At 43.5% G+C, this 144,179-nt stretch overlaps 1 protein-coding gene across 1 annotated transcript; it reads right to left on the bottom strand.

Annotated features, from left to right (window-relative positions):
• Positions 1-33,373: 33,373 nt before the first annotated feature.
• Positions 33,374-143,758, bottom strand: GAD2 (glutamate decarboxylase 2). The gene is made up of 16 exons (XM_077268423.1): positions 143,269-143,758; positions 142,477-142,536; positions 142,210-142,359; positions 141,429-141,662; positions 114,666-114,756; positions 79,658-79,770; positions 70,534-70,649; positions 64,763-64,842; positions 59,042-59,096; positions 58,652-58,768; positions 51,909-51,973; positions 44,969-45,047; positions 39,356-39,505; positions 36,505-36,612; positions 35,839-35,928; positions 33,374-34,415 (listed from the first exon to the last, which is right to left on the bottom strand). Exons 1-16 carry the CDS (start codon positions 143,342-143,344, stop codon positions 34,242-34,244), a joined length of 1,758 nt encoding a protein of 585 aa, XP_077124538.1. The 5' UTR covers positions 143,345-143,758; the 3' UTR covers positions 33,374-34,241.
• Between the last annotated feature and the right edge of the window lie 421 nt (positions 143,759-144,179).

Genomic DNA, 144,179 nt, shown 5'->3' with positions numbered 1-144,179 from the left:
GGGTGATCAGGGGGGCAGAGCGCAGAGGTGGATGGCAGAGAGGGGAGTACCTGGCGGCGGCAGCAGGAGCACAGACGGCAGCGGCGGCGGCGGCAGGAGCACAAGCGGCGGCGGCACACGCGGCAAGAGCAGAGGCAGCGGCGGCAATCGGCGGCGATCGGTGGGAGGTATGAGGGGAGGGTCCTCGTTCTCCAGCTTCCAGCAACGGGATGAGTCTGGAGAACGAGGACAGAGCTATTTTACTCCGCCCCTCCAGGTCTGATTGGAGAGCTAGCGTCACAAGGACGCTAGCTCCAATCAGAGCTGGAGGGGGTTAAAAAAAGGTCACCGGGAGCGATCGTAGACCCGGGGGGGCAAAGCCACCCCCCCTGGGGTGAAGTACAGGTCCCCCTGCACCTGCGGATACGGTGACATTTGAATGACCCCGGTCACCGGACCCGCAGGGAAGCATTCCCGCCATGACGCCACATAGGCGTCATGGGTCGGATTGGCACCGACTTTCATGACGCCTATGTGGCGTCAAAGGTCGGGAAGGGGTTAAGCACTGTGTCTGCGAATTCACATACACAGTGTCTTCAATAAAATGGTGCCAGATATCGTGACATGCACACGTGCTGACTCCAGAGCCATTTTATTGAAGTAATGTGCTAGAACAGTGATGGCGAACCTTTTAGAAATGGAGTGCCCAAACTTCAACCCAAAACTCACTGATTTATTGTTAAGTGCCAAAATGGCAATTTAACCTGAATACTGAGGTTTTAGTTTAGAAAAAACAACCAGTGATGGTTTGGGGAGCCATGTCATCTGCTGGTGTAGGTCCACTGTGTTTTATCAAGACCAAAGTCAGCGCAGCCATCGGCCAGGAAATTTTAGAGCACTTCATGCTTCCCTCTGACAACAAGCTTTTTGGAGATGGAAATTTCATTCTCCAGCAGGTTTTGGCACCTGTCCACACTGCCAAAAGTACCAACACCTGGTTTACAAACAACAGTATCATTGTGCTTGATTGGCCAGAAAACTCGTCTGACTTTAACCCCATAGAAAATCTATGGAGCATTGTCAAGAGGAAGATGAGACACCAGACCCAACAATGCAGACGAGCTGAAGGCTGCTATCAAAGCAACCTGGGCTTCCATAACACCTCAGCAGTGCCACAGGCTGATCGCCTCCATGCCACGCCGCATTGATGCAGTAATTGATGCAAAAGGAGCCCCGACCAAGTACTGAGTGCATTTACTGAACATACATTTCAGTATAGGCCAACATTTTGGATGTTAAAATCATTTTTTTCAAGCTGATGTTATAAAGTATTCTAATTTACTAAGATAATGACTTTTAGGTTTTCATTGGCTGTAAGCCATAATCATCAACATTAACAGAAATAAACTCTTGAAATAGATCACTCTGTTTGTAATGACTATATAATATATGAGTTTCACTTTTTGTATTGAAGAACTGAAATAAATGAACTTTTTGATGATATTCTAATTTTGTGAGATACACCTGTAGATAGGGAGACCCTAGTAATGTAGCCCATGACAAATCTAAAGCATCTGGATCAATATCTTTCTCTAAAATCTCAACTGTCCATCACTCCCAAACCCAAGAAAAAAGTGATGGAAACAGAAGGCTGGAGTGTTTCAATTTAAAGAATTAAAGATGATCAATAATACTCTTTTGTTCACTTATTCATTTTTGTTTCTAGTTAGCATTCTCCTTTCTCTTCTTTTTCATGTAAGGTTACACAAAAACAGCGAAATGACAGAAACAGCAAAAAGTTCTCTGGCCCTCTACGGACTACTTCTGTTTCCAGTTACTTTCTAAAAGATGCCTCTGTTCTTTATTTAAAGGGGATATAACATGGTTCATATTTTCTAATAAATACATATTTGTAATGTAATAATTTACTTTTAAAACAAAATAAAATGTACCATTATTTTTGTATTACTTTTTTTCTGCAGCCGCTGGGGTCTGTCACTTTTATTTGGCAGGGTGTAAGTGTGTCAGCATGATATTTGCAGACCTCAAAATAAGGTAACCGGAGGCAATAGGAGAGTGTGGTCGGAGTCCCACTGCATTCTTTCTCTAGGGGAAGAGCCAGGTGCCACTTTATTGTAGCACGGAGCTGGGCGCACAGCTACAATGTATGATACAGTCCATGAACAGTATTGAATCTTATCATGTGGTCCCTTGGCCGCAGGTTAGAAACCCCTGCATTAAACGTTAAGGAAACCAGACAAGAAACTTGAAATAAGGTTGCAGGATTGTTACAGAGCATCATTACAATACTAATATTGCAGCCTAAACATGTAGAATTACCAGATTTGTCACATCGTTGCTCCGTCTCATACAGCAATCGTCAGCAGCAGCCCATGTGAGTAGCAGACTATGGTTCCCGTCATGCGTTGTTGACATCTGTTCGCACCGTGCTTCTTTATTGCTGCGCTTCTCCCATAAGCTCACAGTTATAGCACCAAAAACACCTAGCACTGGAAGTAAACGTGCTGAATCAGCAAAGTGGAAATGCAGGTTGTAACCTATAGAGCGGATCTGTCACCAGATTCCAAAGTACAAACGCTATACATTATTAGATGTAGTATTAGTATTACTCTGTACGTAACCCCTTTCTCATGTGCTGCACCATGGAATTAATGGTGCTATATAAATAAATGATAATAATAATAATTAGATAGATCTTAGACCTGACGAAGCTGATGTACTTACTGTGAAAATCCATGTCAGAATAGCTGTATAACCCAGATGTTAGAATAAGGCCAGCAATAGACTGAGAGGGCTCTTGAGTCCAAGGGTATTCAGTTTCTGTCCACCCTGCCTGAGTGACAGCTTGTACTGAGCAGTGTGAGATCTCAACAGCAGCAGGGAGGAGGGACACTGAGGAGCTGTCAATCAAACTAGCTAGGCGAAAGGTTGAGTTAAACTTTCACAAAGGGTTATACAGTCGTTCTGATAAGGATTTTAAAGTGCACCAGCTTCATTAGGCCTAATCGGTCTATATAATAATTTAAGGTGACGAGTTGTCATCATATGTCACATCATTATTTTGAAAAATTCCGTAAAGATTGATTCATATGCATGGAGTATTTATACGTTACACTACATACTTTAATACATTTTTTTTTCATATTGGAATACCCCTTTAAGGACCTTTATTATATCTTCACTGGTCATACGAAAATTCAAATAAAGGTATCGAGGCTCCAATAGATCTTTTCTCTCCTTTAAATTCTTGGAAAAACATCTACGGTAGTTAGCTCAGATGCATACTGAACGCATAAGCAACACATTGAAGGATATTTTCTTAGTAATCTCATCTCCTTCAGATTTGTCAACAATTATATTGTCATTTAGCAGGATTTCATTCTTGTTTTTTTTTTTTTTGCAATCTAATAGGAAAACATGAAGTTGATAATTGATGTTGGTAGTTACCATCTGGCTGCTGTTCCTGCGCTTCAGGCTTTCCTATCATAAATGACTTTGTCATATTGCTTATATTCTTTATTAAATAGCGATCCCAGCATGATGCCGGCTCTCAGTTATTTATTAAAGGGGAAAATCACATTGCGTCGAAACAAATGCAACCTGTTGAGTGAAAAGGACGGGTAATCACATCTGATATTCATTGTTCCCGCACGTACTTATCCAGAATACCAGACTCTCCAGAGAGAATTTACAGATTCAAACCAGGTATGTGCAGTGAAGCATAACAAATGTTTGGAGTCAAAATCACAAAACCAACCATTTAAACCATATGTTAAAGTCCAAGAATGAAAAATACCATAAGATGCAGCGATCATTCATTAAACAGCTTTTCTTTCATTTCATGTGTTTTTCAACTAGGTCCACTCTGAAACATATGCATTTCTACGTAAAAACGACTTGCTGCTCACACAATCAGTCTTTTTAGTGTATTTCAACCACTTTAGATTTTAAAAGACACTAAGTGGCTAAAATAAGCGAGCAGACCATTCTTCAGCATTTCCGCTTTGAAAATGCGCCATGCTTTACAAGGCAAGGATCGAGTGATACCCGGAAGGAGCTCAGGCTTCTTCTTGAGCTTTTACCCAAGTTTTTGCTTCAGAAACTGCTTTGGTTTCTTCATTATTGAATGGGGAAAAAGAAAAGTTGTGAAAACCGCAAAGCGCAAGTACAAAAGACAACCCAAAAACAATCGAAAAATATTTTTTAAAAAAAGGTCAAAATGACAAACAAGGGCTCAGGAAACACTAACATAAAAAAGACACTTCAGGGCAAAAAAGTCCAATGTTTCTCAACGCGTATAATTCTTGAAAGACCCAGTGAGTTCGCCCACCTGAAAAAGACAGTGCGCGCACATACACTTAGAGTTTTTTCAGCCGTTTTTAGGGTCGAAACTATCCATTTAAAAATAATGGTTGTTGAACTTGATTTTTAGAGAGTTTCGGCTAAAAAGACTCAGGAAAACTATTTGTTAATGCTGGGGTAATACTGGCAGTATCCAACTTTGGGGCTTACCTCCCAACATTTAAAGAGCTCTCTTGAGCACATATTGTGGATTCACAGCAATAGCTTCCAAATGCAAATGCCACACCTGGAATCAGCTCCAGACTAGTGATGAGCGAGTGTACTCATTTGCTCGGGTGATCTCCGAGTATTTGTTAGTGTTCGGAGATTTAGTTTTCATCGCGGCAGCTGAATGATTTACAGCTACTAACCAGCCTGAGTACATGTGGGGGTTGCCTGGTTGCTAGGGAATCCCCACATGTAATCAAGCTCGCTAGTAGCTGTAAATTATTCAGCTGCCGCGATGAAAACTAAATCTCCGAGCAGTTACAAATACTCGGAGACCACCCGAGCGTGCTTGGGAAAACCCGAGCAACGAGTACACTTGCTCATCACTACTCCAGACCTTTTACCTGCTTAACTGATTATGGATTAATGAGATAATAGTTCATGCAGCTTATTAAAGAGCTTCGGAGATAATTGTCTAATTATCTGCAAAGCTCTTGAGAACATGTTGTGGATTGACAGCAAGATCTTCCTAATGCAAATGCCACATCTGGAATCAGCTCCAGACCTTTTACCTGATTCATTGATGATGGACTAATGAGGGAATAGTCCAAGCAGCTAATTACAGAGCTTTGGTGATAATTTTCCAATTATCTCCAAAGCTCTAGAGCACATCCTGTGGATTCACAGCAACATCTTCCAAATGCAAATGCCACACCTGGAATCAGCTCTAGACCTTTTACCTGATTAACTGATGATGGATTAATGAGGGAATAGCCCACACAGCTCTTTAAAGCGTTTTGGAGATAATTGTCCAATTACTTAAGGTCCCTTTAAAAAGAGGCAGCTATGTATTAAAGAGCTGTAATTCCCAAACCCTTACTCCAATGAAGATGTGAGTACCCTCAAATTAAAGCTAAGAGTCGACACTTTAAGCCAATATTGAACATATACCTGTATCATGAATATGTTTTAATAAACATCTAAAATGCCACAATTTGTGTCAGTATCCAAATATTTCTGTATCATTCTTTTTAGTGTTTATTCAGCACTTTTTTGCGTTACGGAGCGGATCCACCTGAGAAAGATGACATGTGCACATAACCTTAGGTGGCCACTGCTGTTGTGCAGGAAAACACAGAGATGATGCTTTATTCTCACAATTTGTAGAGTCTTAGATGTCAGACCCTTCCCCATCGATCATAAGGTGGTTCCCATGTGTTAGTAATATGTGCAGCCAGGGCCATTTATATATTATATAGTATATAACACAGTATATATATATGTACATGGTATATTACACACGTGCCTCGAAAATGCTGCAGTCTTTAGTGTCTGCTAGCAGTTTTGTAATCGAATACATATATATGATAGGAAGGTGAAGTTATGGGAATCACTGTCACATTCACAATGATTGTAATGATTATTTATAAGCATTGAGATCATCGATGTGTCAGGATCATTTTCGTGCTGCCTGTTTGTCTTTATAATAGGTCCAACGGCTTTTTAGGACATAATTGAAGACATAACTCAGGCTTCAGACTGCGGCATATGCTGAACAGACTGTTTACTTGATGCAAACCTGTTACGTATTCGCTGCCAAATACAATAAACTCGTCTGTTTTGCTCTAAATATTTGTTGCCAGGAGAATATTTTTCTTGATGTTTCACAGATAAAGTCTAATGGGGAGATGAAATAGGACTTTGTATTACAAAATGTAGCTGTCGATATGTCTACACCGGTTTGTTTTTCCTACTAGATGATTTCTTGATGTAAGTGAAACAATAATTTAATAATAAAATGGCTATCTTACGAGGACAATCTCTAGTAAGGCTTATGAATGTCTAAATTACGCAAAACATAGATGGAAAAACAATAGATCCTTTTTATACTATAAGAAAAACGTATACAGACGTAGATGGATGTATTATCTATATTAAAGCGTAACTGAACTTTGAACATTTTTTTAGGCACTTTAATTACCAGCAGATCTGTGACTGATGTCTCAATAGACCCCGAATGCGCAGCTCATCAGATAGGAGCGACACAGCTCCTGTCTGAGGTCTGATAGTCATGATAGTTTATTGGTGGTCTCAGAATCTGGATCCCCACCAATCTGCAGGCAATTAAAGTGCCTGCCAAACATGAAAAAACATGTTCAAAGGTCAGTTTAGCTCCATTTAGGTAGACCAACTGGCTAAATTATCCGAAAACCGATAGGTAAACTTTAACCGATCTGCAGTCTTTTAAAGAGCTGTTTACACAGGCAGATCAAAGCAAACGATTTACTCTGAGTGATCTATACTAGGCCGCTCAGTGTGCATAGGCTGCCGTAGCTGTCACAGGATGATTTTTTGTGCTGCACCAAAGATCATTTCACCTGATGAACAATTGCTTCAGATATCTCGGGAAGAAGCGGGATGCCAGTCCAGACCCCCCTGTATAGTGAATGGTCATTACCAAATGCTGCTTCTTGCTCGTGTGATGCTTGAGGGCCGTGGGGATGACACGCTACTTCTGTAACGCAATGTGGCGGTTAGTTTGGCGATTGCTACATCTGTTTCTGACCCAATGGCATGTGCTACCTTGGTACCTATAAAAGTTTAATTTTCCATTTTTAGTTGCTTAAATTAGAGATATTTATCTAAAAGTGATTATTACTCAGTAGAGTCTAGCAACACACCAAAGATTTTCCTAATCCATGCTAGAATGACATTCGGGTGAGTCACGGTAAAGGATAACACACTGTCAGATGCCACCTCCGATAGTATCTGCAATTAGAGGTTCTCTGTAATAATGGGCCTCAATTATAAGAAACAAACATGCAATTGGTAATCTTTTGGATAAGGATGAGAAAAAGCTTTGACTTGGTGATAAAAGTTTTGTTTTTTTCTTACATTGTGATAGAGAAAAGCCGATTATTATATTTCAGCACTAGATAAAAGTTCCTCAGCAGGAAATAATCTTCAGCCAGTCTTTAGAACTTGCGCTTAAACACAAAGTACATTGCTTAACCATAAACAGGAAAAGCTCCGCAAACGGATTGTGCAGATTGATCAGAAAGGAATTAGTGAACTTGTTCCATCTCTTTAGAAACTGAGAAAAAGTGAATTAACTGTGTCTTTAGGCGGAATTCAGAAAACAGTCTGAATACCTACTTGCCTACGAGGCTGTTGAGTTCAGGTCAGGAGACCAGTGGCCGGTTTGGGCATCATGACCCTTGCTAGGAGTGTATGCTGATTACTTACCTAAGCTCAGGTACGGACAGGGACTGAAATTCAGTCCTGGCATTTGCAATCACACAAGCCCATGTTGTCTTCGTCTCCAAGCACCAGATGAGGATATATTACTAATATTACCCTGGATGGAGGAAAGCAAGATTTACTACAAGACCAATAGTTCTAATGATACTTGTGGCCTGCTGGGGTAAATGACTTTCTGCTCCGTCATAATTGTTAACAGTATGGGTGTCTTGAGAACACTAATTCTGTTAACAACGTAGCAGAAAAGGCAGCCCACACCCAGACAGGCCCTTCTGGCATTTGCCAGAATTGCCAGATGGCCAGTCCGGCTCTGCCTAAACTGTGAGTGTAGGGCGCTCTTGAGACCACAGATTCTGGACTTTATTATAGGTTATTCATACAAACCATATAATGGGGCCAGCTATCAGTTAAGTAGTCTTTACTTTCTTGTCTATGTTCATTACCATTTTCATTACTCTTGATAAACCTTTTTAAAAAAGGGGAAACCCTTTTAGACTGTTTTGGTAATAAGCTTTAACTATCAAATTAATTAGAATGGTTTTGATAATAGGTGTTACAAAAGTAAATGTTCATAGACCTATTATGTGTTGACTACAACTTATATTTTATTGGCAAATATTCCTTGTCTTGGAAGGAAGGATGTTGGTTGGATGTGAACACTGGTTCTCTTCATTTGATTTCTGTCCCAGTACTCATAGGGTATATAGGATTGGCATATTGAAATGCACTTGGCACTTTTTTCATGTTGAGACAGAAGTGGTACTTTTCTGGCCTACTGACAATTTGTTATTCTTTGGATTTTTCTTTCCAAAGAACAGAGCCTACTAGGGCCAGAAGGGCCAGCCATCATTGAGCAGGGCTGCCATTTGCACAATTATAGGGTGCCAACCTCCGCAACAAGGCAGGGATATGATAGTAGCTTAATAGGGTGAGGCACTGCCCCCTTGTTGTGTTTCTGGTTGGTGGTGGTAGTTCTAGTCCTTTTATTTTTGTTATTTATTGTATTTTTAAACTAATAAAAAGCTAAATGACCATTTATAAAACACAGAGTCTTTATGGCGAAATAAATGATTATAATGATACTTGTACTGTGAGTTCCTTGACATGGACACATAATGTAATAGTGGCTGCAGTGTGTAATAATATATATAGATATATTTTTTAAATGTCTCCTCTTTGTTGCAGAGACAATAGCAAATCAAAGTATTTTGCATCTCTTGAGTTGACTTTAGATAAGTCCAAATGGGTGTTTTCGCTAGGGACTTGTACTTCTTCTCCCTCTATGAGTTGCCACCAAATGACACCCACTTGGACTTAACTAAAGGTAACCTGGATGCTGGACCGGAGTCCAGAATATCGATCTGCTCATCTCTAGTTATAATGTAATATATTTTGCCCGAACTGCCCTGCTAAACGGGCCGCAAAATGAAAGTGTAGAAGCAAACTACATCCAGAAGTGGGCATTATTGCACAGTAATCGAATCGTTCCTCTCATTTCTAGTTAGAACACATATTGTTTGTAGACTTTGAAATATATTTATGACTTTTCTTTACATGGTTCAATATGATTTTTTTGTTTATTATGACATTATTATTTTTTTGCATAAAAGTTAAGTCCTTGGGCGCAAGGTTTTCTGACATCCAGGGCAACGATTCAGTTTACGGCCCTAGCCTTGTATCTAAATATTTGCTTGTTGCCCCTCCTTTTAACACGTCCCGACAATTTCCCATAGCTGCGCCCCCGATGCATTTGTCACCTATAATATTAGAATAAAATTGATTATGCTAGACCTTGACTCAAACGCTCTTTACAGCTCCAATATGGAGAAGAACAAATTTCCATTGAGAAACCCAAAAGCAGGAAAGGAAACGGATCTGAAATCCCCATTGTGAGTAGCGCGGATTTACTGGCACTGCGGAGCTGGTAACTGGAATGCAAACTTGTAAAATAAACAAATGTAATGACATTATGGTATCCTCCTTCCTGCAAGGTGGAAAGGAATCCAAAAGCTAAACATTGCTTTTGTGGATGTGAAGGGTTCACTTTACAATCCAAACAAATAGAAATAAAGGGCGCGCGTATTTAGGACAAATATTAAGCTCTTTCCCGAATATTGGTCACTCAAAGCAACAGTGGAGCAGTGTTACTCCGCATTCCAGTGCTGTTTAGTGTGTACCGTCCGCTTATGGCAGCAGATTTGTTTATAATTCATGTGTATATTTGGATTAATTAACTCAAGTCACAGACTCCAAAAAACCCACACTCACCATATGTTCCTGCAGAAGATGGGAGCCTTTGTTTTCTTCTTTAACACAAGATGTCAATGTATCGCTGTTATTTCCAAAAGTGACTGCAGTATTATAGTATATACAGTACGTGGCCAGTAATGTGCCTTTTACCTACCAAAACAACTATTATGATTCTCTAGACCTTTAAAAGATAAGCTAGTCGATCATTTTATGACCCCAAAGCTCTTCTCCAGCAGTGAGAAACCGCTTATTGAAGTTGTGTCTAGTAGAGCATTGAGGTGTGACGATGCACTTACAGCTTTTCAGCCTCATAATGCCTTCCCTATCTAGCAGCACCCAACCCAGGATGATTGACAGGTAGTTTTCTCTGGTACTTGAAAACTGACCTGTCAATCAGCCAGGGGAGGGTGCTGGGAAATACAGCGCTAAGGCTCATTCGGATGTCCATGCAAATTGGTCAGAACACTGACTGCTAATGCACGGACTGACTGCAGCTCCGAATAGAGCATGGCAGTTTTATGTATCTCTATTAGGCCATCAGGCTCGGAAAACCCACAATCAGTGGTCCTTGCTCGGACCGACTTGTACGGATGCCTGAATGAGCCTTTAGGCTGAGAAGATGGAAGAGTAGTGTCATGCCTTATTGCACTTTCAGACACATCTACAAAACACAATTTCGAGCTGTTGGAGCAGTGCTTTGGACTCGTAGAGGGAATGACTGGCTTATTTTTTAAAGGGCTAAATCGTCCCATAAATGATTTGGTGGGGTTTACAATTTCTGACAGGTTCCCCTTAAGTTGCAGGCTATATTTCCTGTCCTGTGGTCCAGTGTGCAGGGTGCGGTTCAGCCAGTTTATTGCAGATCTGGAGAATAAAACAAGAATTCAGACACCTGAGCCTGAATACCGGTTCCCAGAAGATCTGAAGAAGGGCGCAATGTCCATGGTGATGGTGTTTGATAGCTGAGATTTTGGTGCTTTTAGGTGGTGTGACTGGTGCTAAGAAAGCCTGGTCTGTAACACCAAACTGCATAACCAGAGGAGTAAAATTCCAGAATGTCAATGTGGAGGCACACGGGGGGCATTATAACTTTGAGAGGGCACTATTACTATGAGGAGGCTCAGAGTGGGCATTGTTACCATCTGGAGGAATAATGGGGGCATTTTTTACTTTGAGGAGGGGTCATTATTACTGTAAAGTTATAGTGAGAGCAATATTATTGTGTGGGGGCAATGAGTGGAAATTATAATTGGCTGAGAGAATTATGGCTGGTTATAGCACAATTTGGTTTGTGTAGTGAAGAGATGGTGAAAAGTCAGGATGGTGCACGAAAAGATATGAGCCAAAGATGTCTGTGCTTTACATTCTGCAGAATCGTGGCTGAAAGAAATTGTCAGGACCTTCTGAGCTGAACGGAGAAGAAAGAGGAAAGTGAATGATTACAGAGAGAACGTCAACTGTGAGATTGATATGTACTGTATACACATGATGTATATGGTCTGCAGAGCTCTTATGCAGAAAAGGTACCACTATATGGTGGCTGTAATATTACAGTATTTGTGTTGTTTTGATCAGTATGGTGGCATTATATGATCATGATGCATTGGTAGTATGTGCCTCTTGTATAGTGTTATTATTAGCAATAGTGGTCTTACTGGATTCAGTTCCATAACCGCATGGTGATTATACTTCTTACATATATGATAGGCAGTGAGTATTTTGACCAGATCATGATTTTATGGAATTTCCCATCCCTGCGCTGTATAAACATGAATGCTCATTGGATAGAGCAGATCATGTGATGTGTATTTGTGGAATGAGGAGGGTGTGACCTAAAAATGCAACGCCCTTTATCACGGTGTGTAGAATTATTAGGCACCTTGTTTTCCTAAGGCAAAATGGGAAAAAAGAGATTACAAGTCTTACAGAGGGACGCAGCACTCTTGAAATTGAACCATCAAACATTTTGTTGCAAAGGATGCAAAAACCGTGTTGAGAAAAAAATGCCGCACATTATCTACCATAGATCAGAGAAGAATCAAATGTGAAGTGATCAGGAAACAATTATCCCCCAGGCCAGAAGTACAAGGTGTTCAGTGCGCAGACACATGGCCAAGGTGAGGAGGCTGAAACCCAACCACAACTGAACAAGGCACAGAAGGGAAAACATCAAGACTGAGCCAAGAAATATCTGAAGACTGATTTTTTAAAGGTTTTATGGACTGAGGAGATGAGATTGGCTCTTGATGGGCCAGATGGACGGGTCCGTGGCTGGATCAGTAATGGGCATAGACCTCCATTTCCACTTAGATGCCAGCATGGTGGAGTTGGGCACTGCTATGTGCTAGAGTTATTAAAGATAAGCTAGTTGGATCTTTTGGGGCTGAAGTTGGACTCAAAATCAACTCCCAAACCTACTGCTAGTTTTTAGAAGACATTTTCTTCAAACAGCGGTACAGGAAGACATCTGCGTCTTTCAAGAAAACCATGAGTTTAAAAAAAAAGCCAAGGCTGCCAGTAAAGACCTTAAAGTTGAAAAAATAATGACACGGCCCCTTCGTCCCCTGACCTAAACCCTATTAAAAACTTGAGGACTCTTCTAAAATGTGAGATTTACAGTGAAGGAAAACAGTCACCTCTCTGAGCTGTGTCTGGGAGGATGTGGTTAGTACTGCCCCAAAAGTTTATCATCAACAGTTTAAAGAGAACCTGTCACAAAGATTTTGCAAAGTAAAGTACACAAATAGCCACATTGGTGCTGTGATACTGATTAAAATGATACCTGCAGTGAAGAAATTAGATTTGTGGCTTTTGTATAATCTTTATTTGGAGTTTTCATTTAAAAATATCTTCACTCTGGTCCTCTGAACACATTGTGCACGCCGAAGAGAAGACATATATCACCTGAAGAAAGCTGTTCTCAGCCGAAACGCGTTGTATTTTTTTATTTTTTCAGTAAAGCAAATCAAGAAATTCTTTTTGAAGAATTGTATATTTCCATATCATAAATGCAATCATAAATCACCCAAACAGAAAACAGCGTGATTTGTGATACATTCAGAAGTTGTAAGGGACAAGAAATTTTTGGACAAAACAACTCCCTGTATTGTCTCCTAGGACATCTGGTAGCCTTTAGTGATGAGCGAGTGTACTCGTTGCTTGGGTTTTCCGGCGCACGCTTGGGTGACCTCCGAGTATTTGTTAGTGTTCGGAGATTTAGTTTTCATCGCGGCAGCTGAATGATTTACAGCTATTAGCCAGGCTAAGTACATGTGGGGGTTGCCTGGTTGCTAGGGAATCCCCACATGTAATCAAGCTGGCTAATAGCTGTAAATCATGCTGATGAGGCGATGAAAATGTAATGTTCGAGCAGTCATAATTACTCGGAGACCACCCGAGCAAGAGTACACTCGCTCATCACTAGTAGCCTTCTAAAATCTTTTTAATATTTGACAAAATGCAGGGAAAAATCAAGCAAGGTTAAAGGGTACCTGTTACCAACTGAAAAGTGTCCAGTTTTTACTTTTATTTTTATTCCCACTGCTCCCCTGAGTATTTATTTGTTTTATTAAAATTCATCGTACGTTTCCAGAGATATGGGCCTTTTTATTTATAGCTAATTTTTATGATGTTCACCAAGGGGGGGCGTGACTCACAGGATAATTATTCAGAGCAGACTAAACACACGCCCAAGAGGATCCTGTGAGCCACGCCCTCTTCTAAAGATGATTAAAATTTGCAGTGCATAAAAAGGCCCATATCTCAGGAACCATATGGCGGATTTTAATAAAACAACAAATTGAATGCTTAAGGGAGTAGAGGGAATAAAATAATAAATAATTAAACTGGTCAGTTTTGACAGGACAATAGCTAATTTTTTAAGCCACTTTGACTCAATCACTGTAAAATGGTTGTATTTTTCATTATGGCTGTGTGCTTGCATTGTTCCCTATAGGGAAACACACTGTGGTCACGGTTATTACATAATTATCACATGGCATACGGGAGACATCTGCCCTAGTTTCCTCACACTAATAAATCTATGTCCTATATTTTATCTTGGGTAAGGATGAGTCAGAGCTGCTGTACCTGAAAATAAATGGCATAAATTAGTCAGGCACAATGTTCTTAATAAGAACTAATACTGGGATAAATGTCAGCTTATAGTCAGTAAATACTGACTGTGCAGAATTAATCATGTCTGACCTAATATTCAAACTGATGCTTGGCTTGTAAAAATTTTGCTGGTCATAACGAATTGCATGCGTAGGACGTTTTACAAGTTTTTGGCTTCAGATGCCTTAGGGCAGTGATGACGAACCTTTTAGAGACCAAGTGCCCAAACTGCAACCCAAAACCCACTTATTTATCCCAAAGTTCCAACATGGCAATTTAACCTGAATTCTGAGGCTTTAGTTTAGAAAAAACAACTCATGCAGAGAGCAGGTGGGACAGCACAGAGCAGATGGGGGGCATCAGAGACCAGCCACACACAAGAGCAGGGGTACCAGACTGCAGATATAAAGGAATATGCTTCCTATCCTGGAATATGCTCTCCCCATCCTGGTATATGCCCCTCACCCTGGTGCATGCACCCTCATCCTGGTATATGCACCCTTATCCTGGTATATGCACCCACATCCTGGTATATGTCCCCCATCCTTGTATATGCTCTCTCCCCCATCCTGGTATCTGCTCCCCCCATACTTGTATATGCTTCCCCAATCCATGTATCTGCCCCCATCCTAATACATGCTCCCCTATCCTTGTATATGTGTAAGGGGTACAGGGGACAGCTCATACCCTGCACCTGCTTCTATGTCCCTGAAAGTGCTGGTGCACCTCATATGTTTGGTATATTCTGATATATATATAGTTATGTCGTATAATGCCTTGTATCATAATGCTGCTAATGTACATTGTTCCTGTACTATACAGATATAGGTTAAGATAGGAACTAGTTAATTAGAAGGGGCCAACTAGGATAAGTTAGAGAGAGCTTCCTGCATTTAGTTAGTAGGGCCTGGGAGCCCGGACCGGGCAGTTGTGCCACGCAACGTTTAAGTAAAGGAGCCCAGCTTGTCCAGGGCCTAGGAGCAACGGTCATTTGGGAGATAAAGAAATGCAGGGCAGCTTCAACATGGTTGCAGTAAACTACGTGGGAAGACGCCTAAATGGCCGTTGTGAAATGGACAGGGAACTCCTGAAGGTAGTTAGGCTGGGCAGACAGAACGCTGCGGTACCGGAGACAACGGTACGACCCTGCGATATTCTTGGGGGTGTACGGGACAGCACAGGGAAAGGAAAGGCTATGATGTGTGAAGGATCCTGTGTTGTACCTGTAATTGATGTGGACGAGCTGAGACAAGAAACAAGTAGAGTTGTTCATTTAAAATTGAATCTGGACTCTGCCTGTCCTTGCATGATATTTGATAAAAGAAACCCCCAAAAGATTGGAGAGATCTCGGATGTGCAAGTAAGTGAGCCATCCCCCACACAACAAAAGGGGCAATGTATTTATGTAACAGAGGGCCAAGATGTGCAAGTACTATCACCCTCAGCCACTACTACTTCCCTGGACTCTGTAACATTTGGCATAGTACCTCAGGATCCAGTAACTTTGCAATGTAGAGATGCCCGGAATGTGACAACTACCTTGGATGTGACAAAACAATGTGCCTTGAATGTGACAAAGATGGCAACTGAATATGGCGGAAAATGGCCAGTGAATCAGAAGCTGACCCTGCCCCAGAAGAGTCTGAGCCGGAAGTAGAGGAGCCAGAGGGTGCAGCAGCTGTGACGGAGGGATCTGATGGTCATGGACCGATTGCAGATGGGATGCCGAGGCAGGAGGTGGTGAGTGAGCTTCACTCCCGGTCCCCAGATCCTAAGCCCATGCCAGGTCATGCCCCGTCCCTTGGCCCATCATGGTACCATCTGGAAGTTGAGGGTCATTTATCATCCCTGGGCAGCACCGTGGCTCAGTGGTTAGCACTGCAACCTTGCAGCGCTTGAGTCCTGGGTTCAAATCCCACCAAGGACAACATCTGCAAGGAGTTTGTATGTTCTCCCTCTGTTTGTGTAGGTTTCCTCCGGGTGCTCCGGTTTCCTCCCACATTCCAAAGACATACTGATGGGAACTTAGATTGTGAGCCCGATCAGGGACAGCAATGATAATGTGTGCAAACTCTATAGCACTGCGGAATGTTAGTGCTATACAAAAATACAGATTATTATTATTATTATATCCCCGGCCAGGCACGATGGATCTCGGGGGTCATTGAGCGCAAGAAGCAGCGGGAGAAAGAAGTATGAGCAGAGCTGTGTCAACCCGGAGGGGGCGCCATGGCAGGACGGCGTACGCACAGACAGCTGGTTTATACGGACTCAGATCACGGATTTGGCTTCATTCGTGAGGTGGGCACCAATGCTAAGGTCTATGTAAATGCCGCTCGGTTAAAAATGGTAGGCCCTTGAAGGAAGGAGATTGGGTCTCCTCTTTCAAAGAAGATAGCCCTTGGGGGTATTTTGTGGTGGCTGTCACACTGTGCCAGGAGGATGACCTGGAACTGTACGTGGGCCCCGACCAGGTGCAGTCGGCCCACTGCCCCTGGTCACTGCACGGCCAAGTTCTGCCCCTCTCCTGTCACTGCGGCAGGAGAAAACGACACCTGTGGCTGCAGGGTCATCTACTGGAGCCTGATGTGGGATAGAGTGGCACGGGACATGTGCCGCTAGGTCAATGAATGACATTGTCCCCTGAAAAAGAAAGTTGTGCTTGTTGCACCTGATCAAAGAAGAATGGGGATGCTCTCCCATCCTTTTATATGCCCCAATCCTTGTATATGCCCCCCATACTTGTATATACGCCCCATTCTTGTATATGCTGCCCCATACTGGTATATGCTCCCCCAATCCATGTATATGACCCCATCCTAGTATATACTCCCTCATCCTAGTATATGCTCCTCCAATCCATTTATATATTCCCCCATCCTTGTATATGCTTACCCCATCCTTGCATATTATGCCCCCATACTTGTATATGCTCCTCAATTCTAGTATATGCTTACCCATTCTTGTATATGCTCCCCTATCCTAGCATATGCCCTTCATCCTGGTATATTCTCCCCATCTTGGTATATCCCACTCATCCTGGTACAAGCCCTTCATCCTGTTATATGCTCCCCCAATCCACATATATGCCCCCATCCTTATATGTGCCCTTCGTCCTGGTATGTCTCCTTCATCCTGGTATGTCTACACCAAAGAAAAAAAAACACAATAAACACTTCTACTCACCTTCCTTACATCTTCTCCCCCTGGACACCATGTCTTCTTCTGAAGCTGGCAGATGATTTCAGCGTCCAAGCGACGGGAGGCGCATGATGTCACTGCTGTGATAGGCCAGCAACGTGTACTGCGGCGCACGGACCCGGCAAGTTTGTGCGCTGCAATACACTTCAGCTGGATCTGTGTTCGAGGACACAGATCCAGCTGAAGTAAGGACTTGTGTCATGAGGTTCCTCACCCTCCAGCCCCGGTCCACTGATGCTCACACGTCTCAGTTACATCATGGTTTTTGAGAAAAGTGCAAAAAATGCACAATAATATCATCATGTATTAATTTATTTTCAGAAAATTTGCAAACCCATGACATTGCAATCCAGTTTTTCAAGCAATCCTTGGTCCACCTTTTAGGATAGCAAATCTTTAATTTATGGCAGCTCAGGCAAGGATCAGGGAGGTTAATATTCCATAAATTTCAATAAAGAGAAGTTAGTTTTCAAGAACATTTGTACATTTAAGGGAATCTGTCAGCAAGTTTTCGCTATGAAATCTGAGAGCAACATGGTAGCGCAATTCCATCAATGTATCAGTTACTAGGCTGTGTGTGGCTGTTTCAATAAAATCAGTGTTTTATCAGCAGGAGATTATCACTACAGGACTAGGTGCCTTGTGCCTCCTAGTCCTCCTGCTGTGTGTAGACATGCCCATGTAGGAAGATGGACCGAGCCGGTGTTGCTTCTCTCGTGCTGGTTCTGGAATTATTGGGGCTGTCACCATTGTTGCCGGGGGAAGGCTTTCCAACCCGGACAGACCATTGCACTCAACTGTAGGGGACGTGTCAGGTATAAAAGGGGCGGTGCACGGAAAAGCGAGGGACTTGGCGGGAATACAGAGCGCGCAGCAGGAGAAGGTTGACTCACTCTCTGCGGGGCTACGCAATAACACAGGCCGGCGCTGCAGTTCCTCAGACCTTGCGCACACTGACCGTGAGGGACGTGAGGTGGTGTCTCCGTCCATTCTGACTACTGAAGCTCTGACCCGCATCGCTCTGTTACCAGCCGAGAGTGTGCGGCCTAGATCTGATCTGGCAGATTGTCGAGAACCAGGTAACTACATCCCCGGCACCAGCGCTGTTCATAGACATCTTCCAGTGGAGGCAGAGACTGCTACACCTAGTGGATATCGCCCCGGTAACCCGCTTCTTCACCTAAGAGAACCAGGATATGCCATTTCCATCGGCAGACAGTGCTTCACCTTCCTTCAAGAACAGGCCAGAGACTTCACGCGTCACCTACGGCGCCACCGTGGGATTTCAAGTTTCCACAGCCAAGAAATCATCAGACTGATAAGTTTACCAGTTTCCTAACCATTTGTACATACCCTGATACAAAACCCAAGTTTACTTCCCCCTTAACCCTTTCTCTCCCCCGCGAGTAATCTTTGTAATAAACCCGTTAACTCTTGCTCTGCCTCCTGCTCGTCACTGCATCCCGCGTTCCTGTTATCTCACTCCCACACCACTGATTATCAGCTTTGTGTTAATGTACAATGTACACAGTAAGAAGCCAATCAGTGATGTGGGCAGGGTTATACACGATTCAGCATTTGAACTCTGCTAGATGTGCAGGAGAGAAAGCATGCAGACCAGCAAGTGACACATAGCTGGAATCAGGGTTTTAGTCCCTATATCATACTTCTCTCAGATTTTATACAAAAAACCTGGTGACATTTCCCTTAAGACTGCATCCTAGAGAGCACATTTTCTATGGCACAGTGCACTTTTTTATGGCACTGAACCCATTAAAGATAGAACTATTTTTCATGTGGTCAGCCACTGGGGAGGCACCAGATGTTGCAGAGGCCAGCTGGGACATGTAGTACCAGTGGCAGCAAATGGTAACTGAATTGGGTTGCTGGACCCCTAAAAACTTCCATCTTGTCCACAACAATTAATAGTCAATAGTGGGAGGAGGCACTTATGGAGATGGTATAGAAACCCCTGGAAGTGGTGACCGGGTGCAGATGTTGGTGAGCCCTTGGGGTTAGTGCAATTGGAAGCAACCCGACACACATGTGCAAATGCAAACATTTTCTTGGAGAAGGACGAGTTGTAGTTTTGAATAGTAGCATTCCTTTTAACATAGAGTCTACTGAAGAGCAGGGAAAATTTCCAAGTGGAGTGAAATGGTGATCAAAAGTTGTGCCTTTTAGGGGTTTTGTTTGTACGCTGTCCATTGTCCTGTACAAATGACTCGGCAATAGGATTCACCGGTTCGGTGCGAGTATGTCACTACCAAACATACAAAAAGCAAAAAAGTTTATATATATATATATATATATATATATATATTTTAGTGGTTAAAAAATTCATAACTTTGGTTTATGTCATCATTTTCTGACATGTTTCTATTTCTGGAGACACGTGGGGACTTGTTTTTTGTGCCCTGAGCTGATGATTTTATGGACACTCTAAGGCCTCTTTCACATGTCAGTGTGCCTAGTACGTGTGGTGACAGTTTTCACACGTACTGGAGATGCTTACACATATAGCACGTCAGGGTGTTTCCACAGGCTGTGTGTCTGTGGGCAAAATACACTGACATGTCCATTTTTTAACAGCAGCAGGGGTCGCAAAACATCCCATACACGTGCACACAGATGACACACAGGGATGTCTTCAGTGTGACACGTACCGGCTCTTGGGAAGCAAGCGGTACAGTTAAGGCTGTTCCCCAGCGCCAGGTGCTGAAGACAGATCTCATTGTTCTTCCCGCGATCAGCGTGAGAAGTGGAGAATGATGAGAGTTAAATTCAAATGATAAAAGTGAGAGCATGTGGCAACTGATGAGACTATTACTCCCATCAGCCTATACATTTCATTCAGAAATGAGAATCGCCTTAACGTGGCTTCCAGGTACACAGGAATTGGCCAAATTATGCGCTAAGCATTCTCAATTTTTCATATTTCTAGAGCAGTAATGCAATTCAATTTTCATATTTGCATGCTATGGTGCTACAGAGTACTGCCTTTTTTGTTTTAGTGTATATGAGATTGTGAGCCCTCGCGGGCAGGGTCCTCTCTCCTCCTGTACCAGTCGTGACTTGTATTGTTTAAGATTATTGTACTTGTTTTTATTATGTATACCCCTCCTCACATGTAAAGTGCCATGGAATAAATGGTGCTATAATAATAAATAATAATAATAATAATAATATGAGTTGGTGACTCTGGGTAAGCACCTGTTCACACTTAGTTTATGTTTGGATGTGACTGTCAGTTTTTTTAAATAAATTTGCATGGGTTCCCCTGAATTTTTGATAACCAGCCAGGCAAAACTGACAGCTGCAGGCTGCAACATTCAGCCATCATCTTCAACAAAGCTGGTTATCAAGAATAGAGGGGTCCCCACACTGTTTTTTGTTATTTAAATAAATTATTTTAAAAAATAGAGCATGGGGTCCCCCCCATTTTTGACAACCTGCCTTGCTAAAGCAATCAGCTGGGGGCTGGTATTCTCTGGCTGGTAAGGGGCCATGGATATTGACCCCACAGCCTAAAAATAGCAACCCACAGCCGCCCAGAAAAGGCATATTTGTGGGGTTGATGTCATCTTTGTATTGTCTGGTGACATCAAGCCCACAGATTAGTAATGGAGAGGTGTCTATAAGACACCTATCTATTACTAATCCTATAGTTATATGGTAAATAAAGACACAGCCAGAATAAAGTCCTTCATTTGAAATCAAAACAAAACACATTTTTCCATTTTTATTTAAAAACAGCAAACACGGTTATACTCACCTAACGCCCATTCAATTCAAGTCAAAGCATCTTGGCACTGTCCAGGTTGAAAACTATTTATCCCCAGACATGGATTACAGCATGGGACAGAATGTCAGACAGGTGAGGGATATTGTTATTATTTTATTTTTGTTTTATTACAGGAGACCATAGCTTCAATTAAATGGGCGTTAGGTGAGTGTAACTGTGTTTGTTATATATTTGTTAGCTGGTGTGTTTTGCACTATTTTGTTTAATATAAATGTCCAGTATATTTGATGCACTTGATTTCCTTTTTTTTTGTTGTAAGGTATACATTATTTTTTTATTTATTTGTTGTAACTGCAACTTATTTTTAGACCTTTTTTATATTTTACTTTATAAGCTATATTTTATTGACATATACATTTAATATAATTTTAAACAAAAAAAAACACATTTTAGGGTACCGTCACACAGTGGCATTTTCATCGCTACGACGGCACGATTCGTGACGTTGCAGCGTCGTATGATTATCACTCCAGCGTCGTAGACTGCGGTCACACGTTGCAATACACGGCGCTGGAGCGATAATTTCATGACGTATTTGCGATGTAGAAGCCGTTGGTTACTGTGCGCACATCGTATACAACCTGTGTCACACGATGCAATCATGCCGCCACAGCTGGACACTAGACGACGAAAGAAAGTTTCAAACGATCTGCTACGACGTACGATTCTCAGCGGGGTTCCGGATCGCAGTAGCGTGTCAGACACTACGATATCGTAACGATATCGCTAGAACGTCACGAATCGTGCCGTCGTAGCGATGAAAATGCCACTGTGTGACGGTACCCTTATTAAGTTAGTGAGATAAACTATAATCCAGACAAATCCACTTCTATCTATAATGAGATTGTATAGATGATTTTTATCTTACCGCCATCTTGTGGCTGAAATAGAATTTTTCTGATACTCTCTAGGAACTGTACTGCAATGCGAGTGAACTTTCTGAAAGAAGTGACAATTTTGATTAGATTTTTTGTCCTTTAAAAAGTTAATTTCTTGAAAGAAAAGTATTGAACACATTGTAAATAGTGCAAAATGCCAAAATTGATCTTTCAACCATTTCTGGACCAGAGTGCAGGGCAGCAATCAGGGCATTACTGCCCTTACTGGTGTATGGGGCCTGGTGAGCAGAAGCAAAGAGGGTGAGACCATACCCAGTCATCATCTAGAAACTTTTCTGGAGCTCCACGGCCGTCAACACAGAACAGCCACACAGCTCCAAGGGAACTCCCTCCTCTTCTTTGATGCGCTGTTAACAGAGCATACTCAATGACGTCATTGCGAAGATAACGGCATGTACAAGTGCCAGGATACCATCCAGAAGTGGAGCTACATGGAGCTACAGGGGATCATATGAGCGGTAAGTATAACATTGGGTATGGGGGTATGCAAATGATAAACTGAGATTGAGGGACATGGGACAGCAAATGATGTAGTGAGGTGGGGGTGCGCAAATAATGATGAATTGGGGGGGAGGGACAGCAAACGATGAATTGAGAGTGGGTTTGGGGAGAGAAAATGATGACTTGAGGGTGGAGGAGAGCAAATAATGATGAATTGGGGTGTGGGGAGTACATGATCTATTGAGACTGAGGAACGGGGGACAGTAAATGATGATGACTGGAGAGTGGGATGCAACAAATGATAATGAATTGTGGTAGGGCAGCAAATAATGATAAATTAAGGGTGGGGGAGAGTAAATGATGTATTAAGTGTGGGGGAGAGCACTTGTTAATGAATAGAGGGTGGGGGTGAGAAAGAGAGAACATGACATAATGAATTGGTGCGGAGGGGGACATGCAAATATAATGAATCGGAGGAGTGGGAGGTAGAGAATGGGGGGTTAAGTATACAGGAATGTGACTGGTAATTAATTGGGGGAAAGAGTACAGGTGCTAATTAACTTAAATATTTCTTAGGTGGGGAAAGTGGCTACTTATATATTTTTATTATATTTGAAATGGTGGGTTGCATAATTAATTATATATTAATGGTGAGTGCACATCTGTATTCAGTTGTATAGTGTAGAAGTTGGGGAAAAAGTGAGAAATGCTCTGAAAGAGGTGCTCTAGATAACTATGTGTTATTTTCTGCAGAGACAAGTCCTGGATGGAAGAAGTGATGGTGTTCTGCTCTGGATGAAGAAGAAAAGCGAAGATGAAGAACATAAACTAGAGACATCACTGGTGAGAGGTTGGCCACTGCTTTCTTATTGATTTCCTATCCTTAGGATAGGGCATCAGTATCTGATCGGTAGGGGTGCGACACGCGACATCCCCTTAGATCAGATGTTGCCAGCGGTGGTCAGAAGTTCTCCAATGCTGACGAAACACAGCAGCTCCATCATTTCTATAGTGCAAAACCATCCCAAATTCAAATTAATATTGGGTAGATCGGCAGAACTTGGCCACGGCCACTATAGTTTTGACAGGCTACTGTGTTCTGGCACGATCCAAGAGCTTCTGGCCATCTCTGGGGACAAGTAATAGCTGATCAGTGGAGGTGAAAGGAGATAAAAGGATTATTTTGGAGGATTGCTTTGTGAATTCTCTATGTTTGGTATACAGAGGGTGAAATAATTATTGAACACTTCACCAATTTTTTAAGTAAATATATTTCTAAGCGTGCTACTGACATGAAATTCCCACCAGAGGTGGGTAACAACCTCCAACCATCCAATCCATATAGGCAAAGAAATCAATGCAGAGATGTCAATAAATTAAGTTATGTGAAATAATGAGAACTGACACAGGAAAAAGTATTGAACACATGAAGAAAGAGAGGTGCAAAAAGCCAAGGAAAGTCATGACACCAGCTGAAACCTATCAGTAGTTAGAAAACAACCCTGTCACTAAAGGCCCCGTCTCACTAAGCGATTTACCAACGATCACGACCAGCGATACGACCTGGCCGTGATCGTTGGTAAGTCGCTGTGTGGTCGCTGGGGAGCTGTCACACAGACCGCTCTCTCCAGCGACCAACGATCAGGGGAACGACTTCGGCATCGTTGAAACTGTCATCAACGATGCCGAAGTCCCCCTGCAGCACCCGGGTAACCAGGGTAAACATCGGGTTACTAAGCGCAGGGCCGCGCTTAGTAACCCGATGTTTACCCTGGTTACCAAAAAAAACAAACAGTACATACTCGCCTTTCGGTGTCCAGGTCCCTTGCCGTCCGCTTCCTGCTCTGACTGAGCCGCCGTACAGTGAGAGCAGAGCGCAGCGGTGACGTCACCGCTGTGCTCTCACTTCTCACTGTACGGCGGCACTCAGTGAGAGCAGGAAGCAGACGGCAAGGGACCTGGACACCGAAAGGCGAGTATGTACTGTTTGTTTTTTTTGGTAACCAGGGTAAACATCCCTGCGCTTAGTAACCCGATGTTTACCCTGGTTACCAGTGAAGACATCGCTGGATCGGTGTCACACACACCGATTCAGCGATGTCAGCGGGGCCTCAACGACCAAAAAAAGGTCCAGGCCATTCCGACACGACCAGCGATCTCGCAGCAGGGGCCTGATCGCTGGTACGTGTCACACATAGCGAGATCGCTATGGAGGTCGCTGTTGCGTCACAAAACTTGTGACTCAGCAGCGATCTCGCTAGCGATCTCGCTATGTGAGACGGGGCCTTTAGTGTAAAATAATATGAGTTGGTTCAAGTGATGGCCTATAAAAAGGTGTCTCATTACCAAGGTGGCACACAAGAAACATCTCCTGTGCCTGTGTGGATTGGATGGGATGTTACCAATTCTGAATACACAATTAAGCACTTCTCTCCATTTGCATTACAGCTTGTGCTACCATGCGATGCATAGGTGCACAGGGAGTCCTTGGTTCTGTCAAGATCTTGAAAGTGTTGTCCACAGAGTGGGTGAAGAGAAAGCCAGAAGTTATTGGAAGAGGAGGAAGGATCTGGGCAGGTCATATGTAATCGAAGACTTGCTAAGTTATACAGTCGCCCGTCTTTTTGTACAGTGCTGTTGAAATGAGCAATGTGTGATATTTACAGTATATAGCCTCATTATGGCACCATTAATGTGACCACCACATTGCACCATTTCTGTGGCTTCTCTATAGGATTGTTAAAATGGCCACTGTTTGACACTGCAGGTAACTGTATAGAACACATTAGTCTGAGCACTGTTAGGCATTATTGTGATAATTAGGACAGGTGGAGTTAACTAAAGAGAGTTGACAGTAGCTTACCGCCAGTGGTGGAAGGTGACGCAACTGCTATGTGGCTTCTTAGCAGAGGGACCAGGTAAAGAATACCCCCCCTCACCTGTTGTCTGTTCACTTCTCCCAACATATGATGTTTAGTGCGGGCTCATGTGCTGAACCCGCTCCATTACCTGGCGGGTGCTTGTTGTTTACGTTTCCTCTAATGGCAGAAGTTTAGCCCCTTAGATGCCATTATGAACTGCATCCATGGCATCTGAATGGTTGAATGTTGGAGGCTATGTCATTGGGCCCCCATGACACAATTGTGGGAATCCAGTGGGTTGTTTAGTGTTCCATGGGTGAACCCCAAAAGATCTTTGCCGGGATTTCTTTGGACCCTTTCCTTGGGCACACCTCTGATGATAGTGCCTTTTAGACCATGGTCACACAGTCAGCATTTGGTCTTTTTTTAAAATTTGTAAGCCAAAACCAGGAGTGGGTTATAAATGCAGACGTGGTGACGTGTTTCTATTATACTTTTCCTCTGATTGTTCCACTCCTGGTTTTAGATTACAAATACCGATGTAAAATACTGACCAAATATTGAACGTGTGAACGTGGCCTTATAGTAACCATGCACATATATCTACCAATGATAATGGCAGTATTGAGCAAAGTGTAATAATAATACAAAATATAATAATAATAATGATAATAACAATAATGATAATCACATCTGTACATCTTTATTAGATTTAAAATAGACAACACTGATAAAATACAGTACTTTAGTAAAACACATATTTATTTGGTAGACGGAAGTAACTGTCTTCCCTTCGTAGAGACAACAGAATCTTCTTTTATACACAACATTTGCAAAATTAACAAAGACCCGTAAGTACACTCTTAAGACATTAAGAACATAGAAAATAGTACTGTATGACAATCACAATCACCAAAAACTCCCATTCAGCATTTCTGTGCGGTTTTCCTAACCATACGACGAGAGGGGATATTTGGTCTATTTTGGTTACTGAATGTCAGTGATCCGATCACCGGCACATATTAAAAATCATTAGTTAAACCTTAAAAGGTAGAGGGACCGTTTCCATTGATTGTGCTATAGACAGCGATTTCTCGTAAGAAAAGTATATCGGTCCAAAAAATCGGTAATAAGCCATTTTCACGAGAACGACATTGAATAATACAAAAAATACTAAAAAATAAAACTCATCTCAATAATATATTGTACAAAGCTTATACAGCAACACAGGTTGAACTGCAACACTATACACAACCTCAATCTGAGGTGACGAGACAGTAATATTAAATATAGGAAAGGCAACACAGTCACAGACAAAGTCGTTTCTTTTTCTTAATTCACATCTGCGTGACATAAGACCAACACCACGTATGTGTGCAAAAGCAGAAACTCACTTGCACTCCATTTCTTAAATTAAAGGTACCGAATACAAACTCAACATTTGCGAAATATGATTTTTTTTTTGGGAGATAAAATGAAAAAAATAAAGTGTCTGTGCGAATGTGATGCGAGTAATGGCAGGAGGGAAATAGTGATGATGAGAAGCGAGAGTTAGTGAAACGCAGTTTTGGAAATGAAAATATGAAACATAGGTAGTTTGAGTTGTGTTTTATATACAGTAACAGAAAGTTAATTAATAGAAGAAGTATTAATATTAGTATTAAAATTAGAATAAAGTAACGGTGCTAACACTTATATAATAATAGCTGTTTTACAACCTTATTAATCTTGTTAATTTAGTAGTTATTACGGTAGTTATTATTAGTGGCAGCAGCCGTTGTAGTAGTGTTATGATACAATTAATAGCTGTTCCTAATTTTAAATTAATTTTCTTTGTATAAATGGTTGACATTTTAATCTCCATATTTTTTTATTTTTTTATATATAGATCCAACTAATATATAAATATGTTAAAAATATTTCTATATTTAAATTAATCAATATTTTTGCATTATTATTATTATTATTATTATTATTATAATTATTATTATTATTTGTCGTTAATAAAATACAAAAAAATAAATAACATTTAAGTATTATTGAGGTTAGTTGAATAATATTTTTTTTCTGAGATTTCTTTCATGGGAATTAAATACTACTTCTTAGCTTAGCAGTGGACTACAAATGGCCACTATTTTAGCATCACAACAAAGGTAGGTTTTTGTGTAGAGGGTCATTGACAGCAGTGAAAAAATACAAAATGTTAAACATGGATATTTCTCTATAACTTGTTCCGTTTTTATTCTGTTAAGCAGCTTTTTTCGTTTTTGTTTTATTTCTTAAACTGTTTTTCGTCCATGTTTGATTCATTTTTTTTAACATTTTTCTGTTTTCGAAACATTGCAGGACTACAGTTGATAAAAAATGACAACATATATTGCCCAGGTAAACTATGCAAATGCTTAAAAACGCATTTTTAAAAGAAATTTAATCCATTGACTTGTGTGAGTAAAAGAGATGCGAATTTGTTGGAACATCACATGAGTTGGATAAATGGCATACACATAAAACAATAAAATATAACGTAGATGCGAATAAAGATATTTTGAATTGGCAATGTTTTTTTTTCAATTAAATGAAATGCAATGAGCACCGATCTCTAACACACAAGTATAAATGACCTCTTAAAGGCTATGGATACTTTTGACGTTAAAAAAATAAATAAGATGATCTTTATATACTGTAGTGGAATGCAGTTTGCAGCCTGATTTAAGTTTCACATTATTTTCGTGTGGGAGTGTCTCTGCCAGTAATATAGGCTGTGTGTGAGGTCTGTGTGAATACAGAGTACAATTGTCTTCATGGCACAGCATCTATACTGTAATTATTTCCTTTTCATATGCTTTCCTCCTTATCTGTAGCCTTTTCTCTCCTCCCTCCCTGAGTTTGTACTTGCTTTCTCCCCTCTACAGAATGTGGAGCTGTGTCTATAGCCCACTTCCTATCTCTAAGACAAAGAGAAAGAAGGGGAAAAGGCATTAGAACTGAGCAGAATCTCATGTGGTCAGGGACGTAATGATTGCGGTCGCAGAGGGTGCAACCGTGACCGGGCCTGTGCATGAGGGGGGCCTGTTGACGCTAGTGCATATTTCAGCATTTAAGAACAGCAGCAGAATGGGGAATACATATCAGCATGGGAGACATATATTCCAGGATGGGCCCAGGATACGAGACACATATATATATCAGGATGGGGGATATATGTATACTAGGAAGGGCCCAAGATGGGAGACATATATACCATGATAGCCACAAAATATGGGACATATATACCAGGATGGGCCCAGGATAAGGGACATATATACCTTGATTGAGGACATGTATACCATAATTGGCCCAGGATGAGGGACATATATACTAAGATAAGGGACATATACACTCACTGGCCACTTTATTAGGTACACCTGTCCAACTTCTTGTTAACACTTAATTTCTAATCAGCCAATCACATGGCGGCAACTCAGTGCATTTAGGCATGTAGACATGGTCAAGACAATCTCCTGCAGTTCAAACCGAGCATCAGTATGGGGAAGAAAGGTGATTTGAGTGCCTTTGAACGTGGCATGGTTGTTGGTGCCAGAAGGGCTGGTCTGAGTATTTCAGAAACTGCTGATCTACTGGGATTTTCACGCACAACCATCTCTAGGGTTTACAGAGAATGGTCCGAAAAAGAAAAAAAATCCAGTGAGCGGCAGTTCTGTGGGCGGAAATGCCTTGTTGATGCCAGAGGTCAGAGGAGAATGGGCAGACTGGTTCGAGCTGATAGAAAGGCAACAGTGACTCAAATCGCCACCCGTTACAACCAAGGTAGGCCTAAGAGCATCTCTGAACGCACAGTGCGTCGAATTTTGAGGCAGATGGGCTACAGCAGCAGAAGACCACACCGGGTACCACTCCTTTCAGCTAAGAACAGGAAACTGAGGCTACAATTTGCACAAGCTCATCGAAATTGGACAGTAGAAGATTGGAAAAACGTTGCTTGGTCTGATGAGTCTCGATTTCTGCTGCGACATTCGGATGGTAGGGTCAGAATTTGGCGTAAACAACATGAAAGCATGGATCCATCCTGCCTTGTATGGAGCATCTTTGGGATGTGCAGCCGACAAATCTGCGGCAACTGTGTGATGCCATCATGTCAATATGGACCAAAATCTCTGAGGAATGCTTCCAGCACCTTGTTGAATCTATGCCACGAAGAATTGAGGCAGTTCTGAAGGCAAAAGGGGGTCCAACCCGTTACTAGCATGGTGTACCTAATAAAGTGGCCGGTGAGTGTATACTAGGATGGGCCAAAGATGGGGACATAAATAAGGATGGGCCCAGGATGAGGGTCATAAATACAAGGATGGGGGATATATATACCAGAATGGGCCCAGGATGAGGGACATATATACTAGGATAAAGGACATATATACCAGGATGGGCCCAAGACGGGGGATATACACTCACTGGCCACTTTATTAGGTACACCTGTCCAACTTCTTGTTAACACTTAATTTCTAATCAGCCAATCACATGGCGGCAACTCAGTGCATTTAGGCATGTAGACATGGTCAAGACAATCTCCTGCAGTTCAAACCGAGCATCAGTATGGGGAAGAAAGGTGATTTGAGTGCCTTTGAACGTGGCATGGTTGTTGGTGCCAGAAGGGCTGGTCTGAGTATTTCAGAAACTGCTGATCTACTGGGATTTTCACGCACAACCATCTCTAGGGTTTACTGAGAATGGTCCGAAAAAGAAAAAAAATCCAGTGAGCGGCAGTTCTGTGGGCGGAAATGCCTTGTTGATGCCAGAGGTCAGAGGAGAATGGGCAGACTGGTTCGAGCTGATAGAAAGGCAACAGTGACTCAAATCACCACCCGTTACAACCAAGGTAGGCCTAACAGCATCTCTGAACGCACAGTGCGTCGAACTTTGAGGCAGATGGGCTACAGCAGCAGAAGACCACACTGGGTACCACTCCTTTCAGCTAAGAACAGGAAACTGAGGCTACAATTTGCACAAGCTCATCGAAATTGGACAGTAGAAGATTGGAAAAACGTTGCTTGGTCTGATGAGTCTCGATTTCTGCTGCGACATTCGGATGGTAGGGTCAGAATTTGGCGTAAACAACATGAAAGCATGGATCCATCCTGCCTTGTATGGAGCATCTTTGGGATGTGCAGCCGACAAATCTGCGGCAACTGTGTGATGCCATCATGTCAATATGGACCAAAATCTCTGAGGAATGCTTCCAGCACCTTGTTGAATCTATGCCACGAAGAATTGAGGCAGTTCTGAAGGCAAAAGGGGGTCCAACCCGTTACTAGCATGGTGTACCTAATAAAGTGGCCGGTGAGTGTATATAAGGATAGGCCCAAGATGTGGGTCATATATACTAGATGGGCCCAGGATAAGGGACATATATACCATGATTGAGGACATGTATACCAGGATGGGCCCTGAATAAAGGACATGTATACCAGAGTGAGGGACATATATACCAGGATGGGTCCAGGATGAAGGACATATATACTAGGATAAGGGACATATGTACTAGAATGGGCCCAAGATCAGGGATATATATAAGGATGGGCCCAGGATGTGGGTCATATATACCAGGATGTGGGTAATATATACCAGGATGTGGGACATATATACAATACAGGGGCCCAGGATGGAGGACATTAGTACAGGATGGGGGACCTGACTTATTTACTAATACATTACAACACACTGTCATATTATTAATTTAATCTTACACAAAAGCAGAAATTTATCTTAATTATTAATTTCTTAACAGTGTTACAAATAAGCTACAAGAGATAAAATGAGAAAAAAAAACATTATTTAAATTGCTATTGATAATTAGATATTTCTAAGAGTGTAAAAGGCTTTTGGTCTGATTTCTACTTCTGTAATCCTTGATAATAACTGTATGTAGCACAAACATATCTGATTAACATGGGCTTTCTTTAGTATTTTATATATAATTTTTAGCAATTCCTGCATTAAATGGAGAATACATGGAACTTTCAGCAAAGAGAAGTTCCCATCCTCACCCAAATGTGCTTCTCGTCCGGGAGAAAAGAAATGGCACAATTAAGAGCAATCATCTGAAATTAGTTGCATTCACAAGCTTGGTCAGGCTTTTGTTGATCATGAAAAGGAAATTGATGTGGCGGGGGAGGGGATGGTGCATGAAATCTAGCATTGATTTTGGCACCTTGAGATTGAACATACATGAGATGCTGTAAAACCAAGATGATCATGCAAAGCTATGAATATATAGATTTTGTACATTATAGACATTTAAAATAGATTTTTCCTATTATACAACATTGATAGAGAACAATATGAGAAAATAAAGCAATCTGCTTCCTATAAGAGTAAGATTTCCACATCTTCTTTCTTATTAATATTATGATGCTTGTTCTACTATATCGCTGCAAAACATACAGAAGGAATTTATTAACTCCATATAAGACATTTATGAGACGTAATTATCAAGAACAAAGTCATAGGTCAAGTATTGGTAACAGTGCATAAGAATTGTGCGTCTTATGAGGCTACAGGGATCATCTGTACAGAAAGTGCATGTTATAATATGGGCACACCAAGGACTTCTTACAAGAGACATCACTGGAAGAAAAGCCATGCATCAATCTAGTCATCCTATTACACAGCTGACATCATTGCTGAGAAGTAAAAAGGTAAAGCTACGCAGTAACTTACTAATTTTGGCCCCCGGGCAGTGACCCACAATAGGCAGGTGCCTATATCAAGGTCTTCCCAATAGATAAATAGTTAGACTTAAAGGATATATCCCGGCTTGGGTCTCAAGCCTGCAGTCACTCTATGTGACTGCAGACTTGTAAGTCCTCACAATGCGCACTGTCAGGATTCTGCAGTAATTGAATTGGGAGTGAATGGTCATGTGACAGCAAGTATGTAATTTGCATACTTCTGGCCACAATCCGTCCGACTAGATGTGTCCGACCTTCTTCAACTCACTAATGAGTGAGGCCATGCATCTCTAGTCGGTCACACGCCCGCCCAATACCAGCGCTTGCATCGGAGAATCCTGACAGCACGCACACTGAGCACTAAGAGGATTTACACAGACTGACTGCAGACTTGCACACTAAGCCTGGGCAACCCCTTTAAAGTGAGCTTCCCCTATTAACATAATATGATTGTTTAACTCCAACATTCAGTTCTGAATTCTAATTCTGATCTAATTTCATGAATTCTGGTTGCCAGTTTGTCACTAGACTTAGCTTTCTTTTGGCAACTTTCTGGGAAGTAAGGTTGACTTCTATATGGAGCCTGGGTGAACCTGAAAGCTGAAATGGTAGAACCCCCCCAAAAAAAGACTGTTTTGGTCCTTAGTTGGTTACTGCACTTTAAACAGTCTCATTTGATGTTGCAATACCCCCCAAAAAAATTCCAACGTGCAGGCCACTAGATGTCTACTCTCTGTATAACTTGCTGCCTGTTGTCAAGTGTAATCCACCTCTAGCAGGCGAGACCTGCAGATGCATTACAGAAGGTGGGGTTGGGGCTTTGACAAACAAGAGGGTAGGGACAGAGAGGCAAAGTGCATAGAGGCATAAAAGATAGTTGAGCTTTCAGGCTGTAGCAAAAAAAGTAATTAAACAATGGCAGGAACACGGCATGTCAGGAAATTAAGGTAGGCAGGTCCCAGGTCATATAGTGCTGGCAGAAAGATGATAAATAGGAACAGTCCAATGGATGGCAAGTTACAGAGCATGAAGATTGTGACAGTTATTGGCTAAATTAGGCTTTGAAGTTTTGACTTGAGGTGGAGGATAAGAGCCATGCTTGTTTCACTAGAAGGATACCCTCTTACCCCATAGTAGCAATCACCCCCCAAATCAATAAAAGTAAATCAATATAAGTAAAAAATACCCAGAGCCTATATGTAAAGAACTCCTTTATGAAAGAGAGCCTACTTTTTGTTTCAAAACAGCACTACCGTTTCTGGGTTCTGTCTGGTTCTACAATTTATCTCTGTTCTTTAAAAAAAAACAAAAAAAAAACAGCAGACCCTTTTTTTCCAGCCTGTTTTAGAGCAAAATTACATTCACTATTGTTCTACTTTCATCTATTGTATTTTTAGTCTGTGCATTCTCCGAGTACTGATATGACTTGCTCACGATTATACATTTTGCTTTTGCCTTTTTTTAATAAAATTGCCCAAATCTTAAGTTGTGGACTTTTCCAGTGGTTTCAAGTGCACCGGATTCCTTACCCCAAACGATCTAATAACATTTGAACATATAGATCCTTCCTACATAACCTGAATATTGAATTATTTGTGCTCTTTTTAGTGGGTTAACTCACTACTGGGTTGACTTGCGAAATGTGGATTTGATGGGTCAAGCATGTTAAGCTTTTCTTAAAGGTCCTAGTTGAAGAACAATACCATACATTAGATTTCAATTGTTTGGAAACCCATACAAAATAAAATATTTATTTTTAGAAAATAGGATATTTTTAGCATATATATACTTTTCTGGAAAATTAGATGTCTTTGAATATATCAAATGTAAATTAGAAATTCCATCTTGATACTATGAAAGGCAATGCATTTTCTATACTGTAAATCTTTGTCTTAGGACGCATAGTATGTCATTGATTCTTTTTTTGTTACAGTTGGCACATTCACATAAAGAAGCAATTATTTTGATACCGTTTTCCTAGACATCAGAATTGCAAGTAATATGGCTATCTAAAAGCTAGACGGGATACGGGGTAAACGCTGTTCAAATACAACTAGACTCAAGTTTTACGGCACAATATTGAATTACGTTGATAACGCACCACAAATACATTCACACAGCTCTGACCACTCTGCGGTGTACCTAAGAGTTTCCACCTGCCCTAAGGATCACTTTATAAATCTTGTCCAAGGCGTTCAATTTCATCAATCAGAAAATCAATGTCTTGATGAGCTGCGGCGGGGTTAGAGATCACCATGCGGAAGAAGTTTACTTTGTCTCCATGAGGTTGGTAACTGACCATGGTGGTTCCATATTCCATCATACGGGCTTTTATAACTGGTGCTACCTGAAGAGAAATAGGAAAAAAAAATGTTGGACCAACCATAGGAGAGGGTCCTTAAGGTACCCGCCTTCCAGGTATACAAAACATGTGCTTGTCTAAAGATTGATCATAAAATTTGCTATCATCGTACCCATAGGAAATATTATCAAGATGATCCAACAGATTATTTGGGAATCAGCCTATAGGAAAGAGTAGCAAATAATTTGCCACTTGTGAATGAGTGTCCAATATGGTTGTTTGGTTGTCACTGGACCTTTAGTATCCATTATTATGGAGAATCATTTGGCCAGATCAAGAGATGAATTTGCCCGATAACTGGGTAATGGTCAGGTAAAGGGAATAATTCAAGCATCTGCAACAGAACATTTTAAAAAATAAACATACGGTATTTATTTGGTCACTCTAAAATTTCGATAGACAGAAAGAACAAAAGAAACACTTGGCCTACGCATTTCAAGCCCATGCATGGCCCTTAGCCATGGGCTTGATTATGCTGGGATTATCTGTTTTACATTATTCATGGCCTGGGAACAGGCCTACACCATTGTCTGTGCACACACCTAACAAGCTGCAATTGTTGCCATGAAGTGGTGGACACATGAGCATGGTGAGCAAAGTGTTTTTCTAGTTTGTAATGGCCTGGTACCATATTGGGTGGCTTGTTCGGATCTCCATCCACTCCTTGGTGGTTTTGCACCAGGGGGGAAAACAATTTTATTCTTTAATGGAGACAGAGTCCATGTACTGACTCCTTATGCCAGTAACGTTAACGTCTTCCTCCATATTTGGCTGAGTAAGTCCTCCTGCCACCAATCTGGGGCTACTTTTAATTAGTGATGAATTTGCCGTGACGTCACGGGAGGCAGGAGACGCGCGCATTTTAAAATGCGCGCGTGTCCAGCCTCCCGTGACGTCACGGCTTGTGATTGGTCGCGTCGCCCATGTGACCGCGACGCGACCAATCACAAAGCCGGGACGTAATTTTAAAATACTGAATGCCTAGAAGGACCTGAAAATTACGTCACGGCTTGCTGTGATTGGTCGCGTTGCGGCCACATGGGCGGCACGCGACCAATCAGAAGCCGTGACGTCACGGAAGGAAGGAAAAGTGCGCATTTTAAGCAAACAACGCTGCCGGTTCCCTCGGTGAGGTCCAGGCTGCGTCGGAGAGGTGAGTATAGCAATATTTTTTATTTTAATTCTTTCTTTTACACATTAATGTTGTTTCGATACCGATACCCGATACCACAAAAGTATCGGATCTCGGTATCGGAATTCCGATACCCGCAAGTATCGGCCGATACCCGATACTTGTGGTATCGGAATGCTCAACACTACTCTTGATGTCTATGTGTTTTTGGTGGTGTACCAATGGGGACTGCTTTTGTTTTACAGTGTAAAATCCCCTAATTAACATTTACATCACCTTCACAAGTCTTGCCATTCTTTCCTCATTGTCATCCATGTGTCTTAAACTTGGTGGTACATACCAAAAACAAACATTGGTATGTTGAGGCTAAACAAACAAACAAACAAAAAACGTTGTTAAACACTGTAAAGATGCATTGGTTTACTAGAAGCAAGTGGAGAAATCTGTTAATTCCTATATATTTATTAGGTTATTGAAAAGTCTATAATATGACCACCACAATCAGAAAATGTATGACACCGCAGTACAGTAGGTAAGAGGATGAAATAATACAAGGATGACGTTGGTGGATCGGTTGTAATGTTTTGACGGTAAAACATTGGACGGTACCTGACCAAGGAAGAAAATCGTTGCATGCCTGAGTTTGATCTGACATTTAGGTCGCACTTGACCATGCAAGTCAATGAGTCAATGGGAAACCTTGTACTAAACTCGGATAACATCTGAGTGCAGTCAGATTTCCATGGACTGACAGAATGAAGAACATGAAGAAATTTGCAGATCTCCCTCCAGCGGTTGATAGACTAGAGTTTTGCAAATCAATTCCCCCATTTTTACTGTATGTGAAAAATAGATATTTATTATATAACACTCTGCTATATGCATAGTATATATGGTATGCTGGTGCATAAAGTAGTATGATATAAAATATATTAGCTATACCTTTCCTTCTATCACCATTTCATAGCCTTCCCGGTTCTTTATTTTATTATAGAGATATTCTGCCAGTTCTAAGCATTTATCGATCTGAACCTCAAATCCTGTTGTTCCCTGAAAGAGAAATTAAGTGGAATAATTAGAAAAATCGATGTTGTTGCTCTTAGAAAGATACAAAAAATGATCATAAAAAACAGGGTTTTTTTTCTATTTTTCATAGATTTCTCTGTTTCCTGCCCTTCTATAAATTAATTTTAGGAGCAGTGGCGAAACTTGAGCAACATGGACAACAAAGCAAAAGCTCTAATGGGGTCCCCAATTACTGCAAGTCTTTAATAGCTTTGGTCTTTTTATATAGGCCAAAGGGAATTTTGGGGACCCCCTAGGCTCCAGGGCCCGGGTGCGATTGCGGTAACAGCATCAGAGGAACAAGCACATCCATGTGTTCGTAGAGCCCATTCGTTCCAATGGGTAGAATGTAGAGCTCTATTACCCCGGTGGTGGCACTGCAGACCAACTGGACACTTTCCCTGCAAATAGAAGATTATGGCTAATCAATGGGAGTCCCAGGATTGGGACAAAATGTGATTATCTTGGCATTCATTTTGAAAGCCTGGAGATCTTCTTTAATCCCTTTAAGGATCGGGCAATTTTTAATTTTTGCACTTTCGTCTTATCCTTCCCTTATTCCATAACTTTTTAATTTTTCCATCGACATAGCCGTGTGAGGATTTATTTTTTTGCAGGACGACTTGTACTTTTGAATGGCACTATTCATTGTATCATGTGATTTAGTAGAAAGCAGGAAAAAATTTCCAAGTGTGGCGAAATAGCAAGAAAAGCACAATTACGCCAGGCAAAAGGGAGCGGTCGATATGATTCTCCAGGTCAGTACATTTAGGCTATGTGCCCACATTGCGAATTTTTAGCTTTAAAATGCAATAACGGGCGATCAAAAGAATGTATCTGCACTGAAATGGTATCATTAAAAACACCAGCTCGGCACGCAAAAAATAAGCCCTCACCCAACCCCAGATCATGAAAAATGGAGACGCTACGGGTATCAGAAAATGGCGATTTTTTTTTTATATGCAAAGTTTGGAATTTTTTTTCACCACTTAGATAAAAAAAAACCTAGTCATGTTAGGTGTCTATGAACTCGTAATGACCTGGAGAATCATAATAGCAGGTCAGTTTTAGCATTTAGTGAACCTAGCAAAAAAGCCAAACAAAAAACAAGTGTGGGACTGCACTTTTTTGCAATTTTGCCGCACTTGGAATTTTGTTCCCGTTTTCTAGTACACGACATGCTAAAACCAATGATGTTGTTCAAAAGTACAACTCGTCCAACAAAAAATAAGCCCTCACTTGGCCATATGGACGGAGAAATAAAAAAGATATGGCTCTTGGAAGGAGGGGAGCGAAAAACAAACATGGAAAAACGGAAAATCCCAAGGTCATGAAGGGGTTAAGCATCCCATTATTTTAATGCAGTGGAAAAGCATTGCAGAAAAAAACGCAGCATGTTCATTAATTTTGCAAAAAATCAGCATTTTTACCGCTATAGAATTGTATTTGGACCATTGAACAAAAAAAAAAGGAAAAATCCACAGAAAAAAGAGACAAATAAGCGATGAAAACGCGATAAAAACACAAGCCGATTTCCTGTGAAGGGAGTCCGGATTTGATCAGGAAAATTATGCATACTTTCTGCAACGTGGGCACATAGCCTTACAGAGATACCAAACATGCATAGTTTTTGTTTGAAGTGGTAAACATTTTTTTAGAAGGTTGTAAAAAAAATGTGCTTGTGAAGTCATTTTCCGAGAGATGTAACTGTTTACATTTTTGGAATGTGAAGCAAGGTGAGGGCTTGTCTTTTGCCCCCTGAACCAATGTTTTTATGGATATCATTTTGGGGTAGATATGATGTCTTGATCCCCTATTATTATATTTCATTGCATTGTTGTGAAAAAGTTTGATGTTTTGATTCTTTTTTTTTGTTATGCCATTTACCAATCGGATTTATTTATATATTTTCATAGATCGTGCATTTTTATGAATGCAGCAATACCATATAGGTTCATTTTTTATATTTTTATTTTTAACAGGAAAAAAGGGGGATAATTTCAATTTTTGTATTTTTTTATTTTTTCCATATTTTTTTTTTTTTTTTCATTTTCGCAGTACTTGAAATCATCGGATCGCTTGTACTATATGCAGCAATGCCATAGTATAGCATTATATAGCAAAAATCATGGTCTCCTATGAACGGCAGCTGCAAGCGTGCATGCATTGCGGTCCTTTCTTGGACTGATTTGTACAGAAGTCTGAATTCGCCCTTACACTGTAACCTAGCTTTCCGGTTACTTTGTGTTCTAGTTAACATGTCAGCCATTGGGAAAAAAATCTGCAGCATTGTGGGAAAACTGGGTTAGGCTGGTTTCACACTTGCGTAGGTCATAGCTGTGGAGGGCCGCGTACTTCCTCGTACTTCCTCCATTAAGCCCCACCCACTGCCACACCTCTTCCATTCAGCTCCGCCTACATCGGCCGGCGTCCTGCTGTACCTATCTTTAACGTTGGGTACGCAAGCCATGCAAATGTATGCGGGAGGTGAGAAAAGTAAGTCGGGAGCGCGTGGATCAGGAAACTAGGGGAGGAATAAATGGTAGAATCAAAAAAAGTGGAAGAGTAGCACAGCACAGGTGTAATGTGTTATACAGGAATCTGCATATATATTACATTTTCATCCATGATACAATATTACGTTGTGTTAGAATTAAATTCTGGTAATGTAAAATATTTTACTACAAATATTAGACGGGTCATGTTGCTATATTTGATCAGTCATTACCTTAGCTCTCCACATCAACCATAGTTTAAAAATGTCCACATGACGTCCACATTGCAGAGCCTTGTCCCCGGTGTCATAGGACAGGTCGTAATGTTTATCTTGCTGGAAGAGGTAAGACGCGTGCATCTGATTGCAGTTCTGCATTAATCCCTGAAGAGTAAAGATGGAAATATAACTATCAGTATCTCAATCATTAAAAATATTTTCAAACATTACAGAGTGTAGCACCATGACCATTCATACATCAGGACAGTGGCTGAGGGCCCATGACCTTCGCCAGATAAGCAAAGTGATGATTAATAAGTCTTATGTCCTCCCATCAAAGATTTTATCCTCTTAATATATTGCAGTCACCATATTATACCACACTGTGCACTTACAATTGCTCATTTTGCCTTTCTACCCAGTTAAATCTTCTCTTTTCCATTAGGTCTATGACATTATGTGATTAGAAACTGACAAGCCGAATCATTCTAAGCTCTATGTAGAAACAAGAAGACTCTTTTCCTTGCATGAGTCATCCCCCTCTTCAACTCCTGACCCAGCTGCTCCCTCCTCCCCCTGCCAGGGACTTTTACAGTGATGATGACTCATGCAGGTAAAAGAGTCTTTCTGTTTCTACAAAGAAGGATTCAGCTAGTCAATTTTTAATCACGTGATGTCATAACCCTAAAGGAAAAGTGAATAATTAACTGGGTAGAAAGGAAAAATGAGCAATTGTAAGTGCACAGTGCTGTATAATATGATGATTGTAATATATTAACAGGATAAAAATATTGATGGCAGTGCTTCTTTAATGCCCAGGGGCTCCGATCACATTAGCTCTACCTCTTACTCCGAGGATACATTATAGCATATACTCTTTTAGAGCAAGCAAGCAATAAAAAAAAATGTAAGTAAAGGTAAAGATATGAAACGGTTAAAGTTTTTTTTTTTTTTTTTAGATAGCATTTTGTATAATATTATGTAGAAATCCGCAGGGGTAAAAACGCATGAAATACGCACAAAATCCGCAGTAAATTCGCAAAAAATCAGCATAAAAAAACGCATCAAATCCGCACCTGCGTTTTCTGCCAAGAGATGCAGAATCCGCACAAAAAATTCCAGAGGCAAATCCGCAACGTGTGCACATAGCCTAACTCCTATAAAAAAAAAAAAAAAGCTAAACTATAGTGGTCTAATTGCAGCCTCCATTCTTTAGAAATTGAAGATTTATCAAAAGTGTTAATTAAGGTGCTCAGTGACTGCTTGGTGAGGCCAAGTTGATTTGGACGGAGGCTCAGTGCGCCATTGCAGTTACTGGATTTACATGCCCCTCCACTCTCACTGATGATTGACAGGTCTGGCTTGCCTTAGACGGAGCATTGTGTACAGAGAGAACTCAAACAAGCCAGCCACTGTCAATCACAAGTAAGAGAGGTGGGACATGTAAAATCAGTGGGAGGAGCAGTGCATTAAACCACTTGGCCACACCCAGGGGCGCCAAGCACCCTAATTAGCATATTTGATTAAACTTCAATTTCTGCAGTCCAGAGACAGCGATTAGAAGAGAAGATGTTTAATGTTTAGAAGGGATGGAATCCTCTACATGACTATATGATTAGTTTACGCTTGCAGTTTGGGCTGACAGACTCCCTTTAAATGCTTTATATATTTTATGCCTTTGCGACAATTTTTAATGGTTGCCATGAAACTAAAATGTTTTCAAGATCCCTAGTAGTAGTTTTTTAAAGGTGGCCCCTTTGGAAGTAGCATTCCTAATGGGCAGATGTGCTATGTGGTCACTAGTTTTATAATATATGTAGTTATGCCTTACTTAAAATTCTACAAGTGATCAGTGTAGAAAACTATTATCATACAGCAAAATTTATAGCACTTTATAAATTCTAATTATAAGTAGTAACTGCTTAAATTGCAGACATCCTGAGGGAAGAGACATCATTTACATCTACATTAGTGATAATACCGCAGTCCTCTACATCTCTCAATAACTTCAACCAGTGCTTATGTAATGACTGCAAGTGTGATCTGTCCTTTCTATTAAATTATAGCGTGATATCGTCTTTTCTTAGTCACCTTTTTTGTTACACAGAAAATACCATTATCTATTATAATAAGAGTTCTTGCATATAGCCAAATTTTCAGTCCGAGTGAGATCTGAAAAAATATTTGCACTCGGACCAACGTTAGTTCAAGGCTCCTTGCACAAATCCAGTTTTTTGTACATGTCAGAGTTTGATCTGATATTTGGATCACACTCAGCCATATAAGTCAATGAGTGTGGACAACATTGGACTCTACTCGGATGAAATCTGAGTGCAGCCTGATTTCCACGAACTGAAAGAATAGAGTGTGAAGCGGAGTCACTTCTCAAGGAAAAAATGGGAGACAGGATAGCCAGGGAGTCCGTGGTCAGAAGCTAGGAGGGTATGTCATAAACAGAAGGAAGAGACAAAGATATAGTCAGGTAACGGTCCGAGGTCAGAATACCAGGAGATAGTGGATCAGAGCAGAAGGGGATAAACAGATGCATGGTCAGAACTAGGTCTAAGGTCAGGCAGCAAAAGATCTCCAAACAGAATGTAAGGCACAGAGGAACAAACCACACTTAGCTGAATGTGGCAGAGGTCTGGTAGTAACAGCCCAGTTAAGTAGCTTGGCAATTACCTGGGATAATGAAAACAAGGAGACAGCCAGCACCTCCCAGTCTCAGATTGAAAGACTGAGCTGTCAATCAACACACTGACAGCTCAGCACTCCCTGATTTAATATGATTCACTATATTGGTCAAACAAAAACGTTTCGGTCTTACATCAGACCTTCTTCAGTTACAATTCCATAGTGCCAATAGGTACAGTAGTAAAGTACTGGATCCAAAGAACTGTGTGTCCTGGAATAAGCAATAAGAAAAAGGAGCCTGTTCCGCTGGTTGCCAAATCATGTGGTGTGCCGCAGTGGCTTAGAGAGAACGCCTCCTTTGGGAGGTATGTAGCTAAGGTTTTAATGAGAGTGTTGGGCACTGGTATATTTCTTTACTCTCTTACACCATGCTCAATCTTCATTTTATTAAAAAAAATACCATTATTAGAATGGATGTCTTAAAGGTGATGTAAGTGGAATCAAAGCTTGCATTAAATGCAACCTTTAAGAGAACCTTTCACCAACTTTTACATGTTGAGCTGAACACACAATGTAATATTGGCTGCAGATAGGAGTAAAACTTTAATTTCAGCTCACTGTTGCATAGATATTAGCAATCAAATATTTGGCACCAAATGAGTTACTGTATTTTTCGGACCATTGGACGTACTTTTTTCCCCCAACATTTTTTTGGAAAATGGGGGTGCCTCTTATAGTTGCAATATACTTACAAATCCTGTGGCGGTGGCCCCAATGCAGCCTCCCTTCCCAGGCTGGTGCGGCTGTGGCGGTGCGGCGGGGCTCTGTGGTGTGGTGATGGAGCCTGTGCTCTGGGGCAGTGGCAGTGGCTCTCCCTGCTGCGCGGGGGGCCCCAGCCGGCATTTTGCCAAAGCCCAGAGGCCCCCACACATTCGTTGCTGCCATGTTGCGGTGGCCTCTGGGAACATGGCCGCTGGGCTGGGGGCGGCGCATGCTCAGATTCATTTCTCGTCCAGAGATCTCAGAAGATGAGATCTCGGGATGAGATCTCGTTGCTGAGATTTGAATCAGAGCATGCGCCGCCCCTGACCCAGTGGCCATCTTCCCAGAGTCCACCGCAACATGGCAGCAGCGGATGTGTGGGGGCCTATGGGCTTTGACAAAATGCTGGTGGAGCCCCCCATGGAGCACAGAGGGCCGCTGCCACTGCATTGGAGCACAGCCCCTGCCCCGGAGCACAGCTCCCCTGCCTCAGCACAAAGCCACCACCCCAGCACAGAGCCACCACCACTACCCCAGCACAGAGCCACCACCACTGCCCCAGCACAGAGCCACGGCCACTGCCACAGAATAGAGCACCACCTCCACACCATCTTGGGATGGGATTTCCTGGAGGCCGCCGCACCAGCCTGGACCACTGAGCGACCCCTGTGACCACTCCTCCACCTATGCCCACCCCTTCCCTGGTAAGCTGAATTTGTACTGTAAGACGGACCCCCATTTGACACATTTTTTTCCTCTATTTTCCTTCTGAAAATTTGGGGTGCGTCTTATGGTCTGGTGCATCTTATAGTCCAAAAAATACGGAAACTAAAGTTAAGTCCAAGTGGGTGTTATCAGATACCTTTCACTGGTTTGTGTTCTTTTCCCTACATGATTTAGAGTTGAAAACACCCACTTGAACTTAACAAAAGTTAATTCATTAGATGCCAAATACTTTGATTGTTAATACCTCCGCAACGGATTAAAAACAGACATTTTATGCCACATTGTGGCTACTATTGCATATTTGGTCTACCTCAACAGAGATGAGATCTCGTTGCCAAGATTTGAATCTGAGCATGCGCTGCCCCTGACCCGACGGCCATCTTCCCGGAGGCCATGTTCCCTGAGGCAACCGCAACATGGCAGCAACGGATGTGCAGGGGCCTCCGGGCTTAGACAAAATGCTGGAAGAGCCCCACACGGAGCACAGAGAGCAGCTGACACTGCATTGGAGCACAGCCCCTGCCCCGGAGCACAGCCCTCCTGCCCCAGCTCAGAGCCTCCGCACCAGCACAGAGCCACCGCCACTACCCCAGCACAGAGCCACCGCCACTGCCCCAGCACAGAGCACTGCCACTGCCCCAGCACAGAGCACCACACCAGCACAGAGCCACCGCCACTGCCCCAACACAGAGCACTGCCACTGCTCCAGCAAAGAACACCGCACCAGCACAGAGCCACTGCCACTGCCCCAGCACAAAGCCACCGCCACTGCCCCAGCACAGAGCCACCACCACTGCAACAGTACAGAGCACCGCCACCGCACCAGCTTGGGATGGGATTTCCCGGAGGCCACCACACCAGCCTGGACCACCGAGCGACCCCTGTGACCACTCCTCCACCTGTGCTGATCCCTTCCCTGGTAAGCTGAATTCAGACTGTAAGATGGACCCCCATTTGACATTTTTTTTCCCTATTTTCCTTCTGAAAATCTGTGTTGCGTCTTATGGTCCGGTGTGTCTTATAGTCCGAAAAATACATAACTATAGTTAAGTCCAAGTGGGTGTTATCAGATTCCTTTCACTGGTTTGTGTTCTTATCCCTACATGATTTAGAGTTCAAAACACCCACTTGAACTTAACAAACGTTAATTCATTAGGTGCCAAATACTTTGATTGCTAATACCTCCGCAACGGATTAAAACAAACATTTTATGCCACACTGTGGCTACAATTACATATTTGGTCCACCTCATGAAAAATTTGGTGAAAGGTGCTCTTCAAAGATTGTTCATTAAAGAGTAACTCCAGCTTTAATGATGGCTGCATTTTCCTCTTGAAGTTCAAAAATGATGTCTGGCATCATAGTCTAAATAGTGGCCGATCCAGTTACCTAGGATTCCGCTTTGCTTTGCAATATACAATAAGGGAATGAGCTAAAGATCTGGAAACAGCACAATAAAGACTTATGATGTATTTTGTTAAAGTTGTAGAAGCTATGAAGTCTTACCTCTTCTCTAACCAGAAGTGCTGAGCACTGGAGTGGAACACCCATCATCTTGTGTGGGTTCCATGTGACAGAATTGGCTCTACAAATAAAACCATCAACAGATATTAGGAAAAATGTTCATTATATTGTTATAACTATGCTACAAAAGCTTTTATCTGACTTTCTTGATTATCAACATAACTGTCTCCTTTTTAATGTTATTTCAGGAGAAGAATGAGATACAAATTGATCATTATTTTTAATTTTGGCATTGACTTTGACCCATAGTGAGACTCTGACATCACCATGCTCTGGCTGTTGAGGTCTTATTATCAAAAGCTTGAGAAGGGTTTAAAAGGGGTTTTCTAAAAAATTACAAGTTATTTTTATCAACAATATTCTTTTTATTTGGGGGGATTTTTCACAATTTTTGGAAGGGGATTATAGTTATAGTCAATAAAGTGAGTAATAAAACATAACAGAGTGATCTAAAACATGTTCCATCAAACAAGTAAGTAATAAGATATATTCAAAGAAAAATCAACAGAGAAAAAAAAGGTTAATGCAAGAGGAAAAGAATGCGGAAGGAAAAGTTAGGAAAGGTAGAAGAGAAGGGGAAGGAAAGAAAAGGGCATAGGAAAAGTTGGATCAGATAAATGTCCCCTTTTAGGTTAAAAGCTTTATTATATGCCAAGAAGTACAATTACATATTTAATGAAGCAAATTGAAAATTGTCTTATTATAAATATTGTTTCAATAAGGATGATCTTTCCCCCTGTCCCTACTCTCCAAGTTATGTTTATCAACAGGATAGGGGAAAACTTGGTGAATACTGGGATCTGGGCCACTGGGACCTCCCGTGATCCTGAGAACAGAGCTCTGTAACACCTGCGCTCTGCAAAGCTCAATCTTCAATGATCGTCTTCATTCATTTTCTATGAGATTGTTAGAGAAAGATGCAGACAATTCTTTTTTATCCCATTAGTCCCGTTGAAATTGAATGGAGAGGAGGCTAATCATGTGCACCTCCACTGAAATCAAGATGGGACTCATCTGAACCTGGTTCTTGGGCTTCCAAGGTTACATTATTGGGATTGCTGGGGTCACAGTAGTTGGGCATCCAGTGATGAACAAGTTATTCCCTATTCCCCAATGGATAGGGGATAATTTGCAATTTTTGAATATATATTACTACAATGTAATTCTTCTGTATGCTTTTTACTTTTTTTGGCTTCGAGGGTAGTTTCTTCATAAAGTGAAGTTGATGCTGTGCACAGCGCCTAGAATTGATCAGATGACTCCCTCTAATGCTTCATAGCTCCTCCTCTGTTATGTTATTTCACCCAATAACAGACATACAGAGAAGCTGCAGCCATATCCCCCTCCTCTCCCCATTTCAATTATTACACTATTAACGTAGACATATTTTTTGATGTGTGTAAATTGATGAACCTTTACATAAATGAAAACCAAAATAGGTACTACGACAGATAATTGGAAGGTGAGAGAAATACCACATCTAACTGATGAGATATTTTACAAATATCTCTGTACATATGGAGCTCAAATAAGCGTGCATACGAGGCGTGAAGGTTATACGTCTTTGTAATTACAGAACCATCTTTGTAGCTATAGGTTTTATTTTATTCTTATATCTAAGTACCCCAGCCAAGGAAATGTGTTTTTTTTTTATATTGCCCCCTGATACACCCAGCACTAGGTAGCCCTTCCTAGTTTTGCGATATACGCTTCATGTACTGAACTTAATCACTTTGAGTCATGTCAAAGACTGGAATGTCATCACAGAGTAGTCCTTAAAATCCTGGGGTCCTGTCCTCTGTCCCCCTGACTTATTATTACTACTGTATGTGAAAGATAACACTTTCCCAAATATCAGACAATCTACTTATATTAAACATCCTGTTTTTATCTCAGGTCTCACAATTGTGCCACAGGTCATTAGTAGCACAAAGGATTTGTTTTCTTTTTTGAAGCTGCGTAATTTCACGAAATTAACCTTATCTTTGGTACGCCAAAATACAGGCATTCGGATATTCCAAAAATGTATTTTTTTTTCCTCTGGAAGCTCCTTTCAGTCTTGAACGATTCTGTAAATCATGCAGTTTCTATGGTGATAACCTCCAGTAGTCACTAATCTTCTTGAAAATGGATCATCCTGTCAGCAGGAGGCGTTGATGATTGAGAGACTAAGGAAGGTAATGCCCTGCCCATGTTTAGTATACAGTGCAACACAGGCATGGACGGTAAATGTTGGTATTAATTTATCAACAACCTTATAGCAGGGGCATAACTGGAGGAGGAAGGAAAACAAGCGGGGAGCAGTCAGCAGGGGAGCGCCATCAGGATTCCTCTACCATGAGGCAAAATTAGCTAGATGCCAAGTGCGGCAGGCTGAGGGTGCCCCATTAGGCATGATGATGTCACTTGATCACGTTGCTGATGTCACTACTGCGCCACAGAGAAGTAGAGGATAGATGGAAGGTAATTGCTCAAATGGAACCAAAGATGCAAGGAGGATTTATTGGGGTGGAAATAGTGTGAGGGGACAGCATGAGGGTGAATGTGAGGAGGCATTGTAGAGATTGGGCACTGCGGGGGTGGACAGTGTAAAAAGGAACAGTGTGGAGGACAGTGTGAGGGGACACTATGAGGGGAAATGTGTGAGTAGGGGGCACAGTATAGAGACTGGTCAGTGTGGGGGGACAGTATAAAGATGGGACAGCGTGGGGGATAGTGTGAGGGGGCAATAGGGGAAAAGTGTGAGTATGGGGACAATATAGATACTGGGCAGTATGGGGGAGATACTGTGAGGAGACAGTATAGTGGACAGTACAGAGAGGGGGCAGAGTGGGGAGTCAGTGTGAGACCACAGTATAGAGGGGACAGTATAATATCCAGAGAGGATAAAAGTGTGAGGAGGGGCACAGTACGGAGACTGGGAAGTATGAGGGGCACAGTGTGAGTGCATAGTATAGGGCACAGTATAGAGAGATTGGGTAGTTTTGAGGGACAGTGCGAGGGCACAATATATTGGAAATTATGCAGAGGGGGAAGTGCAAGGAGAGGGCACAGTATAGAAATTGGACAGTATGGAGGGCACCCAGTATGGGTGATGCAGTGTGAAGAGGGAGCCTAATATGGAAAGGGGGCAATGTGGGGAGACAATGAAGATCGGGATAGTGTGATCGGTTATAGCTAATAAGTGCAGACAGTGTAGCGGTTAAAGCTGATTAGGGCGGACAGTGTGGCGTTTCTAGATAATAAAAGTGAACAGTGTGGTGGTAATAGCTAATAAGGACAGACAGTGTGACAGTTATAGTTCAGAAGGGCAATCAGTTTGGTAGTTATAGGTCATAAGGGGGTACAGTGTGATGATTAGAGTTCATAAAGGGGATTTTGTGCAATATTTTATTTGAGAGGACAGAGTGGAGGCCATGTGCCATGAGAGGTACAGTGTTGGGGTCATAATTTGTGCAGTGAGTACCGTGAGGCATAGTGTATGTATTCAGGGGCACAGCATAGGGCAGATATTTATTTTCAGGAACATTATAAAAACATTGTTACTTTTTAAGAGCATAGTGTGGGGATGTGCTACAAAAGACCAGAGAAGAGGGAAGTCTGTAGAGATGAGCTGTGGATGTGAAAAGACATCATGGTGTCTGTACAAGATGGTGAATAAAGGGTTGACCTGGAATTGCATCTGATTACCGTTGTAAGGTTGGCAATGTATTCATGTACTGATGATGGTTCTGGTGCTGTATTTATGCTGTTGGTGATTCTGGTGATGTATTCAGTGATTTTTTAATAGTCTATTAAGACAAGCCAACTGCACTTCCCATGTACACAGACCAATTAGTCATATGATTGTCTTGTGCAGCACATGATCTATTTAGACAAAATGATGTGATGCTGAGAATGATGATTTTAAAGCATGCTTATTACTCAGTTCACCTGGTGAACGAGCAGCTTGTTTACACTGACAGAAAATAGTCAAACGGGTTTCCTAGGAGCAATCTTATGATAATCGGCCAGTGTAAATGCACCCTTATAGTGTAAGAGCACTGTATATTACTAGTGTGATTGCAGGGGCAAGTTCAATTAGGTCATATATTCTTTTGTGATAGCAAATGTTCATGTTAGTTCGATCATATTGTATTTTGCATAGTGTATATTGTATAATAATTTCAATTTACTGTACCATCTGTAGAACAGGTATAGAGCTTTTTTTTACTATCCACGCTCCATTTAGGCTTCAATGGTCCAATTATTAGGCAGCATAATTTTCTAGGAAGCCAACACCCAGCTAAAGAGTGCTTTATTTTCTGTGAAATTGCTGCAATTACAGTGCATAATACCCTGAAATTATATGCATTTTAAATACAAATATACCAGAGAAGCTATCCCATATGCGATAGGCGGCATCTTAACATCGCTACATAGCTTCTCTGCTAGAAGAAAAGAACTGTCACCCCAATTTGCCATGCTTGGAAATCGACTAAAGCTTCTTTCACTACACTGATGAGTGTCAGAGATCAGAACATACAACTGCGGGACTTCAGATGCTTTAATCCCTGGGTGGTAGAGCAATTATCATTTGCAACTGGGTCATATTAACAATAATGATGTATAATTTGTGTCGTCAGTGTGGATATGAGCTCAGATTAATTCCTCATAAAGGTTTAGGCTTCACTTGATTTATTCTTTTTTTGTTGGTTTTTTAAGCTTAAAATTGGTCACAGTTTTTCAATCACTGGTCGGATATAATATCTGAACAGTAAAGCATTAGACAGATATTGTATATTAATTTTAAGACATAATTTAAAAAAAAGTCAACCTTCCATAATTTATAGTGTGAACATCTATCTATCTATCTATCTATCTATCTATCTATCTATCTATCTATCTATCTATCTATCTATCTATCTATCTATCTATCTATCTAAGTTTGGGCACCCTTAGTTAAATTACTGTTATTGAGAACAGTTAAGCAAGGTGAAGATGAAATAATCTCTAAAAGGCCTAAAGTTAAACATGACACATGTCCTTTGTATTTTAGGCAAAAAAATGTATTGTAATTTTTACATTTTAAAAATTAAAAAAGTTAAATAAATTGGCCAATGGAAAAGTTTGGGCACCCTGCATGGTTAGTACCTAGTCATTATCCATTTGTAGAAGCCATCCTCTTTCCAACTTCAACTTTTTTACAGATGGTGTTATTTTTTGCATCAAGAATTTGTTGAAATTTCATTGAATCCATTCTTCCTTCTACCCTTGAAATGTTCCCCGTGCCATTGGCTGCAACAAAATCCAAAGGCTGAAAAATTGCATGATGGTAACAATGATGGTGAACAAACTATAACCCTAACAGGCTACTTAAAGTCTGAAAGCTTGGTCAAAGTTATCTGAGCACACGAATCTCTAAGAGTGCCCATACTTTTGCATTGGCCCATTTTGCTTTTTGTAATTTTTAAAATGTAAAAAAATATATCTATCTATCTCATATCTAAATTAAATTCCAAAAATTGCAGGCAGCACACCAGTAGGTAAAGATGCAGCTTATTGGCCCATGTGCGACGTTTCAGTCCAAGATGTGGACCTTTTCAAGCAATCCAAAAGTGCAAGTGCATAATATTTATGGCAACTAAATTACATAGGTATTTAGAAGCAATCACACCAGTTCTATTCTATATACAATTGTGCAGGCGCCAGGGGCTATATATTGATGGATTATGGTTTCTTGCCCAATCTGAGTGAAGGTTGAGTGTTGTGTCCTAACCGGTGTTCATTTCTCCCATCACTCTTAGGTTATATGGGTTACCTGCCCCAGCCAATGGGGGGTGTTCCCAGAACCATTGGGCACATACCATAACCTGATATCCCCAGATAAGAGCTATACGCTTATAAATGGATTATTTGGATTTGCTTTTAGAGCTGCATTTAATGCTATATCTCTATATAAATTTCTCGTGAGCAGTTGCGCCAAATATTCCCGCTTATAAAATGGCGCTGAAGGTCCGTGATCTCTTTTGAGCATGCGTATGAAAGCTGGAGAGGTATAAAGTATAAACTTTACCAAGATAGCGCTGAAGGCTTCAGTGACTATCCACTCATGAGCGGAAATACTAGTGATTCCCATCTTTCCTTTTAGTGCTTCCTGACACGCACAATTGTTTAATCAGCATGCCATTTGTCAGCACAGTTTTTGGCTATGAATGGGGTGGGTCATATTTTGGATCAATTGTTTACAGCTGTCAATGATCACCAATCATGTTATTGATGTAAATATCTACTTATATGTTTGTAGGTTTTATAAATTATGCACTGTAGCACATTGTATTGAATATTGATTATGTAATTTGGTTGCCATAAATATCATGCACTTGCACTTTTTTATTTCTTGAAAAAGGTCCACATCTTGGACCGACCGAAACGTCGCACCTGGGCCAATAAACTGCATCTTTACCTACTGGTGTGCTGCCTTCAATTTTTGGAATTTAATTTAGATATGAGATAGATAAATACAGCAGATAGGAAGAATTTAGCTAAATGAGACAAATCATGAAAAATACGGTATCTTTGTCCTTTGGTTATTGTGTTTTCTTCTTTCTTCAAATTTCCCTTTTGATTAATTTATAGTATTTCCTTGTACGTTCATTAAACATTTTTCTTTAATCCTTTTTAAATATTCCAATAATTTTTTTTTCAAGATCAGTGCCAGGAAAAAAAACAAAAACTCTACGGAGCCAAAACAGCAGTGGCTAGAGGAAATGTCACCATGCAGGCTTTCCTAAAGCTTAGTGACATGAATGAGTTGGAAGTTGCCAAAGGAAATAAGAGCGTCCTTGCTGCACAAGAGTAAATGGTTTATACTGCACTTTTGTTGCAGCCGTCAGCTAATGTATGAAAACGTGCGCGACATGAACAAACAAATGGTTCATACCTGTCAACACCATTTAACTTCCATCTGTGTTTTCTCGACATCAGCAGTCCTCCACCCCATGCTCCCTGCAGAGAACAGACGTACGATTTTATAAGCATGGTAAGTAATTGTTATAGGAGTCGCGTTGGTCCTTTACATTCTTCTGGCTGCAATTATTTGCATGAAATGATTAGGTTATGCCTAAACGTACAGCATTGTGTGGCACTCACTACGGACATGCAGACTACACCGAGGTTACGAGTGGTTCTCATTTTACTGCTCAAGTGGAAGAGTCTCCCATTAGGACCACTGACTGATGTGGCATTTTGCAGACATATGCAAATAATAAATCATGAATCAGTCAATTTAAAGAGGAATAGTTATTAAAACATTAGCAATGTGTCAACTATACAGTTGTGGAGCGCCCCCCACACCGCCGCAGGGCCGAGGGGTACCCGGAGCCGGGCCTCTGGGATCTCAGTCCTGGGGTTGTCACGGTGGCTAGACCCGGTCCGTGGCCCTGTCTGTCAGTGGGGGACGTCCGTTGCAAATAGGTGCTGTTAACGGTGGTATAGCGGTGCAGTTGTGGGGTGCAGGTCGCGGTAAATAACGAGGACACCAGGTTGCAGTCTCTTTACCTCTTTACTGGAGATCTCTCGGTCCTCAGTCCAGAATCCGGTCCACCAGGCTGCGCAAGTCCGGCCGGTCCAATGGCACTTCCAGAGTTCTCCTCACAGGTGGAAATCTGTGCCTTCCTTCTTAGCGCTTTGTGTTGTAGTCCTTCCCTGCTGTGCTTACGGAAAGTACCCCACAACTGTTGTGTCTGTTTCTTAAGTTCCCTCACAACTCGATTAACTGATCTTCTGCTAATCTTCCGTCCCTTCCTGATGTTACAGTAAGAACGGCACCCGTTTGTCAGGTAGGCTTGGAGTTCTTCCGGGACCCTAGAGACGCCCCTCTCCCGCAATTGCCCCCCAAGACTTCATAGGTGATATGTGGTAGACAGCCCGCCTGAGACTGACTGTCCTGCCGCTGTTTGGAGTATGGCTTAAAGCTGTATATTATTCCACTCCCTCGGCGTTCCGGCCACCGGTAATGCGCCTCAGCAAGGTGCTGCCTCTTTCAACAAAACCCCTGCTGGTATTCTCCTTCTGCTCGATTTCGTTTCTCACTCAGCACAATCTATCTCGCTTCTAATCCTTTCTTAGGGCACCGCCACTATTCTGAGCAGGCACGGTCCCGTTACGTTCTTTCAATGCCAAGCCTCTGCCAGGATCCCACCCCTGGCAGAGACCCTACTGTCTCTTCCTCCACAACACCCTCTCTCACTAGGTGTTGCTTCGTTCGATCCAGTCAGCTTTCTCTACTAACTTCCTGCCTGACCCCCAGTTTACCCACTATGGTGGGGAGTGGCCTAATGAATAGCACCCTTAGCTCCCCCCGGAGGCCCAGCTGTGAAACATATTGGTGTCTGTGATACCTGATTGGAGGAACTCCTTCAGTGCCATCGAACGCACCGTGGCTCCCCTTAGTGGCGGAGCCACAGTACTGCAACGACCAGGACTCTGGGGCGCTGCACTCCCCCCTGGTTAAACACAGTACTCCGGGACTGGGAAGAAAACAACCATACAGGTTAGCAAAAAGACATACAAATTTGTTGAGTGCAAAACAATAAGCATACTTGAACAGGCTTCCCTTTATGGGAGGTGAGGACACTTTAACGTTACAAAACATAATCAAATATCATAGCAACAGGCTACAATTAACTCTCATTACCCAACCGGGTATTCTACTAAGTGCAAATGCTGGAACAATAAATTAACATTGCCTTTAGGAAACATACACTCTTAGTTTACCAAAGGCCTTCCTATAATCACATTACAGGGCAAGATAACTTCACATTCTCCTACTTTGAACCTGCAGGACCGCCTGTCCCTATGGCACCAGACCTACTGCCTCTCCTTTCTTTTACAGGACCGCCCTGTTCAGCCAGGGCCTACTGCCTTTCTCTACTATACATAGTATAGACATAACATTCCTTTCAATTTGAGAGCATGGAGCCCACTCTGCTTGGCTCCTATAAGGACTCACTCACTAACCCCTACGGGTCTACTTTCTGTCCTTAGTAACGAACTAACTTTCTATGGGGACGCAGGGTTTACCTTCTATCCTCACCTTCGTTATTACTTCTTTACTTTTAGTTAAACGGAACTCTACATCTACCCCTACGGGCTTTCTACATCTTTCTCTTCAAAGAACATTATCTAGGTTTCACATTTTAAACAAATTAAACACACATAACTTTTCCATGAAAAACAGTTACATTTCCTTCAAAGCATTATCTTGACATTACTGTTCGAAAACAGTATCACTTTCAAGTTCAATTCTAACCTCCCCTTTAAGAGGAGATCAAGTCTTTCTGAGGTAGCTCTTCTTCTCAGCCTACCAGTCCATGCAAAGGCTCCGGAATGGTATCTTCGCAAAATGTCTTTAAACAAAACCAGTAGGAAGCACCTTTAAGAAGGTGCAAACTATTTACAAGAAAGTTCAAATCATGCACAGTCCATGATTTCGCAGTTTGTGTAACTTTGTGCAAAACTTCGAGAAAACAACAATAGTGACCCCGGGTCAACAAAGGGGTCACCTTTTTAAAGTTTACCCTGGACGGGTTTAGCAGCAACTTAAAGAACAAACAGTAACTATTTACATTTTAGAAGCAATAAAATCTTACTGTGGTTCTGCGGGAGGCGACCTCTTATCCGGCCTCACCAGGCCAACAGATCGCACCGGTGAGCCAGGACGCCGTTCCGGTCCCAGTAACGATAAAACCCCTCGCCGGGAGGTCCTCCTTGTCGGCAGGTGCACCCGTCCCTCCGGGGCATGGCGAGGCCGAGCTTCTCGCGATTCCTCGGGGCCGGGTCCCGCTGCCTTCCCTACGGGATTATCTCCTTCCGGTGCTCCCGCCGCAGCCTGGAGGGCGACGCATCGTTGGACACCTCGGGCGAACCAGCCCGTCTCTCCAGTGCCCCTTCTCCACCTCGTGTAGGTGACGGCGTCTCCCGGCTCCAGGTCACGATCGAACCTTCCGCTGCAAGGCTCCACCTCCTCCCGGTCCACGCGGATCTGCAGCGGCTCTCCAATTTCCTGGATCACCCCTCTTCCATACCGGGGGTTAAAGGCCACCACCACACCCCAGTGTGAGGACGGAATCTCCGGAACACTAATCACATTAACTTGCTCCGCCTGGGGCCGGCTCCGCCACTCTGTCATAAGACGCCGTAAGTGCTCAGCATCCGGCATGATTTTCAGGCCCGGCGCGGGTAGCGTACCTTCCGCCGCGGCCGGGTAAGCAGCAACAGGAGACAACTTGATCTCGGCGAGCTGGCCCACCCAGGTGAGGGCACGGGCATCAGCCTTCAGGCGGCGGGCCAGCTGTCGGGCCTCGGCTGCAGCCACACATTCTTCGGACAGTGGCACAGGGGGTCGGCCCAACAGTGACTCGGTGAGGGTCAGACCCCGCAGCGTTGGCGTTTCGGAGCCTGTCCCAGCTTGTGTGGCCTCGGACTGGGCCGAGTCAGCTCCGCGCTGTGCTCCTGGTGCCGCCATTTCTTGTTCTTTTCCCGCGTCTTCTTCCCGCGGTCTCTTTCGTGGGTGGCTCCGTCTCCATGGTCTCCACCCTCCAAACAGGATCAGGAGGCGGACTTCAGCCACTGACGGACACGTCCTCAGGACACAGAAGTATTTGGACTGGGCGGTCATTGTTGTTCGCGCTCTCCAGTCTGTCTACGCCTACTCCACGCCCCTCTTCTCTTCCGAAGTAGCAATGGCGGCGGCTTTTGGCGGGAACTTCTCTTGGTCAATGATAGCACGCAGTCTTCTTAATAAAGTACAGTCCAAGCACAACAAATCACAGTCTCTAGGCACACATGACCTGATTCTTCAGGCTTAAGTAGATCCTGTTCGTGACGCCAAGTTGTGGAGCGCCCCCCACACCGCCGCAGGGCCGAGGGGTACCCGGAGCCGGGCCTCTGGGATCTCAGTCCTGGGGTTGTCACGGTGGCTAGACCCGGTCCGTGGCCCTGTCTGTCAGTGGGGGACGTCCGTTGCAAATAGGTGCTGTTAACGGTGGTATAGCGGTGCAGTTGTGGGGTGCAGGTCGCGGTAAATAACGAGGACACCAGGTTGCAGTCTCTTTACCTCTTTACTGGAGATCTCTCGGTCCTCAGTCCAGAATCCGGTCCACCAGGCTGCGCAAGTCCGGCCGGTCCAATGGCACTTCCAGAGTTCTCCTCACAGGTGGAAATCTGTGCCTTCCTTCTTAGCGCTTTGTGTTGTAGTCCTTCCCTGCTGTGCTTACGGAAAGTACCCCACAACTGTTGTGTCTGTTTCTTAAGTTCCCTCACAACTCGATTAACTGATCTTCTGCTAATCTTCCGTCCCTTCCTGATGTTACAGTAAGAACGGCACCCGTTTGTCAGGTAGGCCTGGAGTTCTTCCGGGACCCTAGAGACGCCCCTCTCCCGCAATTGCCCCCCAAGACTTCATAGGTGATATGTGGTAGACAGCCCGCCTGAGACTGACTGTCCTGCCGCTGTTTGGAGTATGGCTTAAAGCTGTATATTATTCCACTCCCTCGGCGTTCCGGCCACCGGTAATGCGCCTCAGCAAGGTGCTGCCTCTTTCAACAAAACCCCTGCTGGTATTCTCCTTCTGCTCGATTTCGTTTCTCACTCAGCACAATCTATCTCGCTTCTAATCCTTTCTTAGGGCACCGCCGCTATTCTGAGCAGGCACGGTCCCGTTACGTTCTTTCAATGCCAAGCCTCTGCCAGGATCCCACCCCTGGCAGAGACCCTACTGTCTCTTCCTCCACAACACCCTCTCTCACTAGGTGTTGCTTCGTTCGATCCAGTCAGCTTTCTCTACTAACTTCCTGCCTGACCCCCAGTTTACCCACTATGGTGGGGAGTGGCCTAATGAATAGCACCCTTAGCTCCCCCCGGAGGCCCAGCTGTGAAACATATTGGTGTCTGTGATACCTGATTGGAGGAACTCCTTCAGTGCCATCGAACGCACTGTGGCTCCCCTTAGTGGCGGAGCCACAGTACTGCAACGACCAGGACTCTGGGGCGCTGCACATCAACCATGTTTTGATGAACGTAATGATTTCACGGAAGTAGCGGATCAAGTCTTTGAAATTTCATAGCCATTCCGACCCTTTGCATCTGTAATTCATCACTTGTCATCATACATGTTTTTAGAACTGCATAAATGTTCTTACTGGATTACTTCATGAAATCTAATATGGAAAAAGAATCCTAAATATGAAGGATGAATGACCACCATATTCACTGTTGGTCGTGCAAAGTAGAAAAACACGTAACAGTCCTCGTATTAAATGGTTGGTCGAAACTTTAAAAATTGCAAAAACATTGAAAATGCTAAAAAAAAGAAACTTTCCAATTTACCTCTTTCCAACCCATTGACTAAGTTGCCACCCAACAGTCACAGAGGAGTGTGTGACATTTGCAGAATCTATGCTTTAGAGTCTACAACTGCCTATCTTTAGCTGGCCAGATCACTAGAAAAGGAAGACTTCAGTTTCCCTGCACTTCTCCAATGCAGCAGAAGCAAAGATAACTCTCCTTGCAGTATGGAAAAGCACACAATTCAGACCAATGTTGCAGCCATGCCGCTGGTCTGACCTGTCAATCTTCAGAACTGCACCACCCCCTGCCAAGCTGGGACTGGGAGCAGAGTGCTCCTGAAGAAAAAAAAAGCAGAGCAAACTCCTTTAAAGGGAACGTGTCATGTAAAATAATGCTATTAACCTGCAGATATGGGATTAATCTGCAGGTTAATAGCGTTCTGACATTGTGAGGTGCCCACACTGAAAGCGCCACTGTTGGGGAAGAAATTAACTTTATTCCCCTTGGCACCCTTGCTTTTTCAGTCACAAGGGTGGCGCTGGTGCGGTTTCAGTTACCGCTTTGTGTGTGCAGAATGGTGGTTGTGATCGTGCCCCCAGCACTGACTCACAGCCGGTTCAGCATTAGAGCTGTCTGTCAGCCCAGTCAATGCCAGAAGCATGGTTATAGCCGCCACTCACTATGCACAGGGAGGCGACTGAAGGCGTGCCAGCGCAAACCTATGACTGAAAGAACAAGGCTGCTGGAAGGAAAGAAGTTAATTTTCTCCCGACAGTGGGGCTCTCGGTGCGGGTTCGCTAATAACCTGTAAATTAACCTCATATCTGCAGATTAATAGCATTATTTTCCCTTTAAGCCCCAATATTTTAGCAACGTCTCTACCATCTACTTATTATTTTGCTAAAAAGTTCCAAAAAGGTCTCTTACATAATTTTATTTTTAATTTATTAGACCCTGTCTGATCAGGGTTGATCAATTGATTAAAATATGTTCAAGTCCCACGCCTGCATGTCTCGCTGCTGTTCGACAGCGGCAACACATGCAAGGATTGCCCATAAAACAGGCGATCCCTGCATGTGTTGCGACTGTCAAACAGTAGTGAGACATGCAGGTGCGGGGACTCGAACATGTTTTTTGAGCACGCCGAAGACACCTGGTTAGAACCCGAGTATGCTCAGACAACATCTTATCCGAGCACGGTCGCTCATCACTACTAGGGTCTACTCTGTACAGCTAAGAATAAAGAGAGGGAACCTTTATAAAGACATAATAGGTACAAAAGATGGACAATTTATAATGCATTCTTATTGATTCATGTCAATTAACAGTACTTACATCAACGTGCATCCAGACCTTATACTTTTTGCAGATATCAGATATGGCGACAAGAGGGTCAAATGCACCATAGACGGTAGTTCCTGCTGTGGCACTAACAAAAAACGGCACATACCCCTGGAAAAGGGAGAGAGATTCATGAAGATACATACAGCATCTGATTACATCATGCTCTGACTATTTTCATCAGCTAAGCTATTGCTCTCCACTGTCTACTTCATCATAAATCAATATAAGTATATAATGTTCATGCAAAGTTGATGAACTTAGCAGTCCAGTCATACACAGTGCGACAAAACATCCCCGTCTTCCTAGAAGCAGCCACCGCTGTTTTCCTATAAATATTACAGCCATGGAAAGTGTATTTGGGTCGAATTGAATGGTGCATACCTTCTGCTTGGCTTCTATGATCCTCCTTTCAAGATCAGATGGGATCATTTTCCCCCTGTAATTAAGACCATGAAACATTTCAAATGTAGGATTCGGCCAAATTATTTTAAAAAAAAAAAACGTAATAAGAGCAGCTAAAGAAGCTCAGAATAATTTCTATGACATTGATACAAATCCATGCATGTAACTTCAAAGCATTGAAAACCTAATATTAAGGTATAATTATAGGCAGAGCAGATTAGATGTCTTATTGTATAACTTGAATTAAAGCTGCAATTATAGGATGTACAGTAGAACAGATTTTACTGTCCTCGTTGCCTAGAAAAAAAATCTGAGAAAGTTGAAAAGTTTATACATCCCCCACCAACATCCGTGACAACCCTCTGTGGATTTTGGGTGTAGTCACAGATCTGATCAGTGGGCGTCTGACTCGTTGTATCTTCATGATCAAATATTTGATGAGCAGCTCCAGCGAGTGCTTTGGCTTCTTCGCAGTTTATGTTTCCCCCATAAAGCACATGCTAAACAGTGTTAACCCAATGTTGACAATGAAGATGATGCAGGGTCATGGCCTTTTCAAATAGCTCATCGGGGGGGGGGGGGGGGGGGGGTGCCCAAAGTTGGGAGACATGCCATTCTTTATAAAAACCTGAATAAGGTCTGTAATATACTTGCCAACAGTCCTGAAATGCATGGGAAGCTCTTGGTAAAAGAGGAGAGTTGGCAGACCTTCTGGACACCAAGGAGAACCTACCAGAAAGCATCAATTCCACAGCCTTTCACTGCCATGACACTAAGCCCCATTTTCTTAAAAAACATTACATGCCAGGACAATGCTTTAAACATGTTCTGTATATATAATAATATCTAATTTAGATGTTCAGAATTGCTTTCGTCATATTTACCAGTGGTGTTGACTTGTGTTTTAGCTGGCCTTGTAAGGTGGCCTGCATACATATCTTCTCCAAGCTGAGATGCGGCATGGATGGTTGAGTGTCTGCAAGATGCAGCATCTCAGCGAGGAAAAGATATGGATGTATGGCACATTACAAGTCCAGCTAAAAACAAAGGGTTGTTTTTTTTTACTATAAACACTACGGGTGAATATGGTCAAATATGGCGAGAACTATTTTTGGATGTGAACAGGATTGGATATATTACAAATAATTTTTTTTAAAACATTAAAGAAACATGTTCTGGTGTGTAATCCCAGTGATATCATTACTTCCAGGACTCCTTGTTCTTCTTCCTAGTTGTTAATGACATTGGTTGTACGTTTGGGGTCATTTTCCTGCTGCAGAATAAATTTGGAGCTTGTCAGATGAATCTCTGAGGGTGGTGCATGATGGATATGTATCCGACTGTATTTTTTTAGTATTGACGACACCACAGAAATGGCAGCTTTTACAGCCATAGACATAGAGGTCGGCCAAGGAGATTTTGTGTAGCAGATGAAAGAAACATCATGTTACTTCCATTCAAAATTGGAAGATGTCCATCAGTGCCATCAGCTCTGGACTGGCAGTAACCTACAGGACCCGTATTCACTAATCTACTGTTGGGAGAAGTCTGGGGAAAAATGGTCTTCATGGAAGAATTTTGGTGAAAAAGCCATACCTTCCACATATATAAAAGGCCAAGTGACTCAACTATACATGAAAGCATAGGAACTGGGGTGCAGAGGAGTGGCACCAGGTACTGATGAGTCAAAATGTGAAATATTTGGATGCAATAAAAGGCAGTTTGTTCTCTGAAAGCCTGGAGAGTGGCACAATAATGAGGGTCTGCAGGAACAGTGAAGCATGGTGGAAGGTCCTTGCAGGTACTTGGCAGAAATTCAGAAAACAAAGCTGGAAATTTGGTCAGTATTAATGGTGTCCTCAAAGTTGAGAAATCCACTATGCACTATAGTCAGGGAGGCATCTGATTTTCTCCAAATGTATTCTGCAGCAACAGAACGACCTCAAACATACAGACATAGTGATTAAGAACAATCTTCAATGTAAAGAGGAACAAGAAGTCCTAGTATTGGTGATATGGTCCCATAGAGCGCAACTCAACACCCTTGAGTCTCTGTTCAATTACAAGGAAAGACAGAAGTATTTGCCCACTTCTACATCCACTGAATATCTGTGGTTAGTTCCCCAAGATATTTGGAACAATCTCGCTGTCAAGTTCCTTAAAAAATCCTTTTGCAAGTTCCTAAAAGAATTGATATTTTGAAGGCAAAAGGGGGTCAGTCACACCAAATATTGATGTGATATTGTTTTCTCTTTTGTTCATTCAATTTGAATGGTATTCATTGATAAAAGTAAAATTTTGACACATCTTTTTTTTTTTAAAAGCATTCTGCAGCAACTTTTTCACTCTTGCCTAATAGTTTCTGCATAATACTGTATGTATACATTCTTATACATCTCAAAAATCCAACCATGTCATTGTAACCTCCAAATACTCATTAATAACCCTATCCACCATGTATATCACAGAGGAAAAAAGAGGCAAAAGTAAATAAACTTACTATTAAAATTAAATAATTTATTTCACATATGCACTTATTAAAATAAAACAAATGGAATTTCACATAATTACTAAGGGTAAAGCAAAAACCAGGAACTATGAGAGCTGGGACAAATACAATTCATGCCGCACTACACCTCATCAATTTTGGTAATCAACAAACAATACTTCATAAAAGTGCCCAGTGCAATAAATTATTGTTATGATAACCACTTTGTAATATTATCATAATATACTGTTATTAGATATAAAGTGCCCAGTGCAAAGAGGTGCATTACCATATACTAATGCCCATATATCAACATCATCCTTTACTTTTGGAGCGGCCCCCAGGCGCAGGGCAGCGGGGTACTCGGTATCGGGTCGCTCTGCCACTAAGGGGAGTGATGTTACGTCTGATTGCACTAAAGGAGTTCACCTGATCAGGTAACACTCACACTACACTTCACACTCCGGCCACCAGGGGGAGTGGTTCTATCTAGTAGGCCACTCCTCACACTCTGGTAAAACTGGGGGTTGGACAGGAAGAAGAGGAGAAGTAACTGGGAAGAGCTAGAGAGAGGACCTGTCAGGGATGGGATCCTGACAGATTCCTAAGAAAGGACAAAAAGTGAGAAAACGGGAATACAGCAAAGAGGCGATAGGACCAGAAGGAGTCGTGCTGTAAGATCGAGGCAACGTCCTTCTGAGGCGCAAACAGTCGGTGGCCGGAACGCCGAGAAAGTAAGGGACTTTAAGCATTACTTCAAACCACGGCAGGACAGCCAATTATAGGTTGGCTGTCTCACTTAAACACCTAAGCAGACAACGGAGGCAGCTGTGGGAGAGGGGCGACTCTAGGGTCCCGGAAGAACTCCAGGTCTACCCCGTCATATGGGTGCGTCCTAACCATATCATCTGGGGGACGGAGAGAACGAAGATCAGAGACAGACAGAATCAGTTGTGAGGACTATCCCGGGCTGTTCAGCAGGGAAGGACTACAACACACAGGCGCTAGAAGGTAGACACTGATTCCCACCTGAAAAGGGAACTCCGGATGTGCCGTTGGACCGGCCGGTCTCAGCCAGCCCTGTTAACAGTGTTCTGGATTGGGTACCTCCAAACCTTCAGTAAAACGGTAAAGAGACTGCAACCTGGTGTCCTTGTTATTTACTGCGACCGGCACCACACCACAACAGCATCACCCTCCACCTCCATTGGACGCCCCTCAGCAGGGTCACGGGCCGGGTCTAGCCACCGTGACAACCCCAGAACTGAGACAGAGAGGCCCGGTACCGGGTACCCCTCGGCCCTGCGGCAGTGGGGGTGCTCCATAAACTCCAAACCCTCTTTGTGTTATATCCCTGTGTCCCCTTAGTAATAGGGACAGTCAGTCCCGTCACAGTGGGGGGAGCCTTCTTGTGTTGTGTGTCTTTATAAGTGAGCGGGATAAGGTATTTATGGGTGTTTTCATGTGTTGCAACTGTGTATAAATTAGTACATGGATTTCATATTGATTCGTATATGTACTGACATTTGCTAATATTATAGCGCTTTATTGTGATTTAAGTGCAGTCTTGTTATTCAATAAATGTATTATATTTTACTATAACAAAGAGTCATCTAATCAGCGCGTGTATGTGCAAAGTAATATATATATAATTTAGTACAAGGAAAAAGGTGGGAGACTAGATAACCCCCATGAACCGGAATAAAAAAAGAATACAGTATTAGAATATTAACATCTAATATCTGATATATCTAACCCCCATTTTACAGGAACCATCCATAAACATCCTTTACATGCATTTTTATGGATAGGTGCACACACTGATGTCCCCTTTCCCCCATCTATATGGAAGGCTGTTTTCCCTAACCACACAGGTAATACTGTCGCCATGCAGGGAGTTGGTTATTATAATGCCGTTTTCACTGGCTCCTTTCATGATGGTGAAAATTGGGGTGAAGTAAAAGAACCTGATCTAGGGTATGAATTACTTTAGGTGTCTATATTTATTTTATGTCACATTACTTTGCAGTGCTCAAAGGTTTTCCCTTTTGGACCAGTTGGAGGAGGACGAAGCGGTGCGAAACACGAGTTGGAGTTTGTGGAGGGGGACGTGGTGTGCACTATCAGGTGCTGGTATGTATTTACTTACCTCCAGGCTCAATGCATTGGTTTAATAGTATTCACTGTGTTCTTCATAGATGGTGTCTACTTACTTTTATTGTAACTGTATGTGATTACGTTTTGTATATTTAGATTTGGGCATCATGCAATTTAGTCATGTGCAATATACTGAGTCATAGTCTGATCAGTCTTTCATTATAAATTGACTCTGTTTGATATATCAACTTCTTAATTATTATTTTTTATCTGGTCAGATCATGTATGAACATTATAGTTTGCATGCAGCACTTTTCTTATGGTTTCCTTATGCCTTTATTTATGCAGTGGTCTTGCTCTTACTTACATTTATTGATACATGTTGTCTCATATTGCATCACTTGGACAATTATTATGAATTGATAGTTTAATTATTTTGCACACCTGTCCTTCAGCTCCTTCATTTTGTGTATTATATTTATCTATCATGTTTTTATATATTTTTTTTTCTTTCTCTATTTTTATGGTGCGGTTTATAACGTGTTAATAAAATCTAATATATTTTTAATTTTGATTGTCTTTGCCTATTTTTTGAACAATATTTTGTTGGTTTTCTGTTGGAGGTGGAGAATGGGGTGTCGGTAGTTTGCATACAACATCTCGCGTTATGTAATGGTATAGGCTTGACCATGAAGCTATTAGCCAACATGGTCCACTACGTTTAGAGTCCTTATCTGTGTACAATTCTAACACTTGTGGGTTGTATACTGGTAAATATCGTTTTATCCTGCCGTTTTATCAGTAAGTATGGCCTCTATTTAGAAATATGAAGTATCATAAGTGATTCACCGACAAAATGGATTGTTGAAGAACTGAATAGACTTTTGTCTTTCAACGCGCAACTGGCCACGTAACTGAGCCACATAGTACAGGAAACTTCAGTTTCCAAGGTAAATTGAGTTCATCCTTTTTTTTGGGGTACAAAACATCATTAAAGGGAATACATTCAGTGACTGCTCCCTCCGCTCGATATTTTATGTCTCTGTGACCTTAATCGGTGAAGGACTTAAGTTTTAATCTCTTGCGTTAAATTGCGTTTCCGGGTTCTTGCCTACCTTTCATCACACTTGATAAGAATCACACTGTCTGTGCCAATTCCCAAGGCTGCCGCTCCCTTCTTTACTGAAAAGTGACTCTGGAAAAGAACGTAATTGTGATCAGTTCGATGTATTTATAGCAGATAATAGCTTTCTTCCATCAAATAAGCTGATCTAACCTATTGAACCGCGTATCTATATACCGTAACTGCTAAACCATAGTGAGTGATGTGTAATATGCAGTGACATTTGGAACAGAATGCAGAATATCGGAAAATGTGTTGGATACTAGCAAAAAAATTAAAGTAAAGCATCAATAAATACAAATCACACCTTTAAAGGGAACCTGTCATGTTTTCTGGCCTCCAAATTGCCACTGCTACAATTAAATGCTGCACTATGGATCTTTACTTTACTTTTCGTAGCCCCAGAAGTGACCTCATTTTGCTAAAATGTAAGTTCAAAGACAGAAGTTACACTTGCCATGCTCTTAAAGAGGTTTGTCCATGAAGCTTTACGCGAGTTAATTTTTCCCCATTCCTGACCATTCAATTTTTTTGGGTTGTTTCTTTTTGTACATGTTTTTAGAGATCTAAATTGTTTTCTTGTTTGGATATTCATATACTTTTTTGCAACTGTTTCTCCTGATACGTGTGGGCTAATTTCTATGTCATTTTCATCCTTTTTTTCTCTGATGTCAATGTTGGCCGATATTAGAGGAAGAAAAGGAAATAAATGTCTAGTTTTCCATATTTTTAAAAACAAATGTTTATCATCAGAAAGGAGCACTAAAATACATTTAAGTTTTGTTCGACTTTAACAGTTACTTTTATAAATCGGACATTTTTTCTTTTTTTCAATGGGAGCCAGCCTAGTAACAGAGATTTCCATTGGTAGTGTTTTTTTAATTTATTTTTTATAAAATCTTATTTCTGTATAATGGTGGCTGGTATAATAGCCCCAGGTACAGAGCAAATTTATCATCCTGGTAGCACAGTAGGCTTGGTCTGTGTCTGTCAGGACCCAGCAGCTCCTGCTACCTCGGGCTGGAGGAGAAAGATCTGTTACCACTTCCTATACTGTACAAACAGCGATTGTTCAATGATTGAGCAGGCAGAGATGGTTGTAAACCACCCCTGCCTTCTCTACGCAGAGTCCAGCTAGGTGTGACAGCCATCTCCCTGGAGGAGAAAGATCTGTTACCACTTCCTACACTTTACACACAGCGATTGTTGAATGATTGAGCAGGCAGAGATGGTTGTAAACCACCCCTGCCTTCTCTACGCAAAGTCCAGCTAGGTGTGACAGCCATCTCCCTGGAGGAGAAAGATCTGTTACCACTTCCTACACTGTACACACAGCGATTGTTCAATGATTGAGCAGGCAGAGATGGTTATAAACCACCCCTGCCTTCTTTATGTAGAGTCTAGCTAGGTCTGACAGCCATCTCCCTGCTCCTGCAGCTACATGATCTTGTGCAGATGCTGACTTTGTAATTATATTTTAGAACATCACTGCAGAGTACAAAGTGGACTGTCCTGATGTTTTAAGTCTTTGGGAGGTCTGGAAATAGCAAAAATTTACAGAATGTCAAGTTATTGACTTGACCAGTCAGTAAAAAGATTCATTAAAAAAATAGTTCACACATCTTCTCTCTGTCAGAAGTCCTATTGTTTTTTTCTTGTTGTCCTTGTTAGAATCCAGCCAGGTGCTTTCTTGATTTTATAGTCATGCATGTATGAATGCTTTTCTTAAAGCACCCCTCCGCTCCGGTCCCATTCTGCCATCTTGTAATTGCAACGTCTGATTGACCAGAAGTCAGGGGTAACGATTAGTGATGAGCGCATATGCTCGTTACTCGAGTTTCTCCGAGCATGAGATTTAGGAGACTTAGCATGAGATTTAGTTTATGATTTGCAGCTGCTAGACAGCTTGAATACATGTGGGCATTTCCTTACAAAGAGGCAACCCCCACATGTATTCAAACTTGCACCTTTGATGTCTATCTCAGGCGTAAGTCCAATGAAGCAGAGTGTATTTTTCTTGGCTTCAGGCGCACTTAAGTGTATGTTCACACTGGGTGTATTTATGGCTGGTCTCCACATGCTAATTTCAAATTTGATTTCTTTCCAAACTAAGTGGATGAGATTGGTTAAAATGTTATGCATTTTGCTGCTACTATAATATTATGCAGAGTTTTTTTTCACTTCCGACAAAAAATTTTACGACCCGTCCACCCTTTGTGAACATAACCTTTTTTTATTTCGTACCTTCTTGTTTTTCTTGAACTCACATCTATCAGTCTTCTTTTAATTTTAATGGTTCATTCAACGATGTAGAAAATCTAAAAATGATTAAAACTTTATGGCTTTTCGCCATTTTTGTTCAGTGACACAAATGATTCTACATAATAATAATAATTGCATGTAGCTTAGACAGGGGATAATTGCTTACATGTAGACACGGCTTACTCTCAACCCCTGCAGAACCTCATGTGAGTTCATGGACAAGTCTTAATGGCTTATGTAAATGGAGAGCAGCGGTGGCAATTGAGGTCACCAAAGTACTAAAATGCTTCAGTTCTGCAATTTTACATAACAAGAACTCTGATTACAAGTACTATTCACCGAGCTCGTTGAGGCACTCTCGTGTCTCAATGTTCTTTTCTATGTGTCAACCAGTTTCTGTTTGATTACTGCTAGAGAGCAAAGGAAACTCTAATAAGTACTTTTTTCCTTTGGTATTTCAGTAAATGGTGGAGCCATAATAGAGAAAATCACATCTATCAGGCACATTGATATTCCAAATACAAGCTGAGATGAGGCATAATGCCTCACTGTAGCTCACCCTCTTCTTCTCATTCTAAATTCATATGATTTGCTATTTCACAAACTTCTTCTAAATTATATATTCAATATAAAATAAATAATATTTTTTCGAGATGAAGTAAAATTACACTTTTACTATGGGTCTTAGAAACCATATTTATTTTTGTGCTAACAAATATTAAAATATTTGGGTATTTTTTTGATAATGTTGCATTCGACAACCCTATACTGGGACTTGTTGTTTGGGTTGGTTACTTACAGCTGGTAGGCTCAACATAATGTGGGGGGGGGGTAGGAAATATATTTAAAATCTTTTTAAAATAAAAAAAATAAATAAATCATAGCCATTGATTGGCTAAGAAGGTATTTCCAGCCATACTTGGTGTGTTGATGATAGGAGGCATAGACCAGTAGGAACCATATAAGCATCGGAATGGGACCTGTGGGGATCGAAGACGACGAGTATGATTCCTGTTATTACTTTTGAGCGGGCTGAGGCATTTTTAAAAAATGTATTTTATTTGGATTTTATGTAATATACCAACATAGAGTAGCAAGCATTTGTAAAGTGCTAAGGAAATGATTTGTGCTTTTCTAATTATTTTAAAAATGTAAATCTGAAAATTGTGACGTAGATTTGTATTCAGACCCCTGTAGTCTAATACCCCTAAATAAAATCCTGAGTGACCTATAGCCTTCAAAATCACATAATTACCAAATTGAGTCCACCTGTGAGTAAGTTATTCTCAGTATAACTACAGCTGTTCTGTGAAAGACTAAGAGGTTTGTTTGAGAACATTAAGGATCAAAAAGCATCATAAAAGCCAAGCAACACACCAGACAGATCAAGGATAAAGCTGTTGAGAAGAATTAGGGTACCGTCACACAGTGCAATTTTGATCGCTACGACGGCACGATTCGTGACGTTCCAGCGATGCATTTACGATATCGCTGTGTCTGACACGCTACTGCGATCCGGATCCCCGCTGAGAATCGTACGTCGTAGCAGATCGTTTGAAACTTTCTTTCGTCGTCTAGTGTCCCGCTGTGGCGGCATGATTGCATCGTGTGACACAGGTTGTATACGATGTGCGCACAGTAACCAACGGCTTCTACATCGCAAATACGTCATGAAATTATCGCTCCAGCGCCGTGTATTGCAACGTGTGACCGCAGTATACGACGCTGGAGCGATAATCATACGACGCTGCAACGTCACGAATCGTGCCGTCGTAGCGATGAAAATGGCACTGTGTGACGGTACCCTAAGGCATGGCTAGGTTATAAAAATATCCCAGGCTCTGAACATCTCACAGAGACCTATTCAATCCATTATCCAAAAATAGAAGGAGTATGTCACAACTGTAAACCTACCAAGACATGGCTGTCCTCCTAATCTGACATCCCAAGAAAGGAGAGCACTAATTAGAAGCAGCCAAAAGGCCTAGGGTAACTCTAGAGGAGCTGCAGAGGTCTACAGCTCAGATGGGAGAATCTGTACACCGGAAATTATGTATACTCCACAAATCAGTTATTTATGGAAGTGTAGCAAGAAGAAAGACATGTTTGAAAGCAAGCCATAAAAAGTCTTGTTTATAACTTGAAAATATCCCTGTAGAGGACACAGCTAGCATGTGGAAGAAGGTGCTCGGGTCAAACTGGTCAGATGAGACCAAAGTAGAAATTTTGGGGCTAAATGCAACATGCTATATACCTGCAACACTAAACCCAAACCATATCACTGAGGCACAAAAACTAAATGTTACTATATCAACTCAGAAAAAATTTTGTCACGCCTCCTGACGAAGAAGCGAAACGTGCGTTGGGGCGGCAGGGATGCCACACACACAGATAAACTCCATGTAAGTGCTGCCTATTACTGCTCTTGTCACATTGCCATCATTAATTTTTTAGGGCGTTTTTTGCCCCTACACTGAGTAGCTTATGTGCATTGTGTTTACTAGTTCTTATTGTTATAATATTTATGCAGGCACTGTGTTGGATCCTAATTGATGTACACACTTATAGTGGATGTCCCTGCTTCTTAGCAGTTACCTTGTATTTATTTTTATCTTTATTAACTATTTAATAAAAGTTTTTTTTTATATTGGCACTTTATACTGTTTTTTTTCTGAGTTGATATGCTATATACCTGGTAGAACACTTACTGTACACATCACCCTGAAAACATCGTCACCACCATCAAACATGGTGGTGGCAGCATGATGCTGTGTGGACGTTTTTCTTCAGCAGGAACTGGTCAGAGTTGATGGGAAAATGGATGAAGCAAAATACAGTGCAATTGTGGAGGAAAACCAGGTATAGACTGCAAAAAACTTGAGACTGGGGCATAGGTTCACCTTCCAGCAAGACAGCAACCCCAATCATACTGCCAGAGCTACAATGGAGGGTTTAGAGCAAAGAATATTCACGTGTATGAATAGTCAAGATAAATTCCAGACCTAAATCCCATTGAGAATCTGTGGGAAGACTTAAAAATTGCCATTCACAGACGTCTATATCCAATGTCACAGAGTTAGAGGTCGTTTACAAAGAAGAATGGGCAAAAATTTCAGCTGGTAGAGACATACCCCAACAGACTTGCAGCAGTAATTGCAGCGAGAGGTGGTCCTACAAAGTATCAGACTACAGGGGGGCTGAATACAAATGCATATCAAAATTTTCAGATTTACATTTCTCAAATAATTAGAAAAACCTGTATCATTTCCTTGACACTTCACAAATTCTTACTACTTTGTGTTGGTATATCACATAAAAGCCAAATAAAATACATTTAAGTTTGTTGGTGTAACGTAAAAAAAATAGGGAAAAGTTCACAGGGTATGAATACTTTTTTAAGGCACTGAACATGATTTAATAAAAGCCAAGTATTTGTTTAAAAACTGCAGGGTAGAATATTTATAGAATTTCTTAGAAATACAATTCAAAAAAGTGACATACGTGTTCCGATGTGAGGGCAACCAGTCTTGGGATTGCTGACATTCCTTTCTCTTTAACTTCTGGGAACATCTTGAAACGTGCAATCAACATAGCATACAAGTTAGATATGGCACCACCTGGAGTCCACAGTAATACAATGTTACTTTTCCATTAAACCATTAATGCATTGTTCAATAACACGAAGTTTAGGCAAATACAAATTTATTTTCTTACACAGAGATGCATAATATTGCTATGTAAAATATAGCTCAGAAATGTATCAGAAATATTCACTTCACCACTTCTGTAGCACTTAAAGGAATTATCTTTATTTTATGAATAATTAGGTGAGGGGCAATGTAAGAGTACTGTCTTTTTAGGAATTAATTTTAACCACCTAATATAGGGAGCAAAAAAGCTGTGTAGTCTGTGAGGAAGGCAAGTGCAGAAAGAGAAACTTTAATACTTATGTATTAGTTAGTACCACAAATCAGAACCCCCAAAATATTTCTTAAAGTAAAGATAAAGTGTACAAGGTCTTTAAGAGCCAGTGGACATTTTACAAAGGAAGAGAGTGTGTTATATTTATTTATTAGTAGGTCACAAAATCATGGCATCTGCATGATGTTAGGGCTAGCGGAACGCACCGAGTAAATATAGATGTTTATTATTATTGATGCGTTCGCAGCCCGGGGTCCACCGTGCAGGGAAAACTGCTGCTAGTAAATGGTGGCACTATTGGGCGGTATAGACTAGCTCTGTTACTTCACAGAGTAACCATGAAAGGAAAGCACTGCGCCCTGTTTTCACAGGAGCACAGGCTAACTGCCCAACAGAGAGCAGTCAGTGGTCATGCATGCACACAATCTCCTCACCGGAGGTGCCGATATTCTAAGGGCTTATTTCAGCCGGGTCCCTGAATACACTCAAACACATAATCTCCTCGCCGGAGGTGCCGGTATTCTAGGGGCTTATTTCAGCCGGGTCCCTGAATACAATCTCACTTGACCATACTGGTGCAAAGCACATAACTCAGAAAGATACTAGCGCATGGCCGTGCGGTCATGCGCACCTTTTATAGCTGCAGCCTGCAACAACTACAGGACCTTCCAAAAAAGGACCAATGGGAAGCTGCCACAGAACTTGAGCAACTTCAGGACCTTCCTAGAGTACCAATGGGAATAGCTGCAGTACCTGAGCATGTGACACTTGATCTCCAATGAGAGATCTTACCCTGGGCATGCTCAGAAGGGGAAAAGTAGGACTTAGTCCCAAAGACGTCTGCTCGCTGCTGACCAGTACTGGCTACAATGGCAGAAGCTGGAAAGACAGCAGTAACCCTTTGCACAGTGTCAGACTGAGCATGACACTGGGACCGACGCCTCCGCTGAGCAGGCTCCACTGCGGCAGGAGAAGAATGGGAGACCGCAGCGGAGATGGTCCGAGATTCCCCCCGTGAAGGGGCAGGAACTCGACCCCCAACACATGATTTCTTAAATAAAATAGAGGGCAAACCCCTTTAAACATTGATTAATTGATTGGCTTGTCATTAAGGCCATCAAGGTTTCATCTGTTGGGATCCATCCTCAGAATACCCAATATTCAATGAGTGTGCTCGCTTATTGGAAAGGTCACAGAGATCGGCTCTTCTGATCAAGTCTAGGTGTAGGCCTTAAATGGGTGGTCCGAAACAAAATGTATTTTAATGGTAAATGCCTATCTATTTAATGTCATAATTAAATTAATTTCTAATATACTTTAATTAAAAAGTCCCTACAGTTCCCTCATTACTCTATCTAACTGCTTTATTTTTATTTTTACTACATCTGCTTGATGAAGCTTCATTTGACAATCTCAGTGCAAGATGGGATAGTCAAACAAGTCGACATCAGGGGGCTGAGGAAATTGCTGGAGCCTTGTCCCCTCCCCGAAACGAAGCATCATCAGCAAAGTTTGTTTCAATGGCTGGGTTAGTCCATGCTCTACTGAGCATTGGTAAGTTGACAATTCAGGCGTATGCTCAGTAGACTCTTGTCACTGTGCAATACTGTATGTACATTTGCAGCGCCCCAGAGTCCTGGTCGTTGCAGTAATGTCGTTCTTCCACCAGGGGGAGTGATATTACGTCTGAAGGCAATAAAGGAGATCTCTTTATCAGGTATCACAAACCACACAACACACTTCATACTCCAGGCCGCCAGGGGGAGCTACGCTTCTATCTATTAGGGCACTCCTCACAAGTTGATAAAACTGGTAGTCAGGAGAGGAAGTTGGGCAGAATCTGGCTGGAGGGAGTAGGAGCCAGATCCAAACTGTGGTCTGAGGAGGATGAGGGCCCACGGAGCTGCGCCTGCCCCACGTGCGGCAGCATCCTAAGAAAGAGACATTAGAAGAGAAGTGTATTGCAGAGAGTGAGAAACTGTCATGTCGGACGCTGTTCAGACCAGGTCGTCCGACAGACAGCGGTAATTCCGCTTTTGACCATTATTTGCTCATTGGCGTCTGCTAGATTTTATCTAGCTGGGCCGGGGTTAATTTACCTAATCCTCGGATTGGAAGCTGGGCCATTCCCATGGCCTTTAAATAATTCTCCTGTTCATTGGGCGTCGCCGATTATAGCTTCTGTCTTGTGCATTGTTATCTCGGTCTGGAGTGGGGAGCTGGTTGTTGGAGATTCGTTGCTGGTGGTGTATTTTCCTCTGTCTTATTTACTCCTTCCTATATTTGTATTTATTTTGCCCTGCACATTTATAGTGTATTCCTGAGTGACTGTGGCGTGCTGTATATTTTCCTTTATCCTTGTTTGTGCTAACTGTGGGTATTGGAATATTACCTCTTCACTGGGTGGAGGGCGGAGGTATCAGCCTAGGGTTAAACAGGAGTCAGGGTGAGGTTCGAGGCCTGGACATGCACACCATCAGTGTAAACTCCAGGTAGAGGGTCAGTCAGGATTTCCCTAGTCTGAGGGAAACTGCAGGGGCCCGGGTTTTTAGCTCTCGCTCACCTAGTCTCCCCGTGACAGAAACGAAGTCATAGCAAAAAGGAGAGGAAACCAGAAGGAGTTCTGCCCTGTGAAAGGCTGCGCAAGAATCCGGTGGCCAGAATACCGTGGGAGTAAGGATCTCTACGCTTTACTTTAGAGACTGGCAGGACAGTTAATTCCACGTTAGCTGCCCAACCTTATACCCAGGAGGCACGGTGGCAACTTGTGGGGGCCGGAGCATGGTAGAGTCCCTGTAAAAAGCCTCAGGCCACCAGTCATACGTGTTTATCCTATTCTATCCATTAGGGGGACAGAGATAAAGGGACTTAACATCCAGAATAGTTGTGAGGACCTTACCGAGAAGCTTAGCAGGGAGGTACTACAACACCCAGGCGCTAGAGGAAGGCTATTGATTTCCACCAGGATAAGGGGACTCTGGATTTGCCTTCGGACCGGCTGGACCCTGCCTACCCTGTGGTCCATACCCCGGGCTTTGGACACTGAAGCCTTCAGTAAAGGTAAAGAGACTGCAACCTGGTGTCCTTGTTATTCACTGCGCCTCACACCATTCACCATCCACACTCTGGGAAGCCCTGGGCACACACTTCACCCATGGGAAGGTATACCATCAAGCTGCCATAACATCACCCCAGCGGACCCCTAAGCAGAGTCGGTCACCTTGACCGAATACCACAGGTGGCGTCACGAACATTTCCCCTTTAAAGACCTATCCCTTATTTTACAACGGATGTTCCCCTAGGGCCACGGACCGGGTCAGCCACTGTGACATCCCCCACCGAGAGAACCGAAGGACCCGGTACCAATTACCCCATGGTCCTATGGGGGTGCTCCACATTGACAGTGCGCTTGCCCACTAGCTCTGATCAGAAGTAAGGAGTCAGCAAGAGAGCGCACTGTCAGTGTTCACTTTAAGAAGAATAGGTGATGTGCAGGAAAATCATAGACCAGAACAAGTGATGTCATATGACATGGAATATTTTAAACTTGCTTATTTTGTACATAGGTACTATTTTGATCAATTTTTAGTAAATTTAGTGTACAAGAGCCAAATATAGATAGTCCATTAATGAAAAACTTAAATGACGTAACTAAGAGTATTCGAGCTCCATAGAGCTTAAAATGCTAATTTGTCCTTCCCCCCTCACTGCCTGTTGGAAGATGAGTTATGTATGTAGTGCTCAAAGCAACTATTGAGCAGAATAGACATAAGTGTGGTTAATGACACACCTCCGCACAGGCAGCAGGGTGGTAGAGTGCAATACACCAGGGCTGACAGTGCTGTGAGAGGAGAGATGATAGAAGATAATGAAATGTGACACCATCAAACTCAACTGTGTGTGCCCTTTCTCCCACAGGGTCCTTATTGGAAAAGTGTGAGTCATCTTTGATTTAATCTCCCAGCACTTTCTAATTAAGCAGGAGGTTAGGCCAGGAAATCAGAATTGTATTCTTACATCTCACATACTGAAAAACCTAAGCTATGGTGTTGGGCGTGTACTTTTTCTGCTGTGTTGCTGCCTGCTCGTGATTGGGCAACTCATACAAGGAGAAGAAGTACATACCCCCACTGAAAGCTATCTGATAAAACCCACTTGGACTTAAAGGGACTCTGTCACCTCAATTTGGTGGGATATTAAAATGAGTTGTTACCGGTCAGATGGGCGGCGTATCCTCGTAATTTCTCCACCCCATATGTCCCTTTTTTCCACAACAATTTAGTGCATAAGAGTATGTGTGCATCATAGTTGGCGCGTGCACCTGCAGTCTTCGGTGGCGCACGTGCAGTATGCTTTGCCCTACTGCGGGCAAAGCCAAAAAGCATTACTGCGCATGCGCCCGCGCACTATGTTCCGGAGGTATTTCGCTGTGTTCTGGGACATAGTACGTGGGCGCATAGGCAGTAATGTTTTCAGCTTTGCCCGCAGTAGGGCAAAGCATACTGCGCATGTGCCACCGAAGACTGCAGGCACAAGCACCAACTATGGCGCACGCATACTCTTATGCACTAGACTATTGTGAAAAAAGGGACGGACGGGGTGGAGAAATTATGAGGATACGCCGCCCATCTGACCGGTAACAACTCATTTTAATATCCTGCCAAATTGAGGTGACAGAGTCCCTTTAACATCTTAATTGCTTAGTTGCCAAATACTTTGATTGCTAATTTCTCCACAAATTAAAAAAAAGTGTTTTTTTTTATTACATCATGTGTCCAGTTCCACGTGAAAAATTTGGTGAAAGGTCGTCTGTAATGCACAACAAGGGAAACGTTGAAATGTATTTTCCTAATATATACATTCAGACAAGTGCATGAACATTGTGCGTATAACTAGTCAATACTGACTAGTTGCCCAGGCTGGACAGGCTAGCAGGATAAATTCAGCTTATTTTAATAGTGACTCACACGTTGCTGGTGGGGATATGTAAATGGCTATCCCTGATAAAGACAACTTGATAACTTGGCCATATTGCATATCCTGGGGGCATACATATTTAAATTATTGTAATTGCTGCGCAGTTGATATTCTGAGGAACTCTTTGTAATACAGATGAACAAGCAATGTAGCTGACAGGGGGTATCCTCAGGATATCGTCTGCCTACATCTGAGAGTAGAATATCACAGTGTCATGCATGGAAAAGGCTCACGGGGAAATAATTAGTAATGGAAAAAAGACTATAAGGGTTTCAGAAAATTAGTTCATGCAAAGCACTCAGGATATATTAAGCTAGCCCGAAAGGCTTAACATAATGTACAGAAGGAAATAGTTCTTTTAAAAGCAGAATATATAGTGTACAGAAATACCAAAGCAATCAAGAAGGAATGGTTTATGGTCCTGAGTTTCCTCAAATTTCCAATCTCTTTTTGTTACAAGAATTTCCTAAAATTGATGCTGAGATGCCCAGTAAATTCTTTTGCAGCACCAGCACAGGAAAAACCAAATAGCACATAGAATTTTCGAAAAATCAATGGGCGTTGGTATATGGATATGCTGGGTCCACCAGAATGAGAGATGCTCTCTGAAGTCATAGTTGGTAAAGGTTTCAAAGGATTGCTATCCTCTATTAATGTTCTAGTAATGTATTAGAAAACAGTTTTTTTCTTTACACCAAATGCTCCTGAAACATCTCCTATGCCTCAAAGTAATAAGAATATTACGGTAATTTATATTAAAATGTTCATAATACAGATAATGAATTGTCCACTGTGTGTAAAGACATCATCCCGGATATTCACCTATAGATAGTTTTAACATTCAGATATGAACTTTGGGTAACTTTTTGGAAATATAATATGGTGATCGATTAAACAATTTTCATTAGAAGCTTGAGTGGTCGTAATCTGCTACATAGGTAAAACAAAGGGTCTCTACTTTCCTTGTGCCATTTATACTAAATGCCCTCTTTATTAGAGACACTTATCTAGCAGCATGTTGGACATCCTTTGGCCCTCACTTCAGAACCTCAGCAATTCATCATGGCTTAGATTCCATTAGGCAGGGAAATTGTTCTACAAGAATATTGACCCATGTGGACAGGACAGCTTCTCATAGTTGCTGTAAATTAGATGTGGATACTGACATACTCCAAAAAGTCTGTTCCACCTTGTCCTAGAGATACTTTGTAGGATTAGGATCTGATGACAATGAAGGCCAATGAAGTAAGAAAAACTCTCTGTCATGTTCCTGGAACCAATCCATGACTTTACGATGGTTGTGCCAAGGGGCATTGTCCTTCTGCTATAGAGTAAATATCTACTATGAAGAGTTGAAACCACTAGGTAAGCCCTTCTGTCCAAACGTCCATCCACAGAGGAGCAAAGGTGTGCAAAAAAATATCAATACCCTTACTATACCTTAACCAGCCTGAACTATTGGCCCTTGACAGGGTTCATCAAGTCATTGCTTAATTATTTTGCAAAATTCTCACCCTCCCATCAGCATGGTTCTCCAGAAATCAGAATACTTCTGACCAGGCAATGACTTTACACTGCCAATAATGTCTGCCCCCCACTGGAGTTTTGATTTTATTTTCTTTAGACAGCAATGTCACTCAAACCGGTCATCTGCGATTATAGTCCATCCCTAATAATGTTAATAAGGACACCACCATGTTAACAGGAGTTCCACCATTGTATTGTGCTGCAGTTTGCTTGACTACGATCTGCCTTTTGTCACAATGATGGACACCTTCCTTTCATTGACAAGTTTAAATCCATAGAATCCCAATTTTTTCATTGTCAGTATACTATCGAGACCAGTGCATAAGAAAACCCCACAAACTTGTCAGGTTTTAAAAAACTGGTCCCAAATTTTCACCGATGATTATGCCTGAATTTCATGCAATTTGGCCATTTTAATATGGATTCACACGAAAAAAATTATTCACAAAAAAGTTGGCTCATTTGATTTCATGTTGCACTCCAGGTTCATGTGTATAGTTTCCATTCAAGAAAGTCTCTAAGAAACTGGTCACTCAATCTATAATTTTGGTAATTTATTATGGGGCACAGGAGCTTTTAGGTTAACTCAGGCACCAGGGCTCAAATATAACTTCTCGCCTAAGAACCCCAATTGCTTCACTTCAGATGTTTTAAAGATATAAAGGAGACAATTGTACAGAATCCATGTGTCATACAGAATGAAAAATTTCTTGGTTGACTGTGCAACAACCTCACCTTAAGTAGTGAAAAGTGTAAAAATCTTAAAGGTGACACCCCTAAAGAGCTTTATTCTCCTTTGGCTCACAGCTCTTTGTAGCCTGGGTTGCAAACCATTCCTATTCCCATCAATGGGGTATGTGACAATTCCTAAAGGCTCATGCAGATGTCCATGCAAATTGGTCCAAGCAAGGATTGCAATAAACAGACTGGCTGTGGCTCTCTCGACTCGTGTGTACAGCCTCACGGACAAATGTAAAGCTGTCATTTGGGTTGGGAGAGCTGAAGCCAGTAATGGCATTGCTTTGGTTGTTCAGACCAATTTGCACAGACATCTGTATGAGCTCACACACCGAGAGTGGCTAAAAGCACTGCTATGTAGGAGAAAACATGGAGGAACCTTATTTTCTGGATGAACAGAAGTCAGAAATCTAAAACCCCACAATCATATTGTTATAGTATATCCTAATATGTAATGTTATATGATAGAATGTTCTAAATGCTCGTTACGTTTAATTGCACACCTATTGGTATAAGTGCAATGCGTGACAATTAGTGATGAGCGAATATGCTCGTTACTTGAGATTTCCCCAGCACGCTCGGGGGTCCTCCGAGTATTTTTTTAGTGCTCAGAGATTTAGTTTTTCTTGCCGCAGCTGAATGATTTACAAGTAACGAGTATATTCGCTCATCACTAGTGACAATATATCACCCACCCTCTAGTGATAATGAGATGACTCTGCTCAATACCTCCCAGTCTATACAGAAAAGCTGACAAATGAGCTACAGAAAAGAGAAATATGATCTTTTATGTGACTATTAATGAAAAACAAAAACAAAAATACCTTTTTTTTTTCTAACCACAGTAAACCACACAACATTACACTAAAATAGAGCTTGAAGTAAAATGCCCTTTTGTCAAGGTCGTGGCCTGGATAGATAGCCAGAGTCATTTTTACAGTTTACAGATAAATTTAATATATAGATTTATCTGGAGAGCTTCAGAGCAAAAAAAAAGTTACATTATTTAAAAATAATCTAAAAAAAAAAAAACAACTATATTGAGTAGCCCATACCCTCCCTCAATAATGACTAGCTGCTCTTATCTCTGTGCTGCACACATGGCGTTTTACACTAATTGGCATGTCCTTTGATTACCCCTTTAATTCTATATAACTTGTGTCCTTTGTGCTGAAATTTCTACAAATTCTTTTTTCAGTGTGTGAGTAGTAGGAGCATTTAGAACTGCAAGGCAAATGTCTCATCTGATTATCCTTCCTACAGAGCACAATTTATGCTCATGGTAATACGCAGTTTGCTTTGAGGGCTGTAAACATCTTTCTAAATTAAATTCATAGACTGTCAGGAGTTATGTTCAAAATAGAACTCCATTACGTTTGGTACTCCAGATAACAGAGCCGGAAATACAGAGACATTTTTCGAAAGATTTTATTTTAGATTTTTAGATGATAATTTTTTTTACCTGGAGAAAATATTCCATCACCACTTCCTCCAGGCCACCCAATAATTTCTCTCATTTTCTTTAAGGTGACATATTCTAACAGTACAAACACGGGAGCAATTTCATAGGTGAACCTAGAAAAAAAGAAAAAGATTATTTAGAAAAAATATATATATATAAAAATATTAATATTACAAAAAAAATATTTTTTACATCATAACATAAATACTAATGGGAATTTTGAGAAACAAATTTGGCTTAAATTTTTATTTTCATTTTCTTGTAGCATTGATAAATGAAAATGACATTTTTAGATTTAGAATAATTACAATGGGTTTGTAAAGTAGACAAAAATGATGTGTCTTTTAATGTAAAACCTTATTCAGAAAAAAAAGTTAATCAGTTACTAATGGCAGCCAAACAATTGAATGTAGGACATTTTTTTTTTTAGAAGGGATCTGTTTTTTAGGATTAGGGAAATTATTTTGTCTGGTCTAGCTGACTAGCTTGTGCTTTGATCTGTGAGGTTGGTAAAAAGATGTAAGGAAAACAGCGCCCGTAAGGCTCCATATACATAAGTCTACATAGCTGCTGGCTGGACTATGGTTTTCCCAATCGTTCGGTCGACAGTAGTGTTGAGCATTCCGATACCGCAAGTATCGGGTATCGGCCGATACTTGCGGTATCGGAATTCCGATACCGGGATTCCGATACTTGCCGCGTATCGGATACCGGAATCGGAAGTTCCCAGATTCAAAATGCACAAATTCAGCCAATGAGAATGATTTCAAGTGTGGGCACATCCTGTTTAGCATGGAGGGCATGAAACTACTGGCATGGCTGTGATTGGCTGCTGAAATGATGTCATGATGCAGTTTAAAAGTCGCTGGCGCCATTTTGCGATCACTCTGCTGTGAATTCAGTTAGTGACAGGACGCTGTTTGCTGACTGAGGGCCAGTTTAGAGATAGCGATTTGCTTCTTTGTGCTTTCCAAAGGCTAATTTAGCAACCGCTGTGTTCACCTACTATTCACCTTGCTTTTGCCTTGTAGCGCTGTTTTCACAGCGATCTGCAAGGTCTGTGTGTGTGTGAGTGTGAGTGCAGCCCACTCTCTAGTCTGAGTGCAGCCACATAGGCCATCCATAGCTGGTTGTATTCAGTTCAGGGAGGGTGGTCCATTGCCTCATACTGTTCTTTTTTTTTTTTTCCAAGTAGTGTAGTCTGCTGCTAATTTTTAACAAAAAATCCTATTAGTGTCTTTCCACCCGACTCCAGCTAATTTGTGGAAAAACACTACATAGGATAACGTAGAGGAGGGTTTTTGGGCCTTGCAGCGCCGTTTACGGCTGTCTGCACGGTCTCCGTGTGACTGCAGCTCGCCCTGTAGTCTGTGAGCAGCCATAGCCTGGTTGTCTCCAGCTCAGGGTTGTTCACTGCGTCATACCGCAAAATCAATTTTCATTTTGTTTTAAGTAGTGCAGGCTGCTGCACATTTTTTCAAAAAATTCCTATTAGTGTCTTTCCACCCGTCTCCAGCTAATTTGTGGAAAAACACTACATAGGATAACGTAGAGGAGGGTTTTTGGGCCTTGCAGCGCCGTTTACGGCTGTCTGCATGGTCTCCGTGTGACTGCAGCTCGCCCTGTAGTCTGTGAGCAGCCATAGCCTGGTTGTCTCCAGCTCAGGGTTCTTCACTGCGTCATACTGCAAAATCAATTTTCATTTTGTTTTAAGTAGTGCAGGCTGCTGCACATTTTTTCAAAAAATTCCTATTAGTGTCTTTCCACCCGTCTCCAGCTAACTTGTGGAAAAACACTACATAGGATAACGTAGAGGAGGGTTTTTGGGCCTTGCAGCGCCGTTTACGGCTGTCTGCACGGTCTCCGTGTGACTGCAGCTCTCTCTGTTGTCAGTTCAGCCCCCAAAAAATAAATAAATAATAAAGTTCACCAAACACACCAGTGACACCACTTTACATTTCTGTAGGCCACATTAGCTCATATTAAAGTCTAGTCCACACTTTAGAAAATTAGTGTTTCTTATACCTGTTAGGAGGAGTTGTTCAGGAATAAGCACACAAAGCCGTTAGTACTTTTCTGCTTATCTTTATCAGTCACCCAAGATGAAGAAGGCAGTGAGTAAGGCACGTGGGCGTAGGCGTGGGCGCGGAGCAGGGAGGGGACGTGGGGATTCTGTGCCCGCTCCGGGCACCGGTGACTCATCAGCACCCACTTTCACAAGGGAACAGTCATTCATGCGCAGCTTTGTCGCAGAGCGCCGTACACCGCTGCTGCGTGAAGACCAAATTGAAGCCGTTGTCGGATGGATGGCAGCTAATGCATCAACTTCAATTAGTGCCACATCCTCTCAGACACAGAGCACTGGAGAGCAGCCATCTGTCTCTTCACCACCTGCCAAATTGCCCAGGCAGACAGAGAGCCCAGGACAGGAGCCATCTCTACTTCTGTTCTCTGAATCTCTTGGCTTGGAAACAGGGGGCCAGCCAAGCAGCATTGGAGAAATGGAAGAAGAGGCAGGGTGCAGTGATGCCCAACAGCTTTTTCTCTCTGAGTCTGAAGAGGCAGGTGGGCCAGTGCCTCCGGTCACCACATCGCAGGCCGCATCCGCTGATGATGACACTCAGGTGCCACTTACTGGTGCGTGCTCTGCTGCTGAGACTACCCAGGAGGAGCAGTTGGGGGTAGAGGGTAGTGTAGATGATGAGGTCCTTGACCCATCTTGGCGTGAGGGACAGGAAGGTGGTGGGAGCAGCTCTGAGGAAGAGATTCCCCGTACGGCCCAAAGAGGGAGAGGGAGGGGGAAGACTGCGGATCCTGCAGCCTCCGCTTTGGCACCCGTTAGGAGCATGTCTCTTCCAAAAGCCAAAAAGGGCGCTCCCAAGACTTGCAGTGCCTGGGCCTTTTTTGACACAGTTGCAGCTGACATTTGCTATGTCAAATGCAAGGTGTGTCATCACAAAGTCAAAAGAGGTCGAAATGTCAGCAGCCTCAATACCTCCAACATGTGGAAACATGTGCGGACCAGGCACGCGGTGTTGTTAGAAAGACACACTGAAGAGCTAGGCCAACCAACAGCGGCAGCTACCACCTCTTCAGCTCGTGTTGCCTCTTCCTCCAGCTCACACGCAGCTGGTTCGGCTTCCTCCCAGGATCGCCGTGGAAGAACCTCTGGCCCTGTTGTCCAGAGACCCGCTGTAATTCCACCTGCAGCACCACTTTCCCAGTCATCCACACACTCCCAGCCCAGTCTACAGCCATCGGTAGTACAGGCATGGGAGAAAAGGCGGCCTTTCTCGTCAAACCACCCACGAGCACAGGCTCTGACTGCAGGCATTGCCAAACTTCTGTCACTGGAAATGCTGTCATTCAGGCTGGTGGAGACTGACAGCTTCCGTGACTTGATGTCATTGGCAGTCCCACAGTACAATGTGCCCAGCCGCTTTTACTTCAGCAGGCAAGCCGTCCCTGCCCTGCACAAGCATGTGGAGGGACACATAAAACACGCGCTACTGAACGCCATCAGTAGCAAGGTCCACCTCACCACCGATGCGTGGACCAGTCAACATGGACAGGGGCGATACCTTTCTCTCACTGCCCATTGGGTTAATGTCGTTGAGCCGGGTACAGACCGTGCGAGTGGCGCAGGACGTGTCCTGCCCACTCCAAGGATTGCAGGAATCCATTCTGTACGCATTGACTCCTCCTCCTACACCAGTTCCTCAGAATCATCGCTGCAGGAGCCGTCACAGTCCACCTCCACATGGACCCGTGATGAACGTGTACCTGTTACGACCGACATGAGCACAGCCGTGGCCAAACGTCAACAGGCCGTCTTGAAATTAATTTCTTTGGGGAATCGAAGCCACACAGCGCAGGAGCTCTGGAATGCCATCAAGCAGGAGAGCGATGTGTGGTTTGTGCCAGCGAATCTCCAGCCAGGCATGGTAGTGTGTGATAATGGCCGAAATCTGGTGGCAGCTCTGGGCCTCGGCAACCTCACTCACATCCCATGTCTGGCACATGTGCTCAATTTGGTCGTGCAGAGTTTTCTGAGGGACTATCCGGATCTTGATGCACTGCTGCACAAGGTCCGCCTAGAGTGTGCTCACTTGCGGCGTTCCAGCACGGCAAAAGCGCGCATTGCGGCTCTGCAGCGCCGACACCGCCTGCCGGAACATCGCATCATATGTGACCTACCTACCAGGTGGAATTCCACGTTACATATGTTGGAGCGGTTGTGTGAGCAGCAGCAAGCTGTAATGGAGTACCAGCTGCTTCAGGCGCAAAGAAGTCGCAGTCAGCGCCGTACAGACTTCACAACCACAGAGTGGGCCACTATGAATGACGTCTGCCAGGTTTTGCGTCCCTTTGATTATTCCACGCGGATGGCGAGTGCAGATGATGCACTAGTCAGCATGACTGTCCCCCTTATCGGCCTGCTTGAAAAATCACTGCAAGCGCTAAGGGATGATGTTGTGGAAGAGGTGGAGGATGAGGATTCAGCATTTCCATCATCTTCTGGACAGTCAGCGCCACGTGGTTCCTCGCAAACGCGTAGGCAAGGGACAGTTTGTGAGGAGGATGAGGAGGAGTCAATGGAGGAGGAAGACATTCGTCCAGAGGAGGGAGTTACACAATTGTCCAGTAGTCAGTGTGTACAGCGAGGGTGGGGTGATGACGAGCGGGCAGAGATCACGCCTCCAGCAGGGGACAGCGTTTTTTGGGCAGTTGGCAGTCTGCAGCACATGGTGGATTACATGCTGCAGTGCCTGAGAAACGACCGCCGCATCGCCCACATTCTCAACATGTCTGATTATTGGGTGTTCACCCTCCTCGATCCTCGCTACCGGGACAACGTAGAAAGCCTCATCACACCGTTGAACCAGGAGCGAAAAATGCGGGAGTACCAAGACACACTGGTGAATTCCATCATCTTCTCCATTCCAAGTGAGAGAAGTGCTGCTATTGCATTCCAAAGCAGCTCAGTGCGTCCAGGCAGTGGTGGAGGCTCTGCACAAAGAGGGAGCAGAAGCAGTGCCTCTGCCCAAGGCAAGAGCAGTATGGCCCAACTGTGGCACAGTTTTCTGTGCCCGCCACAAAAGTCTACACCATCACAGACGGCTCCAGTCAGCAGGAGGCAACGGTTCCGTCAGATGGTGACAGACTACATGTCTTGCCCTCTTGCTGTACTCCCAGACGGCTCTTCCCCTTTCAAGTTTTGGGTCTCAAAGCTGGATACATGGCCAGAGCTAAGCCAGTATGCATTGGAGGTGCTGTCTTGCCCTGCGGCCAGTGTATTATCGGAACGTGTCTTTAGTGCTGCAGGTGGTGTACTAACTGACCGTCGCATGCAACTATCCTCCGATAACGTTGACCGGCTTACTTTCCTGAAAATGAACAAGGCCTGGATCTCGCAGGAATTTGCCACTCCTCTTCCTGATTAAATAATTAGGTGACTGTCTACAGTATCCAGGTCTCCTGTTGTGTTCATCTTTCTACCACCCAAACTTAAATTCCTGGGCTCCAACACCGCCAGTTGAGGCTCAGAAGTGCCGTCTGCACAGTCAAAACATACGACCCAGTGTTATTGGGTTTCAGTAACGTCAGCTGATCCCCAGCTGTGTAGCCGGCAATGTGTCCTGCGACCGCCACGCTGACACAACAACTGAAATGTAAGGGAACCTGTCCCCCCCCCAAGGCGTTTGTTACTGAAAGAGCCACCTTGTGCAGTATTAATGCTGCACAAGGAAAAGGTAGCTATTTTTGTTTAGCTCCTTGCACACGCAGAACTTAACACTTATAAAATGTGTCCACTGATACCGTAAAACCGTCCCGGAGGTGGGACTTTCCTTCGTAATATGACGCAGCACAGCCGTCATTCCTACCCCCTTGGCGCCGTGCCCCGGCTCCTCAGCGTTGTTTGATTCCGTCCCGGAGCCTGCGCTGTTATGTTATCCCTTGGCCAGGCACACTTAGCGCTGCCCGTCTTCTGACATCATTTGGTGTCAGGATGGCTGCGCCTGTGCGGCCGCGCTGGCCGAGAGCCCGCCTCGCAGTGTCTTCTGATTTCATCCCACTGGGGGCCTGAGATCCATGGACATGCGCAGTGCATATCTGAACCTCCACCTCTCACTCATCTCCCTACGGCTTCTTCAGACTGTGCGGTGTCAGCTGGTCCCTAATAGCATGCCACGGCCGTGACACCGCACAGTCTTAAGAAGCCGTAGGGAGGGGAGTGAGAGGCGTGGATATGCACTGCGCATGGCCACGGATCCCAGGCCCGCGGTGGGATTACATTAGACGACACTGCGAGGCGGGCTCTCGGCCAGCGCGGCCGCACAGGCGCAGCCAGCCTGACACCAAATGATGTCAGAAGATGGGCAGCGCTAAGTGTGCCTGGCCAAGGGATAACATAACAGCGCAGGCTCCGGGACGGAATCAAACAACGCTGAGGAGCCGGGGAACGGCGCCAAGGAGGTAGGAATGACAGCTGTGCTGCGTCATATTACGAAGGAAAGTCCCACCTCCGGGACGGTCACACGGTATCAGGGGACACATTTTATAAGTGTTTAGTTCTGTGTTTGCAAGGAGCATCATGAAAAGAGCCACCTTTTCCTTTTGCATCTTTTTTGCTGCACAAGCTGGCTCTTTCAGCTACAAATGCCTTGGGGGGGGGTTAAAGGTTCCCTTTCGATTTTCTCCAATCAGGCTTCGGCCTACATTGTGTTCCTCTGCTTCTCCTCCTGTCCCTGGGCTCCAACACCGCTAGTTGTTGCCTGGTAGTGCTGTACGCACAGTCAACAGTCCCTCCTCTGTTATTGGGGTTCAGTAATGTCAGCTGTTCCCCTGCTGTGTGTGTGGCAATCCCTCCTACCTCCTCCTACCTCCTCCACCTCCTCCACCTGTCCCTGGGCTCCAACACCGCTAGTTTTTGCCTGGTAGTGCTGTACGCACAGTCAACAGTCCCTCCTCTGTTATTGGGGTTCAGTAACGTCAGCTGTTCCCCTGCTGTGTGTGTGGCAATCCCTCCTACCTCCTCCTACCTCCTCCACCTCCTCCACCTGTCCCTGGGCTCCAACACCGCTAGTTGTTGCCTGGTAGTGCTGTCCGCACAGTCAACAGTCCCTCCTCTGTTATTGGGGTTCAGTAACGTCAGCTGTTCCCCTGCTGTGTGTGTGGCAATCCCTCCTACCTCCTCCTACCTCCTCCACCTCCTCCTCCTCCACCTGTCCCTGGGCTCCAACACCGCTAGTTGTTGCCTGGTAGTGCTGTACGCACAGTCAACAGTCCCTCCTCTGTTATTGGGGTTCAGTAACGTCAGCTGTTCCCCTGCTGTGTGTGTGGCAATCCCTCCTACCTCCTCCTACCTCCTCCACCTCCTCCACCTGTCCCTGGGCTCCAACACCGCTAGTTGTTGCCTGGTAGTGCTGTCCGCACAGTCAACAGTCCCTCCTCTGTTATTGGGGTTCAGTAACGTCAGCTGTTCCCCTGCTGTGTGTGTGGCAATCCCTCCTACCTCCTCCTACCTCCTCCACCTCCTCCTCCTCCACCTGTCCCTGGGCTCCAACACCGCTAGTTGTTGCCTGGTAGTGCTGTACGCACAGTCAACAGTCCCTCCTCTGTTATTGGGGTTCAGTAATGTCAGCTGTTCCCCTGCTGTGTGTGTGGCAATCCCTCCTACCTCCTCCTACCTCCTCCACCTCCTCCACCTGTCCCTGGGCTCCAACACCGCTAGTTGTTGCCTGGTAGTGCTGTACGCACAGTCAACAGTCCCTCCTCTGTTATTGGGGGATCAGTAACGTCAGCTGTTCCCCTGCTGTGTGTGTGGCAATCCCTCCTACCTCCTCCTACCTCCTCCACCTCCTCCTCCTCCACCTGTCCCTGGGCTCCAACACCGCTAGTTGTTGCCTGGTAGTGCTGTACGCACAGTCAACAGTCCCTCCTCTGTTATTGGGGTTCAGTAACGTCAGCTGTTCCCCTGCTGTGTGTGTGGCAATCCCTCCTACCTCATCCTACCTCCTCCACCTCCTCCACCTGTCCCTGGGCTCCAACACCGCTAGTTGTTGCCTGGTAGTGCTTTACGCACAGTCAACAGTCCCTCCTCTGTTATTGGGGTTCAGTAACGTCAGCTGTTCCCCTGCTGTGTGTGTTGCAATCCCTCCTACCTCCTCCTATCTCCTCCACCTCCTCCTCCTCCACCTGTCCCTGGGCTCCAACACCGCTAGTTGTTGCCTGGTAGTGCTGTCCGCACAGTCAACAGTCCCTCCTCTGTTATTGGGGTTCAGTAACGTCAGCTGTTCCCCTGCTGTGTGTGTGGCAATCCCTCCTACCTCCTCCTACCTCCTCCACCTCCTCCTCCTCCACCTGTCCCTGGGCTCCAACACCGCTAGTTGTTGCCTGGTAGTGCTGTACGCACAGTCAACAGTCCCTCCTCTGTTATTGGGGTTCAGTAACGTCAGCTGTTCCCCTGCTGTGTGTGTGGCAATCCCTCCTACCTCCTCCTACCTCCTCCACCTCCTCCACCTGTCCCTGGGCTCCAACACCGCTAGTTGTTGCCTGGTAGTGCTGTCCGCACAGTCAACAGTCCCTCCTCTGTTATTGGGGTTCAGTAACGTCAGCTGTTCCCCTGCTGTGTGTGTGGCAATCCCTCCTACCTCCTCCTACCTCCTCCACCTCCTCCTCCTCCACCTGTCCCTGGGCTCCAACACCGCTAGTTGTTGCCTGGTAGTGCTGTACGCACAGTCAACAGTCCCTCCTCTGTTATTGGGGTTCAGTAATGTCAGCTGTTCCCCTGCTGTGTGTGTGGCAATCCCTCCTACCTCCTCCTACCTCCTCCACCTCCTCCACCTGTCCCTGGGCTCCAACACCGCTAGTTGTTGCCTGGTAGTGCTGTACGCACAGTCAACAGTCCCTCCTCTGTTATTGGGGGATCAGTAACGTCAGCTGTTCCCCTGCTGTGTGTGTGGCAATCCCTCCTACCTCCTCCTACCTCCTCCACCTCCTCCTCCTCCACCTGTCCCTGGGCTCCAACACCGCTAGTTGTTGCCTGGTAGTGCTGTACGCACAGTCAACAGTCCCTCCTCTGTTATTGGGGTTCAGTAACGTCAGCTGTTCCCCTGCTGTGTGTGTGGCAATCCCTCCTACCTCATCCTACCTCCTCCACCTCCTCCACCTGTCCCTGGGCTCCAACACCGCTAGTTGTTGCCTGGTAGTGCTTTACGCACAGTCAACAGTCCCTCCTCTGTTATTGGGGTTCAGTAACGTCAGCTGTTCCCCTGCTGTGTGTGTTGCAATCCCTCCTACCTCCTCCTATCTCCTCCACCTCCTCCTCCTCCACCTGTCCCTGGGCTCCAACACCGCTAGTTGTTGCCTGGTAGTGCTGTACGCACAGTCAACAGTCCCTCCTCTGTTATTGGGGATCAGTAACATCAGCTGTTCCCCTGCTGTGTGTGTGGCAATCCCTCCTACCTCCTCCTACCTCCTCCACCTCCTCCACCTGTCCCTGGGCTCCAACACCGCTAGTTGTTGCCTGGTAGTGCTGTACGCACAGTCAACAGTCCCTCCTCTGTTATTGGGGTTCAGTAACATCAGCTGTTCCCCTGCTGTGTGTGTGGCAATCCCTCCCACCTCCTCCTACCTCCTCCACCTCCTCCTCCTCCACCTGTCCCTGGGCTCCAACACTGCTAGTTGTTGCCTGGTAGTGCTGTACGCACAGTCAACAGTCCCTCCTCTGTTATTGGGGTTCAGTAACGTCAGCTGTTCCCCTGCTGTGTGTGTGGCAATCCCTCCTACCTCCTCCTACCTCCTCCACCTCCTCCACCTGTCCCTGGGCTCCAACACCGCTAGTTGTTGCCTGGTAGTGCTGTCCGCACAGTCAACAGTCCCTCCTCTGTTATTGGGGTTCAGTAACGTCAGCTGTTCCCCTGCTGTGTGTGTGGCAATCCCTCCTACCTCCTCCTACCTCCTCCACCTCCTCCTCCTCCACCTGTCCCTGGGCTCCAACACCGCTAGTTGTTGCCTGGTAGTGCTGTCCGCACAGTCAACAGTCCCTCCTCTGTTATTGGGGTTCAGTAACGTCAGCTGTTCCCCTGCTGTGTGTGTGGCAATCCCTCCTACCTCCTCCTACCTCCTCCACCTCCTCCTCCTCCACCTGTCCCTGGGCTCCAACACCGCTAGTTGTTGCCTGGTAGTGCTGTACGCACAGTCAACAGTCCCTCCTCTGTTATTGGGGTTCAGTAATGTCAGCTGTTCCCCTGCTGTGTGTGTGGCAATCCCTCCTACCTCCTCCTACCTCCTCCACCTCCTCCACCTGTCCCTGGGCTCCAACACCGCTAGTTGTTGCCTGGTAGTGCTGTACGCACAGTCAACAGTCCCTCCTCTGTTATTGAGGGATCAGTAACGTCAGCTGTTCCCCTGCTGTGTGTGTGGCAATCCCTCCTACCTCCTCCTACCTCCTCCACCTCCTCCTCCTCCACCTGTCCCTGGGCTCCAACACCGCTAGTTGTTGCCTGGTAGTGCTGTACGCACAGTCAACAGTCCCTCCTCTGTTATTGGGGTTCAGTAACGTCAGCTGTTCCCCTGCTGTGTGTGTGGCAATCCCTCCTACCTCATCCTACCTCCTCCACCTCCTCCACCTGTCCCTGGGCTCCAACACCGCTAGTTGTTGCCTGGTAGTGCTTTACGCACAGTCAACAGTCCCTCCTCTGTTATTGGGGTTCAGTAACGTCAGCTGTTCCCCTGCTGTGTGTGTTGCAATCCCTACTACCTCCTCCTATCTCCTCCACCTCCTCCTCCTCCTGTCCCTGGGCTCCAACACCGCTAGTTGTTGCCTGGTAGTGCTGTACGCACAGTCAACAGTCCCTCCTCTGTTATTGGGGATCAGTAACATCAGCTGTTCCCCTGCTGTGTGTGTGGCAATCCCTCCTACCTCCTCCTACCTCCTCCACCTCCTCCACCTGTCCCTGGGCTCCAACACCGCTAGTTGTTGCCTGGTAGTGCTGTACGCACAGTCAACAGTCCCTCCTCTGTTATTGGGGTTCAGTAACGTCAGCTGTTCCCCTGCTGTGTGTGTGGCAATCCCTCCTACCTCCTCCTACCTCCTCCACCTCCTCCTCCTCCACCTGTCCCTGGGCTCCAACACTGCTAGTTGTTGCCTGGTAGTGCTGTACGCACAGTCAACAGTCCCTCCTCTGTTATTGGGGTTCAGTAACGTCAGCTGTTCCCCTGCTGTGTGTGTGGCAATCCCTCCTACCTCCTCCTACCTCCTCCACCTCCTCCACCTGTCCCTGGGCTCCAACACCGCTAGTTGTTGCCTGGTAGTGCTGTCCGCACAGTCAACAGTCCCTCCTCTGTTATTGGGGTTCAGTAACGTCAGCTGTTCCCCTGCTGTGTGTGTGGCAATCCCTCCTACCTCCTCCTACCTCCTCCACCTCCTCCTCCTCCACCTGTCCCTGGGCTCCAACACCGCTAGTTGTTGCCTGGTAGTGCTGTCCGCACAGTCAACAGTCCCTCCTCTGTTATTGGGGTTCAGTAACGTCAGCTGTTCCCCTGCTGTGTGTGTGGCAATCCCTCCTACCTCCTCCTACCTCCTCCACCTCCTCCTCCTCCACCTGTCCCTGGGCTCCAACACCGCTAGTTGTTGCCTGGTAGTGCTGTCCGCACAGTCAACAGTCCCTCCTCTGTTATTGGGGTTCAGTAACGTCAGCTGTTCCCCTGCTGTGTGTGTGGCAATCCCTCCTACCTCCTCCTACCTCCTCCACCTCCGCCTCCTCCACCTGTCCCTGGGCTCCAACACCACTAGTTGTTGCCTGGTAGTGCTGTCCGCACAGTCAACAGTCCCTCCTCTGTTATTGGGGTTCAGTAACGTCAGCTGTTCCCCTGCTGTGTGTGTGGCAATCCCTCCTACCTCCTCCTACCTCCTCCACCTCCTCCTCCTCCACCTGTCCCTGGGCTCCAACACCGCTAGTTGCCGTCCAGAAGTGCTGTCCGCACAGAGCCAAACACCTCGCCAATGTGTTAGTGGGGTTCAGTAACGTCAGCTGTTCCCCTGCTGTGCATACGGCAACGTGTACTGCGACCGCCACGCAGGCACAACAAGTTAAATTTAAGGGAACCTGTCCCCCCCCCCAGGCGTTTGTTACTGAAGGATCCACCTTGTGCAGCAGTAATGATGCAAAGGGAAAAAGTGCCTCTTTTCGTGGTGCTCCTTGCACATGCTGAACCTAACACTTATGAAAAGTGTCCCCTCCTACCGTGATACCGTCCGGTAGGTGGAACTTTCCTTTGTGATGTGACGCAGCACAGCCATCATTCTTACCCCCTTGGTGCCGTGCGCCGCCTCCTCAGCGTTGTTTGAATCAGTCCCGGAGCCTGCGCTGTTAGGTTAGCCCTTGGCCATGCACACATTTTGCGCTGCCCGTCTTCTGACATCATTTGGTGTCAGGCTGGCTGCGCCTGTGCGGCCGCGCTGGCCGAGATCCCGCCTCGTACTGTCTTCTGATTTCATCCCACTGGGGGCCTGAGATCCATGGACATGCGCAGTGCATATCTGAACCTCCACCTCTCACTCATCTCCTTACGGCTTCTTCAAACTGTGCGGTGTCAGCTGGTCCCTAATAGCATGCCACGGCCGTGACACCGCACAGTCTTAAGAAGCCATAGGGAGGGGAGTGAGAGGCGAGGATATGCACTGCGCATGGCCACGGATCTCAGGCCCCCAGTGGGATGAAATCAGAAGACAGTACGAGGCGGGATCTCGGCCAGCACGGCCGCACAAGCGCAGCCAGCTTGACACCAAATGATGTCCGAAGACGGGCAGCGCAAAATGTGTGCATGGCCAAGGGCTAACCTAACAGCGCAGGCTCCGGGACTGATTCAAACAACGCTGAGGAGGCGGCGCACGGCGCCAAGGGGGTAAGAATGACGGCTGTGCTGCGTCACATCACAAAGGAAAGTTCCACCTACCGGACGGTATCACGGTAGGAGGGGACACTTTTCATAAGTGTTAGGTTCAGCATGTGCAAGGACCATAATTAAAAGAGCTAAGTTTACCTTTTCCAGCATTAGTGCTGTACAAGATGGCTCTTTCAGCTACAAACGCCTGGGGGGGGGGTTAAAGTTTCCCTTTCAACTTGCTCCAGTGCAGGCTTCGGCCTACACTCTGCTCCCTCTCCTCCTCCTGCTGACCCTGGGCTCTAACACCGCCAGTTGGGGCCCAGATGTGCTAGCTGCACAGAGAAAAACACCAGCCAATGTGTCAGTGGGGTTCAGCACCGCCAGCTGTTCCCCTGCTGTGCAGCCAGCAACGTGTCCTGCAACAGCCACGCAGACACAAGAACTGGAATTGAAGGAAACCTGTCCCCCCTCCCCCAGGTGTTTCTACGTTTTACAGCCACCTTGTACGACAGTAATGCTGCATGTGTGCAAGGTGGCTCAGAAACTTATTCTCCTTGCCCATGTTGAACTGAACACGTCTAAAATGAGTCCTCTGCAACCATTAAAACGTCCCTCAGGTGTGATTTTCCTTTGTATTGACACGCAACAAGCTCCTTGGTAGCGCTGCCCGTCTTCTGGCCTCATTGTTTGGCTGGCTGCGCCTATGCCGCCGCCTTGCCCCACACAATGCCCCTCGGTGTCTTATTTATTTTGACTGCGAGGGTGTGATTGACGGGCATGAACGCTGCATTTCTTCGCCTATCCCTCATCTCCTTCCGCCTTCTTCGGACTGTGCGGCTTCATGGCCGTGGCATGCGATAAGGGATCAGCTGACGCCGCACAGTTTGAAGCGGGTGTAAGGACCCGAGTGCGAGAGGCGAACATATGTACTGCGCCAGGCCATGAATCCCAGCCCCGCAGTGTTTTAACTATGTAAAGACACTGCGTGGGTCGGATTCATGGTCATCGCAAACCGCAACAGCCGACATGAAATGATGTCAGAAGATGGGCAGCGCTAACAGCGCAAGGCCAAGGGATAACACGACAGCGCAGACTCCTGTGCAACAAATAACGAAGCTCAGGAGGCCGCGCAAAGCACCAAGGTGGCATTTTTGTCAGCTGTGCTGCGTCTCATTACGAAGGGAACTCACGCCTCCAACACAGTTTGACTGTATAAAGGGCTAAATGTTATACGTGTTTCATTCGGCGTGTGCAAGGAGAAAAATTAAAAGAGCAACCTTTGACTTGTGCGGCACTACTGCTGCATAAGCTGTGGCTCTTCTAGTTTGTAACCCCTGAGGGGGGGTTAAAGGTTACCTTTGAAATCGGTTCAATTAGGCTTCGGCCTACACTCTGCTCCACCGGCAGAGCCCGGGCTCCAACACCGCTAGTTGCTGTCCGGAAGTGCTGGCTGCACAGAGCCAAACACCTCGCCAATGTGTCAGTGGGGTTCAGCACCGCCAGCTGTTCCCCTGCTGTGTAGCCGGCAACGTGTCCTGCGACCGCCACACAGGCACAACAGACCCAAAGCTGCCGCCAGTGCAGGCTTCGGCCTACACTCCCCTCCCCCTGCTCCTCCTTCTGCTGACCCTGGGCTCTAACACCGCCAGTTGGGGCTCTAGGAAGACAAGCTTGAATAGGTCCCCATCCTGGTTCCAGTACCGTCAGCTGGTTCCGGGCAGAGCCTTTGGCTTAGGTGCCTCCCTCTGGGTATCCGAGTTCCACCAACGTCAGGTGGTCCTTGGTAGTGCTTTCAGGCACGGGTACCTCCTGCTTAGTAACCGGGTTCCAGTAACGTCAGCTGGTCCTCGGTAGTTCCATTGGCTCTTGGACCTTCGGCTACCCATCCGGGTTCCAGTACCGTCAGCTGGTTCTCGGCAGTGTCTTTTGCTCTTGTACCTTCTGCTCCCCATCCTGGTTCCAGTACCGTCAGCTGGTTCCGGGCAGAGCCTTTGGCTTAGGTGCCTCCCTCTGGGTATCCGAGTTCCACCAACGTCAGGTGGTCCTTGGTAGTGCTTTCAGGCACGGGTACCTCCTGCTTAGTAACCGGGTTCCAGTAACGTCAGCTGGTCCTCGGTAGTTCCATTGGCTCTTGGACCTTCGGCTACCCATCCGGGTTCCAGTACCGTCAGCTGGTTCTCGGCAGTGTCTTTTTCTCTTGTACCTTCTGCTCCCCATCCTGGTTCCAGTACTGTCAGCTGGTTCCGGGCAGAGCCTTTGGCTTAGGTGCCTCCCTCTGGGTATCCGAGTTCCACCAACGTCAGGTGGTCCTTGGTAGTGCTTTCAGGCACGGGTACCTCCTGCTTAGTAACCGGGTTCCAGTAACGTCAGCTGGTCCACGGTAGTTCCATTGGCTCTTGGACCTTCGGGTAGCCATCCGAGTTCCAGTTCCATCAGCTGTTTCTCGGCATTTTCTCAGCCTTCTTGTACCTTCTGCTACATTTCCAAGTTCAAGACCCTAAAGACGATGACCCGGAAGACCACCCCTAAGATGATGACGACACCAGAGACGACAACCACCGAGATGACGACGACCCTGGAGACGATGACCCTGAAGACGACCCCGATGACGACGACCCCGATGACGACGACCCCGGAGACGACGACCCTGGAGACGACGACGACATGGGAGACCGAGAAGCAGAAGAACAAGAGGCTGCAGAACAAAGAGCAGAAGAATATTAAGCATAAGACTAAATATCAGAGCAAAAGATATTATCTAAATTATAAGCAGAAGAAGACTAAGCAGTGTATGGGGGTGAGTCCGTTCCTTCTCGTGGTGCCCCTGGATAAAGCCTGATGCTGCAGGCCAAACTGAACGCGGACAAATGTAACTCTTTTGTGACAGGCAGAACGGAAGGTGTAATCTTCAAACTTTTATAGATAACAACTACGGGAATGCCTGTCACAAATAAGAATATGATGAAGAAGTTGAATATGAAAAAGATAATAGTTAAATAAAAAGAATATGAACAATGTAAAAAAAAAAAATTAGAGGTAGAATAAGATGAATAAGGTGAAGATAGTTGATGTCAAAGAAGCTGATGATGAGGATAATGAAGAAGAAAGTGTGGGAGAAGTAAAAAAGAAGGTGAAGGACGTGGAAGTAGTGAAACATCAATATCTGACAAAATAAAAAAAAAAAATAGTCAAAATCTTTCTAACGCCGAACGTCATAAAAAAAAACAAAAAAACCTGCTATTCTATTTGTTTGGGCTAAACCTCTGTGCCTTTAATGTCTCTGCCACCTCCCCCAATACATCCTACATTATTCTTAGTTGTTTTCCTTCATGTAGAATTAACCTACAAGGAAAGAAAGGATTTATTTTAATTCCGATATTTTCGTCCCATTGACTTGCATTGGGATCGGGTATCGGTATCGGATTAGATCCGATACTTTGACGGTATCGGCCGATACTTTCCGATACCGATACTTTCCGATATCGGAAAGTATCGCTCAACACTAGTCGACAGCTATCTTGTCCATCGCACAAGAGCGCTCAGTTGGTCGAGAGAGCTGAGGCAGACATCTCTGGAAGCAGCTTATATCGTAGAAAACAAAAGGATTGACAGTCTGAAATCGGACACGCTGGATCTTTCTGTCCTTCGACATCACATATCGGGGGACAGATGTGAGGCCCCCATACTCATCATACTATTGGCAGAACTCGTTTGGCCGACTTTGTCTAATGTCTATTGGGATCTTTACATAAGTTAAAATCTTAAAGAAAATGATTGTTACTTTCAGGTCCAAGATCACAATGAAGGCAATTTATCAATAGTGCCACAGGATGATTGTATAATGGCCGTGTCTGACTGTACCGTGACATGGTTTGATCATACCATGTCTCCTGGGCAGGGGAGGAAGGAAAAGAGAGGATACAGACATGACTGCATGAGATCACAGCGGATTCTTTTTTATGAGGCAAAACAATTCCCTGCCTGTTTTTAAGCAAGATTTTACCTCACAGAAAGAATCAGCTGTGATCCCATGCTGTAATGTCTGTATACTCTCTTTTGTTTCCTCCCCTGCCCAGGAGCTGTGGTATGATTAGATCATGATCCTGTACGGTCAGTCAAAGCCATTACACAGCACACAACAGGGGCACATTTATAAGATTATCTCAGCAAAGGAACATTTTTTTTTTACACACATCCACTTGTGGAAATTATTATTATTCCAAGATCTATTAATTAAAATATTGATTAAAATTAACTTTGCTCATGGGAAAACCCCTTTAAGTACTTGTGAATCTGTTTATGTAATTTGCCATTTACACAAACTAATAATCAGGAAAGGAGTGTTTGCGTGACTGCTCATTCCCTACTATCAGCCCATTTATCACTCTATAAATGAGAAAAACATTCATTCATCAGCTGTGAAAATTTTAAGTTTAAAAATCATATTATTGGCAGTCCTTTGCCCAGTACTGGCAATAGCATAATATTTTATTGATCAAACAGATCAATAGTATTAACGACTGTTCTGTGTGCATGGAAGTTCCCTGATCCTGTCCCTTATCAGCTATAAAGCTAATTGGTGGTTGTTTAAAGGTATGAATTGGCTCATCTACAGGGGCTGGGAAGGACAGGGTTATATCCCAGCTCTGCAGTGTTTGATTAGAAGCACCCACAGTGTTTCTCTAAGAAGCAGGAGGTAGGTTCATTGTGTGGCAGTCTCCTGGGGGAGTGTCTGTCTGCTTGGAGCTGAAGAGAGAGACTTGCCAGAGTCCTCTCTGAGAAGATTCTGCATAGACCACGTGCAGAGAACTGCAGGTATCAATGGTTACTATGGACAATGGCTGTTTTGTTTGTCCAAACTGAGGCTAGCTCAGCCATGTATGAGTAGCCAGGGTCTGTTCAATTTAGTCAGTGTCCAGAACATGCTAGGGATTTATGTTTATAGATTTGGTGCTGAGCAGCCTGTAAAAAGGAATAAAAACTGCATGTTTCTGGAACAAAGCTGCTTTGCCTGTGTGAACGCTACCTAAGGCCTAATACTTCAAGTACCATCTGAGCGAAACCCTACAGAACCATAAGTGTCTGTGTATATATTTAAGCTCTTACATAACAGCAAAAAAAATAAAATTTACCAAACAAAAATTAGCTTCTAACAAAGGCAGGATACTCCAATTTCAAGCACTGTGAAGTGGTGATAATGATCACTTAAACACATGCTAAAAAAGGAAGAAAGAAATGTTTATCAAATGGAAAGAGGGAGGCATATCTAAAGAAGAATATAATGCTGTCTGCAGAACCTGCAGGGCACGAATCAGATTATCTAAAGCTGACAATGAATTAAGGCTTGCAAGAGATGTCAAAAGCCAATAAAAATAGGATTTGGGGGATATGTCAAAAGTAAAATAAAAGTCAAAGATGCTATAGGATTTTTACAGGATGAAAATGATGAAATGCTAAGAAAGCATGTTGAGAAGACCAAACTTTTAAATTCCTATTTTGCATCTGTTTTCTCTCAGAAAGGAAATTTAACATCAACTGATCTTCACTGCCCTATTAAAGAAATAGAAGAATCCAGGATATCTATAAACAGAAAGATAGTGAGGAAACACTTAGCTAACATAAATTAATTCAAGTCTCCAGGTCCAGATGAATTACACCCCAGAGCACTGAAGGAGATAGCAGAAAAAAACACTCTCCATAATCCCAGAAGACTGGAGAAGAGCAAATGTTGTTCCTATCTTCAAAAAGGGGAAGAAGGTGGACCCTGGGAACTATAGGCCAGTGAGTCTGACTTCTATACCAGGAAAGCTCTTTGAACAAATTATTAAACAACATGTATTTAAGTACCTGGATAAGAATGAAGTGATTAACCAGAGTCAGCATGGGTTTGTAACTAATAAGTCATGTCAGACTAACTTAATTTCCTTCTATGACAGAATCACTGACTGGGTGGATCAGGGAAATGCTGTAGATATAGTATATCTTGACTTCAGCAAAGCATTTGACAAAGTATCTCACACCATCCTTCTTAAAAAAATGGCTAAGTATGGAATGGACAAGGCAACTGTTGGATGCCTTAGGTGGATTCATAACTGGCTTAGTGATCAGACCCAAAGAGTGGTCGGAAATGGCTGCACATCCAGTTGGAAGAATGTCTCAAGTGGGGTACCACAGGGTTCTGTCCTGGGCCCTGTATTGTTCAACATCTTTATCAATGATTTAGATGAAGCAATTGAGGGTACACTGATTAATTTTGCTGATGATACAAAGCTAGGAGGGCTAGCTCTCGAGAAGAGAGAGGATTCAAAAACATATAAGTAAACTGGAGCAGTGGGCAGCAACTAACAGAATGGTTTTTAACAAGGAAAAATGCAAAGTACTACATCTGGGCAATAGAAATGAAAAAAGCATATACAGAATGGGAGGAATAGGGCTAAGCAACAGCACATGTGAAAAAGACTTGGGTATACTAATAGATCATAAACTGAACATGAGTCAACAGTGTGATGCAGCAGCAAAAAAGGCAAATGCAATGATGGGTTGTATTAACAGAAGCATACAGTCTATATCACGCAAAGTCATTATTGCCCTCCACTCCTCTTTGGTCAGACCTCATCTGGAATACTGTGTCCACATTTGGACACCACATTTTAAAAAAGACATCAACAAACTGGAGCAAGTTCAGAGAAGAGCGACCAGAATGGTGTCCTGTCTGCAAACCATGTCCTATGAGGAACGGTTACAGGATTTGGGAATGTTTAGCTTGCAAGAAAGAAGACTGAGAGGAGACTTAATAGCTATCTACAAATATCTCAAGGTCTGTCAGATTGTAGAAGGATCATCTTTATTTTCATTTGCACAAGGAAAGACTAGAAGCAAAGGGATGAAACTGAAAGGGAGAAGATACAGATTAGATATTAGAAAAAACCTTTTGACAGTTAGGGTGATCAATGAGTGGAACAGGCTGCCACGAGAGGTGGTGAGTTCTCCTTCAATGGAAGTCTACAAACATAGGCTGGACAGACATCTGTCTGGAATGATTTAGTGAATCCTGCTTTGAGCAGGGGGTTGGACCAGATGACCCAGGAAGTCCCTTCCAACTCTACCGTTCTATGATTCTATGATTCACTGCTCTTGTGTCATCACAGATCCTGGTGATCACTGATTCTTTGAATATAGCTACTTTCACACATCCATGTGATACATTCTAGTGCTGTCTATCATTTTCTTGGACAGCACACTGACCCATAGAGTTTTATTGAGCCATTCACACATCAGTTTAAAAAAACGGATCCAGGTTAATGGTTCATGAGACTCAAAGCATGTCCTATTCTTGTCCATTTGGTGAATCAACCTTGGTCATTAAAATGTATGGGGATCTGTGTAAAACAGATGAAACGCTAACCAGAGTTTCACCTGAGTTTCATCTGTCTTAAAAGGGAACTTGCCATATGTTTCTTGCTGTCTAAACAATGGACAGCATGAATTGAAGAATGGCTGCCGGATTGCAACCAGGTATTTTATTCTATAAAGCTCTTCAGCATTTCAGAAAAAATTTGCTTTGAAGATACAGTCATAGCCGGAGATCAGGCTAGTCCAACTCCTCCCCCAGTCAGCAGATGGACCTGTGAGCAGGACTAGTCTCGTATTCACCTATTGTCCCTGGTCATAGTATAACTCCTCTAAAATGCCGGAGCGTTTCATAGAATAAAATACCTGGTTGCTATCATTAAGCCAGGCTCTGGTTCATGCTGATCTGTTCCCTTTAATTGAGGAAAAAAATCGGACAGTGTCTATCAGATGGTAACACATGGATGTGTGGATGCAGTCTAACTTTAAGGTAATTATAAAGGAGGGGTTTTGGACAGTGATGATGACTTCTAAACAAGAAAATTAGTTAAATCTATCAAAGATTAATTACCAGTTTTGATGAGCTCATGTACTAGAAATATAATATCTTACAAGGAACATTGGTCTACAGTAATTCGATAAAAGCTCATTTGGATTGGCACTACCAACAACATAGATAATAATCATAGTCAAATTGATGATCCTATTCTCCAACACAAAATATGTAACACTTCCCCCCTCTATCATTTGTCATTTAGAACAATCATGTCTTCTTATGTGGGTAGAGAGATACCTTAGGCACCAAACCTGGGGCTTTACGGCTATTTTTGTACACCATATAGCTATGGCCATGAATAAGCTCATTAGAACCTGCCTATTTAGCAAATATTAATGTGAATTATTATTCAGCTCTGTAACTCATAAATATACAGGAATATTTTATTTGGTTTTCAATAATCTTATATATATCTTATATTTTCTCAACACAATGACTTCGTTTTCACGCTTCCCTGGTTTCTATTATAATCATAATTTCCTTTGTCACGGAAGTCAACCTTTTTCTAGATCTGTAGAATTTGTTTGAAGGGAATTGCACTCAGCATGTAAAGACTGATCTATGGTTGCGATACATATATAATATGCTTGTCTTTTTAATAGTTCCAACAAAATGTGAATAGTAATGTATTTATCTTCTACTTTTACATCTAAATTGAAAATGTTTTAAAAAGCTTTCTTCTATTAACAAGGTGACTGAGTTACTTTTAATGGGTATAACTTAAGCTTTACCACCTCATACTACTGTGACTATTCGCCTTTACGACTAAGTCCATTATTTTTCCCCTTGTTACTGCATGCATCTTATGCATGGAGTTTATATAATAATATTATCTGCTACCACAATACGGCTCTGTTGTAGAAGAGGTCAGTAGGAGGCAATAAAAAGTAGTTGATATTGGAAAGTTGAAGTGTGTGGCTGAAGCCACTCGTCTTGGTAGAAGAGCCTTTCTAGGTCAGCTCAGAGGCTTGAGGCCCTGGTAAGCATGCTCATGTATTGATTTGGAATCTGAACGTGTGTGGTAAGACCACATGATGTGCCTTAGGAAACTGTAATAGACCTGAGAGTATAGTAGGTTTAACGACAATGAGTTGTGTGACCAGTCTTCAGGCAAAATACATTGGGAGCAAGTGATGGTGAGCCCCCCTAAATAGAAGCTGCACAGAGTGGCCTTAAAGAAGCTACCATGGGATTGCTGGTGAGAGCTAGAGATGGAGACCAAGAGGTTCAAAAGTGCCAGGTTGGTCCCAATCAGTAAGGTCAGATTGTTATCATGAATCGAAGGAGTCAAAAAGTATGAGATCCTTCTAAAGTTTGGGGACCATATCTGAGAAAGTGTAAAAACTGAACCCCTCAAGGTGCTCAAAACCACATTAAAAAAGTTTATTAACCCTTCAGGTGCTTCACAGGAATTTCTGAAATGTGGAAAAATAAATTAACATTTAACTTTTTTCACAAAAAATTTACAGATCCAATTTTTTTTTATTTTGACAAAGGTAACATGAAAAAAATGGACCTCAAAATGTATTGTGTCATTTCTCCTGAGCATGCTGATACCCCACATAAAGAAGAAAACCACTGATTTGGCGCACAGCAGAGCTCGGAAGGGATGGAGCGCCATTTGACTTATGAATGCAAAATTTGTCAGAACAATTGGCGGATGCTATATTGCGTTTGGAGAGCCTCTGTTGTGCCTAAACAGTGAAATTCCCCCACAAGTGATACCATTTTGAAAAACTAGACCCCTCAGGGAACTGATCTAGATGTGTGGTGAGCACATTGAACCCCCAGATGCTTTACAGACGTTTATAACGTTGAGCCGTGAAAAAAAAAATCTAATTTTCCCCACAAATGTTGCATTTTCATAAGTGTAACAGGAGAAATTACATGATACAATTTGTAGTGTAATTTCTCCTGAGCACGACGGTACACCATGTGAGGGAGAAAACTAAGCAAGACTTAGAAGGGAAGGAGCGTCTTTTGACTTTTTGAATGTAAAATTTCCTGGAATCATTAGTGGGCATCTGTAACAACTCTGCTGGCATCACGGCATGGCCTTGCATTTCTCACACTATCTTACCCACTGCTCCAGGCCATGATGTGGTTTCTGTTTCTTGCCAGCTCCATGTTCTGTGTCTCTGCTCTCTGCATGCTTCATAGTTCTGTGTATATAGAGGGGCGGCGCCTGAACTCTCTGGTTCTTATAGGAATCAGGTGCATCTGTCCAATCTGTTCCTGACCAATTGCCAGGAGACCTCCAGTATTTAGTTCAGCTCCACCCAGTGGTCTGGGCCTGTGCAATGTGTTAGCTCAGTTAGTGTCTTGCTTCTGAGTTTGCCTGGCCTTTCTCTGAGTTACTCCCTCTCTGGAGGATTCTCTGTGTTATTTCCTTGGTCTTGTTGTCCACCCACCAGGAGGCAGTATATCCTGGTCCCAGTGTCTTTGTACTTGTGTCTTGTTCCATTGCCTTGTCTGTACTTAGTCTTACCTCGGTCTCCTAGTCTTTGGCTTCCTTCCCTGTTGTCTTTCCTTGTATTCTCAGTCTGCTTTCACTCCGCACTCTTGCAGCACTGCCTGCTCTGTACCTTTGTGACTTTACCTCTGCTCCTCACTTCTGCGTTCCTGCTCCTTTCTACTCAGCTTATCTTCTGCTGTTGCAGTTATCCCTTGCTGCAGATTCTCTCCACATTCTTTGTGGCTCTGCTCAGCTTTGCTGCAGAGACCCCTCCCGCAGCACCTCTCCGCTCCTTGCGGTTCTACCTGGCTCCGCTCCTTGTGGTTCTACCTGGCTCCGCTCCTTGCGGTTCTACCTGGCTCCGCTCCTTGCGGTTCTACCTGGCTCCGCTCCTTGCGGTTCTACCTGGCTCCGCTCCTTGCGGTTCTACCTGGCTCCGCTCCTTGTGGTTCTACCTGGCTCCGCTCTTTGCAGTTCTACTTCTCCTGCACTTGGCTCCGCCGCCAGCTCTTGGCTCCGCCTCCTGCCTGTCTGCACTTGGCTACGCCTCCAGCTCTTGGCGCCGCCTCCTGTGGGTTTGCACTTGGCTCCGCCTCCAGCTCTTGGCTCCGCCTCCTGCGGTTTTGCACTTGGCTCCGCCTCCTGCTCTTGGCTCCGCCTCCTGCATTTCTGTTCTTGGCTCTAGCTCCTGTGCTTTCGCTCTGCATCTGCTCTTGCGGTCTTTATCTACTTATTCCTAGGTCCTCGTGTCTGAACAGGTTCTTACCCGTTCTACATACCTGCCTGCAGACCAGTCCCTACCGGTTCTTCCAGTGTACCAGTCTTGTCCACCAGTCCTGCCAGAGAGCCAGCCGTGCCCGCCTGCCTACCAGAGAGCCAGCCGTGCCCGCCTGCCTGACAGTGTTCCTGTTGTACCCGTCTGCCTGCCTATGTGCCAGCCGTGCCCGCTTGCTTGTCTATGTTCCGTTCCCCGGTGGGATCAGCAGCCACAACCAGACTCCACCCTGGAGTGGTACCTGGTAGCTTCCTATTGCACAAGTCTGACCTCACCATCAGATGCTCCAGCGAACACCTAGGAAGCTACTTAGTTACGCCCCTTCCAGGGAGGTTTGGTCTGTGGTCCAGTGGGGCCACTCCCCTGCACGCCCGCGCCAACCAGTCTGGGCGCGAGCATGACAGTTTGCACAGGCCATGGCCTCCGCTGTATCCCATGTCCTACCGCTCGCAGAGCATGATGAACTTTTTTCCCTGCCCGTATGAGCAACCTGAAAAATTTGTTCCACCAAGGGTGGTTCAGATTGAAGAGACCTCTGACCCAATTATTGTCTCTAATGCTCTCTTCAAGCAACTTCAGGCCTATGAGGAGGAGCACTACCCAGCTGACCCACCTAGGTTCTATGGGAATCCTGAAGAATGCCAGGGGTTCCTGAAGCAGTGCTTACGCTACATCCTGCAGAATGCAGCTTGTTTCCCCTCTGACTGGGTCAAGGTGGGTTACATCATGTCCTACCTGGCCGAAGATGCTCTAATATGGATAACTCCCCTCTGGGAAGCAGGGGATCCTATCGTCATGAACCTGGGGGCCTTCCTGGTGGCCTTCCGTAAAGTCTTTGACAAGCCTTGTCCTGCTGCTCCTGTTAAGTCTTCCCCATCTAGATCCGAGAGGCGCTCCAGACGGGCGAAACCCGTGAAGAAACCCCCACGTCAAGCCATGACCGTCTGTGACCCTCCTGTTCCTCTACCTGTTAAAGCAGCAACCTGTGTGAAGCCTAAGAAGGTTGATGAGAGTGGGCTGGCAAAGCAGCAGCCTGAAATCAGCCATAAGAAGGGCATACAATGTCGCTGCTGTTGTGAGGAACACCTGGATGGCCTCTGTCCAGGGGATCTTAAGCTCCAAAACCTCGGGCCAGTTGGAGAGGCTGCCCCTGGCGAGAGTACTTCCTCTCCATCTAAGTTAATGACTGTTTCTCTGCCTTCTGGGAGCTTTGGTGTGTCTAAGCCGCCTGTCATACAGAGTCGGTGTATGGTCTCCGTTCTTCAGCTCCAGAACCCAGTGTGGGCGTTGCCTGATAATGGCCGAACCCTGCTAAAGAGCAGTCTAGTCCTGCAAGGACAACTACAGCTCCAAGTTGGAGCCTTATACACGAAGAAGTTTGTTTTCCGTATGCTGTCTGTTATGCCCATGGGTCATTCTAAGCCAAGGACTCTACCACCCGCTCTGGTCAAGAGTTGCAGTAAGGTGCTTCGTTTGAACTTACCCAGTCTTGAGAAGTGTCTGGTTCCCATGCGTCAAAGACACTCAACAGTGACATCTTCTTCTGCTGGTCTGCTAGTCGTCGAGTCAAGCTGTGCTGACGTCACCGAAGATGGGGAAACGGTGACTATGTCTCCACACATCTCCAGCGACTATACCAGTAAACACTTAGTCGTCGAGTCAAGATGTGCTAATGTCACCGAAGATGGGGAAGCGGTGACTATCTCTCCACACATCTCCAACGACTTTACCTGTATTCCGTTCCTAGGAACATCCCCGCCGCTTGGACGATTTCTTCTGGATAACGGGCAGAAGATGGTTCCTATGTTTATACCTTCTGCGTCCTTGTGGCCGGCTGGTGAAGATTTCAAAACAGAAGTTTGTTCACCTCAAATTTTCTCTGACCTGGTGGAGCTGATGCTCTCCACACTCATCTCTAGTGACTTTTCCTGTGTTCAGTATCCGGGAGCTTCTCTACTACTTGTTGGGCAAAATTTGAATCCTATGAGACGGTTTCCAGTTTCCAAGTGTCTGGCTGGTGAAGATATTAAGACGGCAGCATTCAAGTCCCTGTTACCTATGTACCTGGAGGAGGTGGTCCTGCTCATTGTGGAAGCTAACCCTGTTGAGTACCAAAAGACTTTGTTTTCTGAGATACCTGGTGACCCTCCTGCCGCCTTCTACCCTGAAGATGTCATGTTGGCCTGGACTATGTGTGCTCCCATCCTTCTTCTACAAGTTATTCTGGCGGGCTTGAAGAAGAGGGGCCGTAAAGGGGGGGGTACTGTAACAACTCTGCTGGCATCACGGCATGGCCTCGCATTTCTCACACTATCTTACCCACTGCTCCAGGCCATGATGTGGTTTCTGTTTCTTGCCAGCTCCATGTTCTGTGTCTCTGCTCTCTGCATGCTTCATAGTTCTGTGTATATAGAGGGGCGGCGCCTGAACTCTCTGGTTCTTATAGGAATCAGGTGCATCTGTCCAATCTGTTCCTGACCAATTGCCAGGAGACCTCCAGTATTTAGTTCAGGTCCACCCAGTGGTCTGGGCCTGTGCAATGTGTTAGCTCAGTTAGTGTCTTGCTTCTGAGTTTGCCTGGCCTTTCTCTGAGTTACTCCCTCTCTGGAGGATTCTCTGTGTTATTTCCTTGGTCTTGTTATCCGCCCACCAGGAGGCAGTATATCCTGGTCCCAGTGTCTTTGTACTTGTGTCTTGTTCCATTGCCTTGTCTGTACTTAGTCTTATCTCTGTCTCCTAGTCTTTGGCTTCCTTCCCTGTTGTCTTTCTTTGTATTCTCAGTCTGCTTTCACTCCGCACTCTTGCAGCACTGCCTGCTCTGTACCTTTGTGACTTTACCTCTGCTCCTCACTTCTGCGTTCCTGCTCCTTTCTACTCGGCTTATCTTCTGCTGTTGCAGTTATCCCTTGCTGCAGCTTCTCTCCACATTCTTTGTGGCTCTGCTCAGCTTTGCTGCAGAGACCCCTCCCGCAGCACCTCTCCGCTCCTTGCGGTTCTACCTGGCTCCGCTCCTTGCGGTTCTACCTGGCTCCGCTCCTTGCGGTTCTACCTGGCTCCGCTCCTTGCGGTTCTACCTGGCTCCGCTCTTTGCAGTTCTACTTCTCCTGTACTTGGCTCCGCCGCCAGCTCTTGGCTCCGCCTCCTGCCTGTCTGCACTTGGCTCCGCCTCCAGCTCTTGGCTCCGCCTCCTGTGGTTTTGCACTTGGCTCCGCCTCCAGCTCTTGGCTCCGCCTCCTGCGGTTTTGCACTTGGCTCCGCCTCCTGCTCTTGGCTCCGCCTCCTGCATTTCTGTTCTTGGCTCTAGCTCCTGTGCTTTCGCTCTGCATCCGCTCTTGCGGTCTTTATCTACTTATTCCTAGGTCCTCGTGTCTGAACAGGTTCTTACCCGTTCTACATACCTGCCTGCAGACCGGTCCCTACCGGTTCTTCCAGTGTACCAGTCTTGTCCACCAGTCCTGCCAGAGAGCCAGCCGTGCCCGCCTGCCTACCAGAGAGCCAGCCGTGCCCGCCTGCCTGACAGTGTTCCTGTTGTACCCGTCTGCCTGCCTATGTGCCAGCCGTGCCCACTTGCTTGTCTATGTTCCGTTCCCCGGTGGGATCAGCAGCCACAACCAGACTCCACCCTGGAGTGGTACCTGGTAGCTTCCTATTGCACAAGTCTGACCTCACCATCAGAGGCTCCAGCGAACACCTAGGAAGCTACTTAGTTACGCCCCTTCCAGGGAGGTTTGGTCTGTGGTCCAGTGGGGCCACTCCCCTGCACGCCCGCGCCAACCAGTCTGGGCGCGAGCATGACAGCATCATGTTCCATTTGGAGGGCCCCTGATGTGCTTAAACAGTGAAAAACCCCACAAGTGACCCCATTTTGGAAACTAGACCCCTCAAGGAATGTATTTAGATGTGTGGTGAGCACCTTGAACCCAGGTGCTTCACTGAAGTTTATAAAGTTGAGCCATGAAAATAAAAAAAAAATCATATTTTTCCCTCAAAAATGTTATTTTGGCCCCAAATTTAGTATTTTTATAAAGGTAATAGGAAAAATTGCTCCAAACAATTTGTTGTGCAATTTCTCCTGAGTACGCCAATACCCAATATGTGGGGGGAATACTACTTTTGAGGCAATTTTTCTAAGAAACAAACTGAGGTCAATTTTTCCTTAGTGCGTCAATAACCTTCATGTAATCTGGAAAAATGTTTCAGGCACAGTGCAAAGCTCAGAAGGCAAGGAGCACCAGATTTTGCTGTTATGGTTTGCAGGTGCCATGACCCACTGGCAGAGCCCATGAGGTGCCAGAACAGCAGAACTCCCCATAAGTGACCCCATTTTACAAACTACACCTCTCAATGAATTCATCTAGGGGTTCAGTGATCATATTGACACCATGGGCATGTCACAGGATTTTGTTTTAGCCCCAGATTTTACATTTTCATACAAGAAGTGGAACCATAATTTGTCCTACAATTTCTACTGACCGTGGCAATACCCCATACAGTGCCTAAAAGTAGTATTCAACCCCCTGCAGATTTAGCAGGTTTGATAAGATGCAAATAAGTTAGAGCCTTCAAACTTCAAACAAGAGCAGGATTTATTAACAGATGCATAAATCTTACAAACCAAAAAGTTTTGTTGCTCAGTTAAATTTTTATAAATTTTAAACAGAAAAGTGTGGGTCAATTATTATTCAACCCCTAGGTTTAATATTTTGTGGAATAACCTTTGTTTGCAATTACAGCTAATAATCGTCTTTTATAAGACCTGATCAGGCCGGCACAGGTCTCTGGAGTTATCTTGGCCCACTCCTCCATGCAGATCTTCTCCAAGTTATCTAGGTTCTTTGGGTGTCTCATGTGGACTTTAATCTTGAGCTCCTTCCACAAGTTTTCAATTGGGTTAAGGTCAGGAGACTGACTAGGCCACTGCAACACCTTGATTTTTTGCCTCTTGAACCAGGCCTTGGTTTTCTTGGCTGTGTGCTTTGGGTCGTTGTCTTGTTGGAAGATGAAATGACGACCCATCTTAAGATCCTTGATGGAGGAGCGGAGGTTCTTGGCCAAAATCTCCAGGTAGGCCGTGCTATCCATCTTCCCATGGATGCGGACCAGATGGCCAGGCCCCTTGGCTGAGAAACAGCCCCACAGCATGATGCTGCCACCACCATGCTTGACTGTAGGGAATGGTATTCTTGGGGTCGTATGCAGTGCCATCCAGTCTCCAAACGTCACGTGTGTGGTTGGCACCAAAGATCTCGATCTTGGTCTCATCAGACCAGAGAACCTTGAACCAGTCAGTCTCAGAGTCCTCCAAGTGATCATGAGCAAACTGTAGACGAGCCTTGACATGACGCTTTGAAAGTAAAGGTACCTTACGGGCTCGTCTGGAACGGAGACCATTGCGGTGGAGTACGTTACTTATGGTATTGACTGAAACCAATGTCCCCACTGCCATGAGATCTTCCCGGAGCTCCTTCCTTGTTGTCCTTGGGTTAGCCTTGACTCTTCGGACAAGCCTGGCCTCGGCACGGGAGGAAACTTTCAAAGGCTGTCCAGGCCATGGAAGGCTAACAGTAGTTCCATAAGCCTTCCACTTCCGGATGATGCTCCCAACAGTGGAGACAGGTAGGCCCAACTCTTTGGAAAGGGTTTTGTACCCCTTGCCAGCCTTGTGACCCTCCACGATCTTGTCTCTGATGGCCTTGGAATGCTCCTTTGTCTTTCCCATGTTGACCATGTATGAGTGCTGTTCACAAGTTTGGGGAGGGTCTTAAATAGTCAGAAAAGGCTGGAAAAAGAGATAATTAATCCAAACATGTGAAGCTCGTTGTTCTTTGTGCCTGAACTACTTCTTAATACTTTAGGGGAACCAAACAGAATTCTGGGGGGTTGAGGGGTTGAATAATAAATGACCCTCTGAAAAAACTTTTCACAATTAAAAAAAAATAAAATAAAAAAAGAAATAACATTCTTTTTTGCTGCAGTGCATTTCACACTTCCAGGCTGATCTACAGTCCAAATGTCACAATGCCAAGTTAATTCCAAATGTGTAAACCTGCTAAATCTGCAGGGGGTTGAATACTACTTGTAGGCACTGTATGTGGCTGTACAATACTATGTAGCCATATGGAGAGACTCAAGAGGAACAGAGTGCTTTTTGCCTCCAGGAGTGCAGATTTTCCTAAACAGTTTGCAGTCTCCATATCCAGAGCCCCTAATTTCTAGAAGAGAAGAATCCCCCCTCAAGTGACGCTATTTTGGAAATTATACCCTTTTGGGAATTTATCTACAGATGTAGTGACAATTTGACTCCATGTGTATTTTCCAGAAACAAACAGCAAGGAATGTTGCTGAGTGAATATTGCAAACTGCCGATGTAGTAACCAGTACATTGTAGTGACCAGTAGATTGCAGTCACCAGTACGTTATGCCCAGCCCGTGCTTCTGGAGATATGCACCCGTGAGTTAGGCGGGCTCTCATTGCTTCAGAAATGCCAAAGATGTGGACCCTATATGTGGTTTAGGTACACTGTGGGGCTCAGAAAGGAGGGGGCATTTGGATTTGGCAGTGGAGAATTTGAGGAATTTCATGTGGAGGGCATAGAGTCATTTATATTTTCCAGAGCCTTTGTACTACCAGTAACGTGGAGGCCCATATATTTGCATTAACAGATGAGAGACCTGAGTGGGGCTATTTTTTTTTGTGGATTGAGTTGAAGCTTTTATTGGAAACATTTTACATAACGTTTGGGATCACATTTATCTTGCGCGCTACGCTAAGCACTTTCCATCTCAATCTCTGAGTGACGTGAGTCAGATGAAACCCCCGAGGGATCCTTTCACTATAATGAGGAAGCAGAGTTACTCTGGACTCCATCTGGCCTCTGTTCAGCTGTGTACTTCTTTTCAGAAGTGAACAAAGCTTTGGCTGACGGCACTTTTATGAAATCCTAAAGAGGCCGACACTGCCAGATCACAGGTCAGACGGCATCCACAGTGCCTCCATCTGCCTCATTATAGGAAATCTTCCACCAGAGGTTCTGTCTGAATCACGTATTTCAGAGATTTACACGGAAACCTGGTGCAAGTGCTCATCGAAAAGCATAGGATAAATGTGTGCCAAGCCTTACTGCGATCTTTGGGAGGCAGAATGAAAAAATCAACAGCAAGTGAAGAACTGATTTTATTTATTTTTTACGCTGTTCCTCGTGCAGTATAAGTGATTAGGCGACTTTATTCTTCTGGTCGGTGCATTTACAGCGATACCAAATTTATATAGGGTTTTTGTGTTTGGCTGCTGTTACACACTAAAAGAAGATTTTTATTGCAAAAGTTTTTTGCATCACCACATTTTTCTATATTTTGGCCCACAGAGACATGTGAGGGCTTGTTTTTTGACAAGATGATGTTTTCAGTGGTACCATGTTTATTTATATCCTTTTTTTTTTCACATTTTATTCCACTTTTTGGTCCATACTGATTTTTTATACCTTTGAATCAATTCCCTGTCAACTTACAATGCAGTTTCTCTGTTGAAGGGAGTCCGTCATAACCATAAACCCTCACCACCCTGTAGAAAAGCGGTTTAGACCAAACATGGTTGGAGCGCCTTTCTCTGAGGGTTTCATATGAGCTGCATGTTCTGCTACTACCTATAAATGGCTTTGACTAAAACAAATAGGCAATAAAAATATGTTTTGTGTTGATTTGTGAAGCTCTGCACTTGATAAATGACCCATTACAGACACATTTGTCTTTTTCACAAGTTGCAAAGAGTCAGTATTCATGTATGGTATTCTCTGTCTTTTGTGAGCAGTATTGCTCTGCATACTAGGAGGATTTACAGACTGAATTCTGCCCAGTTTCCTATGGTGATTGCATTATTTTTTTTTGTTAATGTTATATTTATGAGTGCACATAGTATACTTTTACGATTTGTTGTGATGTTTCTGTGATATTAAAATCGTATCAAATTTCTTGGATTAAAGAAGGATCCCTTCAACTTTTTGTACAAAATAGGGATGAGTGACAGAAATGTTTTTTTTTTCCCAACTGCTCAGTATGTGAATATGAACGGGTAGCGGTTCAGTGGCAGCTGGTATATATCATTTGCTCCATTGAGGTCCATGGTAGGTGTAAGAGAACCTGGGCAGCACATTGACTATCATTCTTATCAACACTGCTGTTGGCAAGATAAAGACTTTAAGCCCATCCCCAGTCTCACCTGGTAATGTTCCCGATCATACCCTATAATGCTGCAAATAAAATGGGGCCACCCACCTCTGGGCAGAGCTACTGTATATAAAAGCAAAGTCAAGGAAAATATACGGCAAGACTATTGGCAGTGTGATGGGCCGTCCAGCTCCTTTTGGTGATCTGGATCATTTGCCACCGCTTATCAAATGAGACAGCTTTTTTTGATCTCTAATGGATCCCTATTAAAATTGCGTTCAGACACTAGTGAACACATATTTATGGTAAAATAACTCCCACCCCGATGCGCTTGAAACCTACCTTCACCTGAGCTGCAGGCTGGGTGGGCAGGTTTTCTGTCGGATCGGTAACACAATTCTGTGATTTTACCATCAGTGAGAGTCACTTAGAAATAGTAAGCAGTGCTCACTAGGGTGGTGGCTCCTATCTCTTGCATAAAGGCACCGGCTCTTCACAAAAAACCATGACTACAACTAAGGACCATGGTGCACACTCTCACTACGCCAGTTTTGATGGAGAAGAAGAGGCACCAAATTCATTAAGAGGTGCATGCCACATAATGAATTTGGTGCCTCATCTGTGTAGATTGTGCCTCCGTGCACCGGGAAAGAAATGTTACTCCAGTCGTGGACTGGAGTAACATTTGTGATGCTAAAAAAACACCACTTTTCATGAGTTGGATGGGCAGGCTGGACAGGCGTCCCACCCCAGCTCCTCTCCAGCTCTACTCATTCTGTCACAGCTGATTCAAGGTGTTGTGAAAATGCCAAAAGTTGCAACTGCATGTTACAAAAAATGTAAAACTTTTCGAAGCTTTTACAACACTTTTGTCGAGTAAAAACTTTGACAAATTGGCCCCTATGTGTAGCGGTAGCAGGCAAAGTATTTTTGGGCACTGAGTCTGTAGAAATAGTAATAGCATGCCCTGGCAAAGCAGTAAGCATTTGGGCTTCTGGGCAACATAATGCACATAATTAGGGGGCAGTTGCAGGGCGGAAGGCACAAAATTATGGGGCACTGGGAGGACAGAAAGCACAAAATTAGGGGACACTGAGAGGTTAGAAGGTACAAATTAGGGGGCACGGGCAGGACAGAAAGCATGGTGCTAGGGGACACTGGCAGGATAGACAGCACAGTTTAAAGATTACTTGCAGCACTACAATCACACTATTAAAGGCATTGCAGACACACTAGGCACAGTCTAACGGTTGACAAAGGTAACATATTGTGGGCAACCACATGCGATAAACTGAGGTTATCAGCCAGCACAGTATTGGGGAGGAATTGCTGCAGCTACAGTGTTAGAGATACTGTACTAGTAGAGCACCTCTTCATAGTAACAGGCGAAGGGAGCAAAGTGACTGCTTGATGGCAAATGGGAAATGGGGCTGTGGGCTGCACAAACCCAACGACCAGCTATACTTCAGATGATTGGAACCAAGAGATTGTATGGGGCCATCTGCATGACATTGTACCATACAGCACATACCGGTGCATTGCTGGTCTAGCTGAAGACATTAGAAACTAACTCACAAATACTGCACTTAAATAAAGAATGGAACTTTCTAAATTGTCTTCCTGTTCTCCTTTTCAACCTTCACGTTTTTGCTCTTATTTTACTTCCTAACTGTAATTGACCTATAATTAGTTCCTAATTGACTCTATTTTAGAAGGCTTCATGGTACAGTTTGATGTTGTTCAGCCCGGTACTAATTATAATTTGTCCCAAGCCACTAATTATAGTACCAATCAAAGATTATTGAGGATATTCTTGTGTATACAGTGTTACCAGCTGTAAACTATATATATATATATATATATATATATATATATATAACAGATATATTATGCATCTTCACACTGTACACTACCTCACATGGTGCCCAAAAATATGAAGATGCATAATATATCAGAGTAATTTGCTCTGAAAATGAGTGGACAGTAAGTCTGAGTCCAATCACTGAGGAAAAGGCTGGACAGAAGTGAATGTCAGGGAGCCACAGAGAAGCAATGTCTCGGAGATGTCCCTGAAACAAAGCTGGAAGACTTGCAAGTCTTGAGCCCCCATATATTAGGCCAATGTAGGCCAAACCCACTGATTTTGACAGTCGAATGTGTATTGGGGCATGGAACAATTGGTTGTTGAGGGAGTTAGGGATCAACCACGTCCCATTTTGGAATGCCTATCCTTTTGTTTTCCTGAAACGTCTGGCAGCGTCTCGCTCAAACAGAAGACAGGAGCATTCGGCAGAGCAAGCAGTCCTGTGTATAGGTAGAGACTGCCGAGATAGTTGCTGACTCAATGATGGCTCTCGCTGACAGCCATCTAAGGTGTATGGGGATCTTCAGTTAGACTGTTAATATGGAAGAGTCAGAAGCTAGCAGCCATCTTGGATGCATTGTGACCTTCTGGGGGATTTGTGGTGCTCCTCCTGGTCCTCTGGGCATCAGAAACTACTGTAGAAGTAAATATAGTTCTCCAGTTGTTCAATTACAAGATCCCACCAAGAGTCAGTGCAACCACCATGCATTGTGTGTCATTTTTGTCAGTAGTAACCAGCAAGGCACTTGTGCATCTTTGCAAGCACAAAAATAAAGGCAATGCATCTGCAATATTCTGATGGGTTTCAGTCCAGATCTTGGTTCATTGACTTTTTTGACACAGAAGGTGTATATAATGTTTAGGCACTCCTTGTACTGAAGGGAATCAGCCATAATATCACATTTTGGATGTTCTCTTTAGCAAGTAATATATTTGCCAATAAAAACTTACATATTTGTGTTTGCTGTTGAGGTCAACCAATCTGCTGCCAATCCAACCATGTCAAGACCAGTAGATAGTTGATTGAAATATCTTGGATGCCCTGAGTAGCAATAGAAAGTAATAATATTTCAATTATTCAATAAACCAAATTAAATGCGAGTAAACTAAAGTTTGTATTGTTTTTCAAAGGCTAACCATTATAATTTTTTTTCATAAATCAATAATACACATGGAAGTAAGAAATTTTGTTTAATTTGTAGAATGTACAATCATTTGTAATAATAATTTTAACTGACTCTGAAAATTCAAAACTTGTTATAAGTCTTACAGAGGGACGCAGCACTTCTGAAATTACCAATATTTTTGGGCGCGATTACAGAAGCATTAAAAGTTTTCTTGTGAAGTCAACAGGGTCACAAAAAACGTGAGGAGAAAAGAAGACCACACATTTGCTGCCAAAGAATTGAGAAAAAACAAATGTGAAGAAACCGGGAAGACATTATCCATCCTCCAGTACTGTCATATTCCAGAACTACAACCTCCCTGAAGGCCCAGAAGTACAAGGTGTTCAGAGACACAGCCAAGGTAAGAAGGCTGAAACTGGACCACCACTGAGCAAGACACAGAAGGACAAGGTGTTCAGTGCTTAGAGACATAGCTGAGGTAGGAAGATGGACTCAATATCAGCCCCCAAACCTACTGTCTGTTTTTAGAAGACACTTTCTTCTAGCATTGGTACAGGAAAAATCTGCATCTTTCAAGAAAACCATGATTTTATGCAGGACAATGCTCCATCGCAGAATCAAAGTCTCCACTGCTCGGCTGCCAGTAAAGGCCTTAAAAATGAAAGAACAATGACACAGCCCTTTCCTCTCCTGACTTAAAACTTATTGAGAACTTGTGGGCGCTTCTTAAATGGTAGATTGGAAAGTGGTGAAGGAAAATTGTCACCTCTCTGAACAGTGCAAGGGAGGATGTGGTTAGCGTTGCCCAAAAAGTTGATCAACAGATTAAAGGGAACTTGACACTTGGTTTTTCCCATAAAAAGTAGGACCAGCACCTGTAAGCCCTATGTTACAGCATACTAATATTGTGTATATATGTCCCCAATTCGATCTGCATAACACAAAAAATAGCTTTTATTATACTCACCTGTGGCGCGGTCCAGTCTGATTGGCGTTTCTGGCCCTGATCTGGCATCTCCTCTCTTCTTGCGGTTGTCATCCTCCTTCTTGCTTTGTGCGGCTGACACATCCTATGTCATCTATACACTGTCCTTTACTGCACTCCTGTGCAGGCATACTTCTCTCTGCCCTTGGTCTTTTCCTGTGCATGTGCATTACAGTATAGAAATACGCCTACGCAGGAGTGCAATGGAGGACACTGTGTAGGTAACGTAAAATGCATATATCCATATGAGGCAAGAAGGAGGATGGGGATCTCAAGAAGAGAGAAGGCACCAGATCAAGATTAGCGACACCCATCGGACCAGGCCGCGCCGTAAGTGGGTATAATATAAGCACTTTTTGCATTATGCAGAGCGCATTGAGGACTTATATACAGCATTCCAGAATTCTGTAACAGAGTGTTTACAGGTGCTGGCTAGAGAAGAATGAGCACTAAAATGCTCGAATGTTCGTTACTCGAATTGAGCAATTCCTAATGCTCAAATGCTCATTTAGAGTAATAATAGGAGTCAAAGGGAAATCTGAACAAAGAGCTTTGGGTGGCAGTGGAACACTTTTACTTTACTTTAAGGACTGACAATAAAACATTAAAAATCGAAGAGAACTTGTTGATTACAGGAAAACAATGTTAACAAACATTTTTTCCTGTAAAATTACTTGTATATAAGGCAACATTTTAAAAGGATTTAAAAAAAAAAAAAGTAAACCAAGATTGAAATTTATAGTAAACAACTGGAAATTTGAGTGTAATTTCTGAAAGAAGCAAGAACTGCCAAAAATGTGATGTAAGATGGACTCAGATAGACCATGTATTAGACATAAAGGAGGGCGTCATACACATTCTGTTCAAATTGTCATGTAGTAGTACTCCTAGACTTGTAAAGGCTATGCACTAAGTGCTAAGCATGCCAAAAATTACAAGCAGGGTCATCCATACACCCTTAAAGGCACCAACTGTAGTTCCTCATTCAAACATTGTGAGCAAAGTATAGTTGTATAGTTGACCGACAGCCCTGTAGTTGTTCAATAATAAAAGTATTCATCAAAAATACAAATTGCCAAATAACTGTGCCCACAGTGTGTTGTTGCTTATTACCATTAAAGAAAATCTGTCGACAGGTTTTTGCTATGTAATGTGATAGCAGAATGTTGTATGGGTAGAGACCCTGATTCCAGCGATGTGTCACTTACTGGTTCATGTCGTTTTGATTAAAACCTCTGTTATCTTGCTGTAGAACTACTAGTGCTCTCAATTCTTAGCTTTTCATAACCCCGCCACACCACTGATTGACAGATATCTGTGTACACTGTACACATCTTCCAATCAGTGGTGGGGGAGTGGTTAAAAGAATTAGCTACGTAGAAAAACTAAATGAGAAATTGTAAGTACACAGTGCTATATAATATGATGATTGCAATGTATTAAGAGGATACAAACTTTGATGGGAAAATTACAAAAATCAGTAATTTAGGAAAAAAGTTCTAGCTCTTTTAAGTGGAGAAGAATGAAGTCGGGTTCTCCACTATCTAGCGTATTTTTCGGATTATAAGACACACTTTTTTTCCCCCAAATTTGGGGGGAAATTTGGGGTGCGTCTTGTAATACGGATATAAATTACCAGTACCATTGCTGGAGGCCGCAGGCTGGAATGAGGGGGTGTCCGGCTGTGCTGCGGGTGCATGGCGGTGCTGCCGGGGTGTCCGGCCATGCTGTGGGGGTGTCCGGTGCTGCTGTGGGTGTCTCCGGTGCTGGGGTACAGGGGCTCTGCTGACATTTTGTGAAAGGCCAGAGCCCCCAGCAGTTCTATGGTTTTCTGTATGGTGGGTTCCGGGAAAATGGCCGTCAGAGTCGGCGCATGCGCAGATGGAGATCTCGGCACCAAGGTCTCTGGAGCGTTTTTGGTGCATTCAAGTTAATGGGTGAAAAATGCTTAAAAAATGTTGAAAGAAGTGACCTGCTCTATGTTCAAAAAACTACACAAAGCACAAAATACTGATGACAAAAAAAATAATGTGTGTGCATGAGATTTCTGACATCTCATAGGCTTTGTTGGTACTGTGAATCGCAGCTGAAAATTAGAATAAAAAATGCAGCAAAAACGCACAGTGTGAACTTAGCCTTACAGTTCAGCTTAGCAGCATTGTCAAAGCACAGTAAACTATAGAATTAAAAATCTCTCCATTGTAGACAGTGGCAAGGATTTTTAATAAGTTATATTGCAAAGTTGCTTGTTTTTGTAACTCTATAAATTCTGTTCTGTCATATAAGCAAGTGAAAATAATTTCTATCTGTAGTGGGTCTGTGTTATGACGTACACCATTGGCCCCTGATGGCCATCATCCGGTTTCCATTATGGTGGTATAATAGTGCAGCAGGCTTTAGCATAGATGTGAAGCGAAACCTAGCATATTCTATGTAGCTGCGGTCCTCTTAGGGTGCGCATAACGACTTTTTGGGGGGATATGCTCCATAACCTGCCTGGAAATAAACATTAAAAAGAATGAACATACACATTTCTATGTTGTTCATATGTTCAGTATTTGGGGTTTTTTGATTTGTAAAAATGCAAAGTGGATAAAAGAAGTGACCTGGTGACCTGACCATTCTGCAGGTAACTTTCACTTGGAAATTGTTCACTATTTTATACATAGCAGTAAAATAAAAAAAATGTTGGAGGTAAAGCTATCGAAAAAGATGCCAAAAAAGACGTTTCGGGAAAAACACTGACAGCGTTTTCCTAAAGCGGCTCCTGCTTGCAAGACTTAGCGGGATCGCCCAAGTTTAACAGACGTCGTCTGCACATATTGAATAGTTATTGCTTTTCTTTCGTCATTGCTATTTGTGTTCTTTGTCCTACTGGTGATAATAGCGTTAATGAATGACAGCCCTGATAACAAGCAATGCTCCACATGTACAAATTCCTACTGGCTTGTGTCACTTGGAGCGTAATAACTCCCCATTCTTTACACAAAGGACAATTCTAAATATTCAACTATTCATCTAAATAAACACAGTTAATAATCTGCATTAATGTCATGCAAATGATGGATGGTGGAGAATTTCCAGCCCTATTTCATCCGGAAAGATTTTCTTTTTTTTCAGAGATCTGACTTCCAGTTAGCGTTGTAACTGAAGGCAATTAAAGCTATGAATATAAATGGCTCATTATGAATGAGTCCCAAAGTGATATCTTATCAGTCGCCCGGCCTTCGATGCAGGGAACAGCCTGGGGCCGCTGTGTTTTTACACACTGAAATCTGTTTATTTCCTAAAATCCTATTTTAAGCCTAAACATTGGTCTGTAGCCGGCGCTGCTTTGTCCCGGGCAGATGAGACTCGGAAACAAGATGGAATCTGAATGAACATCAATGCAGTTTATCAATTGCAGAGATGACGCTGCTCCGTTATCATGTCCTTGCACATGTGGGGAGGACTAAGCCGACACTAGAGATGCAATTTTCCCTATCATTTAACTGAATTATCCAGGGAGGGTTATGCCTCCTTTCATGAGAGACAGAAAATTGTGTTTTTCCCTGGAAAGAGGAATTGGATGTCATTGTATCATAGATTATTGCCATTTCCATTTCCTCAAATCGAAGTTGAAAAATGAAATAGAAATCAGAAAAAATAGAAATAGAGCTAAAAGCTAAAATTTCTGCAAGTGTAATCTAGTCACCAAATTTGTCCTATTGCCATGTCCCCTTGTTCTAAGCGATGTTTATAAACTGTTTATAGTGATGTGAAGTCATCATGCCACAAATATCTCCATGATGGGAAACAATTGGTCTTTGCAATCATGTGACTTCATATGAATGACAAGTCTTTACGTCTGATTTGTAACCTGGTGGAGACAGCAATATAAAAACAGCATAGAATACGATTTCCAGGTAGCCAGAAACCCCAATTGTAGACACGTGTTTTGGGGGTTTTGCCCCTCATTAGCGCAAAGCAAGATAACTGTCTGAGTGAGAAATAAGAGAGAGTAAGATATGTTTCCATTATTTTTTATTTTGACTGTGTCACCATTTATAACCCTACTACAGCTACTAGCCAGCCTGAGTACATGTGGGGGTTGCTTGGTTGCTAGGTAATCCCCACATGTAATCAAGCTGGCTAGTAGCTGTAAATCATTCAGCTGCAGCGATGAAAACTAAATCTCCGAACACTAACAAATACTTGGAGATCACCCGAGCGTGCTCGGGAAAACCCGAGCAACGAGTATATTCGCTCATCACTACTCATTATGACAACCATATTATATATGCGTTACTAGGGCACTTTTACATTATAGATGTGGAGGGTTTGCCACCATAGAAGCCCCACTTTAAAAACTTTGACCCTCTATGTATTATTATTATTATTTAACAGCCTCCGACTCGATCTAGAGCCATGGCGACTTGATGGATGAATGATCTGTTGGAAGATCGATCTTGTGTTAGCCTAAATAGATCCACCAGGGTCTTCTCCACCGTTATTTTGATTTCGTCAAGCCATCCGGTTGCTGGTCTTCCTCTTCTCCTTGTTCCTTTTATTCTTCCAATGATGATGTCTTTCTCCAGTGATTGCTCTCTTTGCATGATATGTCCAAAGTAGGCAAGTCGTAGCTTGGTGAACCTTCCTTTGAGTGACATGTCTCACCTGATTTGTTCCAAAATTGATTTGTTTGTTCTTCTTTCCATGGTGTTGATAACATTCTTCTCCAGCACCATTACATATTATGTTATTTGGGGTATCATTTGAGCCAGGACCAAAATCAGTTTACAGGCAGTGTCTCTATATTTAGTGGCTGCTCATTGTCTATAATTTATTAGGTAATTTTTAGTGATGAGTGAACTTGCCCGAAAATTTTTTATCAAAGAAAATAACCGGAAAAAGACCTTGTCTGGGTTCAATCAACTGGTCACAATTGCGGCTCTCATGGATAGGCATCTTCTATTGTTTAAGTGTATATACTGTATTTTGCTTTTTATTACATTTTTATGATCTTCTAAACATGCGATTAAGACAATTAAATCTTGAAAACAATCCTAATTTTATATGAACCCCTCTCTGGCTACATGTTGTGCGGAACATCAGGCTGGGACAATTCTATCACATATTCAGCATCTGCTGTTTTTGATGAAACTCTATTTCTGTTTATTTTCACTGCTGATTATATTGAAATTGATTTCTATACTAGACATACTGTATAGTAGAATATAACCATCTCAGACAAGACAATTTGAGGCTATTTCTTTATCTTATTTAACTTCATGAACAGAATTGCCAACTTGATTTTTTTATTTTTTTCCTGACAGCTTATCAAAAAATCAAGCACAGACAATATTTTTTACAGGCACATTGGAAAACCATAAGAAATCATTATGATTATAAGTGATCCATGTCAACAGCTAATAATTATTATATGAAACATCAACTGCATTCACAATGTTAGGGCTAGCGGAACGCACCAAATAATAAAGAGATTGATGTGAGGTGCATTCGCAGCCCGAGGTCCACCGTGCAGAGATGGTACCTGCTGCTATGTAATGGCGGATGGACACTTAGCTTACACGTGGGTTAGTATTCACCCCATGTGAAATGGTAGTGAGCTCTGTTGCTTCACAGTCGCACAATACGCTGCACCCTGTTAGCAGTAACAAGGTGCAGCTACAAGACACTAGTGGGATCCCTAAGAATCACCCCCACTAATCTGGTGATTGAACTGGCTCTGACCCTCGGTGGCTTTTGAGCCCACACCTGAGGACACCCCAAGTCAGATGCACAGTTCAAGCGGGAATTCCCACCCTATACTGACGGTTGTCAGGAGAGCGCACTGATGGCGCACGGTGCCGTAGAGACGGGCACTGCAACATGTGCTTAGTGTGCAGATAGCACTGTCGGGCGCTAAATAGCTTCCACCATTCGTAAGCAGTCAACAACACGAGGAATTGGAATGATTAAGGAGCTTTCATCCATCAACAGTCATTCATCTACACACACACATTGTCAAGGTCTATACTAGCGCATGGCCGAGCGGCCATGCGAACCTTTTATAGCAGTAGCAGAGCCTGGAAAGGCCGCAGTAACCAGCTACACAGTATCAGCTCGAGCCAGACACTGGCACCAACATCTCTGCTGAGCAGGTTCCACTGTGGCAGGAGAAGAATGGGAGACCGCAGTGGACATGGTTCGAGATTCCCCCTGAACAGCAGCTGGAACTTGACACCTAACACACGGGGAACAGTAAAATTATGATAAAAATAAATAAAAAATATTTACATAAGTTTGCTTATCTTTAAAAAAAATTACGGGCCCATTAATTTTTTTTTACAGACAAGGCAAACAAAGTGCCCTATTAATTTCTGGACAATTGGCAACCCTGCTCACAAATTTTAAGGGGAAGGGGGAGTGACTCTTCTTTAGAAGATGTATTATGTGTTGAGTCTCAATGTTGCCTAAAGGGGTTTGTTGCTACGTTTGTATTAGTCAGCCATCAATATCTGATTGGGTGGGGGGTGCAACATGGTTACTGTAGATTTAAATGAATAAGAGGTGGATCTGTAGTACCCGGACACGGTATCTATAGTTTTGAGGGAGCTGCTATGTTCCAGCAGTATTGGAGAATCTCTGACTAGTGCAGGAACATCTGATCATTGGGGTATACCGGGTGTTGATCAAAGATTGATGGACGATTTCCTGAGGACAGGCCTTCAATAAAAAAAATTAGTGGCCAACTTCTTGACTAGTGATTCAAATTTATTCAATGTGAATCAAACGTGCAATATCATACTGTGACGTCTCTCCGGAACCCAAAGCATTAGCGCAAGTACATCTGCAGCGCCCCAGAGTCCTGGTCGTTGCAGTACTGATGCTCCGCCGCTAAGGGGGGCTATGGTACGTCTGATGGCACTGAAGGGGTTCACCTGACCAGGTATCACAGACACCAATACACTTCACAGTCTGGCCTCCAGGGGGAGCTAAGGGTGCTATGTATTAGGCCACTCCTCACAGTCTGGTAAAACTGGGGGTTAGATACGAAGTTAGAGAGAAGCTGACTGGGAATCGAACAGGCAACATCCTGTGGCAGGGGGTGTTGCGGGGAGAGACTCAGGGGGGTCACTGTCAGGGGTGGGATCCTGACAGAGGCCTAGCGAACAGAGAGAACGTTACGGGACCGCGCCTGCTCGAGATAGCGGCGGTGCCCTAAGAAAGGACAAGAAGCGAGGTTTTTTGTGCTGAGTGAGAAACGAGATCAACGCAACAAGGAGAAACACCAGTAGGAGTCGTGCTGTAAGACGAGGCAACATCCTACTGAGGCGCGCAGCCGTTGGCCAGAACGCCGAGGAAGTATAGAGCTCCAGGCCTAACTTCAAACCTACGGCAGGACAGTCAGTTATAGGCGGGCTGTCTCACCCAAATCACCTAAGAAGACATAGGGGGCAACAACAGGAGAGGGGCGACACTAGGGTCCCGGAAGAGCTCCGAGCCTACCCGTCATACGGGTGCGTCCTAGCCATATCATCTGGGGGACGAAGAAGAACATCATAATCAAGTTGTGAGGGAACTTCAGAAACAGACACAAAAGTTGTGGGGACTATCCCGTAAGCACAGCAGGGGAGGACCACAACACACAAGCCCTAGAAGGTAGGCACAGATTTCCACCTGCAAAGGGAACTCTGGAGGTGCCAGCCTTGCGCAGCCCGGTTAACCGTATTCCGGACTGAGGAGCCTGAAGCCTTCAGTAAAGAGGTAAAGAGACTGCAACCTGGTGTCCTCGTTATTTACTGCGACCTGCACCGCACCATAACATCATCACCACCCACACCTTTCATTGGGCGCCCCTCAGCAGGGTCACGGACCGGGCCTAGCCACCGTGACAACCTCAGAGCAGAGACTCAGAGGCCCGGTACCGGGTACCCCTCGGCCCTGCGGCAGTGGGGGCGCTACAACTTGGCATCACGAACAGGATCTACTTAAGCCTGAAGAATCAGGTCATGTGTGCCTTGGAACTGTGATTTATAGTGCTTGGACTGTGACTTATTGCAAAGACTGTGCACTGCCCTTTGCCGCCAAAAACCGCCGCCATTGTAGTACCATGTGGCGTGTAGGAAGAGTGGGGCGTGTCATCGTGGGCGTAGCCTGGTAGAGTGGCGCGAAGGTGGAACCAGCCCCTCACCGATACTACTATGTCCGGGAGATATGCCCATCAACGAGAAAGGTCCGCCTCCTAGTGTGGGATGGTGGAGGAGAGAGAGGCCGCCCTCCAGACGGGGAGGAGCAAGAACCACTGGATGCCACGAGGCAGAATCTGGTTGGCAGCATGGCGAGTGGAAGTCACCCAGGAAAGGGGGAGAAGACCCGTACCAGTCCCCGCCAATGGGGGCCGAGGGAGCTCCTACCAGGCTGCGCAGACCAGGAAATCCTCGGAGCGGAGGTGGAGGAGCTGTGCCGGCAGTTCCGGAGTCTGTGCCAGCGGGCGGCCATCGCTGGTGAGGGACCGCGTCATCACCAGGCGCTGGTGCCGCAACTGGCAGCAGAGGAGACCGGCGCCGAAGATGCTCCGGAAGCAGGTAACAACGACGACCCTGCCGCGGCCACCGAAGAGTCCTTGCTGGTGGATGTGGACTCACCTCCCCCACGACCACCCGGACGGGTGTGTAGTCGCATTGAATGCGAGAGGCCCTGGGAAACCCTGCAGACGGCCGACAACCCCCTGCAACCCACCAAGCAGCCCGTAAATTTCCAGGGAGAATGGGTGACCTTCAAGTGGACCCGTGCGGCCACCACCGATCTGATTGGGTTCCCAGGGGACATCCAGGAGAAGGGGGAGAGTATCGAGGTCATCCGTCAGAGGGAATATCGCCAGCAGCTGCCCCAGCAGGAGGAGGAGTGGGCCCGCAAGAAAGAGCTACGGCGTCAGGCAGAGCGGGAAAGGACCTTCAGGCTAAAGCCCGGGTCAGGCAAGCTGCTGAAGAGGACTGGGGCCCGCAGCGCTGTGGAGTCATCAGCACCTTCCGGCTGCAGGGAGGTTGGGGCTTTATCAAAGAGCCCGGTCTTGCGTTGGAGGTATTCGTGAACCGGCGGGATGTGGAGGCGCACCTCCTCGAGGGACACCCTGGCCGTGATCTTTACCCGGGGGACCGAGTCCGGTACACCCGCCACTGGGGAGACAAAGGGTAGTATGCCTTGCATGTGCACAAATACAAGCCGGAAGTGACTGTGCCACCATCCGGCGACCCCCCGGGACCAGCGGTCATCGCTCCAATCTCCCTGTGTGCCAAATGCCTGCGGACCATCACCCCGAGGAGAACTGTGAGTACACAAACCCCTATCCAGGGTGCGGACGCACTCTATGTGGTAGTAGGTGGAGGGCAGTCCTCACGGAAGCCACCCCCAGACTTGGAGGAATAGACCCTGATACCACAAAAATGTAAATAGTTAACTGTTTGTCTTCTTGCTGCTACAACCCGATCAGGGTAACTCTTAAAGGGATCCCTTTGTTTACCCGGGATCCCTTTCTCTGCTTTTGTTTTTGTTTTCTGTTTTATCATTGTTGAAAGAACTGCTGGATCATGAACACTGCATGATTACAAACTCACTGTAAATAGTTTGCACCTTCTTAAAGGTGCCCTCTACTGGTTTTACAAAAGAAGGGACTCTTTGCGAAGAAACTGTTCCTGGAAACAGCACCGGAGCCCTTGCTGTATACGAACTCGCAGCTTGAGAAGTTGCACTACCTCATAGAGACTTGGTCCCTTCTTAAAGGGGACGTTCAACGATAGCACTTAAAGAATGATGATACTTTAACAGAAGAAGTAATAATGCTGACATGTAAAGTTATATGTAGTCAGACAGTTGATAGTAAGAAATGTTTAATGATGTGTTAGAGAATGAGGACAGGAAGTGAACCCATACGGGGTTAGGCGGTGAGTCCTCCTAGGAGCCATACGGAGATGGCTCGGTGATCCTGAACTGAGAGATGGATGATACGTTCTATACTGTGTATAGTAGTAGAAAGGCAGTAGGCCCGGGCGGAATGGGGCGGTCCTGCAACAGAACAAGAGGCAGTAGGCCTGGGGCAGATAGACAGGCGGTCCTGCAGATGTAAAGATGGAAAATGACGAAAAGTTGATTAGCCTTATAGTGTTTTATAAGAAGGTCTTTAGTGGATACAGCGTGTACGTCCTTAAAGGCAACGTTAAATTATTGTTCAAAAATTTGCACTTAGTAGAATACCCGGTTGGGTAGGAGAAGTTATTTATAGTACGTTATTTAAAGTATTTAACCATGTTTGCAACGTTCAAGTGTCCTCACCTCCCATAAAGGGAAGCTCTGTTCAAACTTTGCTTATTGTTATTGCATTTCAAAATTGTATGTCTTTTTGCTGACATGTATTGTTGTTTTCTTCCCAGTCCAGGAGTACTGGATTTAACCGGAGGGGGAGTGCAGCGCCCCAGAGTCCTGGTCGTTGCAGTACTGATGCTCCGCCGCTAAGGGGGGCTATGGTACGTCTGATGGCACTGAAGGGGTTCACCTGACCAGGTATCACAGACACCAATACACTTCACAGTCTGGCCTCCAGGGGGAGCTAAGGGTGCTATGTATTAGGCCACTCCTCACAGTCTGGTAAAACTGGGGGTTAGATACGAAGTTAGAGAGAAGCTGACTGGGAATCGAACAGGCAACATCCTGTGGCAGGGGGTGTTGCGGGGAGAGACTCAGGGGGGTCACTGTCAGGGGTGGGATCCTGACAGAGGCCTAGCGAACAGATAGAATGTTACGGGACCGCGCCTGCACGAGATAGCGGCGGTGCCCTAAGAAAGGACAAGAAGCGAGGTTTATTGTGCTGAGTGAGAAACGAGATCAACGCAACAAGGAGAAACACCAGTAGGAGTCGTGCTGTAAGACGAGGCAACATCCTACTGAGGCGCGCAGCCGGTAGCCGGAACGCCGAGGAAGTATAGAGCTCCAGGCCTAACTTCAAACCTACGGCAGGACAGTCAGTTATAGGCGGGCTGTCTCACCCAAATCACCTAAGAAGACATAGGGGGCAACAACAGGAGAGGGGCGACACTAGGGTCCCGGAAGAGCTCCGAGCCTACCCGTCATACGGGTGCGTCCTAGCCATATCATCTGGGGGACGAAGAAGAACATCATAATCGAGTTGTGAGGGAACTTCAGAAACAGACACAACAGTTGTGGGGACTATCCCGTAAGCACAGCAGGGGAGGACCACAACACACAAGCGCTAGAAGGTAGGCGCAGATTTCCACCTGCAAAGGGAACTCTGGAGGTGCCATCGGACCGGCCGGACTTGCGCAGCCTGGTTAACCGTATTCCGGACTGAGGAGCCTGAAGCCTTCAGTAAAGAGGTAAAGAGACTGCAACCTGGTGTCCTCGTTATTTACTGTGACCTGCACCGCACCATAACATCATCACCACTCACACCTTTCATTGGGCGCCCCTCAGCAGGGTCACGGACCGGGTCTAGCCACTGTGACAACCTCAGAGCAGAGACTCAGAGGCCCGGTACCGGGTACCCCTCGGCCCTGCAGCAGTGGGGGCGCTACACATCAACATTTTTTTTTTAAATGATACCTTTCCTGCCATGCTGCCCTGCTCTGTTTATCTTCTGCCTGGCTACCAATAGCAGTCTCTAGAAAAGCATCTAGTTACTACTAGGCCTCTTGTGGCATCATGCCGTATATTGCCTGCAGGGCCTAGTCCACACCAGAACCATCAAAGATGCCTTTGAGGAGACCAAAGAGGTAGCCACAAATCAAGACAGTATCTTGGGCAGCATGGTGGCTCAGTGGTAAGCACTACAGCTTTGCAGCGCTGGGGTCCTGGGTTTAAATCCCACCAAGGACAAGATCTAGGATGAGTTTGTGTGTTCTCCCCGTATTTGCGTGGGTTTCCTCAAGGTTCTCTGGTTTCATCCCACATTCCAACGACTTACTGATAAGGAATCTAGATTGTGAGCTACAATGGGGACTGTGCTGATAATGTCTGTAAAGAACTGTGGAATTAAGATTACTATATATATGTGAGTAAAATAAATAAATATCCTGACTTCTAAAGAGCCTTTCAACATGACCTGGAACATTAGCCAAGACTGGGGTTTGAGTTACCTGACCCTCATCAATGTAGAGCAGGGCTAGGCTGGTTGGAAGATTGGAATGTGTAATTGAGCATGACGTATTGTTTAAATCAGATCTTTGTGTTAGATTCTGTGACGGGGCGTTGATCCAGGAAACTAGTCTGATTGTCGTATGGTCAAGATGAAATTTGTCCCCTAATATGTATATATTAGTGTCTGTCCCATGAGTTTTTGCCTTCCTCTTGATCAACATTTTAGAATACAGGTTGAATTTGATAGACTTAAGTTTACCTTCACCCTTATAGAGCAAACCCATAAAACTTGCAGTTTTTACCCTGGCCACTAGAAGAGCTAGAAGAAAACTTCCTGAAGACTTTTCAGCAGTTTCATTATCATGACAGGCAGGATTAAAATGAAAGGTACCACCTCTATATATAGCTATACAGCAGATAATGAATGGTCCACCATTGACAATAGTTGATGTTACAGCTCACCTATTCCTTGTTCCTGCACAAAAGCGTTTTCCTAGATTAGATCATGCATGATAAAAAATAGAATTATTTCCATCATCTAATTCTAGGCATAGTAATTTAAGCATTGATGCATTTACTATGCGCCACTGCACTGACCTGTCATTAAGAGTCTTAGCTTCTAAATTACTAACAATTTATGTTTTTCTTTTCTGACTCATAGTCAGTCATAGGACATTGTAAATGAAAGCCAGATAGCATATTCTAAAGAACTATTTGCAGATTCTTATTTTCTACTGTATATATTTTGTGAGGAGAAGTAGAAAGGTGAACATGCACCTTGAGCCTACAAAAATAGAAAATAAAAGTGTATGATACTATTGTTTCTAAGTTTTGAGGATGGGACCATTGAAAAAATATTGACCTAAACATATGCACAAAAAAGAATCCCTTAATTAATCTCATTAGGCTCCATGTTTTCTCTACTCATATTTTGTTTTAATTAAAACTGAGAAATATAGAAAGAAATCATCTAATTGTGTGCCAGGAGTTCAGCCATGTCCATCCTCCTCCACCTCACTGTCCTGTGTGTAGATAAAGTGGCAAGTTTGGGCACCCCTGGTCAAAATTACTGTTATTGTGAATAGTTAAGCAAGTAGAAGATGAAATGATCTCTAAACGCCTAAAGTTAAGGATGACACATTTACTTTGCATTTTGGGCAAAAATTATATATATTTTCATCTTTTACGTTATAAAAATTACAAAATGAAAATTGGCCGATGCAAAAGTTTGGTTAGTACCTAGTAGCACCCCCTTTTGAAAGTATCAGTAAATGCTTTTTGCAGCAGCCAAGAGTCTTTAACCCCTTTACCCCCGAATATGGTTTGCACGGTAATGAACAGGCCAATTTTTACATTTCTGACCACTGTCACTTTATGAGGTAATAACTCTGGAACGCTTCAACGGATCCCAGTGATACTAAGAATGTTTTTTCATGACATATTGTACTTAATCAAAGTGATAAAATGTCTTCAGTATGACTTGCGTTTATTTGTGAAAAAATGGAAATTTGGCAAAAATTTTGAAAATGTTGCAATTTTTCAACTTTGAATTTTCATGCCATTAAACCACACAGATATGTCACACAAAATACATAATAAGTAACATTTCCCACATGTCTACTTTACATCAGAACAATTTTGGAAAACATTTTTTTTTCATCAGGAAGTTATAAGGGTTAAAAATTGACCAGCGATTTTTCATTTTTCCAGCAAAATTTATAAAACCATTTTTTTTGAGATCACATCACAATTGAAGTCACTTTGAGGGGTCTATATGGCAGAAAATACCCCAAAGTGACACCATTCTACAAACCGCACCCCTCAAGGTGCTCAAAACCACACTCAAGAAGTTTATTAACCCTTCAGGTGCTTCACAGAAATTTTTGAAATGTGGGAAAGAAATGAACATTTAACTTTTTTTCCCCAAAAAATTACTTCAAATCCAAATTTTTTATTTTGACAAGGGTAACAGGAAAAAATGGACCCCAAAATTTGTTGTGTAATTTGTCCTGAGTATGCCGATATCCCATATGCGGGAGAAAAACACTGTTTGTGTGCACGGCAGAGCTCGGAAGGGAAGGAGCGCGACTTGACTTTTTGAATGCAAAATTTGCTGGAACAATTCTCAGATGCCATGTTGCGTTTGGAGAGCCCCAGATGTGCCTAAACAGTGAAAATCCCTCACAAGTGACCGCATTTTGGAAACTAGACCCACATAAGTGACCACATTTTACAAGCTACACCATTCAACAAATTCATCTAGGGGTGCACAAATCTTATTGACACATGAGTGTGTCACAGAATTGTATACCATTTGGCCATATGTGGCTGTACAGTACTACTTGGTCATACGCAGAGACTCGGGAGGGACAGAGCGCTATTTGCCTCCTGGAGCGCAGATTTTCCTAGAGCAGTTTGAAGACTCCATAAACAGAGCCCCTAATTGCTAGAAGAGAAGAATCCCCCCTCAAGTGACCCCATTTTGGAAATTATACCCCCTTGGGAATTTATCTATAGGTGTAGTGACTAGTGATCAGCGAGTGTACTCGTTGCTCTGGTGGTCTCCGAGTATTTGTAACTGCTCGGAGATTTAGTTTTCATCGCTGCAGCTGAATGATTTACAGCTACTAGCCAGGCTGAGTACATGTGGGGGTTGCCTGGTTGCTAGGGAATCCCCACATGTAATCAAGCTGGCTAGTAGCTGCAAATCATTCAGCTGCCGTGATGAAAACTAAATCTCCGAATAGTTAAATACTCGGAGACCACCCGAGCGTGCTCGGGAAAACATGAGCAACGAGTACACTCGCTCATCACTAGTAGTGACGATTTTGACTCCATGGGTGTTTTCCACAAAAAAGCAATGAATGTTGCCAAGTGAAAATTGCAAATTGCCGTTGTAGTAACCAGTACGTTGTAGTGATCAGTACATTGCTGTCACCAGTACGTTATGCCCAGCCCGTGCTTCTGGAGACATGCTCCCGTATGTTTAATGGGTTATCATCACTTCAGAAATGCCAAAACGTGGACGCAATATGTGTTTTAGGTACATTGTGAGGCTCAGAAGGGAGGGAGGCATTTGGATTTCGGAGCAGAGAATTTGCTGAATTTCTTTTGATGGGGGAGAAGCCATTTTGCTTCTCTACAGCCTTTGTGTTACCAGTAATGTGAAAGCCCCCTATATTTCTTTTGACAGATGACAGACCTGAGAGGGGACATGCTTTTTTGTGGATTGAGTTGAAGCTTTTATTGGGAACATTTTACATAACGTTTGGGATCACATTTATCCTGCACACTACACTGAGCACTTACTTTGGTGTTTCCATCTAAATCTACAAGTGACATGATTCAGATGAAACCCCCAAGAGATCCATTCACTATAATGAGGCAGCAGAGTTACTCTGGACTAGGTCTGGCCTCTGTTCAGCTGTGTCCTTTTCCGACTTGCAAAAAACTTTGATCAACGGCACTTTTATGCAATCCTAAAAGGACGGACACTGCTGAATCACAGGTCTGATGGCGTCCACAGTGCCTCCATTTGCCTCATTATAGGGACTTTTCTGCCATAGGTTCCGTCTGAATATTTTTTTTAGCATAAAAGATTTAAATGCTGAAATGTGGACTGGTTGCTGGGCCACACAATTAGCACAAAGGATTTAGATGCTGAAATGTGGACTGGTGGCTGTGCTGCGCCCCAGAGGCTGGTCATTGCAGTAACGTTGCTCTTCCACCAGGGGGAGTGATGGGACGTCTGATTGTACTAAAAGAGTTCACCTTGCCAGGTATCACAGTCATACACTACACTTCACACTCCGGCCACCAGGGGGAGCAAAAGGTCCTATCTATTAGGCCACTCCTCACACATGGGTAAAACTGGGGGTTGGATAGGAAGTGAGGGAGAAAGCAGCCTGGGAGAGTTCCAGGGAGGACCTGTCAGGTGTGGGATCCTGACAGCGGCCTAGCACAGAAAGATCGTTACGCTATGCCTGTCCTGCATAGCGGCAGTCTCCTAAGGAAGGACAAGAAACGAAGTGTATTGTGGAGAGTGAGAGATGAGATCACAGCATAAAGGAGATAGAACCAGGAGGAGTCCTGCCTTAAGATCGGCAACATCCTTCTGAGGCGCGCAGCCGGAACACCGAGGGAGTAATAGGCTCTACGCATTACTCTGAACTACGGCAGGGCAGTTTATTCCAAGTTGGCTGTCCAACCTTTACACCTAACGAGGACAACGGAGACAATTGTGGGAGAGGGGCGTCTCTAGGGTCCCTATAAAATAACTCCAGGCCTACCCCGTCATACGGGTGCGTCCTATCCAAACCATCTGGGGGACGGAGAGAAAGAACAGAAACATACACGACAGTTGTGAGGACTATCCCGTGGTGCTCAGCAGGGAGGTACTACAACACACAGGCGCTAGTAGGAAGGCTACTGATTTCCACCTGCAAAGGGAACTCTGGATGTGCCTTCGGACCGGCCGGTCTCAGCCAGCCCTGTTAACAGTGCTCTGGATTGCGGATGCCGAAGCCTTCAGTAAAGAGGTAAAGAGACTGCAACCCTGTGTCCTCGTCATTTACTGCGACCTACACCATTACCATCTACTCATCAAGGGAAGCCCTGGGGACATACTTCACCTGTGGGAAGTTACAACATCTAGCTGCCATTCCATCACCCCAGCGGACCCCTAGCAGCGTCGGTCACCCTGACCGAATACCACAGGTGGCGTCACGAACACTTGACAAACTCTCACCTACACCTTTATTTGGGCGCCCCTTAGCAGGGCCACGGACCGGGTCGGGCCACCGTGACACCCCTAGAACCGAGACCGAGGGACCCGGTACCGAGTACCCCGCTGCCCTGCATTTGGGGGCCACTCCAAACGGACCACACAATTAGCATAATGGATTTAGTTGCTGGAATGTGGACAGGTAGCTGGACCACACAATTAGCATAAAGTATTTAGATGCGGAAGTGGCGGCTGGTCGCTGTAACACAGAATCAGCAGCACTATGGATTCATATGCTGAAGTGGTGCTTGTGGCTCCACCACAGAATTAGCACTCCAGATTTATATGCTGGAAGCTGAATTTGACACAGGATCCTATCTATCTTAACTAGCTGACAATAAACCACCTATCTAGCTATTTGACTACTTGCAGCAGCTGTAGCCTCACTACGCTGTTACACTCACAAAATGACGCTAAAGCCACATGTCCGCTTGTTATGTGAAGAGGACTTGGGCAGCCAATGACACAAGCTCTTGTGTCAGGATGTTTAGGATGGTTTCTGCACCCTTATTGGCTGACGAAATCTCCACACATTAAGTTAATTAAAAAAAAGAATAATAGTCCGCAGCTCCTCTGACCTCTCCCCTCATGAAACACATTCCGCTCGCTCATGAAACACCACCACTATCTTAGCCAAAGTCCTAACAAAAGCATTAGTGGAAACTCGATCATTTACCGAACTTTGGCAGAATTTTTGAGGAAAATGCTTGAGATTTCGAACACAAATCCGAATGTGCATTGTTCATGCCAAATCTGAGATTGGCGAACGTTTTTTGAACAATTTGACAGTGGCATAGATCAATTCATTAGTTTGAGTTATGGTAGTGGTAGGCATTGATTCAAGGGCTTTATTGGCATCCTCTAGCATACTGTCTGATGGTATTTCTCTGTTGAGCTTCGGCAGTCAGTCTCTGGGGTTGACGGTATTTAGTTTATCTATGATTTTCTGTTTGAGGTCAGCTGCAGTACTCTCTAGTTGCAGAGTTGGAAGAAGATTTTCGTTGTTCTCTTTGTTCTTCTAGGTCTTCCTGTGGTGTGGATCTGAGGTGCAGTTGATCCATCTCAAGTTGTGATAATTATTATTACTATTATAATAGCTTCCGTTTTATGATATTGGAACGTTGGGTGACTAGTAGTGATGAGCGAGTATACTCGTTGCTCGGGTTTTCCCGAGCACGCTCAGGTGGTCTCCGAGTATTTATGACTGCTCGGAGATTTAGTTTTTGTTGATGCAGCTGCATGATTTACAGCTGCTTGCCAGCCTGAGTACATGTGGGGGTTGCCTGGTTGCTAGGGAATCCCCACATGTAATCAAGCTGTCTAGTAGCCGCAAATCATGCAGCTGTGGCAAGGAAAACTAAATCTCCGAGCAATCATAAATACTCGGAGACCACCCGAGCGTACTCGGGAAAACCCGAGCAACGACTACACTCGCTCATCACTAGTGACTAGTTGTTTCCTAGACATCGGACATGCAGGTCTTATATCCATCCATAGTTTCCTCATATGCTTCATATATCCTCTGTCATTCAGTCTGCTGTTGCAGTAGCATTTCATCAGATCCAGGTTATAGATGGTAATAGATGAGGCAGTGCCAAGTGAAAGTAACATCAGAAAGGAGGAATATGAGAAGCTGGAGAAATACCTGGGCCTTAAAGAAGAACTGGAGAAGATGTGGAAGGTGAAAGCAACAGTGATTCCAGTGGTGATAGGAGCACTTGCAGCAGTGACCCCTAAGTTGGGAAAATGGCTACAACAGATCCCAGAAGCAACATCTGAACTCTCTGTTCACAAAAGCGCAAGTACTGGGGACAACTAAGATCCTGCGCAGAACCCTCAAACTCCCAGACCTCTGGTAGAGGACCTAAGAATGAAGAAGGACATAAAAAACAACCACCCCATGGAGGGGTGAGAAATTTCTAAATCTATATTATTATTTTTATAATATATTATACAATTATATAATATATATATATTTTTTGAAGCTTTAAATAAATCTGTTTTATTTTTTATTGTGAGGCTTTATTTAGTATAAATAAATACCATTTCCTTCAGGCACATTCTCTGCATAATTTTTAATGATAAAGTTTGAGATCACTTAATATTTTTTTTATTATTATTATTGTTGAATTTTTTATTTTTATTCAGTATTCGTGTTGAGCATTCCGATACCGCAAGTATCGGGTATCGGCCGATATTTGCGGTATCGGAATTCCGATACCGAGTTCCGATATTTTTGCGATATCGGGAATCGGGATCGGAATGCATATTCATGTGTATAATAAAGAATAAAAATAAAAATAGGGATATACTCACTCTCTGACGCGCCCTGGTAGTAACCGCTGCAACCGGCAGCCTCCGTTCCTAAGAATGAGCGAGTGAAGGACCTGCGATGACGTCGCGGTCTTGTGATTGGTCGCATGAGCGGTCACATGAGCGGTCACGTGACCAATCACAAGCCGCCACGTCATCTAAGGTCCTTCACTCGCTCATTCTTAGGAACGGAGGCTGCTGGTTGCAGCGGTTACTACCAGGGCGCGTCAGAGGGTGAGTATATCCCTATTTTTATTTTTATTCTTTATTTTACACATGAATATGGATCCCAGGGCCTGAAGGAGAGTTTCCTCTCCTTCAGACCCTGGGAACCATCCAGGATCACTTCCGATATTTGTGTCCCATTGACTTGTATTGGTATCGGGTATCGGTATCGGCGATATCCGTTATTTTTCGGATATCGGCCGATACAATCCGATACCGATACTTTCAAATATCAGAAGGTATCGATCAACACTATTCAGTATACCTGCAATTAATTTTTTTGACGAAATTAGCTGGCAATAAAAGAACTACAGAAAGCCCAATTTAGTAAAGGAATAGTCACATTGTAGCAGCCTATCAACAGGATTTTAGAACTTTGGCCTTGAACCAAATTGTGCTTTGGGCTGCCGATATGAGTTTTTAGGAAAAATTATCTGCCCTCTTTGAGTTTGAGAGGAACACAGGAATGTATTCTACTACCAATTGGGTAGGAGCTGCCCAGAGCAATCAGTCTGGGTCAAAGTGGCTTCTAAAAATTAGAAATGGAACCTGTTTGCCATGGACAACTCTTCCATTTTGAACTTTTAGTGATAATTCTCCTCTACTTAAACTCAAAGTCAAGGCTTACGAATTCCAGTTATGCTAACTCCACCATAGAAAACTGCCTACCAGAGAATGTAAACCTAAAGATCCACCATACAGCTTTACAGAACAAATGCATTCCATTGTAAGCCATGCTGGACTTTGTTGAAGAACCCTTTTCTCCCATTACCTGATTATTCTCAATAGTTTTAGGTTTGCTGTTAGTATGTTATGATCTCGAATTTTAAAGGTGCTGTCCGGGCATGCGGTATTGAAGAGTCACCTACATGATCGTTCATCAATAGCAAATGGTCTGACACCAGTACCCAACCAATCAGCTGTTATTTGCACCAGGTGTAAACACTTTACACGCACTGAATGCAGCTGCATTCAGAGTGTAGTGTCCGCTGCCAGGTACTGCAGAATTACTCTTATATCTATCCATAGAAGCTGTGCTGCAATGGCCGATACACTTTGAATAAAGCTAGATATTGGACCCCACCTATCTGCTATTGGTGGCCTGTCCTGTAGAGAGATAAAAAAGAGAAAAAATATCAAATGGCCGCCAATATGAGAAATTCAGGCACTGTATGCGTGGGTCGATGTGTGGAGGCTCAAGGCCACTGTCCTCGAGTAACAGAAAATTAGTTAAAAGGTATTGTGATCCAACACTACAAAAAGGTAGTTACAAAACAGTCTTTATTAAACAAACATCTACATAAGATAGATAAAAATATTTAGGAAAAAAGACAAGTCAAACAGACTTATGCGTTTCAGACTGCTAAGTGTTAGGTGTCGAGTTCCCGCCGCTGCACAGGGGGAATCTTGAACCACCTCCGCTGCGGTCTCTCATTCGCCTCCAGCCGCAGTGGAGCCTGCTCAGCAGAGACGTCAGTCCCAGCGCCTGGCTCAGACAGATACTGCATGTTTGGTTACTGCTGGCCTTCCTGGTTCAGCCATTATAACCAGTATTGTTTAGCGGCTAGCAGGCACTCCTGGGACTAAGTCCTGCTTTTCTCCTTCTGAGCATGACCAAGGGAAGACCTCTCATTGGAGGTCGGGGGTCACACGCTCAGGTCCTGTAGCAGCTCCTATTGGTCCACTAGGAAGGTCCTGGAGAGCTAAAGCTATAAAAGGTTCGCATGGCTGCACGGTCATTCGCTAGTATAAACCTGTTACCGTTTGTGTGGTTGTGTGCCTGTTCTGGTGATTGCTCCTTAATCATTCCCATTCCTAGTGATGTTGAATGCTCGCGAATGTTGGAGTTAACTAGCGCCTGACAGGGCTAATCTATACACAAGAGCACGATCTGTACTGTGTCTAACCAGCAGTGACCGCCAGTGCGGTGCTGTACGCACTCTGTGCGGCTATCTTCTATTACTCCTGGCAATCGGTCAGTGTAGGGTGGGAACTCCCGCTCAAACTCGGCATCTGACTCTGGGCGTCCTCAGGCGCGGGCTCAAAAGCCACCGAGGGTCAGAGCGGGATCAAGCACCAGCTGAGTGGGGGTGAATTGCAGGAATCCCACTAGTATTCATTTGCTGCTCCCTGTGACAGCTAGCAGGGCACAGCGTTCCCTTGATACCATGCGACTCTGTGAAGCAACACAGACCGGGTGACGGAACCCGTGTCTATTCTGGTGTAGTACCGCCATATAGTGCCGCCATTACCTAGCTGCAGGTTCCACTCCTGCACGGTGGACCCCGGGCTGCGAATGCACCTTTACTATCGTTATATTTACTCGGTGCATTCCGCCAGCCCTAACACTAACAGCCCCTAGTCATTGAAATACTTGGTATATCTATGACTAAGGACTAATAGCAGTCCGAAACGCATCAGACTGTTTTACTTGTCTTTTTTCAATTTTAATTCATACATGTTATGGAGATGGGTTTTTTTTAAACTATGTTGTTGTGGTACTGGATCACAATACTTTTCTACTAATATCCTGTAGATAGGTCATCAAATACTTATGCCTGGACAACCCCTTTAATATTAAAGTTTTACTGGGGTGTCTGAAGGACGAGGAATATTACATTGGTAACACGCGGGACTACCCTTTATGCTATAATATGGCCATACAAAAATCTGCCATGGTCAATGCATTGCTATAATGAGTAGCACATTCCCAACTCTTTTCAATCCAGTTTTTTTTATCAATACCATGTAGCTGCTAAACACAACATTGATTCATTTTTTTCTATGGCAATAAAGTTTAATAGAATCTGCTGCTGGGGGATTTTTTAGTCTTAGTTTGTAATTACCAAGATGTGTTAATACACCGCCCATTGGCTTCCAAAGTTTTTATACATGGATACTAATTGTAGTCATGCGTATACTCTGTATTGGAGACAATAATGGATAAATGTTGGTAAAAAGATGATGGTGATCCCAGGTAATGGCTGCACGCTTTGCCCAGTCTCATAAGTCATCTGCCTCGGGACAACCTTTGTCTTTGTCCTGTTCTTCTATCTGCACATCCATCCTTACCACAACCAAGCATTTCTTGGAGTAATGCTTTCTTAAACTTTGAGTGATTAGAAATGATAGTGCAAGTCCTCATCATCTCCCACCCAGACGTCTGCAATATTCTCACTCTCGTACATTCCTCCATTAATCACATTTCTTGCATTTGCTGTTTTCATTGTTTAATCTTATATATTTTTTCAGAAATATATAGTATCCCCTGGTATTAAAAGGAATCTGCCAGCAGGTTTTTGCTACTCCTTTGGAGAGCAGCAGGATGTAGGGGAAGAGACCCTGATTCCAGTGATGTATCACTTAGGCTGGTTTCAGACTTGCGTTCAGCAGGGCTGCGGATGGCAGCCTTCTTCCTCCGTGAAGCCCCACCCACTGCCACACCTCTGTAGGCGGAGCTTAAAGAAGAGGCATGACAGTGGGCGGGGCTTCACGGAGGAAGAAGGCTGCCATCCGCAGCCCTGCCAGACGCTGGTGTGAAACTAGACTTACTTGACTGCTTGCTGAAGTTTTGATAAAATCACAGTTTTTCTGCTACAGATGTAGCAGTGCTTTATCTTAATGTTGATCACTGTATAAATCCTGCCCACACCACTGATTGGCAGCTCCATGTGTACACTGTGCATAGGCAGAAAGCTGCCTACCAATGATGGGGCGGGGTTATTTAGAACTCATGAATATGGAGGACTACATGGCAGACGTTTTACAATCCTTTAGTAGTGATAATATTTTACTGATATAATTGATTTAATAAAATCTACAGCCCAGTAAGTGAAAGATCACGGTAATCAGGGTCTCTGGCACTACTTCATGCTACTCTAGGATTAAGTGGCAAAAATCTGGAGATAGATTTATTTTTGTTTTACTATATAAACGCTTTTATGCCCAAAAATGACAAAAGTATTATAGAAATGGTATCTTTATTGGCTTGCAAATATAATTCCTGTGGTTAGCCAATAAAGATATCACTCCTAGAATACTTTTATCATTTTTGGGCATAAAAGTATTTACATTGATTTTTGCTGGCTAACACGGTACCACAATATCATTTTTCACTGCACATCATAAAGGTGTTTTACAAAACATCAATAACAAAACTGCAATACCACTCCTATCCAGCGGGGGCAGAGGAGATATTTACATTACTTTCTTTCAACAGCTCAAAAAGGTGAAATAGTTTGTGCAAAGCTTATATACAATAATGACAAAAATATATGTAGCATATATCGTTTACAATCAGTTTTTGTGATTATTCATAACTAATTACATGGAAGCATCATAGTATAGCAAAAATGAAATAAATAGATAAATAAAATAAAAATATTACATAAATAAATATATATATATATATATATATATATATATATATATATATATATATATATATATATATCTGCTATATGTAATAGTTAGAACAATTAATTTGCTTTGGTCATCTGCCTGGATCTAAATCAGTAGTTAACTAGATGATTGCCTATAATTACTGCATCATTAACCATTTCACAAAACACCTGCAAGTAAAAAAATATGTCCAATTTTCTTGGTTGGAAGCCATTTTCTCCTTACACAGCCATCCATAGACACATATATGTTATGTTTTTCTACATTACATCATATAGGAACGAGAAAATGGCTGCACTTCCGAAAGAGCATGAGCAAAAGCCTGGGCGATGTAGCTTCTTTTTATAATGTGGGTTGTGATTAAAATAATGATCTATATCAGATTTCTGCCTGAAATGAGGGAGTGTGCCATAGTGAAGACTGGTACAAAGCATCGGCAGTTACACACGGGTGAATAAATGGGTCACAGATGACAGCTTCAACCTCAGGAAAAAAATTAACATTGGAAACAGTAATACAGTCTACCGTGAAAAACACATAAATTGCAACTAAATCTATATCTAATTTATACAATTAATAAAATATATATATTATATATATATATATATATATATATATATATATATATATATATATATATATATATATATATATATATATAATAGTGATTTAGGTATTAGAGGCCAAACAGGAGGAATATAAAAAAAAGCTTTATAGTGTATGTATATATATATATATATATAATAATTAATGTTTTGACTTTATATATATATATATATATATATATATATATATATATATATATATATATATATATACCGGTATATATATATATATATATATATATATATATATATATATATATATATATATATATATATATATATTGCAAAAATTAAGTTATTTTATGATCACTAAATCTCTAACTTTAGCCTATAATATGAAGTATATTTTATTGCAAACAGTAAAGCAGTATATGAGAATGATGGGCTAAGGAAAAGATAGCAAATAAATTAAAATGTTTGTATTTTGGGATTATAAAAGACAAACATATAAATATAAAAAATACAAAACATAAAAATAAAAAACATCCCAAAAAATCAGAATAAAAATATAAATTTATATCGAGGGAACAGAAAAATATAATGAATGAAAATGATTCTGAAAATACATATGCATTTAATTTTAGGGATTTTCTTCTTGTGAAGAAAAATAAAAAAAATTGTAGGTAAATATTTGTTCTTTGTAAATAATAAAAAACAGCTGATAGAGCAAAGATTGGATTCTATTTATCTATTTATTAGGATATGAGGATTGGAAATATTTTTTTTCAATTTTCAACATTTCTTCCAAATATCATTTTATTCCTCAATAAGATGAGAAATGGCAGAATAAACCTAAATGGCTGCAGATAATGAGTTCACCAGACTGAAACGTCGCTGTCTTTTTGATCTGTGCATTGCTGTGCACTTGAGAAGAAGAGCCCTTTGGAGAAAATGATCTGCAATCTCATAAATCGCATAGTGCATGTTTACATTTTCACTTCGCAGAACATATTTGTAAAAATATTACTATTTCACTGACAAAAATTGTAAAAGCTTCAACAGAATTCTAAAAATTCATTGTTTATTACTGACATTTTTTTTTATATTTTTCGTTTCCGCCTAATTTTGCTCAGTTTAAAAAAAAATGAAAAAAAAAATCAAGCAAACATAGAATACATGTGTTATGAAGAACAGCCATATTACCTGTCTTAATAGCGTACTTTAAGGCAGTCTTGCAGTTAAGAAGGATTCCTTCCAAATTCTGCGGTTGGTCTGACAATTCCCAGTTATATTCCTGAAGCAGCTCGTTTGGATAGTGAAAATCAATCACTTTGGTAGACCTGTCAAAGGTATTGACTATATACTGTAATAAAATGTCTATAACTTCTTGCAGGAACCGCAGGGTTTCTGGTTCTCCATTTTTTGCAGGTAAAAGGTCTAAAAAAAATTTGGGGAAAAAGATTGGTTTTAGGACAAATTTCTTTAATCCTGTCCTACAATTATACTTTATTTCTAGTATAATTTTGTAGGTAAAATAAAACATGACTTAATTACAACATTGCAGTGTGCTAAATTGTTATACATAATTATTTATATATTTATATATTTAAATATAAAAAATATTTGCGTTTTCTAACATTTACTGCAAAGGAATATGTGTGATAAACTGTGTATGTGTGGTTTATAAATTTTGATATGATAAAATAAACCCTACTGAATAATGACCGGGTGTTAGAATTATGTTAAGACGAGTGCAATTATTTTTAAAATTTATGTTTATTGAAAAAAATGAATGCTTGTGTCATTTTTTCAAAATCTATCTATTGATCTATCTGTCTATTTGTCTGTTTTCTCAAAGTAGTAAAATGCTATCTAAATGGAATGTATTCATGTGTAAAATACACGAAAAATATAATTACTGTTGTGAGGACAAATGTATTGATGATGCATATTTAAAAATGTAAAAATCACCCCTCCCCCATACCTGTTGAGTACAATAAGGAGAAGTTGAATTCGCCCTTCTCACAGCTGTATGAATTCTTGTCATAGTTGGAGGCAATTCCTTTGTTACCGGGACACATTTCCTCTTTGTTGGCAAGGTCTGATGATTTCTCCCCTTCTCCATAAAGAAAAGCTGGATAAGAAGATGTAAAACTTAGCTCAAGTACGGAAATCCATCCAATAATAACTAATAGCAATGTTTCATTAGAGAATAAAATGATAGGAAACAAGGACAATTATTAATACTCACCAGATAATTTTGAGCTAATTCCTCCTGTAAATTTCTGTGCAACTTGGCACCAGGCTTTTGCTAAAAAGAAAAGAAAAATAACAAAATGATAACTGTTATTTTAAAAATCTATCTATCTATCTATCTATCTATCTATCTATCTATCTATCTATCTATCTATTGTCTATCTATCTATCTATCTATCTATCTATCTATCTATCTATCTAGTATCTATCTATCTATCTATCTATCTATCTAACTCCTTCATTTCCTTCTTTTCTCTTATTTCTTTTTCTTTGTCTTTCTTTGTCTTTCTTTTTTCTTTAATTCTTTCTTTTGTTTTCTTTTCTAACTTTAGTTTTTGCGTCCTTCCTTTTTTCCTTGCATCTTTCTTTCCTTCCTTTCCTTTCCTCTCTTCCTTTCATTTTTTTTCTTTTCTTTCTGCCTTCCTTCCTTCCTTCATTCCTTCTTTACTTCCTTTCTTGTTTCCTTCCTTTCTTTTCCTCACTTCCTTCCATCCTTCCTGCCTTTCTTTTCCTTCTTCCCTTCCTTCTTTTCTTTTTTCCTTCTTCCCTTCCTTTCTTGCTTCCTTCCTTTCTTTTCCTTCCTTATTACCTTCTTTCCTTCCTTTTCCTTCCTTCCGTCCTTCCTTCCTTCCTTCCTTCCTTCCTTCCTCTCTCCCTATTTCATAACCATCCTCTCATCCATATTTAACTAAGATACTTTTCAATGACTGAATTCCTCCTCAACTGTACCCAATTAATGGATCTCACAGGCTTAGTATATATAAATGTGCTTTACATGCACCCTTACCTGTTCCTGGGTTGTCAGATTCACTGTTCGCCTCTTCAGCCCCAAAAGACCAAAAGCCAGAGCCGGGAGATGCCATCCCGACCCCTGAAATCACCAGCAAATGTTGGCAGCCAGCTGATGGGAAGGTTGCTGCTGAATAGCTTGGAAATGAGCATAGAAAGTAACAGAATAAAAGTGCAGCTCGATGTCTTGTGTGACGATATTAGTCGCAATGTGCAATAATAATGGCGCCCTGAAGAAATCTGTAGATTCAATGGAGACACCAGAGAGTAGCAAAGTCTGTAGGGTGCTGTCTATGGGGAGCTGTCCGCGGTGCTAAACCTGGCGGTGAGCTGCAGACCTGCGAGAGGCGGCCGCTGTCTATGTGGAGCTGTCCATGGTGCTAATGCTGCCTCTGCTAAAGTGTGAGAACTACAAGCACAGAAGCTTTACACCCTGGTGGGAGACAGACCAGATCTCCCCTCCCTGAGCCCTCTCATCTACCTATGGCTGAGCAGCTCTGTCTTTTGTTTTTATTGTACTTCTGGGACAAATGACATGGAAAAGCTGGAACAGCAATTACGTGACACTGCGAGACGTCACCCTGACATCATTCTCCGGACAAAAAAGGAAAATGCCCATTGTTAAGGTCTGGTGTGTTAGACGCACGCACACACGCATCGATCTGACACATACACACAGCCAGTATTGGACTGGGGTGTCAGGAACCCACCAGTAATATTAACTCTGGGGGTCCACTGTTCAGCTGCATGCAAATTTTACATTACCCTCATTCACAAATTTTCCTATTCTCCTGTATAATAATGAACCGGGTAGTTTGTTAAATGAATGAAGAGATGCCTTCTCTGTAGACAGTGCATCAAGTGTATTGTGCCATTTACTGCTTATACAGGTGGGATTGGGAAAGACTT

The sequence above is a fragment of the Ranitomeya variabilis genome, chromosome 6, assembly GCF_051348905.1.
Source record: "Ranitomeya variabilis isolate aRanVar5 chromosome 6, aRanVar5.hap1, whole genome shotgun sequence".
NCBI lineage: Eukaryota > Metazoa > Chordata > Amphibia > Anura > Dendrobatidae > Ranitomeya > Ranitomeya variabilis.
This window is presented reverse-complemented; position numbering and strand designations above follow the sequence as displayed.

Excerpts from the sequence above, each read along its gene's own strand:
- GAD2 (XM_077268423.1), bottom strand. The coding sequence starts at position 143,344 with ATGGCATCTCCCGGCTCTGGCTTTTGGTCTTTTGGGGCTGAAGAGGCG. Across the intron at positions 45,048-51,908 it reads AAGTTAAATGGTGTTGACAG|AGCCAATTCTGTCACATGGA; the intron begins GTATGAACCATT and ends TTTTATTTGTAG. Across the intron at positions 39,506-44,968 it reads CACTTCTGGTTAGAGAAGAG|GGATTAATGCAGAACTGCAA; the intron begins GTAAGACTTCAT and ends TTTACTCTTCAG.